This window comes from Gopherus evgoodei, chromosome 10 (assembly GCF_007399415.2).
Source record: "Gopherus evgoodei ecotype Sinaloan lineage chromosome 10, rGopEvg1_v1.p, whole genome shotgun sequence".
NCBI classification, from domain to species: Eukaryota; Metazoa; Chordata; order Testudines; family Testudinidae; genus Gopherus; species Gopherus evgoodei.
Genome location: NC_044331.1, coordinates 56,258,307 through 56,402,485, shown reverse-complemented (window position 1 = coordinate 56,402,485; position 144,179 = coordinate 56,258,307). Strand labels below are relative to the sequence as shown.

The window sequence follows — 144,179 nt, the reverse complement described above, 5'->3', positions numbered from 1 at the left end:
CACTGAGTACAAGGACAGTTCTTGGGCACGGTTCCTGTGCTGGGGTGCAAAGGGAACTAGGTGGAAGGCTCCCCACAAACCACCTTGCAGCAGCTAGGCACAGCCTCACAGTATATAATGTCTGAAGAGATCATGAAAAATCCATTCACTCTAGAGAGTATCTCTGGCCTCAAAGCCAGCATCAGTTTCCTAATGCAAGAGGAAGAGGAGTTAAGAAGCGCCCTCAGGAAGTTGTACATCTTCCTGTAAATAGGCCAGCTTTGTTGCAGAATAGGACAGATGCATCTTGTACCATGAGATGTCTCACCTTGTTAGAACTATAAAACTAACTGCTCCTGTTCCATGGCTTCAACAGTTCAATCAATGGCACCCGCCTTCCACAGACAAGTCATGTCAGATTGGGCTGGTGTGTTATATAATGTGGCTAATGCAACCTGATTTGAACTGGACTTGTCAGCTGGGCAATGTAGGAAAGCTGGCTTATTCAAAGTATGATGCAGGGTTAAAGAAGAGGATTGACACAAAGCTTATTTTAAAAGCATCGGGCTTTCAAGTTGAAATGGGGCCTTGCAGATTTCTGTTTAAACCAAGCATTTTCCACATCCCCTTGGTGCGCTTGATGTGCTGTACACAACTCTTGGTGCCAGGGCCAGTCTAGTGCCGTGCTCCCAAAATGTCAAACTCTTTTCCATAATGTAGCAGAATCAGGTTATTCATAGACTTGGAACTGGAAGGCTGATTTGCTAACTGGTGTAATGCCTTGCACACCAGTCAAGTCACTCCTTATTTACCCCAGCGTATGAGCGAGAAGACTCAGACTCTATATGCTGGGGCTTTTTTGTAGAAGTATGTCATATGCACACACAAGGGACATTACATAATATATGCAGAGGATTAAGTCATAACTCCACTAGTGTCAATGGCAAAAATCCCATTGACTTTCAGTGGGGCCAGGATTACCCCTATTCCTCTGTACCCGGGTACCTGGACCAGGAGCAGTACTATAGTGGAAACATAATCTAGTCATTGCATCATTTGTGCAAAGTATTAAACAGTTAAAGTGAGATACTGAAAGGCACAGTTTGGTTAGGCCTCAACTCCTGTTGGCTTTCAATGGCATTTGAACACCCAAACAGCTACCCTTCAAAACTCTCCTCCCTAGGGGATGATCATTTTTAAAAGTCCGCAACAGTTTAGGGAAAGCAGTTTCTTGAGAATTTAGTTCCCATTAGCACTAGCTGCAGTCAGCTGGGGATGCTTCTGCTGCTGCTTCCTAGAACACAACTTTTTATGGATAGCAGCAAAATATTCTCTTAGGGTACAGCAACACCACATGCAGTGGTGTGACTGCAGCACATATATACTCAAGCCAGATAGAATAATAATACTAGCGAAGCTGCAATAACACAAGTCTGCCCAAGACCTTGGGCACGTACTCGAGTGGTTAGCCTGTGCTGTCACAGCTTCACTGATATTGTTATTTGAGCAGGCTAGATCAAAGCTAGCTCATTTAAGGTGGGACTGTCTCGAACTATGTGTTTGCAGCACAACAGCAGCCTTCTCTCATTTGCAGTCTCTAGCTACTCCTACTAAATAAAAAAACCCAGCAGCAATAGTAATGACCAATTTGCAAGGAAGGCATTTGAGGGGGAGAAAGGCAGAGAAGGAAACCTTTCCATGGGATTCTGTAGCATCCCAGCATGGGAGAAGGTTGAAGAGACATGCCATTTTGTACAAGCCAATGCATTGTAAAGGCAAAGCCATTCAAATTATCTTTTGGAGCAAGAGTTAAAGCCACCTTTAGTAGGGATAGCGTAGCAGTATCCAGAAAGAGGTCTGAACTCTGCCAGGGCAGTTAATCCTATCCCATCTCCTTTTCAGTTCAAATACTGGGTAGTCAGTCAGATCCTTGAGTTGGCAACTATGATGAAGGAGACAAGAATTTTGGCTTCACTGTGCTAGAAGCTCCTGCTCAGTAACTGCAGAGCACACTGCTTTGCTGTATGTTTTAAGTTAAATTAGTTCCATTTAGTTTTGCTGTCGTGATGTGGCCTTCGGCCACAGGTGTTCCTAAATCAATGAGTCCATGACAATTATAAATTGCTTTTCATAAGCAGTAAACAAACAGAATCAGGGTAAAGGCTCACAAAAATTGTTTCAGTGAAGCGGTACCTTGCTTCTCCAGTGTTCTGCTGCACCAGCTCTTTCTAAAAGTGCTTACTTTCTGACTTCAGCCAGCCTCTTGGTTTCCACTTTCGGCTTGCACATGTCTTGCAGATTCATAGATTGAGGAATGCAGTTTCCCCTCAGTGAGCTTCTCAAAAGCTAAATGTATCATGTTACAAACAGCATTTGCGTAACATTAAGGGTCTTACTTAAAGGGAGCAAAAAATCATCCATTCCCACCCCCACGCACTGTACCTTGCTTGGTTAGCGGATGCTGTCATCATGGAGTGACTTACCATTATTTTTGCAATAAGACCCATGCCCATCAGGCCAAATTCTAACCTGGTGTAAGGAGATACCCCAATGGAGTTATTTTTATTTTACCCCTATGCTGAGTTTGGTCCAATGACTCAAGGACAGAATGAGCATCTTCACCATGACTTTTCTTGCTTTACTGCAACTTCCTCACATCATTAGACAGTAGGAGTCTAATTTCCAGCTAGGCTTCCGCTAATCATCTGTGTTTTAAGGGGCACATCTTTGTGCTTGCGACTAATGGTAATGTACATTTTTGCATTTGTAATTAATTATGGGCACATACATTAGTAGATACTTACCAGATGGTTAGACCTCTTACAGCTAGAGTGTACTGCATATTCAAAACTCTTGGCAAGTTACTTATGGTCACAAAATTGTATTTGCAAAAACAAAATCCATGTCCAAAAAATACCAAACAAGCAAAAAGACAGGAAGCCAGACCCCTAATAGTTCCTAGGAACATTTTACTACTAGATATATTATCCTATAGATGCCCTAGATATTAGGATATGTCCAAGAAGAGTCATGGTATGCAATAAAGGTATGCATGCAATCTTCCTAATTTGATGGATGTAAACTTGATTTATTGTACGTGGCTGTTTCTGAAATGCCAAACTCCTTTGTATCAATGGGCATTTGTATACTGAATAACTTCACTCTAGCTCCACATATCATGAGCAGCAGCAGTGCAAGCTAATTTATTTAATAAAAATACTTCACCTTGACAAGATCTGATTTTAAAAATCCAATTGCACATTTATTTTAACTTTGTTTTATGGATCAGCAGCTTATGCAATTTCCTCTTAAATAAAAGCTACTTTGTTCTGTAGAAACTGAAAAAAAAAAGCCAATTTTTCTATAAGTGGCCTCCACTTTGGAGGATGCAAGTTGCTAATATAAGTAATTCCTATTACAAGATTTCAAGTGAGCGCCATCATATGGATGATGGGCATAATGAGGTACACACATATTCAAGGTCATTTTATTTGTACCCCAACTACCCCAAGGAGCAGTTTTGCAGCCAGTTATTCCTGCCCTCAAAAATTTGGCCGAAAGCTTTCAAATCCACAGAACTTAAGATGTTTAAATTATCTTTTACCTTCATTTTTGCTATTTGCGTGTTGTAGGGAACAAAATCCAAATATAGTAGAGAAAAATTTGAACTGCTGCAATGGAACTTTACAAGTGAATCTCACAACTGTGTTCGTGTTTGCTGGCCAGCCCCTAAAACTGAGCTTTATCACAGAAATTCTGGGAGACTCACTGGAGCTAGATCATAGCGCAGGCCACAGAGCCACATACAGAAGTACATAAAAGAGCAACCACAAGATTAACAATTGGTAAGAAACTCTCAGACAAACACCTGGATTTACTGACAATTGTAACAGAGCAGTAGACTTATCTCCACAGAGTTGCAAGAAGATAGCTTTCCCTGTCCTACTTCAAACACAGTCGACACAAGTTGAAATGGCTCAAATCTTAATCACCCTCATAGGGTTTGGTTCTATTCACTACCACTGGAAAGGATATTCAAAATCCCACCCAATCGTTTTCCCCAGGCTTGACTGCTCCTAGCATTGCTCAGCTCCTAACCTAAGTCCTGGTTCTTACAGATAATCACTCCTCCCTTAAATGCAGTGGGGTAATGAAACAGTTAATACTTCCCAGAAGGGTCATCACCTAACAACAAGGCAGAATTTTGGGGCACATGCAGGCAGCCTATTTTATGCACTGAAGCAGCAGGGTGCCAAGCCCCAGAATGCCATACAAGATCCTTTGCATTAATATTAAGGCAAGGTTTTCTACTAGAGCAACTCTGAGTTTTCTTCTACCTTCCAAGCTCCTGTAGCACAGTGGCACATATTGTCTAAGGAGGGCTAACTGAGGTCCTATCTGGTATTGATCAAGGTCACTCAGAGAGGGGCTGTGTTAAGACAGACTTTAGAAGCACCCACAACTTGGGATAGAAGGATTGTTCCAATTCTGCTCTTAATGAAAGACTTCATATTGTGTCTGTCCTCTATTCATGAAATCAGATTTAATCTCAGCTTTTTGATTGCAGCTTCCAGGGGCTATAACAACAATGGGTGTCATAAAATCGTGTAAATGATTTATTTCAGGGATCTCTGAGCCAGGGAAATGCTGCATATTTGCTTACGCTGACTTTAGTGATTTGCAGCCATTAGTGAGGTTGTTTGTTTGTTTGTTGTTTTATTCTTAGTGATTTTGTTTTGTTTTAACATATTGAAAGTTTCCTTGTCCTGAGGATTTATGGGAGTACCCTTTGCAGTCTGGGATTGTGAGTGCACTCTCAATAACAGAAGCACCAGAAATATTTTACACAACTGTCCACAGTAATCTTGTATACACGGAGAATATGGACAAAAGAAGAGAGCAGGAGTGGTAGTTATAGCACAGGGCTAAGAGTTATGACTGCTGCTTTCCACTCCCTCTTCTGCCAGCTGACCTTGGGCAACTCACTTAACCCCTGCCTTAGCTTACCCCGCTATGAATAGAAGCATGTCTACACATGCAGTCAGAGGTGTGAATTGCAGCATGTGTAGACATATCTGAGCTAGCTACAGCAAATAGTATTAGTACCGAAGCTGTGGCAGCTCAGGCTAGTCACTTGAATGCACACCCAGAGTCCTGGGAATAGCATCACTTATATTGTTATTTGAACTAGCATGATCAAAGCTACCTGCTGGGTATCTACATATTCTGCCATCTCGCTTCTGATTGCATTGCAGGCAATGATTAAGAGTGGGATTTTTCCAGATCATTTAGTATTGGCCCAACACTGTTTTCACTAAAAGTCAGGGGGAGTTTTACCATTAACCTCAATGGGAGAAGAGAACAATCACAGCTGAATGGTTTGGAAAATTCCATCCAAAATTATAGTTGTAATGAACTAAGTGAAATCTCATTACTAGTTAAAACCTCATGGAGATCCATGGGTGTGTTAACATAACTGTGGACAAATTAATCAGAATCCCTGCCAAAGACAAATTTGGTATGTGAACCAACCTAGTTGTTTTGCGTAAGGGAAGGCAAAACACAGAATCAGAGACAGATTTCAGAAATCCAAGAAGCAGCCTGTAAGCACAGTATAACCCTGAGGGAAACACTGAGAGGCTCTTGGCGAGGTGTGCTGGCTGAAAGAAGCTTGGATCTATACGTAAGCTAAGAAACTACTCCTTCGGTCTTCAGTTGCTCCTGTTTTCAGAGAAGCAGGACTTTGTACATTCCTTGTAAATAAACAACATTGCATCAAATACTAAACTTCGTAGTCAATTTCTAATCCCATCTGGAACATCCTCAGTGCCCCATGCTTTGATTACCTGCTCAGGTCAAAAAAGGGGTAACAGTATTAATTAGCATCATTATAACAGGGCCAAGAGGCCCAATCTGAGTTAGAGCCCCATTGTACTGAATACAGTACAAACAGACCAGATTAGAAGCACCTTACATATTCTGTTAGCTATATTCAACTCCTAAAAAATATTTCATAAATAAAGGGTTATCGCTATGAAATATACTGAGAGTTTCAGAACCACCTAAGTGATTTGGAAGCCTGGCATCAAAGTCACTTAGTGGACTTTGAAAGTCTCTGCCTATATGCCTGAACTTCTCAACTTATCACACGAATCTAGTAAAGAAGATAGTTTGGGTTAGGAAGATCTTATTTCATCTCCTTCCAGGACAGGAGGACTGATTTTGTTATTCCTAAACCACCGCAAACTAAGTGGCCAGTCTAGTCTTGTATAGCATCAGTTCTACCAATCTACAGCCCAATGAAGACAATCTGGGTGTTTTGCTGATAGAAACCTTCCCTTTTTTCCTGGAAAAAGCAAGATATGGAGGAAAACACATTGCAATTACTGGTTTACAGCAATATGAACCCATGCTAAAAATTATTGTGCCAGTAAGTGGCAGACAAGTATCTACTGATGCACATTCAAAGGTAAGCACGCAGTCCTACAGTGGTATCCATGTTCCAGTGCTCAAGAGTAAGTGTTTTGGAAACAGCTGTGCAGTTTACAACATGGTTAATTATTTATACATCTCAGATGACCTGAAACTACAAAAGTGTCTCCTTCCCTCCCTCCTCAGATCAAATGAATAGTTTCAGTATCATGCCGCGGCCATTATATTTTGAGTCTGGAGTGCGAACCTCAATATATTTGTCTGAAAATAAATTAGAGCTAATCAAAAAGTTTCCATTGAAAGAGTGTTTTTCAATGAAAATGAAATTTGTTTTGGTCCACCTTTTTCAGATTCTGTCCAAAGTGAGGAAATCAAGAACTTAAGTAACATTTTTGGTTTTCCATTAAAAAAAAAAAACACTTCAATTTTTCATCTTATTTTTCTAAGATTTAATTAAAATCTTCTTCTAAAAACCATTTTAGTGGGTTTTTTAAAAGACTTTTCAGTTTTTCCATTGTGTGTTTTCAAACAATTGCAGGAATTTAAAAAAAAATAAACCAATAGCTAAAATTCTTTTTATTTCCCTACAGAAAAAATATTGGCATTTTTGAACCACTTCTACAAATTAAATCTTATAATGCCATTCTACTGGGAATTTAATGTCTAGATACTGAGGGTTTCAGTGTACACTCTGATGTTTTGATTTGTTCTGTCATGAGAACAGAACTGAAGGAAAAGTATATGCAAGTTCAGTTCCTGGTAACATTTTGTAGTGCAAGGTTGTTTGGCCATCCCGAAATGGACTGCACCTTGTTCCCATTGACGTAATGCCTTTGGCAGCAATGGGAGGAGGATCTGGCCACAAAAGCCATTCAACTAATAGCATCTTCACAATACCATGTGACCAGGAGTAGTCCTGCATTTCACGGGTGACTGTAAAAATCTGTCATCAAAACCTGAACTATCAAGTCAACCACATGCTTTTCATGTCACATCTGAAGGACAAAATGAATACATTTTCATCATAAACTGTTGTGGTCTATTTCAATCTAGATAAATGCACACCACCCATGTGTTTAGAAGCTGTCCCTTTTTTTTAGTAACCAACCACCATAGTTTAAACAGCTGTACCTTTATGATGCAAACCACACAGAAAAGTCATTAAATGTCATAAAAAACACCCTCAGTTTGAAGCTGCAGGGAGACATTTAATAGAAGCTGGCTTCTCTAAAAAGAGGCTGAGATAGCATGTGTCTAGCATAACGATTTTGTGATTGATCATTCTCTGAACAGCTAGGTAACCCACCAGGCTTACATAGGAAGTTCTGAGGTGAGTGCCCCTTGTTTAGGGTGACCAGATGTCCCGATTTTATAGGGACAGTCCCGCTTTTTGGGTCTTTTTCTTATATAGGCTCCTATTACCCCCCACCCCGTCCTGATTTTTCACATTTGCTGTCTGATCAACCTACCCTTGCTTGCAAAGAACATAGGAACGAGCACTTAAAACAACATTTTGTAGCTTTGGGTTATAACAAACCAGGACAATGTTTTCTATGCAAACATATAAAGACACAATGGAGCAACACTGATTCCACTACGTTTACTCATGGAGAGGAGTGCTTCATTATACATGCAGTCCCACTGAAATCCATGGGACATGTCCTCAGAGACTGACTTCAGTGGAACTACACAGATTTACACCCTTTAAGGATCTGGTCCATTGTGATAAGAAATGGCAGCAAGCAGCAGGACCTTAACTTTTGATTGTAGAGTGCAGTCTCGTGTAAATGTTCTCTCAGAGGAAAGCGAAGTAATACTAGAATCCGTTCCTCCAGACCTAGTTTTTCCGTGCATATCTTCTAGTACGTTGTGAGCTTTTTCTGTGTCTCCAGCCCCAAGTTTTTTGTATATCTTTCTAATGCACAACCGTTTCATGTAATATACAGCATCTCATCCATAGATCTCAAATGTGCTTTATGAGTTAGGCATCATTATTCTCATTTTATAGATAGGGACACAGGCACAGAAGGGTGACTTGAGGCCAGTAGCATAGCCAAGAACTGAACCCAGTTCTCCAGGCACCCAGTTTAGTGTTCTATCGACTACACCACGTTGCCTCCCTAAAGCAGGTCAATCTAGATACTGACCAACATTAATATCTTTTCTGGGTAACTGTAGCTAGCATTCCCCATACTGAAGAACTTTAACAGCCACCAGATGAGTTAAGCAGGAGTTAAGAAATGTTCTTAATTAAGACATGAGTGATGGCCATTGAAAGTAATTAATGATAAGAGTTTTGCATGTATTATGCAGTTCAGTTGATATTGGAATTTTCCCTCGTCTGATCGTCAGAACTTCTAATAGAGACAGTCTTCTGCAGCCCAAAGTTATTAAATGTTAGGAGTGGATTTTCCCATTTTTGTTGTCACTTCCTCCTTATCCACCCCCATGCACAGAGCAGGCTAAAGGATCTGGGAAAGGAATCGAAATGATTTGGGATACACCCTACGTTAAGAAAATCACTGTACATAAAATGTATGCTTGCACGAGTGATCTATAGATCCTGTTTCTCCCTACCAGCTTTCCCCAGAACTGGAACCCAGCTGCTTGTTCCTGTCAATCCTACCAATAGCTATCTAGAAATGTACATGTATTTTACATATTCAAGGCCGTCACTGCAAGGGGAAAAAAAGACTATGTTAAATAAAAGCCAAGATCCTTCATTTCTAATGCCCCCACAGCCAGGAGGTCCACAGCTGCAGGCTTTGCAAAGGCAAGCTCTGGAAATATTACTTTGTATTGTTGGATTTCATTACACCATGTAGTGTTGGCTGTGGCAGTTGATTACCATGCCACAATTGCAACCATCATATTATTGTTCTTCTCAGCAAGCTATCAATTCATTCAAGGGGCATGGGGTGGGGGAAGAACCTGAGCTCTGGGATTTGTAAATTCTGTTCTTTCAAGGTTAGCTATTTAAGTGATTATTGCTTGACAAGAAACAAGATGTAAAAAGGGTTTCTGGCTTGTTTGGAAAAAAAACATCTCTCTCTGATCGCTGTTCTATTTGATCTGGAAAGCCTAATTCAGAGCCTGAACTAAAGCAGAAATATCTTATTTGACAAATTTATCCTTTTAATGTGGCAATAAGTACTCCAGTGTAGAACAATTTTCGTTAATGTTGATATTTTAGTTAATATATTGAAGCAACATAGAACAATTTTAAGAATTGAAATTAATAATTCTGCTTTAAACATTCTTCCCTCCCCCAGGTCATTAGTATCCACTTTCTACAATACTTGTTCAATGCATGTGTAGTTTTCTTGGCCATGTAACTAGTCTGGGTTCATCCTCTGGCCACGGGACTGTTACATAATGGGGCAGCTTCCTGGCCACATACTCCCAATTCCCACAGTGGCAAATAATGGAATAACTCCATTAACTTTAGGGAAAGGTTGCTCCTGAACCGTGCGGCACCAAGCAAGATGAGCAGACGGTCCTTATATCAGAGAGGTTCTCATGTTCCAACAAAAATTTCCCATGAATTTGGTGAGCTGGCTCCTGGAGGCATGGTATATGCATTCATAACAAAACGGACTCTTACGCATTGCACATATTTTAGCATGCTACCTTGTCCCAAACAGACTTTGCAGAATTGTAGCAATATCCCTTTGCATAGATTAGAAGCATGATTCAGCAGCAACCTGCCTGTTTATTTTGCTCTCTCCAGCCAAATTAGCTAGAACAGTATTTCCCAAACTCAGGACACCGCTTGTGTAGGCAAGCCCCTGGCAGACCGAGCCGGTTTGTTTACCTGCTGTGTCTGCAGGTCCAGCTGATCGCGGCTCCCACTGGCTGCGGTTCATTGCTCCAGGTCAATGGGAGCTGCTGGAAGCAGCAGCCAATACATCCCTCAGCCCATGCTGCTTCCAGCAGCTCCCATTGGCCTTCAGCAGCAAACCGCGGCCAGTGGGAGCCGCGATCAGCTTGATCTGCAAACGGGGCAGGTAAACAAACCGGCCGGCCCACCAGGGGTTTTCCCTACACAAGCAGCATCCCAAGTTTGGGAAACACTGAGCTAGAAGATATTGTAATGGCCTGTGTTTTAAAGGTACCAAATACCCTCAGATGCCATTAATTTCAAGTTCCTGCCCAATGCTATAGGCAAAGTCAGTGCTATTAAGAGGACTGGAACTCCAAATCAAATGCATTCTACCAAATGGCAAAGTCGTTATTCCTTCCAATCATTGGTCTAGGAATTTGTAAACTGGGATAAGAAAATTTGGAGAGAGCTAGGTTATCCTTTGAGGGGAATCAGAGTGTGGCTTAATTTGGCAGTTTAGTTTTGGGGGTCTGGGGAATAAGACTGACAAGTTCTATAGTGGGATATTCACTTTCAAAGGATTGTGTCCCTGTAGCAGAGGACCGTGGCTGGTGGACAAGCATCTGCTGAAATGCCGTCAAGAAGCGGCAATGTCAAAAGGCATCTCCGCCAAAACGCCACCAAAAATCAGCGGCGTTTCGGTGGAGACGCCTCTTGATGATGATGCTTTTCGGCTGCGACTCCTCTTGACATTGCCGCTTTTCGGTGGCATTTTGGTGGATGCTTGTCTGCCGGCCAGTACGCGGGCACAGATAGATGCTCCAACAGGTGCCACGGTGCCTATGGGCACTGCATTGGGGACCACTGTGTTAGGGCCTAGCAGGGAAAAGGCTATCAACACTTAAATTGGGCTCCTCTTATGCAGGAAAAGCCTGATCCCTCTTAGGTGGTTCCATTCTGTAATCAGAACTGGCTTAGCCCCAGTTTCTCCAGCCCACAGGACAAGTCACCCTCTCACATAGCTCTATTTTCTCCAGGCCTAGCAATGTTATTGCTTTAATTCTTTGTAAAGGGTGATTCTGAATTTAGCATTAATGGGTGAGATTTTCGAGAGCCTATTTTCAGGTGCCCAAATCCAATTGACTGGAAGTACTGCACTGGGCCACTAGCTTCCAAATGATTGTGTTCCTCTAGCACAAACCTAGGAGACTTTCTCCTTTGCAAGAGCCATTGTCAAATTGTAAAACTTTGCTCCTGATCCTGCAGGGACTTATTTAGGTGTCAGCTCCTTTAGTAATCCTAGCCAGTACAGCATGGTTACATAACACACAACACCTCACCTCACCTGGAAAGTATTTAAAGGAAAGAAAGCTTAACATGAACAAGGGCATCTTGGTGGCTAACATGTTCTGAGATTTTTGCACTTCTTTATGAATGACTAATTACGAAGAAGTTAGTAAACATTTATCTAGTCAATCACTACAAACCTATTAGCCAAGACATTCAAAAAGTGGTTAGTGGTTTTGGATGCCTCGTTTTTTGAATACCCAACTTGAAGCACCTAATCGAGGTCAAATTTTCATAGCGCAAGTACTCAGCTCCATCTTAATCAGAAAAGGGTCTCAGGTTGGGCTTGTAAAAACTGATGCATCCAAAAAAAAAACACTAGTCACTTTTCAAAAAAATCAGCCATTTGCTTTAGAATGAGGACTGCCCATTTCATAAAGAATGACTAAAGGAGCATACATTATGCAAGTAATTTATAATGAAACTAAATAGAGTGCATTTGGAGCATTTGGTAATTAAGGGATAATGTTCCTGGTTCTTAAAGTAGCAATAAACAGCTTTTGCAGTTGGTGAAATGCCAAAGAAGGCTGCAGCATAAATAATACTAATTCCTACCTTTTAAAAATTCTGACTAGTCCTTTGAGATGGGGTAGGACACAAAAGAATCAAGTCCTGATAAACAACTGACATATTTGACTGCAGATATGAACACTGTAAAATCTTTTCTCTTCCTTCCAAATTGATCTCCCTTCCCTCCCCTACCCCCCATCTGCTTCTGTCTTCCAGATCACTAACTTCCTAACCATCAATGGGAATTTTGAAAACTGTAGTCACGGTGCTGGACCAGAAGAAAATAAATTGGAGAGGTGGGGGTGGACAATGGTGCACTATGACTCAGTCATATGAAAAGGATCAAGCAGTATTTTGTGCGTTGACCCTTTATTTTTTAATTTATTCCCCTCATATTAAACAGTCCTGTATTGAGATCCAAACCAGGGAGCCATTACTTATGCAAATGAATTATCCATCAAAGTCTGTAGCACACTGGACTTGTATGCAGAAGAAGAGAGTGCTGACAGCAAGGATAGAAGACCTATCCCCTCAGCCAATGGAGGAGGTCTCCTTCACCACATGTTATTAATGCTTTGGTTTTGGCATTGAAGGGCAGTCATTCTTGTCTCGGCTCTCTATAAGTTACTGACTTTGCAGACATGGGTTTATTGCAAATTAACACTGTAAAACAGAGTTTCAAAGAAGCTTCCCACTCACGTTTGAAGGGTTCTGTACTTCCTTCAAAAGTAGATGTTAGCTGAAGCCTACAATTGGGAATAAAAATCTTTAATGGAATCTGTATCCTTATGAGAACAAGTCATGTTAATGCACATCCATGGTAATGCTCACGCAATCTGTTTTAAAATTAAATCCTCTTTTTGACACAAAAGAAACCTTTTAATAAACAAGACTCCTATATTCTGGAGTTGAGGTGTAGTTTGAATTCCTAGCTCCAGGGACATATTGATTGCTCCTAGCAGGAAATTCCATTTCTAATCTATGGATACACTGCCTCAGATTTATATACCTCAAATTTCAACAAGCCCTGTAAAGTTATCTATTATTGTCACACCCGATTAACCTCAGTATACCAACCCTCCAAATCAATAGTTAATTAAAAAAGTGGCAACTTCTATGAAGTACAGTTCACTCATCCCAAGGAAACAAAATCCCAGGTTCAGATTTTTGTATAATGGAAGCGAGGAACCCAGGTTCATTGGAAGTACTGTGTAAAGGCAGATGCTTACAATATGTTAGGTACTGTTTTGTATTAGAAACTGTAAACAAAGAGAAGTGTGCAATTGCTGCATAACAAACCAATGTACTGTATATCAGGGCTAATCAGAAGATTGATATATTTGGCATAGCAGCCACAAAGCAGCTTTAAGCCCCTTTTCCTCCTCTAGCGTATACTCATAGCTAGCTCTACACAACTCCAACCCCCGCACAGGTAACCCCTGTGCAGGACATATACTGAAATGAGGGGGTTAGAGGACACTCATGAACCATTGCTGTCCGCCTCAGCTGCTAGGATAGTCATAGGGGTTGTTGCAGCCAAGACACAACTTAGGGCTTGCTCCCTCTGCCTGGGTGAGGGCTGAAGTTGGAAGGAATTCCACACCCTCTTCAGGCATTTTGCAAATTACGTCTAAATGTTGCAAAAAACCAAGAGTTAACTGAGCCAATGCTCAGTCTCCCCATTAGCACAGTCCTGCAGGCACACTTGTAACAAATCCCTGTTCCTCCCATCTCCCTTTTATACCCTTTTTCCCTCCTCAGTAAAACCAACTGGTGGAACCTTCTCTTGCTTCCATGCATGAGGTGATAAAGAAGTGCTTTCCAGCAGTCGTTCAATAACAAAATGTCTAAGAGTTAACTGCCCAAGGAGTAAAATACCTTTTGCAGGTATGAGCAATGTTCTGCTCACAGTTTTATTCACAGAAGTCTATCCAGGCTTCTGAAGGCAGCAAAGTCACTCACTAGTCTCTATTTCACCAGCAAGTCAATTTTATGGTTGCCCCACTGCACTCTGAATTTCTTTCACATGGGGCGCATCACACAATTAAAGAGCTGTAAACTGAACTTGCTACATGCCCTTTAGAACAGGTAATTTTAAAGCTCCTCCATTTTCCACCATCTACTGCCCTCCTCTCCCCCTGGATGACATGCATCAGCACAGACAGTGCCTTGAAAGAAGATCAACTATTGCCTACTCAAGCACACCACTTAGCAAGTTCTCCACCAGCAGGGTCCCCATGTCAAGAGACTTCTGTACAAATGGATGGATGGATTTAAAAAAAAAAAAAAAGATGAGGCGGGGGGGGTAACAAAAAACATTCCCTATACTGTGAGTCCCCCATTTGGAATGGCTAGCTGTGAGTGACACCTTGGCATGCCACCTACGTGGAGGCAGGGGTCTGCCATTATTGGTTTTAATGCCACTCAGGATCAGGGGCATCATTTTACACTCACCCCTGAACTGACAGGTTTTGGGGCAGGGACTGTCCATTAGTCATGTGTTTGTGCAGCCCCTAATACAATCGGGCATAGGGGCTCCATTGCGTTGCAGCAGCCCCTAGCAGCACCAAATAATAATGGCCTCTGCCCCTGAGAGCAAACAGTTTAATTTAAGGAAGGACAAAATCAGTATGAGGAACAAAAGGGGGTGGGGAATGGGCCAGGAGGACAATGTAGCGACTGGGTGGAGCTAATTAAAGAATTCCCCTACCAGAACAGTTTTCCATCTGAAAATTCTGCTTCAACAGAATTGAAACATTCCCCAGGAGCTTGTCAGAGGTGTCCAGCTCCACACAGCAGGCTGCTGGGCTGCCCAGCATCCAGGAGTCACCTGCAGCCTTCCTGGCAGGTTTCCCAGCTGAGTGGTTTGCTGCCTGGCACACTCACATTGTGAAATTGAAAGGAATCTTAAATAGTTAACAACTCTGAATTTCCTGGATTTGGAATGATAGAAATTTATCCATCTATGGTGCCCATGTCAGGTTTTTTAGTAAATCTCAATTAATCGTGCAATTAATCACTGGGTTAAAAAAATAGAATACCATTTATTTAAATATTTTTGGAGGTTTTGTACATTTTCAAATATATTGATTTCAATTAAAACATATAATACAAAGTGTATAGTGCACACTTTATATTTTTGATTACATATATTTTCACTGTAAAAAACAAAAGAAATAGTACTTTTCAATTCACCTAATACAAGTACTGCAGTTCAATCTCTTTATCATGAAAGTTGAACATATCAACAAATGTGAAAAGAGAGAAATTAGAGTCTCCCCCATTTCCTTTTGAGTTGACCCCCACCAGCTATAAGATAAGGAGAAAATGGATGAATTAGTTGTCTACCAGAATGAGTTAACAGTTTCTGCCAATTTGCTTGGATGTGAGAGACAGTTTTTCCTGAACATACTTCTCAAAAGGTACTCTCTGCACTAAAAACAACAGGCAAAAATAGTCCTATCTTTCAATTAATCGGGGGATATTTAACAATGCTCAGAGGTAATGTAGTTCAGGTAGTTAGCTCTTGGAGAATGAGATATAGGTACTACAGAATAGAGGACAAGAAAGAAAACCAACAGCTATTACAATGCGTGACATGTTTAAACCACTATATTCTTTTCACATCTTGCTTAACTGGCATGAAAATATAATACTAAAAAACAAACCTTCCAATAGTTATTTTTCAGTTTTTATTCTTACCACAGGAGGATGACATTAAATTTACTGTGAATAAAATTCAGAGGAAAAAAAATGTGAAAATCATTCATACCTGATAGTTTTTCCAATAGCCTCAAACTATGCCTTTGGAGACAGACATTCTGTTTTGTTACCCCAATCAAAGAATGCTGGCTGTATTTAGTTAGTGGGAAGCCAGATCCAAGACTCACTGTTGAACAAGGATAATTTTGGTTTGAGGAGGTAAAAGTAAAGACAGTATAGTCAACACCAAGCATTCAAGAACAAGGAGTAAAAAAAATATTTGTTTTTAAAATCATTAATTTTAATCAGCCTTCTGATTTCTGAGCCCTTAAGAGCCACAAAGGCTATAAACATCTCGATTTTCATTTTTTAAAAAGATATTCTCCCCTCCCCCAAGAAAGGCATTCAACTGCTCTTTAAGAAAAGTCTTCATTATCACAAGACTTTGTATTGTAAAAAAAATCTCTTTGATTTATTTAAGTTACTTATTCAATTTACTAAAAACTCAGCATGATTTTTCCCAGATTATGTTATTTTACAACATCAGTAATAAAGGCTTTATATTCAAAGTTTAGAGGACAATATTGTCAGAACTTGCATATGACAGACTAGCTCCAGCCAGTTTTTTCATAGTATATTGGCTCTGTACTATTAGCCAGCAAAGACTTGTTTTTTTCAAATCAGTGAAGTTTAGCAGGTAACATTTATTGTGCCCAAATCACACTGTAAGGTGGCATTTTTATATGGTCACTTTTCAGGCGATGATGGCACATCAAGTATTTGAAGACCCTTTCTAATATGAAAATGGATTTTTTTAATGTAGAAAACCTTATCTAGGCTGAGACAAAGAGGAATGACTTCAGGTGGTACAGTGCGGGTAATCTGCAATGCTTCACAGACTCCTAATACCAATAGATTTCACTGGAAACCTTCAACTAGTCTCCGTGGAATCCCCAAGTATCAGGACACTCGTTGGTCACTTGAGCTGTCCAGAAAACATGAATTCCATTTTGTGAAAAGTTAAGATTTTTACCATTGGTTTCCATTCTGAAGCAAAATGAAGCAAGACCTTTTGAAGTGTATTTTGGGGAGGGGAGAGAGAGAGAGAGACAGGACAGACATCAGAATAGCCAATAGTCTGGCAGTTAGGGTACTTACCTGAGATGTGGGAAACCCATGGTTAAGTCCCTGCTTGGCCTCATTTGGACCAGAAACTACCTGAGTATCCCAGATCCCAAGTGTCCTAACCACTGAGCTATTAGTTATTCTGGGGTTGAGGTCTTTCACCCTCATTTTCAATTAATCAGCATTTTCCAATAAAAAACATTTCAATGAAAAAATTCCCAACCAGTAATAGTGCTCAGTTCCAAAAACTAAACTGTCCACTAGAACAGCCAGCAATCAGCAGAACATTTTATACTCCAATTTATACTAGGGATACCTAGTTGTGAAAAAAGGCATCATCATAGAACCATGAAACAGACAGCTTCATGGTCATTTAGGGCTTTCCTTCTCCCTTACAGTAGCATCATGTATTGCCCTTATTTAAATATACTCCCTTTTCTTGTGTGTGAAAGTTGGGTTATAAAAAAGAAAATTGCCAGAAACACTAGATTTTGTTTGCACTGCAAGGTTTGCAAAGCATGCAAATGGAGCTACAATCAAAGGAAGTTAGGTAGAAAGCAGTAACCAGTGGCACATTTTTTGTAGATAAGTGTATGACCTCTGATTGGGAGAGAGGAAAAAAAAAACAGTCAAATCCAAAATATAAAAAGCAAGTATCAAGTTTTCTTAAACACATAGTATGTCTCTAGATAAAACCACACACCACATTACATTGTATCCAGTTTAGCACCACTCATTCATTGATACAATTCAGTGCAAGGGATCCTTTAGCTTCAGTAAATAGATTATTTTGTATCTAACACAGGTTTCTTCCCTACCATTTCTACTCTATCAATGATTCTGGGAGAAGAGACTCATATAAATTAAGTCCCAATTATTAAAACAAACTCAATTATCCAGAGTAGTAAAAGCTCACTTCAGTGGGTGTTTCCAAAACAGCGCTCCCATCTCCTGACCGAGCTTCAAATTAATATCTGCATTAGGAAATTCCTGTGATATGCTTAGATTGTCATTCCCATTTTACACACCCACTTAATATAAATGGTCTCTCTCTGCTCACAAGATGCATAAGTTGTGCAATTCCCTGTTTAGCTCCAACTGCAAACTTGCATCTCCTACAGATAAGATTCAGGACAGAAAGAGAAACCACTGCCACTTACACGGAACAAGAAAGAATCCGAATCTACACAAAGATAAGTTATTTCTCCCTTCTCCTAGCTTTTCTGTCCCATTAATTTTTTTTCTAACAATCACCATTTCCTAATGTGCCTGGCACTTGGTATAACCATTAACCCCTAACTCACCACAGATGCTGAACTCTGAATAATGTTATGCCTTGGCAAATCCACTGATTAGGTTTAATCTGTAGCACCTGCTTCCAAGACTGCATCCATCCTGCTGAAAAAGGGAACTCTAAATATTTTGCTTCCCTGTCAAAAACAAAAAAACCCACCACCACAGCCCTCTAACATCCTCCCCAGTATGCCATGCCTGCAGGTCACTTTGGGAATATGTTCCTTCTGCTTATAAACTCATCATGGTCCAGGCATTTGGCAAGGAACATGTATATGAAAGAACTCAAGTGTCAGAAATAAATAGGCCATAAAGCTGATATCTGTGAAGGTATATTCTGGGCTCATATGGGCAATTCAGTATTTTCAGAGAGTTAAAATGCCAAAGATAAAATGTTAGCCGATACCTCTCTCTTCTCGCTAAAGCAAACTCAAATCACCTATAAATATCTGATGTTATGCTTTTTGTAGTGTTGTAGCCATGCTGGTTCCTAAGATATGAGACACACAAAGTGGATGTGGTAATATACCTTTTATTGGATCAAACCTCTTTTCATTGAGGGGACAAGCTTTTGAGTTTCACAGAGCTCTTCCTCAGGTCTGAAGAAGGTAACCAGAGTGTCAGTGTGTGAAGGATATTCACAAAAGTAGAATCATCCTAAAATGTTTTACACTCAGATAGTCCACTGATCCTGAAAGCTGCTCCATGCAAATAGACTTCTAGGCTACTGCAGAATCATCCTAAAGCCAACAGGGCCTTGCAAGAGCAGAGATGTCCTCCAGAATTGATCAGTTTGTACAATCAGGGGCCACAGTCCCCAAGAGTTTCATAGGGGTTCCCCATGGGCAGGTGTTTGACCCATTCTGCTTGTGGATAAACTGAGGTGGGGGATTAGGGGTCAGATCAGCCCATACATGGGAATATTTATCCAAAGTCTCCCCACTCAGAGTTTCTTCTGTATCTTTTCCAGCATGGGGCCAGGTTTTACCTCTCCATGGAATGTGCAGGGGATTAGTCTCCAAAACTTGTGGATCTCAAAGAAGATCAGCCACAAGCCAGAGTTGCTGACTAAGAGACCTGCGGCCAGATTTTTTGAGGTATTTAGGTTCCAGGAGATACAATAGGATTTTCAGTAGCACCTAATTCCCATTGAAATCAATAGAAGTTAAGCACCTAACCTGCTTCAGCATATTTGAAAATCCCATATGTCCTTATCTGCACTTTGGTACCTGAATGTCTTTAGAAATATGGTGCCAAGACTGCAGAGATCTGCCTGCACAGAGCATATTGGCAAACTGGGGCTTTTGTTATTCCTAATAGATTTTAACTTAAAATCAAATTGAAAACAGATTTAACTAGTTAAATATCAAATCTGAAAAGGAATTTGGAGCAAGAGCTACTAGGCAGATTAAATGGGATAACATTTCAATTACAGAACATGGATGGTATTTGCCTCTTTACAAAATTTAATAGAGCAAAAAGTTTATTCTAGAAACCTTAAATATTTTTAAAAGCCTGTCTGTACAAGGGTTTGATTTTGTCTCTAACATGTAAAAATAAAAGGGACTGCCAGCTAGAGTGGTTTCAGAAGTATCAGGATGTTTTTTTAAGCTGCCATACCAAGCTGTTTCTCTGTCTCAAACCACAACAGGAGCCGGCTTTGACCGCTCCTTCCCATCTTCTGATATACTTGCTGAGACCCAAATATTGCATGAAATGTGCAGGTGAACCCCCAAAATGAAGGGCACAAAGTTATTTCATGCAGGAAACTTCTTTTAGTGCAAATTCAGTTGTGATCCTTTATTGCTGATGTAAATGATTTTCTATAGTAAAAACCAGACACACCGCTTTGCTATGGAATGTGGTAAACTCTGGGACTAAACTAAATGAGAGACATACAAGAAGTTTTGAAGTGGGAGATGTGCCTATAATTACATTCCACCTCTGAGATTACTTTTCTGCAGGGGCAAGGTGCAGACTTATTGTGCAAGATCCTCTTTGGAGTCTCCCCCTTACCAAGTATATCAACTTCAATACCAAACAACAACCTAGATTAGATCCACATACCATAGGATCAGTAGCACAGACATCTCACTGTGTTACTCCATAATGACACCAAGGTTTTACTATCCTTATACACCCATCCCACAGATCAAGGAGATTATATATTTCTTTTGCACATACACAAATCTACATTCAAAGAAAATTAAAGCAGCAAAGTCAAGTACTCAGTTTAGGAAAAGCCAGAACTCAGTTTGCCTGTGTAAACTTAATTTGGCCCCTTATGCATGTGCATTGTGAGAGTCTTGAATTATGTGATCACATACTGCTTCATTCAGCACCCAGAATAGATTGTGCTCACTGAATGAGTGGGTATTTAATATTTCCTTTTATCCTCATTGTTCAGTCTGGCCCCAGGCCTTATGTATTGCACAAAATGCTCTCCTCTGAAGACAGAATTATTGATTTCCTTATTGGTTTTCCCATGGTGCTCATCATTGCATCACCAGCATGCTTCACAACAGCCCTGTGAGGTGAGCTAGTATTATCCCTATTTTACAGATGGCAAATGGAGGCACAAACACATTGAATGTCAAAAGTATCCACCAGTTTTAGTGTCCAATTTGAGATGCCTATGAGCTGAAATTCAGAAAAAACATAACACTATATTTGTTCAGAGAACACCTCTCATAGACTATAGTCGCTGCTCTCAGTGCTCAGTACTTCTGCAGATCAGGTCTAGGGCAGGGCAAGTACATTTTTTTTTTTGTTCACAATTTTGAAAAGTCATTAAAAAGGTGAGAATCAGACAATGTTTCATTTTGGTGACTGAGCATTTTAAATATTTTTGAATTTGAAAATGTTAAAGGAAATTTAGAAAGAAGTCACGTCAAGCTGGAAAAAAATAACCAGAACATTTTAATTTGGAATTTTAAACAAACACACAAACCAATTCAGAGAAACTGTGGAGAAAGTAGATAAGGAAAAGTATTTACTTATTCCCATAATACAAGAACTAGTGGTCGCCAAATGAAATTAATGGGCAGCAGGTTTAAAACAAATACAAGGAAGTTCTTCACACAGCGCACAGTCAACTTGTGGAACTCCTTGCCTAAGGAGGTCGTGAAGGCTATGACTATAACAGGGTTTAAAAGAAAACTGGATAAATTCGTGGAGGTTAAGTCCATTAATGGCTATTAGCCAGGATGGGGTAAGGAATGGTGTCCCTAGACTCTATTTGTCAGAGGGTGGAGATGGTTGGCAGGAGAGAGATCACTTAATCATTACCTGGTAGGTTCACTCCCACTGGGGCACCTGGCGTTGGCCACTGTCGGCCAACAGGCTCCTGGGCTGGATGGACCTTTGGTCTGACCCAGTACGGCCATTCTTATGTTCTAAACTGACATAAGTTCACAGGAAGTTTCAGGGTCACTGAACCTTCTTTTTTGCCAAAAGTTTTTGGTAGAAAATTTTGCCCAGCTCTATCCAGGCATCTCAAGTTGGATGGGCACCCAGAAAATGAGAAACAGTTTGTGGCCTTTTATGAAAGTTTATGTTTAAGACACTTGCCCAGTAACACAAAGGAACTGTATGGCAGAGGTACAGATGGAATCCAGTTCACTAGAACAGCATTTGACTACCTTAGCCACTAAACTATTTTCTCTATTTCTGCAATCCCCGCCCCCAGCCTCATTCTCTTGCTACCAACTTCTGCAGCCAATAAAGGCAGGGCCTACTGAAAACAGCACCTTTCACTGCGCGACCCTTATTTCATCCCCAGAGTAGCGCCACCTTGTGCGCTGAATGAGACAGTGTCCTGTTGAAAAAAGAGCATAGGATTATGCAGTTAAACACTGTATCATAATACATACACACAAGGGGCCACAATTAAGGATGCAGGGTACATGCTAACATTTGAGTGTGTAATTTTGCGATCTGAACATTGTTTCCAAAAACCTGAAAAAATTCAGAGTAAACAAGAATGTAATTTTCTTTTTAAAAATGTCTTGGTTGAGTTGGGTGTGGGGGAGAGGAGAAATTTATCAACTATTTCTAGTTATGGACCATGGATTCTCTAGACAGAAATTCAGGCAGGCTGGAAGCAGTGCCTAAGCTCCTTTTAGTCTGATTTAAGGTTACAGTCACAACTTTTGCTTGTTTACAGCTTCGTTGCCTTTTTACTTCATGATTTTCTGAATAGCTTGTTGAGATCTGTTGATTCTATGCGGCACTGTGGCTTGGCAAAGCTCATTTTTTCATTCACTTTTAAAAGTAGACTTTTACCTGGGAAATACTGAGCCATTTGACAAGATTTTTAAAAAACATCACCTATCTATATGGTCACCAAAGGGAGCCTTAGTGGTCTGACAGAGAAACAAACACTAATAAAATAGATAAGAGGCTTTGTTTCAAACTATCCAAGTATGGAAACTTGAGGGCAGTCATTGCAGCCCATCTATGCTAGGATAGAGTCCCCAGAGGGCAAGGTATTTAGGTAGGGGAGGGGGTGTCAAACAGCTCTCTGGGGAATGAATTATTGAAATCAGTTACACCTGTTGTATGCTTCTTGTAGCTTTGATGCTGATATTGACAGTTATTTACTAAGCTTCTGCATAACCGACTCAACACCACTGTGTTTTTGTTTAGTGTTTGGAATTCAGTTTCTGACTGTTCATATGACAAGGATCTCATAGGCCATAGTAACTAACTATGAAGGAACCTAGGGCTTACCTCCACCACCTTACTCATGTTAAAACTACAGATTGCCTTATCTTCACTAGGATTTTATCTCATTAGTTACCCAATGAAATTCATAGGTAGCAGATTTAAAACAAACCTAAGGAAGTACTTTTTCACAACACCCACAGTCAACCTGTGGAACTCATTGCCAGGGGATGCTGTGAAGGCCAAAAGTAAAACTGGCCATGGCCGCACAACCAGGACCAGAAGGACTTTCCAGTTTATTTGTATTCTTGGATAGATAGTGAGCAATGAGTGACTGGTTATCGCTAATGTCACCACGGTACTGCTCAGGAAACAGCTGGGGGCAGCAAATTATACTGGAGGGGACAGGCTTTTCCAATGTTCTGCTTTTCCCAAATTTCCTTTAAAAAAAACCCACACACCTGCACAAAATACACATTGGGAATCGTTCCATGCACACACTAATTAGTGGCTAAAACTGGTGCCATGGATTTTCTAGATAGAAATGTAGGCCCTGCTGTTGGTTGGCCATTAGCTTTTTAATCACTGCATCAGCTGCTCCAATAATTGGTTAAAATGCTCTGCTACTGCTGCAATGGTGGTAGCAACAGTGAGAAATATTAAGAAGTCATGTAGAGTAGAGACAGCCATAGCAAAGCAGAGTTTCAGTTCTGGAGTGTACTTAATTGTTGTCACCTCCCTATCCTCTTCTGCATATTTATTGGAGCATTGAGCCTGATTATTATTGTCAATTTCCATTCCCCCCCCCCTTGAAATCAACTAAAATTCAGATAATGCAAATTTAGTGCAATTTTCAGATGAGTACATTTCTGCTCAGTTATGTACAGCAAATACTATCAAGTAACCACACCTTGCAATGGCAGGATCAGGGTGCAGTCACTAGGCAGAAACTCAGCAGGAGTCCCAAGTTAAGCGGGGGTGGGAGATAACACCTCTCAAAGTCAGGTGTTTTTTCTGATGCAACCAAAATAGAATAAAGCATCAGGTCCTCTTCTTTGTGTACAGGCTAACACTCCTTGAACTTCAACACCCACCATTCAACCAGGGCAACTTTCATACCTCACTGAAGTTAAATCCCTCTGTTCTCAGAAACATTGCTGTGAGCCAAGCCCCTTTTAACTAGTTCAGCTGCATCGAATCATCTCAGACATCCTCATGCTCCCTTCACCCAGAGCTCAGGTCAGCAAGGGGATTCTTAAAGGGATAAGTGCAATTGTCCTCTGCTACGCCAGTGTAAAGCCGGATACACCATCTCTAAAGTCAGTGTTATTCACATTTCAGTCAGTGACACGGTTTGTCCTGGGGAAGGCCCCTGCAGTGCTCAATTCTATAGCCCCAACCCCTAACCTTGCACACAAGGTCACTCTGTGCAGAGGATGCCATTTTGAGACCCCAGGCAGCACAGAGCAAAATGGAGCAGCTAACTCTCAGCAGGGGATCTGGCTTTCAGGGGGCCCCTCGCTGCCTCAGAGACCCTTGCGACTGTATGGGTTGCAAGTGCCTAATGCCATTATTGGTTCCATTAGCTCTCTGAGGTCCGTTGTGCATAATCACTATACAAACACCTAGCATTTTATTTAGATTTGTACAAAATGTATGAAGAGCGCCCATCCAATGCTCTGAGCACCACTGACCATTTTTTAAAATGACACTTAAATAGAAAGAGTCACTGCCCTGATGAGCTTCAATTCTAAAACAGGTCAGACAGGCAAAGGCTGGGAGGGAAGACAAGCACAGGTAGGTCACAGTGAGTCACCAGGGATAGAACCCTTGTTTCCGAGTCACGGGGCAATGTCCTAGTCACTAGATGGCACTGCCTCTCAGTACAGGTAGACTGGGATAAAACATGTAAATAACAGCATAATTGGGTCCAGCAACTGGAAGTCCTGCGATTTAACCCCTAGATCCCCAGTGTCAGTCCTGATTAGCCAGGCCTCCCTTTTGGGACACCAATGGGTTGTAAGGGACCATCATGGCTGTTAGGTCCCCTCTAGGGGGTATATACCCCCTGTCCCAACTATATGGCATCCCAAGGATTCCCAAAGCACTTTAAATCACCTCACCAGCCACTGAAATGCACTGTCTCTGGGGAGGAACAAAGCAGCTATTCATCAGTACGCAACAGCACCATCTACATAGCGGTTTGGAGCGCTTAGGGTATGTCTACACGGCAATAAAAAACCCTCAGCAGTGAGTCTCGGAGCCTGGGTCACTTGATGTGGGTTCACAGAGCTCAGGCTGTGGAGCTAAAAATATCAATGTAGACATTTGGGCTTGAACTTCAGCCCAGGCTCTGAAACCCACTCCCTTTGCAGGATCTCAGAGCCCTGGCTGCAGTAAGAGACTGAACATCTACACTTCAGTTTTATAGCCCTGCAGCCTGAGCTCTGAGCAGGGCAGTGAGTTATATGGGCCCATGGTGCCTGTGCTCCAGGAATATTCAGGGCCCGGGGGCCTAGCTCCACCAAAGTTCAGGGCCAGGTCTCTCCTCCAGGCCCGCCTGCTGCCCCTGCGCACCTCGCCATAGCATTTCCTGGCCCTGCCTGCCACCCCTGGGCAATTTAAAAGGGCCCGTGGCCCCCAGCCATTGCCACTACCACAGCAGTGTAGCAGGACTAAGGCGTCTTCCAGTCCGCCGTCGCTCTGCGCTGCTGAAAGCCCTGAATCTCCTCCCACACTAATGTAACTCCAGTCAGGAGTTATTCCTGATTTAACCTGGAGTAATGGAATAGTGTTCTAGTCTACTATCAGCCAGGGCAATGGTTGCCAAGATCCCATGGACTCTTCCAAAGAGTGATCCTGAGTCTCCTTTACCATGCACCGCTGCAGTCATTTACACCAATGCAAAGTGGGTGCAAAAGGCTTCCATAGACTGGCAGTAGTTTACACCTACACTGCCCCAGCATAAATGACTAGACAAGAGTTGGGACAATAGAGCCTGTGGGCCAGATCCTCAGCTTCAGTTAAACAGTGTAACTCCATGAAAATCAACAGCGTTGCAGTGATTTACACTAGCTGAGGTCAGCCCCAGCATGTCCCTATAACACGGGAATCTGATGTGATGCTGGGTGGATTGTTATCAGGGGAGGGAGAGAATCTTAGGCCTTGTCTACACTGCACAGTAAAACAGCTTTCTGCATTATAACTCCTGAGGTATACACACTACCAAGCCACTTAATGCACAGAAACTGCGCAGTTGCAGGGCTGAAAAAAAAAACACCCCGACAAGAGGCATATAGCTTTCTGCACTGGGGCTACAGCACCGCAGTGCCAGTGCAGACACCCTAGCTGATTACAGCGCTGCGACTGGCCTCTCGGAGGTGTCCCACAATGCCTGTTCTTGCCTCTCTGGTCATCAGTTTGATCTCACTGCCCTGCCCTCAGGTAACACCATGCTCCACACACCAGATGATTGCCTGCTTGGAGCAATGCTGAGCTGCTGAACTCCTCAGCATTTGGGGCAAGGAGGCTGTCCAGTCCCAGCTGTGCTTCAGCTGTAGGACAGATTTCATAATGCATGACAGAAAGGGTCCATGACTGAGACACACTGCAGTGCAGGGTCAAAGTGAAGGAGCTGCAGAACACCTGCCACAAGGCACGGGAGGCAAACCTCTGTGCCCACAAGCTGCCAGTTCTACAAAGAGCTGAATGCGATACTCAGAGGTGACCCCAACTCCACTGAGAAGGCCACTGTGGATACTTCAGTGGCTTGCGTGTCAGTCGAGAGTGGACCAAGCCAGGAGGAGGAAATCTTGGACTAGGATGTGGAGGGGGACCAGAGGCAGAGGATGAGTCGGAGGCCAGAGATGCATGCAGTCAGGAGCTCTTTTCTACCCTGGAGCTAGTGACAGCTGTCAGAGCTTGGCAAAGTGCAAACAGGAGAGGAGGCCCCTGGTAAGTGGCTTTGACTTTGGGAATCCTTGAAGTGAGTTGAGGGCAGGAGTGTTGCAGAACACAGGCTTGTGTATGTATGATGCGCATACCACTGCCTGCCTAGTCTGAGCAGTGAAACAGGGTGTTGATTGACTACCTCGCTTCATGGGAATCTGCCTCAGAGATCTCCACAAATCTCTCATGGAGATACTGAGCAATCTGCTTCTGCAGGTTTTTGGGTAGAGCTGCTTTGTTTCTTGTCCCATTAAGGGTAACTTTCCCGCACCACTTTGCAGTCACTGCGGGGGGCGGGGAGGGGACCATTGCTGCAGACAGGCGAGCTGTATAAGGGCCAGGGCAGAAGCTGCAGGCTTGGAGAAGACCCTCCCTTGATTCCCTGCTCACTCTCAGCAGTGAGATATCTTCTATAATGAACACAGCCTGCAGAAAATGCGGGGACAGGAATAATTATAAGCTTCCCCCCCGGCCCAGTGCTGGCTCTCCCAAGAGCCCCATGCCCACAGTACGGTCCTGGAACACTGATTTCCCCTGCTCCTGTGGCTACTTACCATTTTGGGAGTCCTGTGGCTCATGTGTGCTTGCCTGGGGTCAGCCAGTTAGTGACAGGTGTGTGAGTACTGGCTGTGTTTAAAAGCACTGATTTAGTGGTCTGTGTGTTGCAAACAATACAGCTTCTGTAAAATGTTGCATTTTGGCTTCACAGATATGACCTTGGGAGCCCAGCCTCCCTCTTTGTTATTGCCAGCTGAATGGCTGCGCAGAATTAGAAAGCAGCTACAAAGAACTAAAGATGACTTTCTGCATGATGTCATGATGCAGTCCGTAGCCAAAAAACAAGCATTGAAGGAATGGCAGGAGAGTGAGGAAAGAGACCAAAGGGAGAACGCGTTGCGCCAGAACAAAGCCACAGAGCAGCTCTTAAACATTATGGAACGCCAAGCGGACACACTCCAGGCGCTACTTGCGCTGCAAACAGAGCAGCTCCGCACCTGCCCTCCCCTGCAGCCACTGTCACAAAACTCTTTCCCACACACCCTCACCCCCTTATCCCCCAGACACTGCCAACACACTCTTATCAACCTCCTGGCTCAAGTCCGTACCTGCTGCATCCCACTCCTGCCCCGTCACAGTCTAGCCCTGCGGACTCCCACTACCCACTGCACTCGACACCCGTTCCTCTGCAGTCTAGCCCTGCTGAAGTACAGTACCCGCTGCATTGTACTCCAAAGGACAAAGTTGCATATGATACCTGGACAAAAGCACACACAACAGTCATTCAGCACTTGCTCAGCCTGTTGTTGAACTGCTCCTTGCTGCTATCAAGGTTTCCTGTGTATGGCTTCATAAGCCACAGCGGGGTCTCCAAGGATCACAATGGACATTTCAACTTCCCCTACAGTGATCTTCTGGCCCAGGAAGAAAGTCCCTGCTTGCAGCTTCCTAAACAGACCAGTATTCCAAAAGATGCATGCATCATGCACCTTTACAGACCAACCTGCGTTAATATCAGTGAAACTCCCATGGTGATCCACAAGCTCTGGAGAACCACACAGAAATATCTCTTTTGATTAATGTACTCAGTGGCTAAGTGTTCTGGTTCCAGAATTGGAATGTGCATGCCATCTATCGCCCTTCCGCAGTTAGGGAAGCCCATTTGTGCAAAGCCATCCACAACATCACGCACGTTGCTCAGGGTCATGGTCTTTGGAGCAGGATGTGATTAATGGCCCTGCACACTTGCGTCAACAAATGTCCAACAGTTAACTTTCCCACTCTGAACTGGTTAGCGACCGATTGGTAGCAGTCTGGAGTAGCCAGCTTCCACAGTGTAGTCGCCACACGCTTCTCCAAGAACAGGGCAGCTCTCATTCTCATGTCCTTGCGCCGCAGGGCTGGGGCGAGCTCATCACACTGTCCCATGAATGTGGCTTTCCTCATCCAAAAGTTCTGCAGCCACTGCTTGTCATTCCAGACGTGCATCATGATGTGATCCCACCACTCAGTGCTTGTTTCCCAAGCCCAAAAGCAGCATTCTACTGCAGTCAGCACCTCCATGAATGCCACAAGCAATCTTGTGTCGTAGCAAGTACACGTGGTGAGATCAACGTCGCACTCCTCTTGCCTTTGTAGTTTAAGGAATAACTCCACTGCCACTCATAACATGTTAGTGAAAGCGAGCAGCATATTGGTCAACTGTGCAGGATGATTCCTGCAGACTGAGAGGCAGAAAACACAGTACACAAACCATTGAAAGATGGCGCCAAATGCAGATGGAAACACAGGGATTGCTGGGATGCGAAGCAATGCACCATGGGGCATTGGGACAGGACTCAGGATGCCCCGCCACACGCTCCACCTTCCCACAACTCTTAGTGACAGAGGAGGAAGAGAAGTTCTGTGGGATAGCTACCCAGTGTGCACCACTCCAAATACCACTGCAAGTGCCAGAAGTGTGAACACACAAAAGAGATTTCTGTTCAGCGCTCGCTGAGCGGCGCTGTAACTGCCGGCGATTTAACTCTGCCAGTGTAGATATACCCTTACTGTCAGATCCCAGATCTCAATGTGATACTTTACAGTGATTTTACTACAAATTACAGCAGTTTTGTCCAGACTATCACTATCCAATTTGGGTGTGCCTTTCCTCTCTTGCAGAAGATCTTATTTAATAGATAAACTGAGCTGTGTCCCACTGGACAAAAAGAAGTTACATTCCACACTACATCAGGAGGAAGCAGGTTTGTTTAATCACCTTGATTTTTAAACTTGTGCAATTTTTTTGTTTTTGCTACCCTGTAAGCAAATCTGTTTGCATAACCTGATTTCAAATGCAACTCGGATCAAGATTTTTAATAAGTGGATGATTTGTACAACGAGAGCCCCGCAGTCTCTGACAGAATCGCTTTGATGAGGGGATGTTTCTTTAATTATGCTAAAGGCCGATTACCCCATTACTGCTGCATTGTTTTGCAGATTGTATATAATTTTGCTCTTTCCAGAGCTTTGTTGCTATAACTCTGAGGAAAATGCAAATGCCAAGGAGATATTTGAGACACATTAAGCAAGAGATGAGGATGTCTTAGCGAATTCAATTTAAGCTACAACATTAAAGTTATTTTGTTGAATAAAACATAATGTAATAATGAGCCTGCATATGTCAACTCTGAGGAGAAAGTAATAATCGTTGGATAGCTAGCTTTCCCTTCTACTTTCATACCCCCCCTCCTTTCTTACCTTCATTGGAGTTAGAGAGGGTGCTGCAGAGGGAATCTTTCTCTAATACATGCTTCTTTTGGGGTTAAGTATATTTCCTGTGGTTGTACTTCAGAGCAGAATAATGTGTTCAATTCACAAGCACTTCACAATAGCACTAATGAGACATCACAGATTGCATGTTTCTTACCTCTTTATCATCCAGGAGGAGTAAATTGCCTTTTTTGAAGAACTTGTAATTAACTGAAATGTTTTGTGGCCTGTTTTTGTAGAGCACAGTGCACAGAGGTGGAGAATCGCTAAGGGTTAATTTGTGTTGACCATGAGGGAGTGATGAAGAAATGTTATGGCTGGGATGCAGGTAATATTGGTCTATCATATGAAAGCACCATTTGAGATAAGAGGCCTGATTCTCCAATCTGCCTTGCCCCTGGCATAGTCAATTACACTTTTGCAAAGTGAGCGGAAAACGCAATCAAATCTGAACTGTAGCACTTTACAGCCACCATGTTTTAGCTCTGGTAGATATCTACAGCTGGTCACAGCTGATTCTATGGGCTTGTCTACATCACAAAGTTGCAGCGCTGGTGAGGGGGTTACAGCGCTGCAACTTAGGAGGTGTATACATCTGCAGGGCATCACCAGCGCTGCAACTCCCTGTTTGCAGCGCTGGCCGTACTCCCATTTTGTCTCGGGTGTAGAGGATCCAGCGCTGGTGATCCAGCGCTGGTAATCAAGTGCAGACACTTACCAGCGCTTTTCTTGACCTCCGTGGAATAAGCAGGTATCCCAGCATACCTGAGGAAGCCTCTGGTAATCAAGCAGGTCTCCTTCCCCGGTTTGCTCTCGCATTCCCCGAACCCCCGAGCAAGCAGGTCTCCTTCCCTGCGGTTTGCAGGGGGGTTCGGGGAACGTGAGAGCAAACCGCGGCGAAGCTGGTCTCCTTCCCCGGTTTGCTCTCATGTTCCCCGAACCCCCCTTGAAGCCGCCCAACAGCGCTGCAGTGTGGCCACATCTAACACCACTTGCAGCGCTGGTTGCTGTAAGTGTGGCCACTCTGCAGCGCTTGCCCTATACAGCTGTACTAATACAGCTGTAACAACCAGCGCTGCAAAACTGTAGATGTAGACATACCCTATATGACATAGTTACATCCACAGTTAGCCTCAACATGGGTGCAGGGGTTCAGCTTTCAGCAATGCTTTACAGCCTCAGGGCTTTAACGTGTGAGTGATGTTGCCCTTTAAGTATGGAAAAGACAAAGGACTTTTCATGACCACCAGCTAAAGGAGTCGTTTAGCTCAAGTGGCTGAGGCCTGGGTTTTTGGAGCTGGACATAAAGGCTTCTGGTGCTGGCTTCCTAGTTGACCAATACCTGTGTCTGCTGCTGTGGATTTCTGTTACACTAGCCCAGTGCTCTGGTGAGTGATGATAATGAAATAACTACAGGTATTTTTATATGCATCAGGAAACTGAGTGAGCAGAATTTATCAGTGCTTCCTTAAACACAGAACTTTGTGGTTCCCTTAAAGCCACAGGGCACTTTTTGGCAATAATTCACTGTGCAACATCTGTTATCAACAGGGGTACAGTCAAAGGAACCAAAATTCCTGAGGTTACCCCCTATACATAGCTTCTCTCAATCTACTCCTCTACCCTTCAGGTACCTTGGATACTCTATCATCATCATCAAGGAGCATCCAAGATAAGAATCTGACATGATGCTAACAGACACTGAGTTCTGAAATCTCATAATTTCTACTCTAGTCTTGAAACTGCTTGGACCTGAATTATATCTAAGGACTTTTTTGCCCTGACAGGAAAATGCATCCTTAAGAAGAGAGGTCAATAGGTCAGGTAATATATAAAAACTACCAAGGCTGTTGATTGTTGCAGATTCCACCAGAGGTGCTGTGTGTTCCATATAGAGTTAACCTACCCTTCAGCGGAATGTAGCATGGGGAGCAGAAACTCATTTTCAGACCTTTCAGAACATCTACAATCCTATACTAAAGCAATTGGAGTTTTGTAGGTTGTGGGATGACTTGAACCATTCAAAAACAATGATACAGGTATCGCTCTTCAATTATTTCTGTCCTGTTCTTTCCTAATTTATACTGGTCTAGGAAGACCAATTGTCTGCCCCATTGAGAGAAGTTGCCCAGTACTCCCTAGATTATACTACTGCAGTAGGCTAGAACTATTTTAGCTTTAAGGAAAATATTTTTACACAGTCATGGAGTCAGTTTCTAGGGACAGAAAGGGTAATTAATCAAGACCACCACCATTAATCATGCTGGGGTGTGACAGCTTGCAAAATTGAGTCAAGTTTTAATGCACTGGCCTCATTTTATTTAGTCATCATCCAATGAAGAATAGCTAAGCTAAACAGCCAAGCTTACGCAGCCCACTGGTGAATGTGTGCTACAACTTGAGCTAAAAAGCCACGGCTCTGCAGATTGGGGGTGTATCAACTCACACTCCATGGGATGTATGAAGCTAACGGGGAAATGGAAGAGAAATGAGAGAATAAATACAGGGCAGGAGCAGGAGCTAAAAACAAGCATCCTGAGCTTAGACAGGAATTACTCTCCTATGGGAGGACAGCAAAGGCTCCTAAAGCAGTAGGACAGCAGCAGTTTGGACTCGGGGATGGTGAGCTCCCATCAGGTTTTGGTCCATTGTGAAGTTGAGTGCCCTGTATAAGGGGGTGATAATGTGTATGTCTGCAGACATGGCCACTGGCTTTGTGATTACTCCAGTGCAGCGTCCACAACACATACACACCCACCCCATGTGAGGGTTACATGGAGGATTCAGTCCCTGTGACATTGCACTCCACATGTTTATGGAAATATGCTTATGAGTGTGAATATAATGTAATTGGAATATGCTTTATGCAAAAGGTATCTTGTAAAGTATCATTACAAAGCTTATAATCTACTGAGTGTGTTCATCCTATGTATATGTATGTATCATTCTTGTATCTGAAACTAGAAATATGAAGTATTATTCTGAGGTACTACTGTAATTATGCAAAGTGTGGGCCATTAATGGTGACTTAGAATCTTGATGGCTCCCATTGACTGGGACAATTAGTTGTAAATGATTTCTTTACCTGCAAGCCTTCTTGTGGACATGGGGCCAGCCTGTGGGTAACGAAGAATGAGGTCTTACAGTGACATGTGACCATGTCACCTGATACTGAAATCCGTCTTAAACCTGGTGCTTTTCCATTTAGAAGGAGAGGTGGGAACCCACAGAGACAAAGGATTCCTGCCTTGGGACAAAGCTATAAAAGGGGGTGGAGCAGAATAAGGAAGGCAGCAGTCATAAGAAATCCCCTAATTACCACCTGAGCTGGAACTAACAAGGACTGTACCAGGGGAAAGGATTGGGCCCAGAATAAGAAGGAGTCTAGTCTGTGAAAGAAGCTTATTGGAACATCTTTGAGAGTAAGATTTACCTATACTCAGTTTCTTAATACATTAGGCTTAGACTTGCGTGTTTTTGCTTCATTTTACTTGGTGACTTACTTTGTTCTGCCTGTTATTACTTGAAACCACTTAATCATACTTTTTATTCTTAATAAAATCACATTTGTTTATTATTAAACCCAGAGCAATTGAATAATACCTGGGGGAGCAAACAGCTGTGCATGTCTCTCTATCAATGTTACAGAGGGTGGACAATTCATGAGTTTACCCTGTATAAGCTTTATACAGAGTAAAATGGATTTATTTGTGGTTTGGAGCCCATTGGGAGCTGGGTGTCTGGGTGCTGGAGTCAGGTAACCTGCAGAGCTGTTTTCACTTAAAGCCTGCAGCTTTGGGGGCGTGGACCAGACCTGGGTCTGTGTTGCAGCAGACTAGCGTGTCCAGCTCAACAAGGCAGGGTTCTGGAGTCCCAAGCTGGCAGGGAAAATGGTCTCAGAGGTGACTCCAGCACATCAGGTGACAGTCCCAAAGGGGTCTCTGTGACCAAACCCGTCACAGTCCCAATGACTGGGTCAGAGCAGCAGTTATGGAACTGCCCCAGTTCCTGCTCCCACCCAGGTGTGGTTCCCATCCTCCTCAGCCCTTGGTAGTTCCCTTCACAAACACAGTTGACTTTGTCAATGTGCAGGGCTCATTTGAAAAATGTTGGAATCGTTTAAATCATGGGTAACTCTGAAAGCCTTACAACTGACACGCAAGAGCAGAGACAGTCTGATTAATTGCAAGGGCATTTTCTGATTGGTTTAATTAAAAGAATGAGATAACCCAGAGGAAGAGTTACATTATTAGCACTAGAAAACTGAGGCAAGGAGACTACAGTAAGCAGCACCACATCTTCCTTTGGAAAAGAAAGAAACCAGTGAGTCCAGTTCCAGAGGTTTTCATCCTTTACTCCAGTTCCTCTGTGAAAACAGAGCTCTACAGAGGGAGGGATACCAGAAGTTCTCACCATCATAACAATATATTTGTACAACTTAGCCACTATATTACAAGCCAAAAAATGAGTAGCCACAGGGGCTACACTTTCAAAGGGAGAAATGCTTAGTTTTAAATTAGATACCTACAGTTTCAGACCCTTCTATGATGAGGATAGCCATTCTCCTACATTTACCATAACCTAACATGGGAACAGAATGGGCCTGGCTACAGAACACCAACTCCACATCCGCAATCACCACATCGGGGGCAAATAGCATCTTTGCATGAGCAGATGGCCAGCTAGATATGTGGCTGGCATTTGTGTGTGCCTAGAGCTCCATGTGGCTCAACAGCTTTATTCTCTCACCAACAGAAGTTGGTCCAATAAAAGATGTTACCTCACCCGCCTTGTCTCTCTAATATCCTGGGACCAACACAGCAGCAACTACACTGCATACAAGCCCTTATTGTCTATCTATGACCCTCACTTGTCATGTCACACTTGAATTCATAGAATCATAGAACCACAGGATTAGAAGGGACCGCAAGGGACATCTAGTCTACCCCCCTGCCAAGCTACAGGGTATGTTGTGTCTAAGCCATCCAAGAGAGATGGCTATCCAGCCTCCTTTTGAAAACCTCCAGTGAAGGAGCTTCCACTACATCCCTAGGGAGTCTGCTCCACTGTCCTACTGTTCTTACAGTTAGGAAGTGTTTCCTGAGATTTAATTTAAATCTGCTATGCTGTAGTTTGAACCCATTGCCTCTTGTCCTGCCCTCTGTGGCAAGAAAGAACAACTTTTCTCCATCTTTTTATGGCAGCCTTTCAAGTATTTGAAGACTGCTATCATGTCCCCCCTTAATTTCCTCTTTTCCAAACTAAACATACCCAGTTCCTTCAGCCTTTGCTCATATGGCTGGCATTCCATCCCTTTGATCATCTTTGTCACTCACCTCTGGATCCCTTCCAGTTTCTATACATCCTTTCTATACATTGGTGACCAAAACTTTTTATACATTGGCGGCTTGCATGCTGTGCCTCTGATAATGAAATCTACATTTGCATTTGCTTTTGCTTTTTTTGCAACATCACCACATTGCTGATTCATGTTGAAGTTGAGATCCACTACAACTCCCAGATGCTTCTCAGCAGTGCTGCTGCCAAGCCAGTTATCCCCCATTCAGTATTTGTGCATTTGGTTTTTCTTCCCTAAGTGTAGCACCTTACACTTGTCTTAGCTGAGTTTCATTTTGCTTTCTATAGCCCAGTTCTTCAGCTTATCGAGATTTCTTTGAATTTTAGCTCTTTCCTCCAAAGTGTTTGCAAATTCCCACTCCGCTTTCTGTCATCTGCAAATTTGATCAGTGTACTCTCTATTCCTACATCCAGGTCATTAATAAATATTAACACCAGACCTAGCACAGATCTCTGTGGACCCCCACTTGAGATTTCCTTCCACTCTGATATCATTTCATTAATAGTTACTCATTGTTTGTGTTTGTTTAACCATTTATGTATTCACGTAATGGTAGTTCCACTGTGCCTGCATTTCTCTAGCTTACTTATCAGAATGTCATGTGGAACTGTGTCAAAAGTCTTGTTAAAGTCTAAGTATATTATGTCCTCCTCCTTCCCGGCAAACCAGTTACCGTCAAAGAAGGAAATCAAGCTGGCTTGGTGTGATTTCTTAGTAAATCCATGCTGGCTGCTAGTGATCACCCCTAGCAATTGATTATGACAACTGCAGCAGCATCTAGGGACACCCAGCCAGGCAACAAGGATCCATGGTGCTAGGTGTTGTATACACAATAATAGGCACGGATTTGGTTTTTGCTTGTTTCTTAAATTACCTAACATAAGTTTGGGGCACTCCTAACGAAATGGCAGAGAAGACCCAATTGATTGCTGAAATGGGTTTTATTTTAAGATATTTGTTCTACTTCCCTACCCCCAGTAATGCCATGTGTCTCCATCCCACACTCTACACCATCCATGCATCTCCATCCAGCACTTCTCATCATCTATGCATCTCCATCCAGCACTCTCCTAGGATAGTGTTCCCTAGGGACAGCGCTATGAGAGATGATCAAGTCACATACCATATGCATAACCTTGATGTGGAAAGAGCCCTGCCCATCTGCCTGCATTTAACAAACTGTGATTTAAGCGCAGTATTTATCATTAAGTTCAACTAAAATCTCTGAAGACATGATTTATTAAACATTAGTGCTAGCTCTAATTCCATACATTTCAATTTTACATCATTAACTTTACAGAAAAAAACCATTTGTACAACTTAGTCAGAAGTCTAACTGATGAGGGACTGTAGCGTCTAAAATCTGCTAAAGTGTATTTAGAATTACATTATTTGCATCTAAATGATTAAAAGTTTCATTCTTGAGCTACATTTATGATGCCATTGGCACTAGTTACATGGAAGTGAAAACTAAGGACAAAATATATTAGAGATTGTGCTGAACTGGGTGCTGGTGAGAGGACTACCATGACCATTTACTGATGAGAGATAGAGAGGTCCAAATGGTTGTCATTAAAGACTTGCCCACTTCTCCTGCTTTGAGCTAGCTAGCATTACTGTCGTACCCCTGACGCTGTAACTTACCTACGTTTACTAGGAGGAATATTAACAATGCTACATTGTAGTCACTTTGTTATCAAAGGCCAATGAAAAAAAGGTTAGTGTGATCTCATTACCTGCTTCAGTTAAACACACTGGGCCTGATTGTCTGCTCTGGCCAAGCCATCCTTGGTGAAGGACCAGAGTGAGACAGACAACAAGGGTGATTTTAAATCACCTTTACATTCTTTCAGTCCTGGGGCAGTCCAGGGCTGGCTCAACCTCAAGTGTAATTTAGAGCAGCCTGCAGGTCTCAAGGGGGCATTCTGGCAGCTGGGATATGGCCATGTCTCCAATGCTCTAAGAGTGTGTCCTGTACTAAGGTGGACTGGAAGGGATGTAGAGCCACTTCAGCATCTCCACACATCTTGGGGTCCCCTAAAAGAAGGTGAATGGTCAAGGGAACACTTCTCGGCTGATCATGCCACTGAAGAAGTGCAAATCAGCCCAAGCAGGACCAAGAGTGTGGCCCTTTTCTGGTACACTCAGGGCCCCCTATACTACACACACAGTCATATCAGGAAACCTTCAACATATTATGTACACATATGCAATTTGCAGTGGAGACTGGGCCAAAATGTGATATATGGCAAGAGCTTCTTGCAAGACAAGTTTAGCACAGTACATATTGGCCCAGTTAGAGTTAAGCTCATAATTTGTTGCCTACTGGCCACAAGGGGCCCAGCTGGACTCCTATCTGAGGCAATCTGTGAGATATACGCCAAATATAGGGTATAAACTGGAATCCTCTATTAATAAGTCTGCTCCATTCTCTGGCCAGTATTGAGAGACACAACCAGTCTAAATTGGAAAAATAGAACCGTATGGGCTAACCCAGTGTCCTGGGGATTGCGCCATTTCAGATTATCTGAGTTTGTCCAACAGGTTGTGAATATCCAGCTGCAGAGGCAGCATCCTCAGCTCCTGTAAAGTGGGAAGAATGATGATTAAGGAGCAACCCTTCTAGCATTCCAGAAGGAGTCAAGTCTTTCTGAGCCAGAAAAATGCACTGGGATGCTAGAGCCTAAAGGGTCAGCATATACAAAAAGGAATAGCAGCTGGGGAGAGGGAGGGAACGTCTATGTTTCTCTATGAAAGATGGAAAGGCAGCAGTTCTCATTATTTTATAGATTTTCTTCTGCTTGGAAAACCATGTTCCAGAACAGATCCTATGCTTCAGGGAGCTCAGGGACAGCAGATGTGTCCCCATGCTGCCTGGGGATGCTTCTCTCCTTGGTAGAGCAGCAGGGCAAAATCTGGCCCTTAATGAGAACAGAGGAAGGTGATTGACATCAAGTCCAAGTTTGTTACCAATAACAAGGCTATGCATGTAATCCTACCTCCACCCACTAACTAGAAACCAACACAGAGCAAAGGAACGCCAGAGGAGGAAAGAGCAATGGGCTATACCATTAGTAACGAGATAATCCAAATTGCACATGATAGAATGGCTTTAAAATATTCAAGATTTCAAAAACAATTTCCTTTTTGACTTGATGGGCCTCTGATATATTATATTTAAAAATAAAATCCCTGTTCTAAAGCATTAGGTATGTTTCAGGGGGAAGAAGGAATGAGGGTGTTAACCAGTCATGCAGAATTCCTTGAATTTTAAATATTTAGAGCAAATCCATTTATATTTCCTTTCTAAAATGCCAGAGTGAGATTAAACTGGGATCATTCATGGTTTTAACGTAGGATTCAGGACATCAATCTGAAAGGAATGGGATGATGCCTGTGGTGTTCCTTCGAATCAGATTTGAAACAGAAAAACTCTCATGCACTTGCTGTAGCATTTAAGAGATGCAGCTGCTTCCTGGAAAACATCAAGAAACATTCTGTGTAAAAGCAATTCTGCGTATCACTCAGTTTGTTCCAATTTCTCTTCTCCATTTTTTTTAATTACAGCATGAAAAGAGTAACATGAGGGTAGGTGATTTACAGTTCACTGATTCTTGCTGTTTATTCCCCAGTGGAAATCATAATCAAAATCATAAATCCATATGATGCCATTCATTTACACTAGTGCAACAGTCACTAATTTCCACGACTCAGGTCAAATTCTGCTCTCCTTCCCAAGATAAATTGTTATGGTGTCATCATCCTAATGACCCACACTGAGTATTCAATTGATCTACATCCCACGTCTGAAGAGCTGATTTAAACCTTCAAGGATTTAAACCTGTGCTGGGATCCTGCACTTAGGTAAAACTCCAAAGGGAGGTTTATGTGCTATTTTTGTTTGATGATACAGCTGCCTTAACTGTTACATTATATTACAACTACATTACATTACATTACAAATCCACCTCCACACACATACACTTTTAGACACAGAATCTGGATTGTTTTTGAATGGATTAAGTATTCTTTAGTGTTTGCCTAGCAGTCTGGATTATTCATTTTCCAAGACTACACAGGGTTCATTTAAACTGTTCGTGATTCATTGTTTGTGGGGAGTGGACACCTGAATCACACCCCATTGTTTCTGCTCCTTGACTGGTCAAGTGAGACATTTTAAACAGGAGCATAGCAGATAGCAAACTGCAAACAGCACACATCTGATAAATTTCTTCTCATGTGAAAAAATGTTCATGCCTCTAAAAATATGCATTGCACTATCCTGTCACTTTTCCAGCTCTGCTAGATCTATTCAGAGATTGGATGATCAGAAACTATTGCAGTATTCATTATGGTGAGGGCCCTACCAAAATCACGGTCCATTTTGTTAATTTCACGGTCATAGGATTTTTAAAATCATAGTTTTCATGATTTCGGCTATTTAAATCTGAAATGTCATGAGTTTGTAATTGTAGGCATTCTGACCCAAAAAGGAGTTATGGGGTGGTTGCAAGGTTATTGTAGGAGGGGGTTGCGGTACTGCTATCCTTCCTTCTGCGCTGCTGCTGGCAGCAGCACTGCCTTCAGAGCTGGGCAGTTGGAGAGCAGTGGCTGCTGGCTGGAAGCCAGTCAGTGCTGGGAAAAGAGTTACAGAAGCAGCCCACAGAACAGACCTGTCCTGGGAGCAGAGCTGCAGCAACCAGAGCTAGTGGGGCCAGAGAAGCAGCCCAGGGAGCTGGAGGCAGAACAGCAGCAGCAGCCGTGTTGTGGCAGAGTGCTGGAGCTGAGGCAGAGTCGTGGAGCTGGAGCTGGGACTGGAGCAGTCAGGAACCAGGTGTGGTGGTGGGCAGCTGGGGAGAGTGAGGGGGACCCTGAGCAGCAGACCCAGCGCAGGGAGACATCCCCAGCCAAGAGGCCCTGCAGGCCAAACTTGGAGGGGGATCATAACCCCAACGGGGAGGGGGTGATGCTGGGAAGAAGGGTCCTGCCACCTAGAGCCTGAAAGCATGTGGCCACCGCCAGAGCAAGTATCTGACCCACAGCGTCCCTGCAGCACAGCCAGAGCCTGAGAAGGAGGCCTGGGCCTTGTGAGGAACAGACTGAACTTCCCTTGCATCCCAGAGATGCTAGCTGTGATGTCCCCGTGCCTCAGAGTGGGGTGACACGTTTTGCTTTAACCTTTCCCATTTTTTCCTTATTTTTTTAAATTGATCGCTGTTTAATAAATTGTATTTGCTTTGAATTGTATGTAATGATCAGTGTGGGTCAGGGAAGCATCCAGTGCAGACAGAGAACCCCAGAGTGGGGACATCCTAGCCCTTGCCCTCAGTTACCACAACAAGGTTGGGGATCAAGCCCCCCATGAATCCTGGGCCCAGCCTTGTTGGGGTTACAAGGACTCTGACACAGTAGACTGGAAGGGGAGCCCTCGAGCTCAGGCAGGCCTCTGGGTAAGGGAAGTGGGAGCGAGGACTCAGATCCTTTCTCTAGTCCACTTCACCAGGGTAGTGTATAAGCCAGGAAAGTTCCCCACAATAGCGGGAACATTCCCCCGCTTACATAAAGGCAGAGCCACCTCCAGCAGCAGTGCAGAAGTAAGGATGGCCTGGTATGGTATTGCCACCTGCAGAGCGGAGCCCTCAGTCAGCAGCTGCCACTTTCCGGCTGCCCAGCTCTGAAGGCAGCAGCACAGAAGTAAGGGTGGCATGCTATGGTATTCCCCCTATACTTCTGTGCTGCTGCTGGCAGAATGCTGCCTTCAGAGTTGGGCGCCTGGTCAACAGCTAGCGCTCTCTGGCCACCCAGCTCTGAAGACAGTGCAGAAGTAAGGGTAGCAATATCGCAACCCTCCTAAAATAACCTTGTGACCCCCTGCAACTCCCTTTTGCATCACAACCCCCAATCTGAGAAACCCTGATCTCCCCCATGAAATCTGTAAAGTATAGGGTAAAAACACAAAAGACCAGTTTTCACAGGGGAAGAACAGATTTCAGAGTCCGTGACATGTTTTTCATGGCTTTGAATTTGGTAGAGCCCTAATTATGGCTCTCTTTCAGGGAAGCATTTACATAGGTACTTAAGTCCATACCTAGTCAGCATAGCACCTGAAAACACGTTGAACTTAAATCCCATTAAAGTCAGTCAGACTGACTGTAAGTGCTGCCTTGAATAAGGATTTTTGTCCTGAATATGGCCCCATATTTCCAAGATAATTCTCTACCCAATTCTTAATGCAATATTTGCCTTTTTTTGACAACAGCTGTACACTCTCTAGATGTCCACACTGATCTGTTGCCAGGGATATCTGCAGTCCTATTGGCTTTAATTAAAATGATGAGCGCTCTATGCTTCTGAAAACCAGACTCAGGCTTGGTCATTTGAAACAAATTCTCCTTTTAATACATGTGCTGGTTCTGTATAAATTCAACCAGGACAGGATTTTCTGAGGTCAAGTTTACATTTATTTACATCAGTACTTTTAACTTAACATCAGCCATATTCCATGTATTACAACTGGGTGGGTACTAATAAAATATTTTCATGTATGCACAGTTCAATTCTGAAATGAATTTGCTATGCCCTCCCTACACCCCATTGTATTCCCATTCTGTGCAGCTGAGTTTTCACAGATAGCAAACTTAAAAGTGCCATGTGATTACCCATGGAAGCTGAATTTAAATTTGCCTGGGCAAATATTTGTTCCAGAATCACTTGTATAATCCAATCAGGGAATAGAGACACTACCACAATGACATATTTAACCACTCACAACTAATCCAAACAGCTCAGATAAAGAAAACACACACAGAACTGCTGCTGATCAATCCAGAGTTCAACAAAACCACAAACAAACAAACAAAAATATCAAATGCTTTTTATAATTATGAAGACATTTAGGAAAATCACCATCTGTGCATGGATGATCCATGAGAAGAAGAGGCCTATTTAGAAAAATTGTTCATCTGGAATTTTTTAATATATACAGGTAGTTCTACTTTTGTTACAAAGATCACATAGCTAATCAAATACATATTGCATACCATTTTAAATAAACCAGATGCCTGAAATGAGTAGGTTAGCTCTAGGCATTAGCTGTTGTGAGTGCCTTGTTTGCTTGAAAATTGTTTCCTACCAGAAATTCCAGGGAACATGTAAAAATGTGGTTAAAAAGAAGAAATGAATCAACAAAAATACCACTTAAGAAAACAATCTTCATTTTAAATTATTTCAGACTAATCAAAGTTGACTAATTGGGAATATGGTCTAGGCAGTATTTGGTCCTGCCATGAGGGCAGGGGACTGGACTCGATGACCTCTCGAGGTCCCTTCCAGTCCTAGAGTCTATGAATCTATGAATCTATGGTGTAAATCCAGAAAAGTCCTATTTGTGACTTTACCAAAGCACTAAAGGAGTGCAGATCTGTACCTCCAGGGCTTTGATGTAGCATGGGTCAATTAAACCACCCTAACAGTGAGAGGGAAACTGAGACATCAAAAAATAAGCTTCTCCCACCTAGTATTGAAAGGAACAGTATGCAACTTCTGACAGAGGCTAGTGAACACACAAGGGTTTGGGGATGCAGACACATCGCATTGCATGTCGAAAAGACTACTACTGCAGGAAGCATTCAGTCTGGATGGTGTCTGGCTTCTGCAGAATGCACAGGGAGGCCAAGAGAAAAAGTTCCTCATATCCTTCCTCTTCCTTTGCAGCATGAAATGGTTATTATGATTATTTACTATTTGTTACCATATCTCCTAGGGAGCCGGGACCTTAGTTATAGACCAAGACCATTGTGCTAGGCATTGTACAATTGCAGCCAGCATTTTGTCTGTCATATGTGCTAATGATATGCACATCTAAAATTCTACTAAGGTCGCATATTAAAGCCAAAAGACTTATTTTAAAATAACACGTGTCACATTTATTCCCTGTATATTATAGGACTAAATGATCCAGAAAATGTAGAAAACTAGCATTGTGGAGGAATGCAGCTAGAAAAAAAAATTCACAAGATCTGGCCTTGATCTTTATTAAAATAAGAACTATACTAATAGTTCTGATATAGCTGACTATAAATACACTGGAGCTACTTAACTGGGAATCAAGTATCAGAGGGTAGCCGTGTTAGTCTGGATCTGTAAAAGCAGCAAAGAATCCTGTGGCACCTTATAGACTAACAGACGTTTTGGAGCATGAGCTTTCGTGGGTGAATACCCACTTCCTCAGATGCATGTAATGGAAATATCCAGGGGCAGGTATATATATGTGTGCTAGCAACCAAGCTAGAGATAACGAGGTCAGTTCAATCAGGGAGGATGAGGCCCTGTTCTAGCAGTTGAGGTGTGAAAACCAAGAGAGGAGAAACTGGTTCTGTAATTGGCAAGCCATTCACAGTCTTTGTTCAATCCTGAGCTGATGGTGTCAAATTTGCAGATGAACTGAAGCTCAGCAGTTTCTCTTTGAAGTCTGGTCCTGAAGTTTTTTTGCTGCAGGATGGCCACCTTAAGGTCTGCTATAGTGTGGCCAGGGAGGTTGAAGTGCTCTCCTACAGGTTTTTGTATATTGCCATTCCTAATGTCTGATTTGTGTCCATTGATCCTTTTCCGTAGAGACTGTCCAGTTTGGCCGATGTACATAGCAGAGGGGCATTGCTGGCATATGATGGCGTATATTACATTGGTGGATGTGCAGGTGAATGAACCAGTGATGGTGTGGCTGATCTGGTTAGGTCCTGTGATGGTGTCGCTGGTGTAGATATGTGGGCAGAGTTGGCATCGAGGTTTGTTGCATGGATTGGTTCCTGAGCTAGAGTTATTATGGTATAGTGTGCAGTTACTGGTGAGAATATGTTTCAGGTTGGCAGGTTGTCTGTGGGCAAGGATTGGCCTGCCACCCAAGGCCTGCGAAAGTGTGGGATCATTGTCCAGGATGGGTTGTAGATCCTTGATGATGCGTTGGAGGGGTTTTAGCTGGGGGCTGTATGTGATGGCCAGTGGAGTCCTGTTGGCTTCTCTCTTGGGTTTGTCTTGCAGTAGGAGGCTTCTGGGTACACGTCTGGCTCTGTTGATCTGTTTCCTTATTTCCTCATGCGGGTATTGTAGTTTTGAGAATGCTTGGTGGAGATTTTGTAGGTGTTGGTCTCTGTCTGAGGGGTTAGAGCAGATGCGGTTGTACCTCAGTGCTTGGCTGTAGACAATGGATCGTGTGATGTGCCCGGGATGGAAGCTGGAGGCATGAAGGTAGGCATAGCGGTCGGTGGGTTTTCGATATAAAGTGGTGTTAATGTGACCATCACTTATTTGCACCGTGGTGTCAAGAAAGTGGACCTCCCGTGTAGATTGGTCCAGGCTGAGGTTGATGGTGGGGTGGAAGCTGTTGAAATCATGGTGGAATTTTTCCAGAGTCTCCTTCCCATGGGTCCAGATGATGAAGATGTCATCAATGTAGCGTAGATAGAGAAGACAAAAACCTGTAGGAGAGCACTTCAACCTCCCTGGCCACACTATAGCAGACCTTAAGGTGGCCATCCTGCAGCAAAAAAACTTCAGGACCAGACTTCAAAGAGAAACTGCTGAGCTCCAGTTCATCTGCAAATTTGACACCATCAGCTCAGGATTGAACAAAGACTGTGAATGGCTTGCCAATTACAGAACCAGTTTCTCCTCTCTTGGTTTTCACACCTCAACTGCTAGAACAGGGCCTCATCCTCCCTGATTGAACTGACCTCGTTATCTCTAGCTTGGTTGCTAGCACACATATATATACCTGCCCCTGGATATTTCCATTACATGCATCTGAGGAAGTGGGTATTCACCCACGAAAGCTCATGCTCCAAAACGTCTGTTAGTCTATAAGGTGCCACAGGATTCTTTGCTGCTTTAACTGGGAATAGCCACAGAAAATGACATCTTATATATTAACTGTGAAATATATTAACTGTGTGAGTTATCTAATATTTTAGTAATAATTACATTATTGTTTTTACTGATCTAAACAGGCCTATGTTAAATACAGTAACAAATAATCTTAAAAATCAAAAGTGTGAAGTTTGATCAGAAAGATGGGAATTTCTGGCTTTTTTAAAAAAGGTTATGGAATTGTGTGTACCTTGTTTATATAATTAAGGAGATAGAAGGGCTCAAGGTTTGCTTATTTATTGCTTTAAGAGGTCTAGTTCAATGCCATAATTTCAAAATAGACTGGCTGAGTCAGCGCCCCATCTCTGGGTGTGTCCACACTGCAATCAGAGGTATGGTTGCAGGTCAGGTAGTCATACCTGTGTAGCTTTAATCTAGATTAGTATAGCTCAAAATAGCAGTGACGACACAGTGGCACAGGCTTTACAAGCCCACCCAGAACCCTGCGTATATTCTCACGTTGCCAGTCCATGCTGCGTTCAATGCCACTGTGCTTTCACCGATACTTTTAGCCATGCTATCTAGATTTAAGCTGGCAGGGTATGATAACCCGTGCTGCAATCACACCTCTGACTGCAGTGCAGACACATTAAACTTTATAATCTTTTTAAGATTAAATGTATCCAGTATTCGAGCTGGACGAAGAGCCATTTTTCCCCCTACACAAAACTTCAAATGAAAAATTTTTGTTCAACTTTTTTTTCCAAGATGTTTTGATATTATAGGAAATTTTGGAATTAAAATGCTTGCTTAATTTTCATTTGAATCAAAAAATTCCAGACTTTTAGTTATATTTCAGTTTTTGAAACCTGAAACAAAACCAAAAAGGCAATTGGAAACACAACAAAATGAAAATTACCTGCCACATATTTAGCTGAACACTCCTCTTAGCCAGACCCCCCAATCAGATGCCTAGTCTTAATAACCCCCAACAGACAATACATCAGGGGTCGGCAACCTTTCAGAAGTGGTGTCCCCATGCCTCAGAGCCCTGAGCCCCCTAATCCCCTTGCCCTGAGCCCCTTCCCGCACACTGCACCCCCTCCCACACCCCACACTCCCTCCCGCACCCCAACCCCCTGCCTCAGGCCTACATTCATGGCCCTGCATGCAATTTCCCCACCCAGATGGGGCCCTCAGGCAAAAAAGTTTGCCCACCACGATATACACCTTAAAACACTTACAACCTTCAAACAAGTACAGTCCACCAGAGAAGATCACATCATGGAATGGGGCATCCAAAAACCACAAGAGAACCTGCTTCAAGACAGAAATAAACCCCCCGCTGATCCCTAGTTGTCACCTACCATTCCACAATTGAACCCATATGGAGTATCATTAAACAATTACAACCCATCCTTGATGGGAACCCCATCTTGAAAGAAATCTTTCCTGAACCCCCCTCTTCTGGCCTTCAAGCAACCCCCCAGCCTCTCCAAGCTCATCATCAGAAGCAAGCTCCCCCAGACCAGGACACACCAACTCAAAATGGCAACAGACCCTGCCAGAACAACAGATGCAAAATCTGTAGACATATTTCCACTGCTATCATGAGCAGCACTCCCAAACACACCCTTCAAGATACATGAGTTCTACACGTTTGTCACGACGTGGTGTACCTCATCCAGTGCACTAAATGCCCCAATAACAACTATGTGGGTGAAACTAGGTAATTGCTATGTTTGCAAACGAACTCCCACAAAAAATGATAAAAGACAAAAACACTATATCACCTGTGGGAGAACACTTTTTGCAAAATGATCACTTTTTATCTGACCTCTCAGTCCTCATTCTCAAAGAAAACTTTCAAAAGATGAGCCTCAGAATTTAAATTCACAATCATGCTAGACACTAAAAATCGTAGACTGAATAGACGCACTGAATTTATGGCTTATTACAACAATCTACAACCCACTAACAACCCCCCCCATCCCAAGTTGTCTTTTTTTTTCCCCTGCTTTCCTCTGCCCCCCACCCCCATGACCAGAGGTGTGTAAACAGGCCACTTCACATTGAATGGGCCCTTGAAATATGGGTTAACTATTTATGCTAAACAATCTGTTCCACCTTATAGTTAGCGGTGACACTTGAGTACATTTCACAGACCTGAAGAAGACCTCTGTGTATGCTGGAAAGCTTCTCTCTCTCTCTCCCACCAACAGAAGTTGGTCCAATAAAAGATATTACCTCACTCACCTTGTCTCTCTAATAACGTACCCACATCTGTCAGCACAACAACAAAGGTATATCTTTACCTTCACAGAGAGCCTAACATTGCAATCAGCCTTGAAAACGTCCATCTTGTTCCTTCTTTTTACCAACTGAACAACAAGTTAAAATGCCTCTCCCTTCCTTTCTTGCCTTTAGCAGCAAAAAGGTAATATCTATTGTCGACTAGCATGTGCTCACCCATATATTATCCGTACAGTTGCTTACTATAAAATATCCCAGGAATATTTGAAATACACCTGTATTTGACAGGGAGAGGCATTTCAAGTCATGAGTTTCCAGGCTCCAAGGAATATTAGAACTGAATGATCTACAACAATATGATGCTTTGTGTGATAATACAAATATTGTAAATATATATATACTGAGTGTAAAGTCTTAGCCTTTTAGAGTTAAATTGTGTATCACACTATATTAACAGCCCAAAGTCTTCAAAATATTGTGGAATAGAAAGTAGAAGAAAAAACTGCTATTTATAGCCACTGTGTGTATTTACTATTAATAAATGTTAATAGGACTCGATGTGGTTTGAAGTTTGTTTGAAATTGTCTAGGTCAGGGGTCGGCAACCTTTCAGAAGTGGTGTGCCGAGTCTTCATTTATTCACTCTAATTTAAGGTTTCACATGCGGTAATACATTTTAACGTTTTTAGAAGGTCTCTTTCTATGTCTATAATATATAACTAAACTATTATTGTATGTAAAATAAAGAAGGTTTTAAAATGTTTAAGAAGCTTCATTTAAAATTAAATTAAAATGCAGAGCCCCCCGGACCGGTAGCCAGGACCCAGGCAGTGTGAGTGCCACTGAAAATCAGCTCATGTGCTGCCTTTGGCACACGTGCCATAGGTTGCCTACCCCTGGTCCAGGTCATGCACTCCCTTAAGGGTTAAAGGAATTCTGAAGGGAAGTTTAAAAAAAATAACCCAACAACTACTGAAGTTAATGGGTGCCTTTGGAAGTGGATTGGACCTTAAACGTGGAGTTGCCACATCAGAATTGCCTTCAGGGGTAGAATTGGATCCAAGAAAAGGGCATAAATAATTATAAGCATGGAATTGCTACAAATCTTGTGGCATTCAGTAGTACAGTGAATAAATAATTCACTCTGAATAAATTTAATCAGTGAATTTTGCCCTTTAAAAAAAATTCCATTTGGAAGTTATCCACAAGCTGATTGCAAAAGTTCTCAAATTAAAATTATTTGTGAATTTCTTCATTGGATGATTCTTAGTCTGCAGCTCCTTGAAACTGCTAAGATTACAATTAATTGCATCGTTTGCAATTCCCCCTCTAGCCATATGCAAATGGCCTATGTAACTTATCAATTAGCATGTATAACTTACTCAATAAAGCAACCCAGCATGAATTCTGAATTGTATACTCAGCTGTAACATCCACACTTTGCCCTGTGGCCAATAGTTACACAAAACATCCTATCAGGGAACAGAAAAAAAAATCATATTATCTTTTCAACTAATCTGTACAGTGCAAACTGTGACTGCTACAATCAAACATACATGTCACAGAGCGCTGATAGGGGAGCAGCAGGGCTGCAGTACCAGGGTCCCCTGGTTTCCTTGGCTGCTTCTGAAAATCTCAGCCTTCAAGTACAAACTAAAAGTGAAGAGCTGGCAGGACGGTGGAATTTATGTGGTCATTTATGAATGGCACTTAAACATACTGCACCAGGATTCTCAGCCTAGGGAAGTCAACAACTTAAATAGAGCTACATCAGTTTACTGGCTGTGAACATGTGTTCATTGCTACCTAATGAATCAAGCACTGTACACAGGACAATACTTGTGCTGCTGCTGGATGTACCTGTATGTCATCCTGCAAATTTAGAACACATCAGCGGCCTAAGGTAAGATGAAACAGGTTGGATGCTATGGGATTTTTAACATGCTCCAAATTTTGTGACTGTGCCATCACCCCAGCAATCCACATGCAGACTTGAGGCCCCATATATCTCGTGGATGCAGGTAACCATAATCTGTTCTTGCTGAAACATCAGCAGAACAAAGCAGCACAGATACTGCAGGGAAGTGGTTCCCTTTCCTAAAAGAATTTACAATCTAGAGCTGGAATGTGGATTGGACCCATTTCACTTCCCCAAAAAATGTTATGGAGCCTATATTGAAACTCTCTGGAATACTGTTCTCATGCCCCTACTTCACGGAGAAATCCACTACCTACAGTATCCTTCTCCTAAATGAATTCATCTACCACAAGTGGAAATACAGCCCCCACAGGCAGTAACACCAGTGTGAGTGTCTGCCTTGAATTCAAGCTAGTAGCACCATGAAACCATGTGTTCTTTCAGAAGTTTCCCACCTGTATTTCAAACATTCTTTATTTTTAATCTGTAACAAATAAAAGCGTTAAGCCTGTTATTTACAAGTCTGATGTTTGAATTTAAAAAAAAAAATCTGACTGTATTCAAAGAAGTCCATCACATTTATGAAAGCTGAAAATGGGCTGCAATTTAGAAAATAGTATTAAAACAACAGCATTTGTAGTCAGGAATGCTTCGAACTGGAGGGCTCTGGTGGTTGTTAACATTCTACTGTGATGTGCGAGCCTTGGCAAAATATAAAGAATTTTTAAAGACTGATTATACATTCTTTTTTATTGGTGCCATGTTTGCAATATTTGTTTGTCCCCAGCTGGTGCCACAGTCGTTGATATAAAAAGATGTATGAATAATTTATACAAGTAGTCAAAGAACATTGCTCTGATGATGTAGTATCCAAGAAGGCCTTGGATAATGGATTACAGTCAGAGATATTAAAGGGAAGCATTTTGGTTTGTGTTTTTATCATTTCTTTTTTAAGTCTGGGCACTTCCGTAGGCTTAAAATGTGAAGAGAAAATTTTCTCTCTCCTATTCAGTTGGGAAGCATCCTTAAAAGTCTTCAAATTGTCTGGGACCCCATAGAACAATGGGCTTTCTGATAGAGAAAGATCAGTGATTTGTATGTAAGTCAGTATCATCTGTGGTTTAGCAATGATAATTTATAGTGGAGCAGATTGGAGCTGGTTCTTTTTTCATCTACCTTACCAGTTTAATTTTAAAAGGGAGATTCAAACAAAGTATCATGATGGGCTCAGTTCTGCATCCTGATGCTAGTAATTCCATTGAACCAAATTCTGATCTCTCTCATTCAAACCGGCGACCATGAGAACTGTAAAAGCATCAGAGAGTCCTGTGGCACCTTATAGACTAACAGATGTATTGGAGCACAAGCTTTCGTGGGTGAATACCCACTTCGTCGGATGCATGAGAACTGTGTTTGGCTTTTGGCTCACTGACAGTAATGGAAATGCTGCTCAACATAAGGGCTGCAGAATCTGACTGTATCTAAGTCTACCCTATGCTGTGGTAAAGAGGGTCATAAGTTCTATAGCACTGCAGACTTGCTTCCATGTCACACAATCAAGTGCCCACAAGAATGAAATACAGCCACATGCCCACATGTGCAAATACAGGTACAGCCTACTAGTATATTCACCACTTCATAATCTAGAGTACCAGAAAGGTAGTCCTAGTAATATGATTTATCAACAGGAACTGCATTTTAAGAACCTATCATTCAGCTCAGACACATCTGGAAGATGCATTTTAAAAAATACCTAATATATAGCAGCATGACAGCTTTGGTTACACAGTCATTTTAAGTAGGTGGCACTCATGAATCACTAATATTGCCCAGAGATGCTACCTGCATACCATTCCCCAAATGCATTCCTGCAGCACATATACCTGAGGCTATGATATTCCTCTATCAGAACATACTGTTGGCCTGATTTGAAAAGCAAGTGAGTGTGTCCAAGCCCTGAATTCAAGAGGAGCTGTGAGCCCTCATTACTTCTGTAATCTGGCCCATGTGGGTCTGTTACACTCTGAAGTAGAAGCTATAGGTTGCTGCAGGAAGCACATTGCAATATGTAGGTAGGGCCTTCTTCTCCCTCTGCTACTTCAGTTTTACATTAGTATAACACCACTAAAATCAGTAGAAATCAATGAATGAAAGCAATGGTGTTTCACCACTGTGGTGTATCAAACCTATAGTGTTTTGGCCATTAATTTACAATTATTCCATTTCATGCAAGAATAATGGATATGTGTTCATGCAATTCAGTCTTCCAAACACTACAGTTGTCTGCTTTAAATACATTATCTTGAGATACAGTGCAAAATATTAAAAAACAAAGCATTCCTCCCATACACACACTTCATTGTTTGTTTTAAGATTTATTATGAGTTTCTGATTTGAATGTAGTTTTCAAAATAGTAAGTGTTATTTCTTCCTAGAGCTGTAAGTCTAAGACCAGAACCTCAAATGGTGGAAGCTGGCATAGCTCCACTGACTACTTCTAATATTTCCCACCCAAAAAGGCAGTATCTCACATCGAGAGAGCATCCTCATTGCCATATTTGACATATATTTTTTCTGTCATGGGCCAAAGAGCTGGCTGGGACTGGGAAAATAGCTGATCTGCTTCAACATCTCCTGATGAAGAAAGAGCTGACCACAAATGGGCATGGAAGAGGTCTGAAGGCAAGGGGAACCTTAGCAGCCAGCCAGCTGTGAAGGTGATCTCAGAAAAGACCTCACTCCTTGTGGTATATTGTGATTGAAGGATGTGCGTAAATCAGTAGTAGAGATGGCCCTAAAAAACACCTTTTATTTATTTTTACTTTTTAAAATGTATTTAAACAAAAACAGCTTTTTCAACTAAAATACACATTTTCACTTTGGCCAAAATACCAAATACCTAATCATTTTTGGTACAATCTTTGGTTTTCAGTAAGAATTTTCATTTTCATTTTACCAAAATGCATTTTCAAAAATTTGATTTAAAAAAAAAAGTTCATGAAAATTTTCTAAAAACCCAAAGTTGTTTAGAAAGGTTCCTCCCTTCCTCCCCCTTCCCCCACAAAAACATACCATTTTCCAACCAGTCCTAGTGTCTTTATTTACAGAGTGGTTCTTCTCTGAAAATCACTAAGGTATCTGGTCATTTATGTCAATGGACCTATGGCAATTTACACCAGCTGAGCAGTTTCTAAATGTTTCCTCATGTTTCTAGATATTTTCCTTGCTTTTTGGTTCCTTACTTGAGTCAGTTGTTGCAGCTTCTCTCCCACTAATACTGACTGCTGGGGTAGTTACATTTGTCCTTCTACTATGCAGCAAATCACTCACCTAGTTGTTTCAGTGAGATTATTGTTTCTAAAGTGCTGGGCTTCCCAGATTGGATGTCACAACACAGATCCAAAGGGAACTACAAGGGGGTTCCACAGTGGAGGATTAACAAATTTGGCACCCCTAGGCCCTCAAAAAATTGCCCCTCCGCCCCCAGCTCACCTCTGCTCCCCCACGGTAAGCCTGGGAGGGAGGGGGGGAGAAGGGGAGTTGTGGCCTGCTCGAGGGATGGCAGCGGTGGAGTGGAAGTGAGTTGGGGCAGGAAGCAGTTCCCTGACCCCCCCGCCCAAGTCACTCTCTGTGCCTGTCAGCCCCAGCTCACCTTTGCTCTGCCTCCTCCAATCACGCTACTACTCGCTTCTCTCTCCCTCGCAGTGCTTTCATAGACTCATAGACTCATAGGTCAAAAGGGACCAATCTGATCATCTAGTCTGACCTCCTGCACAAGGCAGGCCACAGAACCCCACCCATCCAATTTTATAACAACCCCTAACCCAGGACAGAGTTATTGAAATCCTCAAAATTGGTTTGAAGACCTCAAGCTGCAGAGAAACCACCAGCAAGCGACCCATGCCCCACGCTGCAGGGGAAGGCGAAAAACCTCCAGGGCCCCTGCCAATCCGCCCTGGAGGAAAATTCCTTCCCGACCCCAAATATGGCGATCAGCTAAACCCTGAGCATGTGGGCAAGAGTCACCAGCCAGCACCCAAGAAGGAATTCTCTGCAGTAACTCAGTTCCCATTCCATCCAACATCTCCCCGCAGACCATTGAGCAGACCTATCTGGTGGTAATCAAAGATCAATTGCCCAAATTAACAATCCTATCATAATATCCCCTCCATATACTTATCAAGCTTTGTCTTAAAGCCAGGAAAGTCTTTTGCCCCCACTACTTCCCTCGGAAGGCTGTTCCAGAACTTCACTCCCTTAATGGTTAGAAACCTTCGTCTAATTTCAAGTCTAAACTTCCTAATATCCAGTTTATACCCATTCGTCCTCGTGCCCACATTAGTACTAAACTTAAATAATTCCTCTCCCTCCCTAACGTTAACCCCCCTGATATATTTATATAGAGCAAGCATATCCCCCCGCAGCCTTCTTTTGGCCAGGCTAAACAAGCCAAGCTCTTTGAGTCTCCTTTCATAAGGCAGTTTTTCCATTCCTCGGATCATCCTTGTAGCCCGTCTCTGAACCTGTTCCAGTTTGAATTCATCCTTCTTGAACATGGGACACCAGAACTGCACACAGTATTCCAGATGGGGTCTCACCAACGCCTTGTATAACGGTACTAACACTTCCTTATCCTTGCAGGAAATACCCCGCCTTATGCATCCCAAAATCGCATTTGCTTTTTTAACAGCCGTATCACATTGGCGACTCATAGTCATCCTGCTATCAACCAGTACCCCAAGGTCCTTCTCCTCCTCCGTCGCTTCCAACTGATGCGCCCCCAACATATATCCAAAATTTTTATTATTAATTCCTAAATGCATAACCTTGCACTTTTCACTATTGTATTTCATCCTATTTCTATTACTCCAGTTTACAAGGTGGTTCAGATCTTCCTGAATAGTATCCCTGTCCTTCTCCGTGTTAGCAATACCCCCCAGCTTCGTGTCATCCGCAAACTTTATTAGCAAGCCTGGGAGGGAGGGGGGAGAAGGGGAGTTGTGGCATGCTCGGGGGATGGCAGCAGTGGAGCAGAGGTGAGCTGAGGCAGGGAGCGGTTCCCGGACCCCCGGGTTACTCCCTGAGCCCGCGGACCCCAGATCACCTTTGCTCTGCCTCCTCCAAGCGTGCTGCTACTCGCTTCCCCCTCCCTCCCAGCATCTTTGTGCAGCAAGCCTGGGAGGGAGGTGGAAGGAGGGAAGTACTGCGCGCCTGGGGGAGGAGGCAGGCTGGGGATTTGGGGAATGGGTGGAGTTGGGGAGGGGTCACAAGCAAATTTGCTGCCGTAGGCCTATGCCTTGTTGGCCTAGGCAATAATATGCCACTGAGGTTCCATTAGTCCTGTATAACTTGTCCCAAAATGATTTAAGAAAACATGGTCTAAGTCCTCTATTTCCTCACAAGCCTGAAAGCACTCATTTCTGCCAGCATAGAGATTTGTTTTTGTCTGACCCTTGGTACATCATTTTATAGCAAGTTTCCTTTGAGTCTCACTGAATTGAAGCTATCAGCCCATTTCCAGAGAGCTGGCCATTGCTCTCCAGAGAGTTCTTTACCACCAGTTTCCTTGAATAATCATATTTCTGCCCCTCATATCCCATGGTTAACACAGTAAGTTACAAAGCTGAGAAGTCAACCTCTTAAACCAGCTTTGCTTTGTCTGAAGATTTTCAAGTTTTGTGATGTCCCTCTCAAGCATTTCGGTATGTTCCCTTCTCCCTGAAGTAAAATATTTGGTTGGAAGATAGCAGATCATTTCACAGGAACTTTCCACAGTTCATCTGAAGGAAGCACCACAACTGGACTCAACTGGGGCCCAATCCTGCAAGGTGTCATGTACCCTCATTTTTTCTTGCAGCACAACAAATAAGGGTTTTGAGAGCAATGAAAAAGGTTGCATTTCTAATCACTAGTGCTAAATGGGTGAGAAAAATAAAGCATGTTTCCAATACACTGAAGAAATTGTTTAACAATTATTCATTCATTCCAAAATATAACTCTTGTAACATTGCCAAGGATAACGGTACCTAAAGCGATCTGCTGGATAAATGCTGAGTCAAAGCTGCCCAGAGGCAAATTTAATTTCTGCATACATCAAGATTTCAAACACATTTTGCAGACACAATACCTGTGGCTTGCTTGGATAGTTCACATCTCATCTTCTATTGCAATTTGAATATGTGCTTAAAGTTATGCACATGCTTAAGTACCTTGCCTGCATGTTCAGTCTTTGCTCTCAGCTAGGCAATTCTTCTCAGACTGAACTCCCATTGCTGCTCTAAATTCAGCTGATATTTAAAGAAGCCCCTTATGCTGCCCTTTCCATTTCAGACCACAAGGAGTAGCTCAGTTATGCAAGCCCAAGATGACAGGCCAATTCCATTCTTTAGAGTCTGTTCAAATTTGTTGTTGTGGATGGTGAGGCTGTGCGGAGATATCTTTCCACCAGCTATATCTCTGTGTCTTCAGAGGAAAAATACAATCTCTTCGTTAATGATTTAATGTGGCTACAGATATTTTGAAATAAATCAGTGATCTGTGAAAAGTGACATTTGGGCCCTTAAATCCAGGCAGTGCTCAAAGTTAAGTTAAGGTTGTCTTACTGCTTTCATTCAGCAAATATTAAGGAAATTAGCAGACTCCTTGAATGGAAGCAGGATACAGAACTATATTTTAAAAACTTTATAAGGTTAGTCCTACTAACTTGGGGGGGGAGGGATAGTTCAGTGATTTGAGCATTGGCCTGCTAAATCTAGGGTTGAGAGCTCAATCCTTGAGGGGGCCACTTAGGGATCTGGGGCAAAAATTGGTCCTGCTAGTGAAGGCAGGGGACTGGACTCAATGACATTTCAAGGTCCCTTCCAGTTCTAGGAGATAGGTATATCTCCAATTATTATTATTTTAACCTGAGAACAGGAACGAAGCATATTGCCCACACACTCTCTCTTTCTCATGCACAAATATAAAAGAACAAATTATGGATTCTTGTGAACCTGCTGCTAAATGTTTATTTTTATCAGCATTTTTCTAAGGCATCTACTTGAAGCATAGTGATCTCCATCTAACTGGGGCGAGCTATATTATATACATGGCTAGCTGACACCAAAACAGCTTGCAGCCATTACTGTCACCTTGTCCTCCTCCCACATCCTCACCCATTTATTTCACCCATCTCTTGTGTCTTATTAACTAACATTATACGTTCTTTGGAGCAGGTAGTTGCCTGATGGTGGAGAGCCACCGTAACTGGCTCATAAACCTGTGTAGGGGGATATGGTGGGCAGAGAGGAGTGAATGCTGATGAAATGTACTGCACTTCGGCTGCCCCCAGGTAGCTCTGGGGGAGCCATTAACAGCTGGTGGAGCTCAGCGCAGCCTTCGGCTGCTCTAAACTTTGCTAAGGCCTCCAAAAAGCCAACCTAAGTATCAAGGGGCTGTAACCAAATCCAGGACATCCACTCCCCTCCTCACAGCACCCACTTGTGATGAGTTGCATCAGAAAACCTTGGCCAACATTTTTTAATCAACTAGAGACAAGGAGCTGGGGATCCATCTTAGCAGCAGGGCTCTGGCCTGATCCCCAGCAGCACTGGCGGCAGCCCCATGTTCAGGAAAAGAAACCCAATTTAAGGGACTGGTGGTGGTGGTACTATAATGATGAGCACAGTACAAGAACCTACATAACATAGAATAGTTACTGTATTGAGCTGATCTGGACGAACAGGGGTGCTGGAACAATTTGTATAGTGGGGGTGCTGTGAGCCTTTGAACCAAACTGTAAATTCTGTATATAATGGAACCACATCAAGTCAGGGGGTGCTGCAGCAACCCCTGCACCCCTAGTCCAGCACCTATGGATGGGTCCAGGTATTTTAGTATATTTTTAAAAAGTTGTCAAGGGCACCCAGAGACCTAGTTGGGCTGTTCTTGTTTCACTTTCATAAATCTAAATAAGTAACTATCCCTTCTTTATCTATAGCCATATTATTTATATTTGCATATCAATATTTTAATTAATAGGTTGTAAATAGACACTGGACTGTCAAGGAAAATAATTCTGATTTTTACTGCATTTTCAGACTCAGCACTTCCTTAACACTTGAGATATAATTACATGGGTTTTGTTTGCAGAAGCTCAAGACAACTTCTCAAGATAAACAGAAATGATTCCCTTTACCTTGTTATTAATGTTTAGCACTCTTATTAGAAACACTACAGCATTCTATAGTAATCATCCCAAACTTACAATAGTATTGCTGTCATATTGGTGAAAATTGCCAGAAAAAAATTCCACTGGATTTTTAAACAAAAGGTTACTGAGATATATAATATCTGTTCTCAGTGTTTTGACATGGTAATGCTAACTTAAAAGATGATTCCATCTTCCATGCAAACTATAAGCAACCCTGAAGAGATGGAGATCTATCAAAGGAAATTACAGAGAACCACAAAATAATGCTGGTGCAAAACTCTTAATGTTGCATTGCCATGTTTGAATGGTGATGTTACATCAACATCTTCCTATTGTGATGCAGCACCCACGACAAAAATGATAATGCAATATTTGCATTTAAGGCTTGCTTCAAAGCCCACTGAAGTCAATGGACTTCAATAGGCTTTGGGCCAGGTTTTTGTTTTAGGATTATCTGTTACCCCATTTGATACTCTCCTTTCCCTCTCCCTTTACCCTTCCTCCGCTTCTTTCCCCTATGCACCCCAACTACCTGGCTGCTTGGAAAGATGGGACATGAATGTGGATCACATTCATCCACTGACTCATCATTTAGATATGTCTACACTGGCGCTGGAAGTGTCATTTTCAGTTCAAGAAGACAAACCCACACTAGCTCTGATGGAGCTAGTGCACTAAAAATAATAGTGTAACTGTGGCAGCAGCATAAGTGGCAGGACAGGCTAGACACCCTGAGGACAATCCCGTCTGAAAATCTAGGCCCGTTCTCAGGTGGCTAGTGCCTCCTGCTGCTCACACTGTCATGGCTACCCTTCTGTTTTTAGTGCACTAGCTTGATACAGAGCTGGCATAAACATGTCTCCCTGAGTTGGAAGTTACACTTCCAGCTCCAAGGTGGACATAACCCTTAGTCCCTCCCCACCTCTGGAAGCTTTGATCAGCACTTCCTCTGGGTCCTGGGGTAAAATCCTCACCTCTGCTCTGTCCCCGCTACACTGGATAAGGTGGCCAGAGCAGTGTAAAGGAGTCCTAAATTCTCTCAGTGCAGGCACTGTGGAAAACAGCCATAAGGCTGCCCCCCAAAGGACCTCCTCAAAAGCTGTGGTGTAGAGGGCATGTCAGGGGCAGGACTGAGGCCAGGAGGAGCATGTTGAGCACAGGGCTGCAGCACAAATACTGCAAAAGATTTCAGGAATGCTGCAGCCCAGACTTTTAGCCCAAGTTTTCCCTTTCTCCTTTCCTAACCCCTTGAACTGTCTGCTCATTAACATAGGCATCTTCACTGTCTCTACAGGAACAAAGAGTGAAACCCAATGGTTTGGTCCTCAGCTTCAAATCTCTCCATGGGATTGGCCTAAATTAAACTGCCTCTGCAAGACCATGACCTCCTTCGATTGCTACGTTCCACTCAAACAATAGAATGGTCAAACATCAAGAACAAGGCTTGTGCATGGAAGAAAGAGCTTTCACAGGAATTGGCCTCTGAATCTGAAGTTTTCTGGATAGATCATGACTACCACAAAACTCAGCACTTTCAGAATAAAATGCAAACCCTACTTCTCCAACTCAAATTAAACCAAGTCCACCAAGTTCTTGCAGCCTGGAGAGATAAAAAAATAAATCTTTATTTATGTGCACACTTCATAATTTGGAGAAGTGCTCAGGTACCATAATGATGGATACAATAAGACCTTAGATAGATAGAATCTTGCATTTGTATTAGAATCATTTCCTCCTCCACTGACCATCCTGTTACAAAAAGAAGATAACAGGTCAAATTCTCCCTTGTCTGACCTCACTGCAGTTCCAACAGTATAAATGGAAGGATGATGTGGAATCACGGGTTTTGGGTGGTAGCAGTAGTACAAATAGATGAACTTTTGAAAAACAAACATTCTGTTTCCATGCCAATGTCCTGAGAAATTATTTGTTTTAACTGAGAGACAAAGGAGAAAAGGGAACATCATTTATAAGAATTGTCCTTTAGCTGAATGTTTATCTAAGTTTTCAACATCAGAAGGTTTTTACTGCTGCAGTTTGGCTGCTGCACCTGCATTAAATATTCCAAAGCATGCTTACTTCTTGTCTGCTAGTCTTATTTTCCTTACAAAGTCTTCTGGATTCCCCTTCTCCTACCATACAGACACTTCTCCTACCCCTCTCCCTACCTGTGCAAAATCTACACAGGTGAATTTATTAAAGGGAGCTGGTAAACATGGTCTCCCAAATTTTATATTTTTTCAAATACATTTCTCTTCTCCACCTCGGGATCCTTTTTAAAATAAGAACACAGGCTCATTAGCTGTCCAAGAGAACATATAGGTAAATAGCAATGATAAAATAGTCTCATTGCCACACTGACTATCTAGATATCCTGTTGGTAAGAAGGGTCTTGTAGATAATGGGGCAGCATGGGTATAATTTGTCCATATATCCAGAAAGCGCTGATCTGTTCATTTGCTTTATCTTTATTGTCATGTCTGAAGTCCTTTAATTCACTCATTCTCGGATTAACCAGATTCTTGTGACTAGTTCTGTGAGGCTTAGATTCTCAACACACTTGCTCCTCACCAACTTATTCTCAGTTAAAACTTTAGACTCTGGAGGAAAGATGGAAGTACTAAGTATCTGTTCTGCATCACTAATTTCATCAAAGATTTCTCATTATTCATCGCTGGCAGTTTAATTTTTTTCTCTTTCCTTTCCTAGAACAGCCACAGCTTTAATTATTGACCTTCTGATCTTCTGAGAACTATGGTTTTCCTCCCTAGCTGGGCTCTCCAGAAGACTTACTCGACATATTACTGTGACTAGTCAGCTGTTGGAAGGTAAAGTTAATCTGAGAATCCAAATCTAATGGCAAAAACAAGGGATCAAATTCTCAAAGGGCTTGTAAAAACATGCCTGTGCTGTTTGTGAGTGTATTCCTTTGGGGAAGCAAAAGCCAAGAGGAATCTTATGTTTGGGAACTTCTGTTGCAGAGTGCTCACACTATGTTTTGTAATAAACTGGCCTCAGTAAGAGAACCTGGCTGGCATAGATACCTTGGGTTCCCACAGAGGGGAAATTGACACAGGACACCACAGAGCCACCTCAGGCCCTCAAGGGGTGCTTAGGAGGTGGTCAACCCTGCTATAGGGCCTGGTTTTCAGGAAGTGCTGAATACACATCCTATGAAAATCTGTCCCCTTTTTAAGAAACTTAGTCAGCTACCCAGTAAACTGAGGCACTCCAGAGTCACTACTCACTTCAGAAAACCATTGCCCAGATGGTTTTACTTTAATAAATCCATAGGCTATCAAGGATACAGTTTTGAGCAGGTGTATCAGGCTTGAACTTTGCTCTTAACCACTGATAAGAAAGGAAGAAAAGCAGGAGCAAAAAACTGGACATGTGATTTCTGGGCTGTGAGCTATCTCAGCATGAAGAGACTTAGTTCTCTTTTGCTTTTGCTCGTCCTCCTGAAGCCTTTCACCTGCCATCCAGCTGGCAGGAATGAGAAGGAAATAGGATCTAACAAACTCCTTCTGGTTTCTTTTGATGGATTCCGTTGGAATTATGACCAGGATGTTGACACCTCAAACATGGATCTCCTGGTGAAGCACTGAGTGAAGGCCAAGTACATCACCCCTCCTTCCGTGACCATGACTTCCCCATCGCATTTCACAACTATCACTGGTAAGTCCTGTTCTGCTGTGCAATCTGTGTTCTCTTCTCTGCTGTTATGCATAGCAGTGAAAAGATCAGATATAAACAGCATGAAGGCATTGTAAGGTTTCATTACAAAAATTGAACAAGACTTTAATCATATGTTTAATGTTTAATTGTGTTAGAAAAATGCACCTCTCAGTACCACCACAGCCTGTTAGAGAAGGCATTCCTACAGAATCTAAGGAATTTTCACTTATTTTTCACTGTGTAGGAATTGCATTTACTTCTAGAGTAAGCTACAGCTAAATTTAGTAACATCTATCAGCTGATTTTCTTATTTTAATTTTATTTTTGGAGCATTCTTTAGCACAAGCTAAACATCATTTTAATTATGTGTTCATTTCACTTGCACTCCTAAGGTTTAAAGACTTGGCAGCTGAGGGAAGTAGGACTTTTATCTCTATGTAAGAACAAAACCATCCCCCTCATTTTCATTCTCTCTCTCTAATTCAGTCCCTGGGACACAAATCTTTTCTGACCGAGGATGACCACAGTAAGCCAAATGCTGCAGTTCTCGTAAACAAGGCCCCACTGTTCCACCAACATCCAAGTGCATTCATGTACTGTTGAGGTAGAAAAGAGACCATGCATTATCCTGACTGATCAAGATAATTTTGAGTGGCATAATATCACCACAAGAAAGATCAAAACATCTAGCCCAACTGTGATTTTTATTAGCTCTATTTTAGTTGCACCTGCAGGCTGGATTTAAGCATAGCTGCATTGTTCATACACACAGTAAGAGCAGTCTCTGACCCAAAACTGATTAAAATCTAAATTCTGCCCTCATTAATACAGCCACGTAGCCCTCATTAAACTCAGCCACCACTGGATGGGCTCAAAGGAGGACAGAATTGTACCTTTTTTAAATTAACAAGCACCAAGAAATAGAAGAAAAGACTGAGAACTGAAGGTTCTAGAAAGCAATGTAAATCACAGGCTGAAGTTTTCTAATCAGTTTAGAGGATTTAGACATACCCTCCATTACTGTTATTTATAATAATCTTCATTCACTGCGGCTACAGATTTGCATAGCAGCCTAGGGTTGTAAACGGCTAACTGCCCTGAAATTTAACAGAAAAGACTTCACCCAAAACCTCAAATACTTAGCCTGGTGCTCCTGTTGATCTACATTTCCTTTTTATTATAGTACAGTTTCTGAAGCCTTGGAGTTTTGCCCAGCTACCAGTTTTTTTAAAATGAATAAGTTACTTTTATTTCTGCAATAAGATAATGATGATGGAAAGCTTATCAGAATTCACTGCTATGTATGTTACGAACAGACAGTAACATGACCCGGCTGACCCTAATGTGATAAAGAATATCTGTGACTGGGAAATAATAAAATAAAATTATTGACTGTGCCCTTACTCAGAGGATACTCCTGATGTAAACCACCATAAAATTCACTCTGTGGGGTCAATTACTAATTAACGGATTTGCTTACAGTGAACCTTCAGACTCATAAAAAGAGGGGACAAATATGGGATTGAAGGGAGATTATATTTTGGCACCAATCCTACACCAGGTTCTGCTAGTGCTGACCCTTGTGCATTGACCTTAGCTGGGATCTGCCTTGGTGCAGAGAGATGCTAGTGAAGGATTGCGTTTTTTTTATTTTTATTAATGACCAATAGTTCTCACTGATGAGTTAGATAATAAAGAGAGATATTGCAAATCCACAGTGATTCCTTTGTGGATAAGGCTCATAATAATGTCATTATTTTCTACTACAAAAGGCAAAATTAGCCTGCTCCTGAGAGACAAATAATCACAACTAACATGTCTCACTTTCAAAGCCCTAAGTCCTCTGCATGCTGATATACTAGTTACCTGCAGAGACCTCTTCACCCACCACTGAACTGTTGTCACCTCTGCAGTGAAATGGAGGGAACTGTGGGCTCCATGTTGTCAAGGCCTCAGTGGGAGGAATTTTGCAGCACTGAGCACATCACTGAAGTTAAACAATATATAATAAAACTGTTAACAGGCACAACTCATAGGACAGGGAATGAAGAATATGATACGAGATGCAACTAAACTGCCAGGGCAGTTTTATGACACCAGAATAGAATTAACCCATGTTGGAATTTGGCCAAGACATCAGAGTTCCTACTCTTAACTCTTGCAAAAGTGACATGGGAAAATTAGTGACCACAAGAGGTTAGGTCTCCAGCTCAACACCTCCTCAGAAACTTGGCCGCTACAGGAGCCATAGCACCCACTAGCATCACCCTGGGGCATTGGTTTGGTATCAGTTCTGAGGGAAAAGTGTCACCTACTGTAGGAAGCCACCATGGCTGTTTCCTGCTGCACTTGTTCTCTGTATTCCCTGAAGAATATAATGTTCCAAAAGGTTTTAAGACAGTCAGGGGTAGCAACAATTATTCCTTTGCAAACAGGAGTTAAGCTGCCTGACTAATAGCAGTGGGTGTAATGAAGATGGCTCAGGGAAGCGTTAGCTGTCTGCACCAAACTGGCTCCCTGCTCCTCAGGGGGGTGATTTTACACAGAAATGGCAACACTGCCACACAAAGAGGAGCAGATATAGTTCACGGGGGTGTGGGGCGGAAACCCAGCTCTATCAATATATGCTGCAAGGAGATGCACTAAGTAAAGGCAGCCTTGGCCACCATGGCTTTGTCCCCTTCGCATCCTATGTCACCTGCAGGGGAGGTGAGATTATGGTTGCTTTGTAGTACCACAGCCTCTCCATGCTGGGGTTTACATTGCCAGCAGCTGTCATACAAACATGCTGATTCTGCCCCTTATATTCAGGCATGCAAACGTCCAACTAGAAGCCAACTTCAGTTGGACTAAATTTGGGACTTTCTGTATAGACTGCGGATTGTGAAAGTGATGTAAGAGTTTCACAGGTCTAGGGCTCAGATTATCAGTTACCTCACCCCAAGGAAGCATCAGTTACTGTGATGAATAATGCTGTTGGTTACATTTTCATTGGGGTGTAAGGCTCAGAAAGGCTCAAACAGAAAAAAAACTAAGTAGTTTTAATTGCAGCCTTGAAGTTCAGTAACAAATTACATGCGGTTTATTTGTGTTCATTATTTACTGAGCATTATTTAAAATGAATAGATATGCTTGGAAACCTCCTAGTAGATTTTAATTACTTTACACAAGTCTAGAAATATATTTATTAAAGAGAGCATCCTCAAAGTGAACACATCACCCAGGAATGAATTTAATTAGTATTATTTTGTGATTAATTAATTATATTTAATACAAATTATTTTCATCCTGTGGCAAAGTGCAATCTATTGGTCAGAAGAGATTTAGGCTTCCTGGCTCCTATTCCCTGCTCTGCCATTGATCCGCTCTGTACCCAACACCGAAATCCTCATCCAAGCAAAAACTCTTATTGGCTTGTGGCAAGTGACTTGATGTATGCAATGTTTGTGCAGTGCTTCAAAATCTTTGCTATATGAGTGCAATCCTCTTATTCTAGAATGGAGAAAATAGTAACTTCAATTTCTAATTTTCTGTAATAAGTGTGATGCTCTACACTACTGGGGATCTTCTTTAACTAAGAAACTGATATTCAGTACTGGGTATGACAGCTGGGTTTCCTGGGTCACATCTGATCCACGCAGAACTGACTAAATTTCCAAAGTCCTTTTCCAGCCAACACTAGCCTGAATGTAAAATCTGGGATGGATTCACTGGGGACAGTCATTGGAATATAGAAATTATCACTGCAATGGTGTATCTATAAAGTCTGCTCGGACCTAATTTTAAAACCCGACCTGAATCAACTAGACCACAGCCAATCCAAGCCTGATCCAAGACCCAGTATTGCACAGTTTTCATCCCCCAACCAACCTGACACTTGCTGAGTGTTAGTTTTGCTTGGGAAGCTATAGGTAGACACACGGAGGTCACTGGCTGCAAGCTCAGGTGGGGGCATCCGTGCCCAGAGAACTAATTTTTTATGTCCACATGGAAGCTCAGGACCCACAGGGGCTGATGAGCTGGGTCCCACTCACTGGGGAAGCCAACCCTTTCTCAGGGACCAGGGGCCCGGCAGTGGTTCACTCAGACACCCCTTCTTTGGGAAAAGGCCAAGCAGCTTCTCCATCTCTCCCAGAGCATCTGGTACCCAGTCATCAAAGCCCAAGGATCAGAACAGTGTGGGCCAGCCTGGGGGGCTATCACTGCCATCCCATGCAGAGGCACAAAAGGGAGATGGGATACTCACACCAGCCCAGCCCCGGAGCTGGCTTAACCTGCCACCAGCTCCAGGGTGCTCCCACCTCCCTGGGCAGTGGCAGAACCACTACAGCTACCACTCCCCTTCAAATCAACCCCAGTCCCACTGCTGAGAGTTTGAATCCTACAGTCCACCAAAGTCATTCCTGCTCAGGGTACCTCACTACCAGAGGCCATACTCTCCAGTCCCAAAGGAGTCAGATGGGCTAGGGAGCCAGGATGGTGCTGATGAGAGGAGAAAGGGTATGTGGAGGGAATGGAGGACTGTGGGGCAAGGAGGAGCAGTGACGGGAGCAGTGTTGGAGACACTTGTAGCCAAGTCCCATCAGATTCAAGTAGAGCTGGACCAACTGCTTAAGAGGAAGGTGAAAGAAACCCTGACAACTACATTTATGGGATAACCTATCCCTAAGGAAATTTTTCCTCACTGAACCCCATCCATTAGAGGTTGGCTTCTGCCCTGAAGAAGGGAGTCTCTTCTTCAGTTGTTCCAAAGACCCCGTCAGGAATCTGGAGGGATATTCCCTAGGACATTATTACGGTAAGTATATGAAGGGGAATCCAATTCAAAGGAACAGATTACAGATCCAAGACCACTGTATTATCTGACACTCTCCTCTACTATATGAATTCCACTCAGACTTCTCCTGACTGCAAAACAATTATCTGCAGGTCAGCCTTATTTTAAGTATAATATATCCTTGATTTTCTCCCCATCGCCACCCCATGGAGAAGTAGTTACTGGTCCATCACCAGTAATGACAATGAACATATTTTGCAATCTCAGTTTTTATTACAAAATGATTGAATAGCAGTAAGGATAAATTATGCTGTGATGCTAAGAAAATCCTGTCAAGTAAATGGTGTGTGAATGGAAAGTTCTAATGGAGTAGCATACATTTTCTCCCTCAATGAATCAACTGGAAATAAGAAGCTATTGCAGCAGACTTTTGGACAAAAGCTATCAAAAGTATCATGCCTGATATTACAATTTTGTCAATTACATCTTTTAAGATGGAGCTGAATAGACAAGAAAGTAGACAGGTGAAGAGGAGAACGTTTTTATATATAAGGCAGACTACAGCAAAAAATAAGTGTGAAGGGATTTTGTTCCCTCTAAGATACACTTCCCCCACCCCCGCCTCTCAATTTCAGATTTTCTGTTTCCACAGAATGCACACACTGGGTGGTGTAGGCAGAACAAGTGCTGCATCTAGTGGCTGATTAGCAAGCCATCCTAGGCAGGATCCACAGCTGCTTGCAAGACTCCCTTCAGAGTCTCATTGTAGGATTATTTCTATCTTGTAGGCCTTTGCACAGTAAGTAAGGCTGTTGACCCCAAGTGCTTGTGGGGGGTGGAAAGAAAGAGGGTTCAAAGCTAAGCATGACTTTCCCCACTGTGCAATATGTTTCATGCTCCCTCCCCTATTCTCAAGGGCACAAGTATAAAATGGCAGAGTGGTAGGAGAATGTACATATCTGAGGCAGACATATGGGTTTCTGTGTCATCCCATTGTGTTAACAAGACACTCATCTCTTCCTCTCTTCAGTAATCCTCTCCTGCTTCAAGGCAGGAATAGTGAGGTAGCATCACTCTTATTATTACAGGATTAGGTTCTCTTGCTCTCCCTTTTCTGCTCATCCCTTTTTTACATCCAAGGCAGGCTCCAGCATTTTTGCCGCCCCAAGTGGTGACGGGGGGAAAAAAAAGAAAAGAAAAGCTGCGACCGGCTTTTTAGTCTTTGGCGGCAATTCGATGGAAGGTCCTTCCCTCTGAGAGGGAGTGAGGGACACCACCACCAAATTGCCACCAAAAAGTTGGACCGGCCGCCCCTTTCCATTGGCCACCTCAAGCACCTGCTTGCTGGGCTGGTGCCTGAGCTGGCCCTGTTGACATGAAGCCCTTCATCTCTGCAGCACAAGATTAAATTCTTGAAGCTTTCAGATACCCATGTGTCTCCATAAATTATGCATGGATCTCCAGGTAGGAGCTTGTTTGTCTGATAAGTAGACAGGTGCAAAATGCCCACTTCCTGCCTTTGCCTGCTCTCCCTGCGGCTTCACCTGCTAGGTTCAGGTGTCATTCCCAGTAGCTCTGCTACTGTGGCAATGAGTGTCTGAAAATTGTAATCTAGAAGGGAAGGTGTGTGGCAGGCAGGGTAATAGCCAAAGACTGCTACTGAAAGGCAGGTATCTTTTTCTTGTTCCATGTTACAGCCAACTGACTGGATCTGCTCACCCGTTTCTAGATGCCAAGTGCAGAGAAAAGTCTCATAATCTGACTTCAGTAGACAAACTCAGACTCCTCCTGTCACCTAAATTACAGCCTTTCACACCCAGCCTTCCATGCTGTCCCCATGTATCACAGGAATGGAAGGGACCTTGAGAGGTCATCTAGTCCAGTCCCCTGCACTCATGACAGGACTAAGTATTATCTAAACCATTCCTGACTGGTGTTTGTCTAACCTGCTCTTAAAAATCTCCAATGATGGAGATTCCACAGCCTCCCTAGGCAATTTATTCCAGTGCTTAACCACTCTGACAGTTATGAAGTTTTTCCTAATGTCCAACTTACACTGCCCTTGCTGCAATTTAAGCCCATTGCTTCTTGTCCTATCCTCAGAATTTAAGAACAATTTTTCTCCCTCCTCCTTGTAACAACCATTTATGTACATGAAAACTGTTATGTCCCCTCTCAGTTTTCTCTTCTCCAGACTAAACAAACCCAACTTTTTCAATCTTCCCTCATAGGTCATGTTTTCCAGACTTTTAATCACTTTTGTTGCTCTTCTCTAGACTTTCTCCAATTTGTCCACATCTTTCCTGAAATGTGGTGCCATGAACTGGACACAATACTCCAGCTGAGGCCTAATCAGCACAGAGTACAACAGAAGAATTACTTCTTGTGTCTTGCTTTCAACACTCTTGCTAATACATCTGTAGTGGTGCCGACTCACTGCCGTGGTGCCTCCTGCTGGTCGTGCTAGGAATTAGCTCTCTTGGCCCACCAGGATGCCTTTTACTAGCAGTGTCTCACTCGCCGTTACTTCCACTTCCTCCACCATCTGTACCTGCATCACTCCTGGACCATGGCGTCCTCTTTGGGACATTGCCCTCTGGCTGTGCCTCAGCCCACTGTCTCCCCACTTTGGGGGACAGGTGGTCCTCAGTCCTTGCACTTGCCTCAGAGGCCAACTGCAGTCTCTAGTCTACTAAAGTCTGGATTTAGGCCACTTTCTTCATTCGCAAGTAGGGGTGAGTGGGGACAACCCAGGCCTGCCCACTACTCTGGGTTCCAGCCCAGGGACCCTATAGCTGGCAGCCACTTGCTGCTCCTCCTCCTATTCCTGCTGCCTACTTTCCCTTGGCTACTTCCCCCATAGTCCTAGCACCTTCCCTGCCCCTGCTTCAGGGCCTCAGTCTGGCCATGGTCAGCCAAGAGTTCCCCTATTTGTCCACTACCCTGGCCCAGCACTGCAGTATAGGGGCTTTATATAGGGGCTGCTCAAGCAAGCCTTCCCTTGATTGGTTCTCCCAATGAGCCCTTTCCTGACTGGCAGGGTTCTGTGCAGCCTCTCCAGAAGAAGGGTTAAAGCTGCTTTAACCCTTCTTCTGCTGGCAGCCACCCCATCACAACATCCCAGAATGATGATTGCTTTTTTTGCAACAGTGTTACACCGTTGACTCATATTTAGCTTGTGATCCACTATGACCCCCAGCTCCCTTCCTGCAGTACTCCTTAGGTAATCATTTCCCATTTTGTGTATGTGCCACTGATTGTTCCTTCCTAAGTGGAATACTTTGCATTTGTCCTTGTTGAATTTTATCCTATTTACTTCAGACCATTTCTCAAGTTTGTCCAGATCATTTTGAATTATAATCCTATCCTCCAAAGCACTTGCAACCCTCCCAGCTTGGTATCATCTGCAAACAAAATGTACTCTCTATGCCATTATCTACATCACTGATGAAGATATTGAACAGACCCAGACCCAGACCCGAACCCTGCAGAACCCCACTCGTTATGCCCGTCCAACTGCACTGTGAACCACTGATAACTACTCTCTGGGAAGAGTTTTCCAAACAGTTACGCACCCATCTTATAGTACCTCCATCTAGGTTTTACTTCCATAGTTTGTTTATGAGAAGGTCATGCGAGACAGTACCATAAGCCTTACTAAAGTCAGGATACACCATATTTACTGCAAACCTTTGCACCATAGCATCCCCATGGCTGTACCATGACCGGACAGTCCAGTGCAAACTACAATGTTCTCTGAATTTCTCAGCCCTGCACTGACTGGTGGTTTGGTCCCCCTTCATTTCTCTCCCAGTCTTCACCTCAATTTCACTCCTCCCATCATCTGCCTTCCCTTCTCCTTTAGCTGATCTCCTCCTAAGTAAACCATCTGCACAAAACAGCCCATGTAACTCATATGACATTTGCCACCATCACACTGTTCACTCTGCTTGTGTTCTAGCCTTTTCCCCCAACCCTGGTGTCTGTGCTGTGTATTTAAACAATATTGTCTCAGTGGTTTCTTTCACTCCCCCATCTGTCTGTATCCATCTGTTGTGTCTTTTCTTAAACTTAGCTTGTAAGCTCATTTGGGACTGGGCTGTGTTTTTCCTATGTTTGTAGAATGCCTAGTTCAATGGGGTTCTGTTGGAGTCCTAGGGCTCCTAGATTCTATGATCGTACAGATTATTAATAGTAATAACAGTCGTGAATTGCACGATAGTTGGGTGAAAGGTACATTAACATTAAATAGCTTTGTACTGTAGAGAGCTAGCCACTGCAAACAGCATAACGCCATCTAACAGACCTGAACATTTCCATACAGTTCTTTTCAAGAAAAGGTTTAGAAATAAGAACAATTAATAGAGTTGGTGCTGGAAAAATGCTTTCTATTGTTGTACCAAGGTGGAAGAACTTTTTCCTTGAGTGAGTTAGTTCGAATGTTCAAAGAGAGACTTTTAAATCCCACAAAACTGAGGATAAAAGAATAAAGGAATCAAGCATAATTACACCAGAAAAGATTTGGGCCCATTTAGTTCCCATTACATCATGAGAAACTTGGGAACAGAGGCATTGACAGTCAGCCTCACACCGATGGCCCACCTAGTTCAGTATCCTCACTCAGACTGTGGGCAGCACCAGGTACCTCAAAGAAAGGTGCAGGAACCTTGCAGGAGGCAACTGTAGGGTCATCAGCCCCCTGCTAAGGAATCATCCTTGGAAATTTGCACCGTTACCTCCATCCTTTTTTTTGTTGTTGTTCCAGTGTGGTTTATGGGCATCCACATCTCCCACTGAAGTTAATCAGAAATTTGGGTCCATGAAGACTGCATGGCTGCGCCCGTAATTGGGCACAAACCATAAACCCAAATTTGAAAACTCCCAGGCTTTCCAAAAACTTTGATCTACACCTTAATCCAATTGTGGCAACTGTGGCCCATTTCTGCTTGGCTGACAGATTCTTCTTGCTAACCTTAGATTAGAAGACAGATAGATAAACTACAAAGCGCCTGTCACTTTTGCTATCTAAAGGCCTGATCTAAAGTCCCTGGAAATTAATTGCAAGACTCACCCTGACTGCAGTGGACTTTGGATTGGGTCCTAAGTGCTTTAAATGTGGTCATGAATTTAACTGATAGTCTCCAGTTCCCGTTTCACCTGTGTTCCCTCACTAAGTTTGGTCAATTTAACCACAGCTCACACCTTTAAGTTCCGCTTCCTGGCCAATTTTTGAACCCACTGTGTTTAAATGGGTTGGAAGTTTTCCAAAATGACTTCTTCCAACATGGAGCAAATATCAGCTAGCAGACAACTAGCTCTGAGCTCAGCCAGTGTAGATCAGCAGGGAGGCTAGCACAGAGGAGAAGACAATGCTTCCTCGTACCTGAATGACCAACTGATAGCACACAAACATTCTATAGGGCAGAGGGGCCTCAAATAAAAAAAAAATCAAAGTGAAGACAAAAAACTCAAGTAGCTGCAGCAGACACCACCACCAAGGGAACTTTACGCTACTGCTGGCAAATCCAATTAAAGCCACAGCAGATGGCTTTTAGAATCTCAGTTAGGCAGGGCTGTAAAAACCACTCAAATAGCACACTCCTGCAGGAGCAGCTCATTGCAACTGAAAAATCCCTGAAATTAAATGAAGATCAAAAAAATGCCAAGTGAAGACTGTAATGAAAAATGTGCTATCACTGACACAAGGAAGAACAAAGGAATACTGGTCATTCCCTCTCCATAATATATCCCGTATTCAAGTGGAACTAGTAGTGAAGCAATAAAGTCCTAGAGCAATAACTGATTAAAAAATAATAATAATCTTTATTCTGAAGAGAGAAGGGATCCATAGAGCCTAGTCTGAAAATCTAAAAACCACATGAGCAATTAATGCACGCATGGGTCCCTGAAAACATCCTTAGGCAAAACAAGTTAAGCTCTGTAGAGCAGGACAGGCCAAGTAGCAGCATTTATATCAGGGCACACACACAGTCACTGCTGGCTATTCAATTGGCAAAATAGCTGAAATTCTAGAGTGTGCCCAGCCAGAGAATGAGATTTGGAAAGAGCAGGGTTGTAAGTAGAAAGAGGTGGCTTATTAAGTGCATATCTAAACAGATTCATCGTCTAGCACCAGTGATAGTAACTAGCAGGCTAAGTACTACCAACACCACCATCATAGCTGTGTGCAAAACAAAACAGAAGTGTGCAGGATTTGGCAATGGGTTTGAAAGGAGCCTATGTGCAGAAATGCTGCTCTCTGAGTGAAGGTCTGTATCAGGTTCAACCCTGAAAATAATGCATTGCTCCCTTCTTTAGAAACTTAGAAATGTGTGATTCAAGCCACCAAAAAGCAGGCAAGCAGGGCAGCCTTTATACTTTTTACAGTAGGAGAGCACAAACCAAGAGGAAGCAAATGGCCAATGACAAGCAATCAGTCACCAAATCCCAACACCGGGACATTTTCAAGGAACCACTCAACTAGATATGCATCTCCTCAAGCTGCTGGTGATCCATCATCACTATGCTACAGCTCAATTCACTAAGGAGGAACAAAGGCATGCCAGTGCTCTTTTAGAACATGCAAAAGCTGTTCAGGATTCACACAAGTTCCCAGAACTAAAATGAGGAGCTTTATGCTTCTTTTAGCATCTAGAAACTGCTGAGACCTGGGTGGTTCCACCAGAAAAGATCTACCTTTGCCATGGATTAGTGTACTCCCTCATATCATCTTGCTCCTTACCCCAACACAACCGCCACCATCTCTTTTCATGACTGTTTTCTCTCATCTCTCCTTTTCTGACTCGTTCTTTCACCACCTTCTCAGCTTTTTCTCCTCTCCCTTCTTCCTTTATTTGACTCTTTTTTTTTGCCATCTTGCTTTGTGACTGCCTGGTCCTTACTTCCCTTGCTTTGGATGGGGCTTTTCACTGGTGGTTGCATGAGACTGGTTGCCTGTGGTCCTGCAGCTTAGCACAGTTCAATGAGTTTGGCTTATGGGCTCCTCCCTGACCCTTCAGCCCTGCAGTGGCTGGCTGCATACCAGGGGCACTGTGGGAGCAAGGAGAGAAGGGGAGCAAACTTATGGAGCCATCCACTGCATTTTCCATAGCCACAGGCACACACATGCCTTGGGGACAGTCCAGAGCCATGTAACTTTCTCCCCCATCTTCCCCATTGTTTGTCTCTGACCTGCATCTTTCCTGCACTAGTCTGAGGCTTCCCCACCCAGAGTCAGGCTGATAAATGCTGCATTTAGCTCTCCATTGTCCTGCACCTTGGGCAGTCATTCACACCAGTTTGACTCTAGCTCTATTTGGCTCTAAAGGCAGGATTCTTCCCCCACATGAAGGATACAAATATTTTGAAGCAGTCATTATTTGAAGGGGAGGAGGGGCCCAAGAGGAGGCAGGGTCAGCTAGTGGTCAGAACAGAGGCCTCGGAGCCAGGAGAACTAAGTTCCATTCCCAACTCTGTCCTTGAGCTGACAATGTAACCTTGTGCAGGTCACTGATCTCTGTTGCAGCTTCTTGGTTCTGCTCTCCCACAGCATTAAATGGGGCTGCATTTCCCTGCATTGCACCGTAGTCAACAATGAACTAAAGCCTTTCAGCACAAATGCTGTTTTCCACTAACGGCACCCCAAGCACAACTGACTGTGGCTGATCAGCACAACCCCACCACCACCACCCAAACTGAAGAAAGGAGAATGGACAGTATTAGTGATAGGAACCAGAAACCAAAGTGACTCAATCTTTACAGCAGGCTATGCAAAAGGACTGTCAAATGTCCATATAAACAGCATACCCAATGGCCAGATGGAATTCAGTTTTGGCGGTCTATTCCCATCTACTTGAAAGGATAACTCTTCCAAGTCATCTAGTAGATGGATGGATGGATGAGTGGGCAGAGAGAAACATGCTTCTTTGTCTGCGAATCAGTCATCCTTAGCAAATGTTACAAGAGGCCTCCTTAGGGGTGGATGATCAGGATAGCCACCCTGAGCACCAACACCTCATTGTGTTCGGGAACACCAAGTTCCCATTTTGGAAGGGAGAGGGGTTGTTTTGTTGTTTATGACTTTTGGGTTAGGGGGCTGAAAATGTTTTCCACCCTGGGCAACATGACACCTAGGGCTGGCCCTGGTTACTTTTTTCGAGGACATTTGATACCTATCAGCTGTTAAGATAACAGAGCATCTTTACATTTCTCCAACTCTGGATTAACTATGGGCAGGAGACATTTTGACACTTGGCTATTTTAGAAATTGATTCTCTGCTTCCTTTAGAAGAGGGCTGCTCTTATGGGATAGTCATGTCCTTCTAGGACAGTACTTGAGGTGGGAGCCCAGAAGGCTTCAGCTAGTATATTGTTCCCTTGCTCTTTATCTAGATGTACATTTTCATTCTCATCTGTTTGGGCTCCTAGCTGAGGGCTTCATTCTGTGCATCCTCACACTAGCACATGTCAGCCTCTATGCCTGTGCAGAGCCCCACTGAAGGCAGCTTGCAGAACTCAGACCTTAGTGCCTGCTTTCAGAATTGATGCAGCTGCACTGGGACCAGCAACAATGCCAGCACAAGTGCAGATCAGACACAGGTGTTTCTACTGTCCTGTTACATAGTCCTGCCAGGACACAATGCTGTAAATGCCTGAGCTCTGTCTAGTCTTACATCGGTACTGAAGAGCAGACAGTACATTTGCTGGTGTGGACACAGCCTCTAACAAGATACCCAGTGAGAGCTACATCTTGTGAGGTTCAGAATGCCCTGAACTCTCATTATCTTCCCTGGGATTAGAGAGCGCTCAGCACCTTGCAGGAGCCACTCAGCAGCTCATAGGATCAGGCTCTAAGGTGATTGGCAGCTTGGCCTAATCACATTGCAAACTCATACATAGTCTTCTGTCTATCTGCTTTAGCATTACTGACCTGCATGTTTCCTCCTCCCACTGAACTCTTTGTTTTGGAGTATTTTTCTACAGCTGCATTAGGCTGTATTTTTCCCAAACCGAATGTCCTTTGATTCTTTCCTGCTCACATTTCTAAGGCCATTGTGTATCATTATACTACTCCTCCATTCTCATTGCTGTTCATGATGCCTCTCAGTTTAATATAGACTGAGAATTTCGCTGATGTGCTATTGACTTATTCCAAGTAGCTGCATCACAGTAAGGCCTGGTTTACACTAGGACTTTACTTACATCAGTATAGCTACAACTCTCCAGGGTGTAAAGAATCCTCACCCCGAAGGATGTAGCTATATGGACCTAGCCTAGATCTATGGAAGAATGCTTCTGTCAACCAAGCTACCGCCTCTTAGGGAGGTGGATTCAATATGCCAATCAACATAGGTAGTGTCTATATTAAACACTGCAGCTGCACCGCTATAGTGTTTGAAATGTAGATGTACCCTAAAGAAGTGCTAAAGTAACTTCTTGACATCTACCTTGTCCATTAACCCACTAGACCACAGGGATACAATGTTGTCCTTTGGGAGGCATGAGCTGATAGACAGTTCCCCAGTCACTCTGGGCCCAATAAAAGGAAAAGCAACAGAGATGGAACAGCAGCTCAGACTTGAGTTTGATGTACCATAGCCTGCAAGCCCCTGGATCCACAGCAGTAGCTGTGACTAGCTTTTCCTTTTGTGCTTTCCCCATTTCATTTGGATTGAGTCTGGAGTCAGAGATTTTGGGCCCAGGTATATAGATTTTGTACGGAACATTATTTGTTTGGGAGGCAATTGTGCTCTTTTATCTTGAGCTGTTAATATTTTATGATTCGTCTGCACTTTCAGTGATTGGATTCTCAAGTACATGTTTACAGTACTTCGATGTGAGATCCTTTTGCCATGCCACTTGGACTGCACTCCCTCCAAAGAATTAGCCTATCATCTGTATATTTTGAGCCTTCTACTTCGTTGCATTGCTGGAAGCTGAAAGGATGAAGGAAACAGATGCTTGAAAGAAGATATAAAACTGTTTCTTTGTCACTGAATGGATGTTGGGAATTGAATGGTGGCTCAGATGTTCGGAATATCCTCATTTATCACAGATTTAGGGTTTAGTGGGTTCTACTGGTCTGACTTGCATCTCTTGATGTCTCACTGCAACACAACAGTATCAGTTTAATGGTAGAGGGACTAATTCTCATTTACACTATGTCCTCTTTACATTGCCACAATAAGAACCACATTCTACCACCCTTACTCACACTGAGTAATCCCTTAATCCAGGAATAGTCCAGCTGAATCTGGCCCTAAATAAATCCATCATCCGAGTTAATTGCTGCACAGAGCACTGCCTATTGTCCTTTTAATAGGACTGTCTTCTAAATAAGACAGTGTCAATAGAAGCCTTGGAGGGGGGAAGAAGAGTTTTCTCCTGTCTTTCATCTCTTACTCTTTTTTGGAAAGTCTAGGTCAGATCTTCACCTTGTAATGAGTATTTCAGAAACTCAGAGCCCCATCCTGCAAGCTGCTGAGTGCATCCTGTAAGGTGGCACTGAGATCTATGGGAATGGAGCACTCCCAGCAACACATAGGAGGTCCTCAACACCTCACATGATCAGGCCCTCCGTCCAAAGTGGCCTATCTCTAGGATGACAAATTTCCACATACAAGATGGAAAATTAGAGCATTTTTTAACTCTTACCAGAATAGCTAGGCAGGAACAGACCTATCTCCTGATCTCTGTTGAAGTGCAGCATTACATAAGCAAATACGATTTGGCAGGTGTCTGATATAATTAACCACAGATATAGATACCCACCATATATTTTCAAGACAACAAACAAATCTATTAAAAAAACTCTCAAAAAATATTACAGCCTGACAGTTCTGAGACAGTGAAACAGCAAACTTCCTGTTACCTAAACTCAGGATACTCAGATGAAATTGGAAGAGTTAAATGGCTTGTCACTGATTTCTAGTTCACCAAGCTTGTTCCTTGAGCCACCTTTCCCATTAAGTGCTGCAACTTATGCTTTGCCCTATTTTCTCTTATCCCAATATCTACACCCAGTCAGTCAGGATGGGATGCAAGTGCTCCACAGTTCTGTTGACAGATCTTGTTTATGCAAGAATAAAAGCAATTTAGGCTTATTGTATATACATGTAAGGTCATTGTTAACACAACCCCTTGCAAACCAAAGAGCTTTTATGAATTTAACTGATCATGTGAGAGCAATACGTAGGGGGCATAGGAACCACTTTGCCCCTCACTGAAATATGCAACTCTTGGGGTGAAGCACAGCAACTGTTTATCTGCACTCAGCAACACTACAAAACAGGTTAGAATAAGGAATGAAGAAAAACACCATTGTCACAGTTCACAGAACTGCACCTGTATTTACCCCTAGTGGTCCAGCAATGGCACCCACTGTCAGGTTTCTGGCTCCCCAGCAGTCACCTCTCTTGGGCAGAGACATGCATCTCTCTCCCCACTGACCAAGGTATTTTCAGGCTGTACAGTTCCCTGGCTCTACTGTGAATTCACCAGCAAGTCAGACTGCCTCAGCAGACCTGCTCTGTGCTCTCCTTGGAGGCTACATCAACATAACTGCCAGCTGTTAGGAATTACCACACAGCTCTAACCAAGCACACTTATTCTTAAAGTGAAAGCATTACAGACAAACATAAAAAACAATAAGAGTGCCTATATGCAAGCTAAAATCTCAGCAGAGGTCACCCATTAGTCTTATGGGGCCCCAGTAGGTCAAGTCCTTCCAACTTCTCCACAGGTATTGGGCTACCGTGGGAGAGAAGGTCCTGTCTATTTGGTGGATCAGAAGAAAGTTTAAACTGATTCAGGGCCTGTTTATCCAAAAGTCCTTTCTCTGTTGTTCTCTGAAGAATGCAGTTGGAACCAGTATATGCAGGTCTCCCTGGGGTGGAGAGGGGGATCTCTCTGGAGAGTTACAATCTGAGTAAATTAGCCTAGTCACCCCCTCACTGTTCTTAGTTCCTGGAGGGCTGTGGTCACCCCTCCCCCATGGAAATACATTTATACTCTGGCAGACAGTAATACATAAACTTCATACAGAAAACTGCCATAGCAGTCACAACCATATCCCACTGACACTCCATTGGGGACTCAGATAGAATAAATGCAAGACAAAAAGAAAAAACATAATAAGTAAAAAAAATCCTGCAGTGTGAATGATAAATGCTCACTTTTACTCCTGTAACACACTGCCCAATTATGTCTGTTTCTCACTGTGGCTGACCCACAGAGGCCAGGTCCCAGTCCTTGCTTCCAGCTAATGAATTCAAGCCCTTTTGCTTAGAGGGTGAAGATCTATGCTAGAGGTTCCAACTTCAATCCTTGCCAACAATCCAACCAAGGGTCACTACGCTATTCATTCACACTGCATTTTCACTGCCTCTTCTTTGTTCCTTTCTTCCTGTTTAGACCATAAGCTCCTCAACTTCAGACTTCATCAAAGAGCAGCTAACTCCAGGCTGGAGCTGCACAACTGATACAGTTATAGTCATACAGAATCCAGTCTCCCAAGTTGGAATTTGGCAAGAGTAATGCAGCTTCTCCTATGTAAGCTCTCACCTCCCTCACCTGCCACTGCAGGAGCCTTCCAAACAACTCCAGGGAGTCTCAACAGGTTCTAGGTAAACAAAGTGGAATAAAGGCTTCAGGCTTAGTTCTCCATTGCCATGGGCCTCACTAATACAGAATGGGCACTGTGAGAGGCAGTAGCAACTCCCTTCTCAAAATTTCTTAGAATGTTAACACCAGGCTAGCCTGGAAGAGCTGGGGCCTCATTTCAAAGCATCCAGTAGGGGAGAGTTGTGCTGGCTCAGCTGCCAGATTACAATGCAGATAACTGTTTCATAACCTCAACTGTGTGACTTGTAGCCTCAAAAGCAATGTTGTGTCTTCTTCTAAAATACGTGATCTAGCACAGCTAGAAATTATGAGCTAAAGGCAAGAATTCATAGATTAAATTCTCTGCCCTGTGTTATGCAGAAGGTCAGACTAGATCAGCAATTCTCAGACTAGGTCAGGACCCCAAAGTGGGTTGCAACCTTTTTTTAATGGGATCACCAGGGCTGGCATTTGACTTGCTCAGGTCCAGGGCTGAAGCCAAAGCCTGAGCCCCACCACCCAGGACTGAAGCTGAAGCTAGAGCCGCACTGTCTGGGACTGAAGCTGAAGCCCGAAGGCTTCGGGCCTAGGCAGTGAGGCTGAGGTTACAGCCCTCCCTCCCACCCCCCGCCCTTCTAGCATGCAAGTCCTCAGGCTTTAGCTTCTCCCCCACCCCCCTGCCCTCCTCAGGCTCAGGTTTCAGTCCTCCTCCTTGGGGTCATGTAGTAATCTTTGTTGTCTGAATGGGGGTCTCAGTGCAACGAAGTTTGAGAACTGCTGGACAAGATGATCTGAATGGGCATCGCTGGCCATAGAATCTCTGAATCTTTTGCAAAGGCCTCACATTTTCTCAAAATCCCCAAGAAAAGAGACCTTAGCAACTGTGCCAATTATAGAGGAATCACACTCCTGTCGGTGCCAGGGAAGGTCTTCAACCGAGTCCTCTTAGAGAGAATGAAGGATGCCGTCGCTGGCCATAGAATCTCTGAATCTTTTGCAAAGGCCTCACATTTTTTTAAGGGGCTGGAATACATTTAATTTGGAAACATGAATATTTATCTAAATATGTTTAGAGCAAACAGCTAGTCACAACTTACCTCACTGTAAATACTCATTAGCATTTACCGTTAACATTTCTGTTTGACAGGCAATTAGGGTGACAGCGAAACTTGGGCACCTGAGCTTGCGAATCACCTTGATGCTTTATAAATACTCCACAGCATGACAGAGAGGCCACCTTCACCAATCTGCTTTACTTGCCACATCAAGAAAGGATCAGAGGGGTAGCCGTGTTAGTCTGGATCTGTAAAAAGCAGCATGCGTCTGACGAAGTGGGTATTCATCCACGAAAACTTATGCTCCAATACATCAGTTAGTATATAAGGTGCCACAGGACTCTTTGTTGCTTTTTATCATTAAAAGAGCATTCAAAGAACTGGGCATTAATGAAAGGTTATGAGCCAAATTCTGCCCTGATTTGCAGCCACTGAAGTTAAGTGGTGTGATTTAGGGCAGAATGTATCAGAAGTTTGGACACAAATCTATCTCTGAATGTACGAGCCCTTATTCACTGAGAAAGTATTAACTTTTGTTGCAACAATAAGTTGAAAGGAATAAAATGTGCATCCTCCATAACATCTCCCACCATTAAAGGCATCTGCTCTCCAGTTTAACATTGATCCACAGCCATGGGGTCCTTTGGAACTCCTCAGTGCTGGTGGATGTCCTCTTCCATCTACGAAGAGTCCAAAGGTTCTGCTGCATCTTCTCAGGCATAGACCTGGCCACAGTGATTCATCCTCCTCCAGGCTTGCATTTTATTACCCATAGGAATGAAAACAAGCCTCTGAGAAAAGTTCTAATTAGCAGAAAACACAGCAGCCCATCTGGTTTGCTACAATGGTCTCCACAGGTTGATGGTGCGTTGCTCTCTGCACTCGCTCCCCATGGAATACAGAGTCCAATTCCAGTCTTTGTCCTGATAGTCAAAGCCATCCATGAGACTGGCCCTAGTAAACTAGAAAATCTCCTGTCAGTCCACAACCATGACCTCCCACAACAGCTACATTACATTGGAACTGTGAAACTACTGACTGAAAGGGGACTGCAGGGTTTGGGACTTTCACAGGAGCTGGCCTAGACAGTGGAACTCCTTGACATTAGGGATAAGAATTGGTCACAGGCATATAACCACTTCCAGAAACAGGAGCCTTTGCCAGCAGAGCACTGAAACATGTGTACAGAGCTGGTCAAAAAATGATCATTTTTTTATAAGAAATTTCCAAAAATAATTTGTCTTTTTATTAAAAATATTCCATTTTCTGAAACTATTTTTGATAAACTATCAGTTTTCTGTAAAAAAATGGTTTAAATTTTTTGTTTTTTACTGAAGACTGAATAACTTTTGTTTATTGCAATATGTTTGTTTTGTGCAGTTTGTTTAGTCAAGAAACCAGAAAAGTTTGGCCAAAATGGACATTTTCTATGAATGGAATTCAATGTCAAAGTGACCCAAACCAAAATATTTTGCCGACAAAACTTTTACATTGGAAGATGTCAGTTCACTGCAGCTTTTCAAAAGGAAGCCAGATTTGATCAATATTCCTGTTCAAAACTTTTTTGAATAAAATTTCAAAACTGTCAAAAACATTCCATTCTGACTTCTTTTAGAAGTTTCATTTTTCAATTCAGAATGACTTTTCTAAGCTTGTTAATTTATACTAAAAAGAAAGATTTAAAATTATCAAAATCAAAAATCAAATATTATTGAAACATTTTTTCAATTGACTTGACCTGAAGGGAAAAACAGATCCTCAGTTAACAAAAATTTTCAAGATTGACATTTTATCCCATTTTGGGATGGGAAAATTTTCAAATCTTAAAAACCTCACAGGCCGGGAAAACGGTTTCACTCCTACTTTAATAATATGTAACCAGCAATCCTGGTGAATTACATAAAATCATCTAGTCCTGTGCAATGCCAGGCTAACTGCACTTCTCCATACACTCAGAGTGGCAAGGCGAAGCATGAAGAGTGGCTGTTTGGAACCGAGTGAATTATGCACTTGCTTGTGTTTTCCTCACAGTCCGTGTTGCCAGCAGAGCTTGTCACATGAAACAGGCTCATGAATCTAGCCACTGATGTTCATTCATCTGTATCCAGGTTTAAATGGAAGTCATATGGTGATCAGCTCTCTTATTCTGTTTATAAACATGATAAATCCTAAAAAATGTATTGAAGGCTAGAGTTTGTCACAACCACATAGCTCACAGTAAAGGGAGCCATATAGCTGCATCAGCCCAGGAGCATACCAGTGATTTGGGGCTCAGGGCGCTACAGGTCTCTCTTGCTCTTCAGAGAGGGGAGGCGGGGAGGTGTGTAGCAAGGTACTGCTGTCCTGTACCAGCGGTGAATTACTCACACTCCCCATCCACCCCCTACCACACTGACTCAGCAATGCTGCCCAGCAAGCAAGGGATGGATCCAAGATTACACCCATTCCTCGACCCACCCGCCTGTTCCACAAAGGGAGTAAGTGACCTGTAAGCCCTCCCACCCTGCCCATCCCCTCACACCTATCCATCTGGACTCAGTGTCTGGGCAGTCCCTGAAAAGTGTAACTGAGGGGTTCACTTCTTACTCCCCTGTGTGGATGTATAGTCCAAATCACACTCTCTCCGCAAGAAACCAAGAGTGCTCTCCAGGCCCAAAGCACATATTCAGAAAGCTCAGCACTTCCTCTGATCCAGCACAATTCAAACCCCAAGGAAAAGGGATTTGTATCCCAATGGGAGTTTATAAAAGGAAGAAAACAATTCAATCTGGACTGTCACCAAAGGTTTGATTTCTAACATTCCCATCAGAATCTGTGATGATGATTTGTTTGTTAATATGCATCATTATTATTTCTTGAGGACGCATGGAGCTTCTTAGTAGGGTCGGCAAAATACACCTCTACCTTGATATAACGCTGTCCTTGGGAGCCAAAAAAATCTTACCGCGTTATAGGTGAAACCGTGTTATATTGAACTTGCTTTGATCCACCGGAGTGTACAGCCCCGCCCCTCCAGAGCACTGCTTTACCGCTTTATATCGAGTGGCGTTATATTGAGATAGTGGTGTAATGAAAAAGCATGATGAATCCAGCACTATTACTTGAGGAACAGAATTTTGCTAGCTACTGAGCTGATCAAATAATGTAAAACAGTTTTTCATGAAATGGTTTATTTGATGAAGAATTAATATGTGAAAAAAGGACCAGATATTACTCACTTTCTTCCTTATCCAGCCCGTCAGATCTAGGCAGGATAACACAGTTACACCAAACATCCAGATCCCCTTCTGACTTCCCATTCACCAACCCCTTCAGTGAGAATGAAAAGGGCTGCTGATGGGCTTTTAACAGAAAACAAAACTGTGGTAAAAATGAAATTAGTAAAACAATAGAATTATTAAAATACAGTGTGACAGTCTTGCCTTAACTAACTATAACTCTTTAGGCCACATCCTGTTTTATTTGCATCAAAGGGGAGTTCTTCCATGAAATTCAATATGATCAAGATTTGACCCTTTGGAAATTCAAGTCATTCATTGCTTGCTTCATCTTTAGTGATTTTTGTGAAAGCAATAGTGGTAAGCCAGCCTGTTCCAGGAAGGGCTACCCGTGCCCTATCTTTTCCTTATACTTCTTCTCAGCTAGCTGGAACAGTTGAATCCATTGATCTGGAAAGAGCTTGTTCAGTGACTGCATTGTGTTTCCAGGATCTGCCGCACCACACCTATGTGACATCCTTATTTATTTCCTTTCAGAGACGTTCCCCATGTTTATCTCGTCTCATCCTCTTTTGCATTCCAGGTCACTGGATTGAAGATCATGGAGTGATTCACAATCTGATATTTAACCCAGAGACCCTGAGGAAGTTTTCTCATAAGGCAACCCAAAACAAGACAGAGTAGTGGGACAATGGGGTATTGCCATTATGGATCACCGCTCAGAACCAGGTACCATAAAAAGTCTTGACACTATATTATGATACCTGCACTTTGGTTTTCATTCTAGTAACTTAACCCCTTTGCTTGAATGGAACATGTACAGTACTACATCAAGCAACACTGAAGCTAAGCAGCGGTTATATCAGTGACTTATTTCACACATCACAGCTAAGTGCTGATGGCACAGCCAAAGAAATCTATAAGACCTCTAAAGTCACTGGGAGTTCTTCCATTCACTTCCTTGGGGTTTGAATCAGGCTCAATATCCTCATAGGATACAAAACCAAAAGGACAAAGGAACATGACAATGTGCATGTAGCCTTTGCCCTTGCAGAAAGCCATATTTGCATATGCAAACAGGATAACTGCCTGCTTATCTATTGGTGTATGTAATTACCAGCTAATAGGTACTTGTGTTTGCAACAGTGGGTTTGTACAGCATAGTGCTTCACATGCATTTTGACAGGCACTTGTTTTGTGCTAGGCTTTAATAATATGGCCCTAAAGATCTTTAGCTTACACTGGGGTTGCATTTTATAGGATTTTGTGCTGTATTTCCTCTGGTGTTTGCAATTTGTGTTTGATTCCTTGCATTTGTCTGATTGCCAGTTACAGTTGCATATTTGTTCCGCTTCAACCCCATCACTCATCATCTGAGCTTTTTTTGTCCCCTCCCTTTCCTCTGAGTTTGTAAGTGATTGTTCAGCAAGCGCTTTTAGTGAAGGACAAGCCAGACATCTGAATTGGTGACTCATCACTCATCTGGCAGGTAAACTTTAAATTGCTGCATCCAGTTCTTAGTAACTCCACAGTTACCCTCTAGCAGATTGCAAGCATTCTTCCACAAACCAAAGAACTCTTGTTTACAGTTACAACAACCTGATTGCTGCAGGCCAACTAACTCAGCATGAGAACTCTATTCATCAAAATTTTACTTGCATGGGCTGCCTGGGACATGGTCTTGGACAGAATTCACCATAAAAAAAAATCCATTGCACTCCTTGGTCCATTATGGCAAGTTTGTGGAGATTGATGAATTAACCTTTAGTAAAGAGAAAATGTTTTCTTCCTATTAAATGATGTTGCCAACATTCTATCACAAGGCAGGATAATTGGTATGCTTTCGGTGGAGGATATCAGAGCAATGGTTGAATCTCCCAACCACCTTTTGTGAAAGAGTCCCATTATTAAGTGCACCTACACTGGGCACCAATTCACAAATGCCACAAGATCCTTCAGCATAGCCTAGCCAAAAACTAGAGGTTTGATTGAACCAAGAAATTTATTCAGAAAAAGGATTCATCTTTTCAATAAATATACCAGCATTTAATGTGGCTGAACAGATTTCTGTTAAGTTCAGGGTTGTTCATTCAAGTCCAAGCTTCTTGTCCTCGCCTTCAAGGTCCTTTTCTACTCTACCACTGATCACCCTTCTCTCTCCTCATTGCAGAGAGACTATGTGAGTGCTTACAGTTAAGCACATGCTTAAGTGCTTTGGTGAATCAAAGCCTAAGAAGGATTTTTGATAGAAATGGTTAAGAATTAAGGTGAGTAGATTGTATTGATGTTCAGTATGAGAGATCAGCAGGAATGCCACTGACCGAGCATCCATTGAGCCAAGAGATTGCCTCTCTCCACATCCATTCATGAAGTAAGAATCACACTGGGTCATTCGGTCAGTCACAGAACTGAAACTTTCCATGACCAGCAGTTAGATGTTGTCACTGTAGGATCTTCACTTTGGAGCTTGCTTCTTCCAGCTTTCCTAGTGAGTTTCAATACACAGTGCATTGATTTGGCTGCTCTTTGTAAACTGTTCTTATTGGTGTCAGGTTCAGTGTGTACCTTGGGAAAGGGGGACCCAGTAAAACTTTCTTAACAAATTAATGTCAAGCTTTGTTCTTCCACTCCTTGTGAATAGTGCTGGGTTGAAACCAAGAGAGAATGAAATGGCTTAGAACCTTCCTTATTGAGAGAACGCCTGTCAACCTCCCTGTCAGAGAACCTGGCTGCCCTGTACCACCCACTTCAGCCCATGTGTGGCATGGTCAGCGATCTCTGCCTCAGTTCCCCCCTCCCCCCAAGGTGTGTCTCCTCAGCTCTCTACATGTGCTGGAGATTTGGCTTAGCCCTCCAGTCAAGTCACAAACAAAACGTAATCCCTTCCAGAAAGAGTCCAGCTAAGAAGTCCCAACAAGCAAAAAGTTCTTCTGCCCTTCGGGAGCTACTCTTGGCCCTGTTCCTAGCCACTTTCGAGAGTCTTTTTGGCTTTAGGATAGAGCGCCGAGCACCCAAGCTCATTTCCCTGGAGTTCTGCCCTCAACCACTTTGGGCTAGGAAGCAGCTAATTGATTATGGCACAGATGTGGCTCCCCCTCTGCCCACCCTCCAAAGAGACCAGTCACCCTGTGACACTCTCTCATACCATACTGTTTAGCTTGAAGATTTACCTGGAGCCCTATTGGTCCTCTGTGGAGGCCACACAGCTTTGGAATTCACTCTTCCTGCCTGGGGCTGAAATAGCCTGGATTGGATGGTTTTAAGATTTAAGATGAACTCCGTCCATTTTCCCCCAAGAATTTGAGAAGTGGGGAGAATTGCAAGGGTGATTAACTGTTAGAAGAAGAAGATGGTTTAAGTTTCAATTTGCCTGACTTGGTGGCTGGGGTTTACAGAGAAGAGGCTGGCTGAGGTATAGAGACAGTGGAGTTTTGATATTAGTAGTTTAAAGTTTCATAGAGTTTAAGGGCCAAAAGAGACCATCAGATCATCTAGTCGGGTCTCCTGTATGTCACAGGTCATTAAATTTCACCCATATGACCCTACAGGAAGACTTGAGTTAGACCAAAGCATTTCAGAACTAAGGAGACTAATCAGGGACGCAAAAAGTAAGACCAAGGGGCCACCAGAGCTCCAGGCTCCTCCAATGGCAGGGAATGATCAAGAGTAGCTAGAATGTGTGGACCACAGTTCTCAGTGTGTGTAAATATAAATAAATACAAGACTACAGCATACATGTAAGTTTGTTCTTCCAAGGTAACAGAGCCCTCGCCCTTCAACCCAATCTGGTGGGATCCCCGTTGGAGGTGGGAGGATGCAAAAGCAGAGGTGAAGCACAAACAACTTTTGGCCACTACCAGTCTTGGCTGACTTTAGGCTTTTAACCTTGAGGCAAAAGATTTAATATGCCATTACTGATCCCCTGAGTCACCTAGCTCCCTGCTGAAGTCTGCTCTAATCAATGTCAGCAATGAACAAAATTTCGTAGCGATTAGAATCAGGGATTGGCAGTCAGTATTTCTGTGCTGCATTCTCTCCTCTCCACTGACACACTGGCTGACCTTGGGCAAATTTTTAAATCGGGAGGAATGGGGGTGGGCAAGGAGGGTTTGAGCATCCAATAAGGTGCTAGGTGGTATATAATAGCATGACAAGAGATGGTTCCTGCCCAGAGACTGTACACAAGCTGAATGCAATAAGGCACAAGAGAGCAACAAACACACAGGGAGGTCATTTACACATCCTGTGCCTCAGTTTCCCAATTTGTAAATTGCATATGGTTAAGACTCATCTGTTCACAGGGATCTTTGGAATCGTATTTCATTAGTGTCCACAGAACAATTTGAGGTTCCCAGATCAAAGTCCCTCATCCCTATTTCAGCCTAACTCAGTGCCTAGATGAATACAAAGAACTATTACGGGCCACTGACGTTTTAAAATATTAAACCATCTGTGCATGTCTGGACTGTTAGTAATTAAATTAAATGTTGACAAATGTCAACTCATCAATATTAGGTTTTAGAGTAATAAACAAGATTTAAAAAATTAATAAAATCGATCCACTGTTAAACGACCTTGAAGGGAAATTTGAGGAAAGATTTATTTCACTGGAAGTAAGTTGAAAAGGCTGGAATAAAAAAAAAGTCAATAGAATGGTAGAATGAGGAACTAGATCATTAAACCATAATACTGAAGGAGGATGACACTCTAGAATACCCTTATATGGCCTTGCTTGGATTACATTACCTCAGATATGTCTGTTCTGGTAATTCTGTTTCCCATGGGAAATGTAGCTTTTTTTTTTTTTTGAACAAAGAAATTCACCCTTACACGGCAAGAGAGCTGATATTAATTTGACTCTAATGTGGAACAGTAATAAAGCCCTAACTGATGCTCTAGGTTCAATTCAATGGGTTTTGTACGGAAAGCAGACTGCAAAGGAAAGTGCAAAAGTAGCGCAGAGTCCCAAACTCCTTATCCTGGGGAAACAGACTACAAAAAGTCATCATGCTGTACGCACAAGCATTTTCAAGAATAATAAGCATAATCGTAATAGCTGTGATCATTGTAATAAAGGATTGCAGCAGTAACAGAAAATAATGGTCCCAATAAAACCAACAATATTGTAAATTGATTGCTGCTAATAAAGTTGATTATGTTAATAAAATGGGGGGAAAGAACAGTAAATACCACTTGTTTGGGCATGATATTTTCATAGTGTTTTATTAAACTCTTTGTTGGAATTAGGGATGTGAGGAATTCCCCTAAAAGGATTTGACCACAGCATGATTTTAGCCTCTTAGGCTGCAGAGAATTCATGCATTCAAAACGTTCACAAAAAAGTATATGAAGCCAGTTAGTCACATGATTATCGCCCACTCTAAGGCAAGTTGGGAGACACTGAGGTCTAGGGCAGTGGTTCAAGACCCCCACAGGTACTGCAAAAAGCAACGAGGTGGGTCATGAGGCATTGAAATTGTATTACCATAAAAAGCAAAGAAAATCTCACTCCTCCAATCCTTGCATCCTTCTACCCTTCAGAGTCAACTATTCTAGGTCAACTTCTACACACAAAACATACACAAGAAAGAGCACTGCAGCATTTTTCACTCATACTTGTATAGTAAATGTGAAGGGGGGGGAAGATTGTGAAAAATCTTTTGATTTTGAATAAAAGGATGGACAAGCTGAAAAAGTTGAGAAACACTGATACGGGCAGGGCAGTGAACTGGGAGTCAGGTCAGCTGGGTTCTATCCCCATCTCTGCTGTGACCTGGGGCAAGTTACTTCTGCTCTCTGTGCTTCTGTTTTCCCTCCCACCCTTTTCTCCTGTCATATCTGTTTAGACTGCAAGCTCTTTGGGCAGAGACTGTCTCTTGCTGCATGTGTACAGTGTCCAACACAGTGGGGGCACCCATCTCAGGGCCTTTAAACATGATCATAGTACAACAACTTCCAAATTCTTGAAGCCAGTATAAGCCCCCTGAAGTAGAGCTGTGTGCATGACTGATTTTTTTTTATTCCTGACTGAGCTGAAAAGAAAAATGATTGGGGTGGGGTGGGGGCGGATTGTTTTGGGCTGACCTAAAAAAAGGATTTTTTCAAAATTTGGGGCAAATGAAGAAGTGTGGTGGGGGAGGGGGAATTTAAGGTCAAGTGAAATGTTTTGTTTCATTTTTGTTTTCTTTTTTTAATAAAATTTAAGTAAGTTTTGAAACAAATGTCATTTTGTATTGAAAAAAAAATTTCATTCTGTCTGTGTCAAACAAAACATTTTGATTGGTTTAGAATTTGGGTGGGAAGGAGAGTAAACAAAATTAACTGAATTTGATACAAAATTCGCAAAACATCTGCATTTTTCAGTGAAAAAGAGTTTTAGCTATTGCTTCCTCAATTGATTTTTCAGTCCTAAGCAGTACATACAGCTTCCTGGAATTTGGCTCTGGAGCTGGTACTGTATTGATCATATTTTCTTCTATTATTTCAGTAATATTCTTTCATTAATGATATTACTAACTAGGATATGTCTTCTGGCTTCTGTGGTGTTTCTCTTTGTAGAATTAACTTTGAAATTATTTTTGACCTTTCGATAATCCTAAATGATGTAAAAAAGAATGTCACCAGAAACTTTTTTTTCAGATTTATGAGCCTCAGGCTAATAATCTATAATTAAAGTCAATGGAGAAAAAAAATTAAGTGCTAGTTTGAAAGTCATTTAATTAAATCAAAATACTATAAATTATTTATGGGGGTAGGTTTTCCCCCCTAACTTCTGTGTAGGAGAAGGAAAGAGAATCTACAACAGCCCTGAGAGATAACTGACTCCTCACTGCAGCCTCTTTCATACCACTTACCCTCAAAATCTCAATGTTTCAACCACAGAAAACTCATTCAGTGGGCATGTTCAAAGTCACAGTGACAGAGCCCCAGAGTCCTGATTGCCAGCTCCTGCTCTAATTGCTGTGGCAAGGCACCTTCTCTGTCTCACCAGCCTCAGCTGGTTTTAGCTTTGGTGAGATGGGCTTGGGTAAAACAGTTCCTCTTGACTGCACAGGGGCAGTCTGTCTGTCCCTTCTCTCAGCCAGTCTTTTGAGCTTGTTTGTCTCTCTTATGGGAGGGAATGCAGCCTCCCCTCCTGGTGAGGCTCACTGCTCTTAGCCTGCTGGCAGCTTGATTCTTATTCTTACTCTTCCCCCCCCCCCCTCAACACACACTCTTCCCAACAGGGGAGGGGTTAAAAATGTCTCAGGCAGCCCTTAGTTGAAATCAGCTGTTCCTAATTGACCTCAGGTAACCTCCTCTCAGCTGATCCTAATTGATCTCTGGTAACCCCTTCTCAGATGAACCTGATTGACCTGTAATCACTGTCCTCAGTTGATAGGGAGGAAGGCCTTTTAATCTTCTGGGACTGTTTTCTACACCCCCTTGCAGCCATCTGTCCTGAGTTTATCACACTGCTAAACAGTGTTCTATGCCTGGGAACAGTAACTAAACCTGGATCTCCATCCTCATAGTGGAGAATCCCAGGTGGCTCCTTTTTATTAACATTTTATTCCTCAGTCCATACTCCCTCGGTCTTAGATGTGGTTCAATAAAACTGCTGTCAAGGAAGCTGGTTTTGGAGGCTAGCTAAGCTAGTTTGGTGGGAGCTTAGTGTTAGTTCTGTGTACTGTCAGATACTGCCACACAGGCACAGATTCAGTTCTCAAAGCCTGTGACTAACCAGGAAAGTGTCTGTATGTTTTCAGGAATATTGGGTTTGACTTTGTTTTTCCCCTATTCAAATTTGTATTGCTGCCTGACCAAATGCATGGAATTCAATCAAAAGAAGCTCAGGTACCTGCTTCAAAAGAGTTTTAAAATGGCTGGGCCATCAATTAGGGGAAGAGCCATCCAAAATAGGAGGTTTTTCCTCTTCTCAGCCTCAGGCTGAGATCAAAAGAAACAGAGGTTAAAAGAGTTTCCTTGGCAGAAGTGGAAGGGGAAGGTGGTCTTCTTAGCTGGAAGCTGACAAGGACACAGAGTCAGCATGCAAGAGAGGCTAACTTGAGAGTCAGGCTCTGCAGCAAGCAAGTTGTGACTCAGTACCCAGAGAGAACAGGGGACACCCAGACTAAGTCATGCCTATCTAGGGGAATGCAAAGCATAGATAAGACAATATGCTGCTAGGTCTTTGTTAGCCTTAAATCTACTTCACCAAGCTCTTTTATGTTCAGGCCCAACAGGCAGCCAGGAGCTCTTCTTCACTGCCCTGGTCCCTGCTGGCAGTGAGCTGTCCATGGTGCTGCAGTTCCTTTTGACCAGCCAGGAGCACCATATGCACTCCTCTGGCTCCAGCAAGGAATTGCCTGTCTCTAGCACTACATCTCCTTTTTATATGGCCCTCCTAGGTCCTGATTGGCTGCTCCCTGTAGCCTCTCTGGTTGGCTAGCCCTTTGCAGCCTCTCTAGGCCACTTGGAGGACTTATCTCCACTGTTCCTTTCCTGGGATGGGTGTGGCAGGACCATGAGGCCTCCTGCAGGAGGTCTTTAGGCCTAGTCACAGGTCCAAACTCAGTTACATCCATAGAATTGGAGAAACTCCACAGAAGTGTAAATGAGAAAAAAATTGATCTGTGATCATTTTCTTTTAGTTGTTCCACCACCAGTCCTGTCTCCAGATTGCTATTAGCCCTCTGCCTTTCTCTCCACTGCTAAAAAGTCTAACTGTGGATAAGGTTATAAAGCAATGATCTCATAAAAAAACAATACCCTATTATAGCAGTTCTGTGAGGTTCCGTACATCATAAAATTTTACATTTCCTCATGGGCTTAAGAGGCAAATGGCAACACATAAGAGACATTTTCTAGTTTATACAGGTCTCTGATGTTAGAGGTCTCTTTAAAACAGCAGACAAGATCCAAAGGCTGCTAAGCTAAGGTCAGCACATTTCTAAATGAGACTAAAATGTACACTGTTCACAATGAAGGTAACTGGAGCAGTTTACCAAGGGATACATTGGATTCTCCGTCATCTGAAGTATTCCAGTATGATCTCTTTCTCAAAGATTTTCTCTAATTTAACCACAAATTGATGAACTCAGTTCAGGAATCATTGGGTGAAATTTTATTGCCTGCATAGGTGTGTCAGGGACTCTAACCCCGACGGCAAAGTTCGTTGTCTGACCGCAAGAGAGACAGGCAACACCAGCAAGGTCCGATCAAAAGCTCTTTATTGACAAGTGCACGCATCAATAGAGAGCAGCTCGTCTCCAGAGAGAACCAGCCCCCTCTTACATTTTAGTATAAGCCTATATAGACAGTTTCATTGCGTCATAAATTATTCACTGGAGCAACCCACCCCCTTCTTCTAACAACTAGAAACTAGACACCTTTAGTATACATGCATGCCTAAAGTTAGAAATGTAGGGGAGTTAAAAACAAACAAAGAACAAAACCAGGGAGTGAAAACAAGGAGGCTGGGAAACTAGGGCTCTTATCACTTCTTCGAAGGAGCTGCCCGAACACAGCACATCTGGTACTATGCCAGGAATGCAGCTTCTCTTTTATCTCACTTTTTCCCAGCGCTTGTGAGACATGCTGCTGCTTTTCAGTGTTTTCCACTCAGGGATTACCCACAAACCTCTGTTAGCCTGACTTTGATCAGGTTGGCATACCTGGTTTTGTCTGCTATATCTTTATTCAGGCCTAACAGGTGCAGGAGATCACACTAAATGATCAGGGTTTTTTGGCCATAAAATCTGTGATCTAAAGCTCACTGAAATAAGTGGGATCCTTTCCACTGACTTCAATGCACTTTGGATCAGGCCTTTAAAGATCAAACCTACTTACCAGATGAGTGGCAGGCCACTGGCAAACACTGAGGGAACTGTTCATCAGTTTCCAATAGCAGAAAGAATGCTCTGTCATAGCTCAACAATTTAGACATGCTGTTCCTCCTGCCCAGTGAGAATTAACTTCATAGGTGGCTTATGATGTGCTAGTCTAATCCGAAATAGCCTGTAAACCATGGTTATGGATTAAGGCAGTAATGCGAAGGCCTACATGTCTCAAGTTGTAAAGACAATAGCTTAGCCAAACCAAGCCTTGGTCTCCATGACAAACTTATGTTGCTATAGCTACACTGCTTATGGGTGTGAAAATCCACACACCCGAGCAACGCCGTTATACCAACCTAACTCCTGGTGTATACAATGCTATGTTAATGGGATGGCTTCTTCCGTCGACATAGTTGGAGCCCCTCAAGGAGCTAGAATACTTATGCCAATGGGAGAAGCACTCCCGTTGGCATAGGTAACATCTTCAGTGTGCACTACAGTGGCACGGTAAGTGTAGAAAAGCCCAAACTAAGGCATAAGACACCAAAAGCCATAGCATATGCAGCTAATCAAAGTAACCCTAGATCTTAAGGTATCACTGGTTAGCTGCTTATGCTAAGGCTTTTTGGGGATTATGCCTTAGTTAACTGGCTAAGCTATTGTCTTTACAGGCTCAATACATGTAAGCCTTTGCATTACTATCTTAATCCATACCTATGACCTATGTACCTATACTTATAGGCTACACCTCAAAAATAAGCTATTAACACTGCATTTAATAGAAAAATACTTTAAAATAGACATGTTTCTTTCTTTAAAAGAACCTTGATTTCAGCAGCTTTCCAGGACATGCATCATATCAGAATATTGCATTATGGACGTGCTCAGTGGAATAAGTACAGAGTCTTGTGTGACTTCTCTCCAGTATAATCTGAGAGTTTATACAAAACTGTGAGTCAGAGAGTGGCAGAAACAAAAGCCTATTTCACATTTTGGGTCAGTAGTTCTTTAAAATCAACTATAATATTACCATGCCAATGGTGACCTCCAAGCAAGAAGGAAAATCTGAAGCACAGTGAAATGTGTCAGATAAATTGCAGGGATCAAAAGGTCTTTAATTATATTACAGTGAAAATATACTTCATGTGCCGTGTGTGTATGTGTAAAAATGAAATCTGAGCCCTTTGGCAGTGCAATTGATAAAATTCTTACTTAATATGTGCCACTTGCTTTTTGTTCCTCCTTCAGTTGATATTTTCTGCATAATTAGAGCCATATTTTCTGCCTCTTCTCATCCCCTGATTTTTGGGACCTAGAAATATCATGGCTAATTTCAATTTTCATATCAAACCAGTGAGCCTGGTTTTCCGGTGTGTAGATCCGTTTTACTTCTCTATATCACTAGTGAATTCAAGAAGTTACACAGGTGACAACTGGAGTAACTAAATGGAGAATATGGGGGCAGTATGTTTCTGACCCTTTTGGTTACAAAAGAGAGAGTACCTTGGATGGTAAACTAATTACAAGGAATGCACATTTTTGACTATGACTTTTCCAGAAGCCATAGGATCCTCACAAACCTCTTCCCTAACACTGGTCTATGACTGACTTTTCGGTGTTCTGGGAGAGCCTAAAACCAATTCAGAAAAGAAGCCAGGTATGCTGTAAGCTTCCTCCAGCCAGTTGCCTGCAGCTGAGCAGGCTTCCCTGCTAAGCAGACATTGTGACCCCTGGCTATGTGGTAACCTGCATGGAACTGGAAGGAAGGAGCACAGATTGCAGAAGAAAAGAGTTTGGAAAAGGTACAAGGAAGTCAGTCTATGTGCACATGGCTAGAATGCTAGATACAGTTGCAGCAGCTCTTTAAACAGTTCTGTTAATAAAGAGCCAGTTTAGTTTTACAAACATAGAGTCCTTTCCTGTTATTATCCAGCATGCGGTACATGAAACAGGCTAAAAGGAGGAGTAGCTCACTAGCTTAAGAGGTCGCACGGGCGAGTGGACTTAGACTAATTGAAAGGCAAGAGACTCACTTTTATTTTAATCCTAGTTCTTGGTCATGATCTTGACATTTAACGTCTCTGCCTGGTGTGTAAATCTGAGATAATACTACGTATTGATCAGCTGCTCGTGTGATTAATTAGTTAAGCTCTGTAAAGCATTCTTAAAGTGCTGAAACTCACTATAATGCACACATCAGAGACTGAGACCCTAATAGCTCTGAGGCCTCAAGCTTATTTGGACAATAGCCCAATGGATAATAAATGAAATGCTGACAATGGGCTGATTCCAGCACAAGAGGTTGGCCCCCACTTCTCTTGCAGCAACAGGCAGGTGGTGACCTGAAGATTCCCCGCCCCCCATCCTGCCACTTCCCATGTGTCACGTGCCTGCCTCTCCACCATCCAATCCCTCCTTAACACCCACTTCTTTCACTTAGCCCTTCATTGCAGATCGCTGTTGACTCTGGTCCTGCTCTTACCTCATTGAAGTCAGTGGGACTCTTGCCACTAATTTCAGTGGGATGAGTGGGGGTTTAAAGTTGGGGAGCTTAAGAGCAGGGTTCACCCTTTACATGTGTATAATGCATCTGCTCAAATTAGATTGCATGCCTCACAGGTGAGGAGCCATGTTTATTGGAGATAAGTAAACGCTATTTACAGAAAGCACCTTCACCTCTCAGAATCCATCCCTGCTCACATGCTTCACCTTATCATCATTTAAATTTATCTCACACTATAATTTAAACATAAAAAGAAATCCAATGACCTTGAGCTAATCAGATTGTGGCCAAATATACCACACAATCCCTTTGCTTGTTTGTGCTTCCCTTCCTCCTTCCTTTGTCTGTATTCTGACCATCTATATTGAAAGCTCCTCAAGTGGGGGAAAACATGTTTTCTTAGATTCTGTAAAGCAGAATGCCCACCAACAGCATCAATATAAATTATTCATAGTGCCATTTAATAAACTTGAAAAGATTTGGAAAAACTGGCATTGTCATCAAAATTCAAATTTTTAGCACCGGCATCATCTCTGTCCTACTTTCTGGAGCAGAGTCATGGAAATGAACAATTGGAATGAATTGATCTGATCAATTTCTAAGTAAATGCCTGTGAAAGATGTTCAGAGTCCACTGGAAAGAGTTTCTTGCAACAACAGAAATTCTAAGTAGAACAAACCAATCTAAAGCATCAAATACGGTAAGATGATTACAGGGCCATATTTAAGACAAGCTTTAAGAATGCTACCAACATGACTTCCATGGCAAATGATAATACAGATACCACTTGGAAAGAGAAAAAGTACGTAACCTAGAGCAATATTATGGAAAATAGAGAGAGAAGCCAATCCATCAATGTGGCATTCAAACCTGAACAGACCAGCACAAGCCCAAAATAAGTGGGAGAAAACATGAACACTCTATGCCCTGAGGCTCTAGGAGGAAAAGGAAAGAATATATAATATGGTTGCAGACAGGCCACCAACCAATATTCATATTCACTGTGAATATGAACTTTGGTTGGTGACCTGTTGTGTCTTTCATGTTATCCTGTGCTTTTCTTAAAGCCCCAACTTCTGGTATGTTATTTCATGACAATCTCTGCTTTCATTAAAGATTCAATTTCTAGGCCTCAAGGTGGCAGAGGAAAGCTGGAAGACATGAACACCAATTGCTTCAGAACCACAAGACAAATGAAAAGAACACAACATTACTTATGATTTTTATTAGTCTCATGATTTTGGGAGGGCTGACTCATGAATGTTGAATATTTGGGGTTGACCTTCCTGGATCCAGTTGTGTGACGCAGGCTTATCACTATAAAAGGGCAAACAGGTAATCCTAGATGTAAATCTCTCTAAACATGGCATAAACTCCGAGATGGATCTGGATTCAGATCCAAAGTAATCAGTTTAGGCCTTTTCCTAATTATAATTCTCAACTCTCAATCTCGCTCTGCCTGTGTCAATGTTCCTGCACAACCCAATCCAAATTCTCACTCTCCCTTCTTGTTTTGTTCTTCAATATTTTTAGTTTCCTTGAATTGCGTACACTAATATTCTACCAGCCAGATGTTCACATAATTCACTAAAGATATATTTCATGCCATAACATTTTTCAGTCAATATGGCTCCAGGCATACAGCCTGAAATCTTCCTCATTGCAGCATGAGCTTCTTTCATAATGCACTGCCAACATGCTTCAATCCTTTTTTGGATTGGGTAACTCTGGATAGAGGGAGCGAGAGAGAAGATAGTTGGTTTTCCTGTAACTTTACCTTTCCATAGCAAGTCTACCACCAATGTTCCAATGGTATCTGTAGCAATGATATTTTGAGGGGATCTGGGGACAAGTAGAGAGGAAGTAGGGCTGAGAGTGGATAGATACATCCAGTCTACACATCATTCATCCCTTAAGAACTAAAATGAGACTGCAAGTTTATTTCACATATGCTATCAAATTATGTTAAATGTTATTTTTAAGATATATGCTTTGTATTTGTCCTAAGAACTATGTTTATCTGCATTTTCTTAAATTTTATAATTTTATATTTCATATACCACACATAGCTGTCATGTTTTGAAATCTGTTTAATATACAGGTATGGTACACAGCTGTCAGAAGTAACTGACGTTATAGATTTTTCCCTGTTATTAATAGTACAAATATCACCTTCCATCTATTCAATTTTTCAGGGAAAAAAAAACAGCCTCATTCCATTATCCTGGTGGTAGTGCCACTTACAAGGGACAGTCAGTCAACAGAACTCTAGTAGAGTCGTTTGATCATCCTGACAGCAATGAGACAGAGTGGAGAGAAAATATTGATACGGTTATGAGCTAGTTTACCAAAGAGAACTTTGATTTTGTCACACTTTACTATGGAGAACCTGATAAAGTGGGGCACAGAAAGGGCCCTGAAACAGAAGACAGGAAGATTATCATTCAACAGATTGATAGAACCATTGGCTACTTTGTAGAAGCTATTGAGAAACATAACCTGAAGAATGCGCTGAATGTCATCATTACATCTAATCATGGTATGACCACAGTAAAGAAGAAACCTGAAGTACAGGAGATCTTATTGTCCAATTACATCAAATTCATCAACTTGGTCAAGTTTGACATACTGGACTATGGTGGCTTTGGGATGATAACCCCCAAAGTAGGAAAAGAAGAGGAACTATATCAGGCACTGAAGAATGCTCATCCTCATCTAAAGATGTATAAAAAAAGAAGAGTTTCCTGCACACTTCCACTATGTGAAATATGAACGAGTTTTACCAATCCTTGTTTATGGTGACCCTGGCTATAATGTTAATGGGGTAAGTGCATTACTGAATCTAAAACCACAATCAGGTTTCTTGGCAGCCATAGAGTAACCTTTAGAAGATTCTACAGACAAGTCACTTTACAATATTGTTCACAAGTTGTAATTGGTGTTGGTTTTGCTCCATAATAAATTAAGCAATTTCCAGTGCTGGTAGATAAAACATGTATTTTTACCACATCCTGAATAAGGATGTATTAGCCTATGGTACTGATTGTAGCCTCTTGGGGTAGGGACTTCTTTTTTGTTAACATGGTGTTTACACAATGCTTAGCGCAATTGGGTGCTGGTCCACAACGGGGATCCTAACAGCAACTACTATGTAAACAAATATGTACATACTATTTTATCCTGTTAATTACAGGAAAACAACAATTACACCAACAGACCATTTTCATTGCTACTGAGGGATGAGATGGATTCTCTGTCTCTTGATGTCTTCCAATCAAGACTGGATGCCTTCAATTCATCCTTCCATCTTCATTTTAATAAGTTATGGCATCTGAATGCCATGTCTTCAATAGTACATTTAGAAGAGTTAAGAAAATTGAATCTCAAAATACAGTATAAGGATTCTGGAGAGACACTGTGTTCACCTATAAGTTTGCAAGTTTAAGAACATAAAGTGATTGATAGATTTTCACATCAATTTCATTTCCTATGAAAGTTTACACTATTAACTACACCGACACGATCCTTTACAAAACCCAAATCACACACATTCCCTAGCTTTTTGTGTTTTTTCTCTCATCCTACTACAGTACCATGCACTTTCAGGGAGCTTGTTTTTAAAACTATCATTCTTTTCTCTAAGAGAAACAATATCTTCATCCATGGACATCATATCTTCACTACTATACTTGTTATGAGCCAGAGACTTCCGTCCTCACTCAGAGGACTAGAATAGAACTCCCATTAACTAAAGTTCCAATTGCATAGCCATCTGGGTTCAGATGAATTGCTGGAGTTCTGCAACATGTTAGATGTTCCTATTTAAAAATATTCTTTATAAAAACGAGGGTTGGATGGTTTTTTGGTTTTGTTCATTTTGTTTTTTACTATTCTAGGTGGAATTCTAGAGGACTAATTTTGCATAAGCCCCAGATTGAGAGTACTATATGTGCAAATCACTTAATAAGATGAGACTTTCAACATGCATATCTCTCCTGATTATTATTTTCTTAAATAAATCTATTTTATGTAGAAATTTATCAGTGTTGGTCATAGTCCAAATTTGTATTTGTTGGAAAACTTTGAGTGGAACTGGATGAGCTCTAGTTGAGTTATGCACATATGAACAAGTCACAATTTTTCCACACATTCATATAAAATTTCTGTGAGCTTGCAACTCCAAAACAGTTGGACTTAGAAGCTGCATACTTGATCTCTTTGTAGTTCTCTCTGAGTCTTAAAAAGTATATCAGTTTTGAAGATCGGTTGAGTAGACTGAAAGTTATGATTTTTTTAATGTGCACGTGCACATGCACTAGGATCTCTATGACTTTTTAATGTATTTTAATTAGGCAGTTGTTAAGGAGGATCAGTTATAGATAGTTCAGTTCAAGACAGCTATGAATTTATTGTGAATATTCTTCAGAAGAGAAAATGCTACATATGCACAGTTTGGCTAAGACTCATCCATTTTCCAAGGCTGACAGCTAAGTTCCTGGGCTGAGTGGAGTGGGAGAATATGCCCATGAAGCTGAGCTTCCTGGGCCACAGCCTCTGTGATGCAAACTGAAAGAGCTTCACTGACCTGAGCAGACCTTGAATCAAACTTGGAATTTTAGACATTAATGAGAGAAAAGACCTATTAATCTAATCCAGATTGGTTTGAAATTGTCCAAGTGACAGGACTACTTCCCTTGGGACACTATTCCACAACCCAGCAGACCTCACTGTCCGGAAGTTCAATGGCAATTTTATCCCATTATTCCTAATGAGACTTATTTGGTCCATCCTATACAAATTCTCCTTCCTTGTATTGTCACGTGCCAAGTCTTTTTAGTCAACAATCCTAGCTGTCGCTTACCCAGCCTACTTTAGCCAACATTTAATTCTTTTATTCCTTTCACTGTGATCAATCCCTCCAGCACCATTCTCACTTTCAGAGCCCTTCCCTGAACTCCCCCTCCAACTTCTCAGCATCAGATCATAAGGTGCCCACAACCAAAAGTAGCATTTTAGATGTTGTTGTCCCAAGAACTGTACAGAAACTAGCCCCCCCCCCACCCCGCATGCCATATGGAGCCCATGAATGTGACAACCATGGCTGTATTTTACTGCCATATTATACAGCAAACTCTTCTCTCATCTACAGCCCACGATCATGCCAAGGGCTGTATTGCTTTCCAGGTTTCTCCTTCTCACGCAGCATGTGTGTTTGGGGTTATTTTCCCCTCAATGTATTTATTTGTGTTTTTCTAACTCGAATCTCACTGTTATTTACTCTGTCCACATCTGATCTATTCAGATCCCTTTTGCATTATTTGTCTCCTCTCACCATGCCTCCCCCCAGCTTTAGTACTATCTGAACATTTCAGTAATACTCTGCTCTTGTAGCTCTAAAGAGATTAAGTAGGAACACACCTGATTTCTTTATGCTCAGATGTCCCATGTAATCCCTAGACTGGTCCTTATCTCTTTTATAAACTATCCATCACCAGGTGACAGCTATCCAAACTTTGTCTTCATTGTTCTTGTGGCAGAAATTTTTAAAAGGAGTACAAACTATTTTAAACCACTGTTAATTTCATTCACGGCTTGCTTAGCAATGGACCTGAATGCTTGTGGAATGGGCCGTCTGTGCTAGCAGCAGCAATTTTTCTTCCCACCCACAAGGTTTCACTTTTGAGGTCTCAGAGGCATCAGTGTTGTACAGAAGAGGCTAAGCTCAAGCTACAACCCACTTATTTGTCAATTGGGCATAGAGCCCTGCCTCCTCAGAACCATTTCCATCTCTTATGGAGTAACTTCTACGGAGTTCCTAGTCACTCCTCTGAGTGCCTAACAGAGGCACAAATCTTTATTCCCTCTTGCTTACTTCCACTCATGGATGATGGCAGCAAGTGGTAACCTATCTGCCTGCTAGCACTGGGTCTCTGTACCTTAAGTGAGGCCATTTTCTTCCATGGACTTTTCCCCCTCGTGTATTTATTCTTCCTGCTGCTCCTTCCAACTATCTTCTGCTGTTTACTTATCCCTGCAAGCCTTACCGACTTGGTATCTTCTTGTGGGGTTGCCAGCCCACTTGTCCTTTTAAGCTCAGCCACTTCTTTTAAGCTTCAGCCCAGCAGTTGCTCTTTTCAGAGGCAGGGGACACTGTAGAACTTGAATGATGATGTGTTTAGGGATTCGCCCGCTCTCCTTTTCACTGCGGACACACATGGAAGCATGTTTGAGAAAGTTACAGGCAACTGAAAAGCAAATTAGAACTTAACTGCAATTACAGCAGACAAACCACTGCCTGTTCATTAATTAGTTTGGGGGGGAGCCAGTTTTTTATTTCGAAAACTAGATCAGTTTATACAGTAGGTGCGATGGGGCAGTCTAGTGAGGAGAGCAAAGGCAGTGGAAGTCAGGTAACTCACGTTCTATTCTCTTTTTTCCCCCACTGACTTGCTGTGTGAAAGACCTTGGGAGACCCGCTTAATGGCTCTGAGCCTCAGATTACCACTTTGCATAATTGTGAGTAATTTGTTTCCATTGGACTTTGAAAAATCATCCTCAGAATTCTAGAAAGTACTATCCCTTCCCTGACTCTAAAAAGACATACTAAGGGATCAGCTCTTCTCTGTTGCTAAAATAGAGATTCCTTCAGTCACTGTGCAAAAACACTATCATTCTCTTCCCCACGTGGATACCTCTATGCAATGAGTATCCATTTGCCCATATTGATATAACCAGTATTTTTTCCCTGCTGTTGGACTGATAGTTACATGACAGATTTGGGGGAGATAAAAAGCTATAGAGCTTGTCCTCTAAGTGGACAAACACTCAATAGTCTACACTATAACTTCCAATTTTGTCCTCAGAAGTTTTGGTCAGCTTAATCTGAGCCAAAATAATGAGCCTACAGCTACTTTATGGAGCAACAGGGATGTTCAGTGGCCAGTGAGGCAGTTTCTATGGTTTGCTGACTGCTCATGGTTAGAATTTAAATCAGACGGGAGATTTGGATTAGACTATTTAACATTTGTTGTTATCTTGGTGTATTATGGTTCTGGTAAATTGCACTATAACATTTTTGGAGCAATACCTATTTTCTACAATGGATCACTGCAAGTATTTTAAGAATGCAAACCAACTTTTCCTAAGATTTTTCTAGAAAGTCACCCTTTCTGCATATCAAGATAAACGGAATCAGGCTAAAGCCATAAACCCAGTAACAGAGTGAAAAGCTTTGGTGGAATGATACTCACACCACTGTTATTTTTGGCAATTACATGTCCTGCATTATCACAGTCCCCTAATATTAAAACAAGTTAGCTTGTCTGTGGCTTTACCATGAGCATCCAGCAGAAGGCAGAGCATTGTTGTGTTTCTCCAGGAGCAGATTGTGACTTTCAGAGTCACAATCTGCCTCCCAGTTCCCCAGCTGTGCAGATACTTCCCCTGGAGAAGGCCTATACCTGCTACAGCATATTTTCCCCCATTGTGTCAGCATAGCTATGCAAGCCAGTGCATTGTGGGAGCAGGAGCAAAGGCTCTTCCCACTCCCACAGCTGGGTGGAAGCCAACGTAGCAGCCCCATTGAAACAGCTGTCCTTCCCATGACCTGGATACCAGCGCAAGGAAGCATAAGGTGCTCCTTGCTTCCTTGCCCTGCTGCATAAATCAAGGCACGATCTGGCCTTAGCATCAGAGGGGAATCAGGTGTATTGACCATTGTCAGAGTTACAACAACATTTTGGCTCCATATTTTAATAAAACAAAGAAAGTGGATGTACTTTTGTGGTGTAATCTGGAAAATCTAAAGAGGCACACGAGCTGGAATTATCAAAGCTCAGTGTTACGCCAACCTATTGCATCAATTAGCAAACACAAAAGCACATTCTTGAACCTAATGCTTTTCTTCACACATTTCTTACCAAAATTGCCTTCTACCTCCCTCAATTCCCTTGCAGTTTCAGCTGGTTACTGTATTTTCCTTCACTGCCTCATGTAAGTTTGTTTGTATTGCTGCGTGCTATGATATAGCAGTTGGATTTCACCTCAGAAGCAGAAGCATCTTTAGATAGAACTAGTGACTAAATGACTGCTGTATGGAATGTTAAATTTGAGAGTGCCTTTGGGATGAAAGGGCTAGATAAAGCTAAAACTGATTGTTGGTTCTTTTTTCCCCAGAGGTTTATATTATACATTAACAAAGGAGATCATGGATTTGACAATGAGGATATGGACATGAAGACAATATTCAGAGCTTTTGATCCTGATTTCAAAGAGAATTACTTAGCTGAGCCCTTTGACAGTATCCACATTTATCCACTGATGTGTAAACTCCTGGGCATCAATCCACAGCCCAATAATGGATCTCTAGAATTTACACAGAAAATGCTCATTGATACTTCACAGCCAGAGCCAAACATCCTGCTTACTGCAATAATTTTAAGTACCATAGCAGCAGTGCTTGTGCTAATATTCATCTCATCAGTGACTTATACTGCCATCCAACAAAAGAAGGGGTAAGTAAAGTTTTCTTTGGGGCTTGGATAGTTACACCAGGGGAAAGCATTGAAAGAAGGGAGATGGGAATTAGGAGTCTTGAGCTCAGATATTACAATGCTTGGTACCATGTACATAGACAGACAAAAGGAGAAATAAATCTTGGGGCTGACACTGAGTCTGGGACCCTGAATAGACCATTTAACTTTTCACTCAGCATTCCCATCAGTAAAAATGGTTACCAATAGTTACCATACAAGGTACTCAGTATAGTAATGGGAATCATATATCTGAGCACCTTTAGACTCAAGTGCAGGGGTTCTCAAACTGTGGGTCACTCCCCATTTTAATGGGGTCACCAGGGCTGACAGACTTTCTGGGGCCCACGGCTGAAGCTGAAGCCTGAGCCCCACCGTCTGCGGATGAATCCAAAGCCTGAGGACTTTGGCCCTGGGTGGTGGTGCATTGACTTTGGCCCCCTCACCCAGGGTGGTGGGGCTTAGGTGGGCTCAAGCTTTGGTTCCTCCTTGTGGGGGTTGTGTAGTAATTTTTGTTGTCAAACAAGGGTAGGGGGAGGGTTGCAGTGCAATGATGTTTTAGAAACCCTGCTCTAGGGTATTCACCCCTGGAAGTTAGGAAAAAATTATCCTCATTTTGCAAATGGCAAACGAAGGCACAAAGCAACCAGGTGACTTGCCCAAGGTCACACAGGAAAGATGTGGTTGGTGAAGCAAAGAATTGAATCCAGGTCTCCAAGTCTTAGGTCAGCACCCTGACCACTGGGCAATCTTTTGTCCTCAAAAAATAGGGAAAGCCCTACAAGCCTACCCTGAGCTCTGAAAGTCCAGTCAGATTTCCCTGCCTTCTCCCCACATCAGCACCAGTAATAAAGAGGATGTCATGAACCTTTATTTATTAGGCCTCAATGACTCTTCAGATGCCTGTGTGAAAGGTGCTACATCAGGGCAGAGCAGCATTATCAACACCAGTGCTTCACACACCTAGAATTAGCCAGGTGCTCTTGTGCCTGATGCTCATGCCTTAACATTTAGCATTGAGTCTCAGAGCCAGGTGCCATGCAATAGACCTGACTCTCCGTGTCTTGCACCTTGTAGACTCATTTACACTTATGTGAAGCTGGAATGTAATGCTACTGTTCTGATTCGGTAGCATTTTATACCAACTTCACTCAGGTGCAATGACTACACAAGGTGCAAGACAGTCGAGAATCAGGGTCTACTGTCTTGGGGCTTGTCTGCACATTAGGGTAAGTCACCTCCCACCCTCAGGGTTCATAACTAAAGCACACTATTTTGTGCACTAATTCATCTGTGTAGACCCTGCTGGTGCTCTGTAATGCAGTGCTGTTTGAAACAGCACTTTGTTAAGGCACGCTAGGGAACCTTTAGTGTGTACCAGCGGGGTCTACAGGGACCAATTAACATGTAATAAGTTATAGAAATTACACCCTTGTAAAGCAGATTATATGACTGTGTAAACAAGCCCCTATTTGTCTCCCCATGAAACAAAGCAGTCTGCCCTCTTTGGGCCTGATTCTCTGCTCTCTCACTCCCGGCAATCAGGAGTAACTCCACTGAGGCCAGAGTTAGAGGTATAAGACCGGAACTTGACCCTTGACAGGTATGAGTTCTACAGCAGCAAATGCAACTGTAATTAAAGGCAACTTTCTAACTGGATATTCATCTTCTGTTTGGATGATTATTTTGCACATGTTCTGGAGGAGTGACCGCAAAATACATTGTCATAATGAGCTTTTCATAGAACATCGTCTGACACTGAGGCCCAGAAAAAAAAAATTCCTCCATTTAAAAGTTACCTAATGCAAAAAGGAAACTTCTATATCCTTTCCCTCTTAAGTTTCCATATTATAACCTTTTTCCTCAAAGCTACTTTATGACAGCAATAATAGTCTATCTTGTTCTAGTTTGATAAGAGAGACTATGCCATAAATCCCTAAGCTTTCATTACTGATTAATTAATATTTATCTGTGCTAAGGAATGGAATGCAATGTTGTTGCACTTGAAGAAAGAAAATCAGCCAATATGAGATTTATTTTAGGAGGCACCAAGTTGTTCATTGCAAATCATGTTTTATTCACGCCTTTAAAATATACAAGACACCAAAAATTGTATTTCCACTCTGAAATCTCAATAAAACATTGGTTCAATCATTTTCCAGTCATAATTTAGCCATATTTTACACTCACATTGATTATTCTGGATGAAATATATATGTGAGTATTATTACATTCAATGGAAACATTCTAGTAAACAGCATGCATCTATGGAACGCTTCATTATTTAGGATTCTTGCAGCCAGCAATTATGAGCACCATTTTTCTTGTGACAATATAGAAGATGTCAAGAAGTTTTAATTTTGTTTTATATTTCTTTAGTTATTTAAAAGGGGACTACAATAACATTAACTATAGTATGGAGGGGTCTGATTCAGGGCAAGTAAATAGCAAAAAGTACCTATTTAACTTTATTATGTTGGAGCCTGCTGGAAAGTCACAATACCTGGGTCCACTCAGGCCCTCCAAGGTAGAGTTGCCCACACTTCCAAATGGTGTAACCACCTCAAATTTCACAGGTGTTTTCCACATCCAGCTTTGGATTGCAAGACAATTCAGGCTGGATTTTCAGTGTGCTGAATTCTTACACCACCAATTAATTGAAGTCGGTGGGAAATGGAAGGGCTCATAACCTCTGGAAACCAGGCCCTTGAGGGTACGTCTACACTGCAAACAAAAATTCACAGCACTGAGTCTCAGAATTCAGGTCAACTGACTGGGGCTCATGGGGCTAAAAATAGCAGCAGAGATGGCTGGCCTCAGCTTGGGGCTCAGGTCCTGAAGCCCAACACAGAGGGGAGGGTCTCAGAGCCCAGGCTCAAGCCTGAGTGGGAACATCTACACTGTTATTTTTAGCCCTGCAGCCTGAGCCCTGTGAGCCCAAGTCAATGAAGCCAGGGTTTGAGACTTAATGCCATGAGTTTTTCTTTGCAATGTAGACATATCCGTAGGGTTTTAAATTTATTTCAGCCTCTGCATGGCAGCATTGTCATTGTGAGTCTGATCCATTGATGTCAGTGCATGTCTTCCCAGATCCTGTGTCTTCATACTGATGTTGGATCATACATAATACTGCATCACAAGGTGATGACACAACATCTTGATGGTAACATGCAATTGTCATACAACACTGTTCCATACATTCATAAGTGATCTGGAAAAAAGGGGTGAATGGGGAGCTGACCAAGTTCACAGTCCATACAAAGTTACTCAAGATAGTTAAATCCAAAGCAGACTGCAAAGAGTTACAAAGAGATCTCACAAAACTGCATGAGTGGGCAATAGAATACCAGATGGAATTCAGTGTTGATAAATGCAAAGTGATGCATATTGAAAACATAATCCCAACTATACACACAAAATGATGGGGTCTAAATTAGCTGTTACCACTCAAGAAAAAGATCTAGGAGTCATTGTAGATAGTTCTCTGAAAACATCTGCTCAGTGTGCAGCAGCAGTCAAAAAAGCTAACCAGAATGTTAGGAACCATTAGAAAAGGGATAGATAAGACAGAAAATATTATAATGCATTGTGCAAGTCCATGGTATGCCCACACCTTGAATACTGCGTGCCTTTCTGGTCACGCTATCTCAAAAGATATTAGAATTAGCAAACCTACAAAGAAGGGCAACAAAAGTGATTAGGGGTATGGAACAGATTTCACAGGAGAAGAAATTAAAAATACTGGGACTTTTCAGCTTGGAAAAGAGATGATTAAGGGGGGATATGATAAAGGTTTATAAGACCATGACAGGTGTAGAAAAAGTGAATAAGGAAGTGTTATTTACTCCTTCTCATAACACAAGAGCCACAAGTCACCCAATGAAATTAATAGGCAGCAGGTTTAAAGCAAAAGGAAGTACTTCTTCACACAATGCACAGCAACCTGTAGAACTTGTTGCCAGGGGATGTTGAGAAGCTCAAAACTATAAAGGGGTTTTAAATACATTCACAGAGGAAAGGTCCAACAATGGCTATTAGCCAAGGGATGCAACCCCATGCTCTGGGTGTCTCTAGCCCAGGGATCAGCAACCTTTCAGAAGTGGTGTGCTGAATCTTCATTTATTCACTCTAATTTAAGGTTTTGCGTGCCAGTAATACATTAACGTTTCTAGAAGGTCTCTTTCTAAAAGTCTATAATATATAACTAAACTATTGTTGTATGTAAAGTAAACAAGGTTTTTAAAATGTTTAAGCAGCTTCATTTAAAATTAAATTAAAATGCAGAGCCCCCCAGACCGGTGGTCAGGACCCGGGCAGTGTGAGTGCCATTGAAAAAATCAGCTTGCGTGTGTGCCATAGGTTGCCTACCCCTGCTCTAGCCTCTGTTTGCCAGAAGCCGGAAGTGGATGAAAGGGGATAGATCACTCAATGGATTGGTGCTGACCGCTGTGGGAATACAGGATGCTGGGCTAGATGGACCAGGTGGTCTGACCCAGTACAGCAGTTCCTATTGTCTTGGTTTTATAAGTATTATTCTTGTGCAGCAGCACAAATCCAAACCTACTGGAGTCAAAGATGGAAAGGCTAGGAGATGAAATCTGGACAAGTGTTTTTTCTGGACAGCACACTATCACCAGGAAGGCAGATTGTCAAAGCAAGCACCTCAGAGAGAGGAACCCATTCCAAAAGCCATGCTGATGGTGTTGTGGGTCAATTAGCTTAGCAGTTGTGGATCACACCCAACCCCTTCATCAGAATGAGATAGCACTTAGCACAATAACAATTTCATGGAAAAAATTGCAGGAAACACATATTAAATAGATTTAAACAGGAAAGAGAACGACGACGACTAGTTCCTTTCCAATGCTACCGGCAATCATTTCCCTCTCCACATTTCCAGCATCCTCTTCAACCATGTTAATTATTTCCAGTCATATGGAATGCTAAGCTAGACAGCACTACATGTCAGCATTATGTTCCTGATTCAGCACCTACTGAAGTCAACAGAAAGAGTCCCATTGCCTCCCAGGGGGCCATGTCCCTGCTCCTCACAGTCCAAACAAAAAAGGACCATGCCAAATATTTTGGCTACAAGGGCAACCTGTCTTATCTTTTACTCTTAAACAATCAGCAACAGCACCACAGTAGTACCATCGGTGTACCCATAAAGTTATGTGAAAAATTAGAGCTGGAAAGATGAAAATCCTCCTTCCCTCCCCCCTCCCCCCACCCCATGGGAGATGCAGGGGAGCATGGAAGGTTTAACATCTCCATTGTTTAGAAAGATCTCAGCTCAAGATAAAACCAAAAAAAGTGCTTGCAATATATGAGAATATAACTCGTAATATATACTCCTGTTAATGCACACATGCAGGAAGCACTGCTTCTGCTGCCTTCTGTCCTCTAAACACCCAGGTTTTTGTGAAATGTAAACTGCAGTTTACGCTTAACCAGTTCAGTGACATGCAGAATTTTTTTTTTTACATCAAGTTCAGGTAACAATTCACCTCAGAATAAGTCTGTTGTAACAGTTGAACCTGACATAGCAATGTGTATTGCAGTAACACTGATGTCTACAAAAAGTACCAAGATAGAGAAATCTTAAATAATGAGCAGTATAGAAAAAAAGAGATTGGGAGATCCTGTTGACCTTTTCCTATAATATTAGAACAAGGGAATGGCTTATGAAATTTAGAACAGCATCAGATTTAAAACAGATGAAAAGAAATACTATTTTTACCTATGCATAAAAAAACCTGTGGAACTCACTGCTGTGAGACACCATTAAAGTTACGTACTTTGCAGGATTCAAAAAGAATATTATTCACACAAATGTCTAATAAGACAGACATCTTCAGGGAATAACCACCTAGGGTTAGGGAGAAATTTCCCTATGGACAGGTTATTTCATACTTGTTCCTTATAGGGTGCCTTGCATCTTTCTCTGAAGCATCTTCTACTGGCCACTCTCAAAGAAAACCACTGAGCTAGACAGGGTGTCTGTTTGAGCCAATAGGCCTATTCCTACTTTCCTGCATTTGAAAGTTGGACTATGCACGAATAAGTGCTTAAAGTATTGAGCTCAAAACATCTGGATGAAGGAAATCCATTCTCAGTTACGCATAATGCAAGATATATATCTTTTGTATATATGTCATCTATAACTTGAAATAAATAGGTTCCCCCCCACACACACACAAAGCATTTTCAGTTTCTAATTAACAGTAACATACCAGATGTTTTGTTAGCTGTATCATCTGTTTCTGGGTACAAAACTCTAGAAATGGCTTGAGCAATCTATTATAAGCAGCAACGATCTGTAAGAACACTGATGAAATGCGCTCACTCAAAATGCAGTTGCCAAGGCTTCTTTTTTAGTCTGAGCATATGTTTTCCTCTGGTTTTGTCGAGTGTGAAATGTGAAACCACCAGACTCCTCAGAAACATTTTACCTACTGTGAGATTCTAAACTTCCAAGATGAGCATAATTTAGTCACCTGTGATAGCTGTAGTCATGGTGAGAGCAGTGCTTTAACTAGATTAGAAGTAAAGGGTAAGTTTTTGACATTCATGGAAGCTACCCAGGATGACAGAAAGAACAGCCACATAAGGTGGTTCTAGGTATTAGTAATAGTTGACATCACAACATCTGTTATTCATATTTGCTAAGAATAGGAAAGATACGACCCTTTTTTGGTGCAAGTGGAAAAGTGCCCAGATTAGTGAAGGGCCACTTATTGAGATTTGTTTGTATGATGTGTAATTATGCATCTCATTTTCTGCATGCCACACCTTTACTTTTCTAAGAACAATCCCTGTGTGGAGATTTCAGCTGACATATTGTCCTCAGAGTTGCTGCAGACTGTAATGGATGAGATGCACACACACACACAGGGCTCTCTTATGGAGACTTAGATTGAGGAGAGAACAGAAGTAAAAATAGGTCATTATAGACAGAGGCTGAGATGCGCAAAACCTAAATGGTTTCCACAGAAATTAATGGGAATTGTTGGGTGTCTAAATCTCCTTAGTTTGCTTTGAAAGTCTCAGTCTGGAGGTATGCATTTTATGGCCTATGAAAACTTAACACCACTGTGTATACCTCTATTACAGGGGTGGGCAAACTTTTTCACTTGAGGGCCACATTGGGGTTCCAAAACTGTATGGAGGGCCAGATAGGGAAGGCTGTGCCTCCCCAAACAGCATGGCCCCGCCCCCATCCACCTCCTCCCACTTCCCATCCCCTGACTGCCCCCCTCAGAACTCCTGATCCATCCAACCTCCCACACACACTCCTTGTCCCCTGACTGTCCCCTCTTGGGACCCCCTTCCCCTAACTGCCCCCCAGGACCTCCCCACCCCGATTCCCTGCCCCCCCCAACTTCCACCACATCCAACCAACCCCTGATCCCTGTCCCCTGACTGCCTCCCAGGATCTCCTGCCCCTTATCCAACCCCCCTACTCCCCTCCCACTTACCATGCCACTCAGAGCACCCAGACTGGCAGTAGTGCCACCTGGCCGGAGCCAGACATGCCACCGCACAGTCTAGAACGCTGGGGCAGGCCAGCAGCTCTCACGGCCACACTGCCCAAAAGGAGGTCACAGCCCTGCTGCCCAGAGCGCTGGCAGCATGGTGAGCAGAGGCTGCAGGGGAAGGGGGACAGCAGGAGAAGGGCCAGGGGCTAACCTCCCAAGCCGGGAGCTCAAGTGCCAGGCAGAACAGTCCCACAGGCCAGATGTGGCCCGCGGGCCACAGTTTGCCCACCTCTGCTCTATTACATGTTAGTTCCATGTGACAGCAGTGGGAGATCTGTAAGTAGGAGTATATCATATGCAATACAGACCCATGGTACAGCTTAGAGAGGAGAATTTTGCCCCAAATGTTTTTTGCAGTATTTATTGTAACAATGAAAAAAAGCTTCCAATCCATTTAACAAGTATTTTCTCACCCCACCTACAGGCTAAAGAAGGATTATTGCAAAACAATGAAGAACCCACCTTCATCATCAACAATGTTGTGAACCATTTTCATTTTGAGCGAAGACATATCGTATTTGAAAAACCAAGTCTGCATCTTGTTCTTTCTGGTTCTATTTGCTGCGTGTCTGCTACCAGAAACTGGTAGAAAGCTAGATTAAATGATCATTTTACATGTTTTGTTTTTTTAAAAACTTTTGGCTAGATACATTACAATACAGGTCCTAAAAAACACCATTGGTCTCAAAACAGTGAGGATAGTAACATGGTATCATTTCATAAACAAGAGAGCATCAGCATGTGCAACAAAAAGCTGTACAACAAAAGTGAGTGACTGTGTGTTGCCACTTCTGTTACAAGGCTTGTCCCCCATTCTGGACAGTCCACTGGGAGTGGCCCCAAATGCTGGATCCCATATGCTCCTAAGCCAACGGGTTCTGGGCAGACTCAGGTCACTGTTCCTAGCTCTGGGTTTCTAAGGCACACTCCAAGGTGCTGATCTCATGTCTGCCACCCTTCCTTAGGATGTGGGGCTCTGCAGACACCCTAAACTCCAGAATTAGTGCCTTAGCCCTCTCATGTCCCCTATTTGCTTATTTGTATTCCCTCAGTGCTTCACTGTGCTGTGGGAAATCTCAGCTACTGTCCTTTCATGGACAACATGGCATGCAAATAAAGAATGCAGGCTTAGCAAAGGAACTCCTTAACTAGTCACTTTTACTCTTAAAAGCACTAGAGAGTTACAAATCTTTGAAAAACAAAATCCTGAATACCTCCAGTTAGTATAATTTTCTTCCTCCTGTGAATCCTGTATTTGGTCTGCATCCTTAGACTACACAGCTCTTTTTGCCTTCTCTCTCCTTTTTCCTCCCAAAAGATATCTGCAAATTAAGCATGAACTAAAGCAACATAATGGCCACAATTTCAGGCCTTGGTTTAGCTGTTTTGGACAATGTTCAAACATTCCATGCACCAGTTTTACATTTGCCGTTGACACGCAGTATACTCTGTTGCAAGGTTACACTGGTCATTTTCACCTAGCAGCATTTTGACTGTTTCAATTCTAAGGACAACTGATGAGATGGTCAATTGACCACAAGTGTTTGGCTTCAGTATTAACACCCTCATAACATGAATGTATCAATTTCAGAAAGCCACTGGACCATTTATCCTCTCTCTCTCCTCCAAGTTTGCCAACAGGTTTATTAGAGTACCTAGATTCAATTGGGTGTTCTCTATTTATCTAAACATCACTGTTGAAGTATATATAGCTGTACAATATAAATTTGAACAAAAACATTCAACAGCCCTACAGTCATGCCTCCTTGGGCTACCATCCCACTACATGTCATAAAACAAGCAATGCCTCAGCCATATTACAGTCACTGTGTAGTAAGAGGTGCCATCTTTCAGTTTTGATGTCAACCCACTGATATCCCAGGGCATTTTTTAGCCATACCCAAAGGTAATATGCTGAACAAATTTCAACTGAGTTATTACATCTTGTCTACTAAAGTTCCCTCTGCAAATTTTCTTCTTCACTTCCTGTCCTACACTAGCATGCAGTGTTGCTGTCAGGGGTGGCTCCAGGCCCTAGCACGCCAAGCACGTGCTTGGGGCAGCATGCCGCAGGGGGCGCTCTGCCGGTCGCGCGGCAGGCAGGCAGCCTTCAGGAGGTCCACCAGAGCCGCGGGACCGGCGAAGCACCCCCCACGGCATGCTTGGGGTGGCGAAATGTCTAGAGCCACCCCTGGTTGCTGTGTATTATTTAAACAGTACTCATATTTTACCTCAGAAGTGGGTACATTTGAATCACTAATGAAGGGACTGGTTATCTATTAACAGTGCGACTCTTAGTACTAGCCACATGAAGGGTGCTAAAAACAGGGGCCTGTGAAAGTGCCTAGCATAAAGATCTGTTTCTCTGAAATAGATCTCAAATACTTCACTTGGAATCTTTTTTCTATGCATAAAGAATCTTTCATTGCCTGTGTGCTAAACAGGTCCTATGGCATTCAAGTAGGAGATTTCAGGTGCTACTTCTTGTTTTGTTTTGTTTTTTGAAAGAATGCCATTGTAACAGAATGTACCATTCACTCACTCAGATTCGCTACAAGTTCTTTCCTCAAGAAAGGAAACAAAGCTGACAAAAACCTGCTCCAAGAGAGCCAGGAAACTGCATTAGAATGATGGCAGGTATTCACAAGGCACAAGTAAGGGGTGTCCCAGTGTCTTTTGTGATGGAAGAAAAGAGGTGGTAAAGAACAGGACAATTTCCATCATCATTCAGAGTGCAAGGTATAGCGCTCAGGTGAGTTTTATATATGAAAAGTGACTTTAAACAGCAAGTGTAAGTGAATAATACAACTGATAGAACATTAAGGTAAACATAGATAGTATATGTGTAGATGGACGAAGACAAGTCTTTGACCAGCCTCATGCAAGTATTCTGGGTCTCTACAGCTGCTCCAGGACTAAACCAGACTGATAGCTCAATGAGCTGACATCTATAAACAGACCCAAATTTAAGTTTTTTGTCCTTTCCTTCAAGGCCCTTCAGAACTCTGTCCCTCCCTACTTATTTTATCCCTATGCACATCACCACTGCCCATTGCTGCTCTGCTTCACCAGCGATGCCCCTTTGAATGCTCATTTGTCTGCTTCTCCCACAATACTTCAGCACATTCGTTCATGCTGTCTCCTCTCTGAGGCAATCCCCATGGCCACTACCCCCTCCTCCTTTAAATCCCTTCTCAAGACCAACTTCTGCTGGGATGCTAACGAGAACTCAGCTAGCTGTGACATGGAGGTTGAGTAGCACAGCAGCAAACAGAATGCTGTTGTATAAGAAAACACCTATTGAATTGACCACACAATCAGGTTGCATGCTTTGGCTTTGTGCATACTATGAGTAGGACCCTACCAAATTCACAGCCATGAAAAACATGTCACGGACCACAAAATCTGATCTTTCCCTGTGAAATCTGGTCTTTTGTGTACTTTTACCCTATATTATACAGATTTCACTGGGGAGACCAGCGTTTTCCCAAACTGGGGGTTCTAACTCAAAAAGAGAAGGTGGAGGAGTCACAAGGTTATTGTAGGGGGGTCACAGTATTGCCACCCTTACTTCTGCATTGCCTTCAGAGCTGGGTGGTCAGAGAGTGGTGGCTGCTGGCCAGGTGCCCAGCTCTGAAGGGAGCACTGTTGCCAACAGTCATGCAGAACTAACAATGGCATGGTGTGGTATTGCAACCCTTACTTTTGTGCTGCTGCCTTCAGAGCTGGGTGCCAGGCCAGCAGCCACCACTCTCTGGCAGCAGGGTGCCCAGAAGATTCAGGGGGCCTGAGGCAAAGCAATTTCGGGGGCCTCTTCCATAAAAGAAAAGTTGCAATACTATATTTTTTACATTTCCAAATACATGATACTAACCAGTGAAACACATTCAAAAAATAATTTTTATTAATGTATTTCATGTATTTTCAAATTATTTAAAAACATTAAATGCTTTAATGATATGTGTACATTTGCAATTACATAATGGGCTGTCACTGATGATGGTTAGTGCCAATGGGTTGTCTCTGCCTGGGGGTGGTGCTGCTGTTGCCCAGAGCTGGGTGGGGAGCTGGGCTCTGGGTCGGGGGGTGCCTGGCTCAGAGGGGCTTGGCTTGGAGCTGGGAGTCAGGGCTGCAGGGGGGTGCCTGGCTCAGAGGGGCTTGGCTTGGAGCTGGGGGTCAGGGCTGCAGGGGGAGGGGTGGTGCCCAGCTCAGAGGGGCTGGGCTCAGAGCTGGAGAAGGGTGTCAGGGGGCTGTCTGGCTCAGAGGGCTGGGCTCAGAGCTAGGGGTCAGGGGACTGTCCGTCTCAGAGGGGCTTACTATGCTGCTTACTCCCACCTCTCCCGGAGCCTCAGTGCGTCGTGTCCAGCGGCCCTGGACAGAGCTAAAGCGGAGTGGCTCCATGGGCCTTGAGCTCCTGCCACTCAGCCACAGCTCACAGCCCCACCCCCTTACCACACAGCTCCAAGCGGAAGGAGCTCAGGCCCCAGCAGAGCCACACCGCTTTAGCTCTGTCCAGGGCCACTGCTGGACGTGGTGTGCTGAGGCGCCAGGGGATGGGGGGAAGGCGGAGGCGGGGGGGGGAGCCCTGTCTGGCAGCCCAGCTCTAAAGGCAGCGCTGCTGTCAGCAGCGGCACAGAAACAAGAGTGGCAATATTGCAACCCTCCTACAATAAACTTGCGACACCCTCACAATCCTCCTTAGGGTCAGGCCCCCTACAGTTACAACACTGTGAAATATCAAATTTAAATAGCTGAAATCATTACATTTACCATTTTTTAAATCCTATGACCATGAAATTGACCAAAGGGGACCATGAATTTGGTAGAGCCCTATGAGCATGGGATATGATTCCCAGCTTCTCTGGACTGCTTCCAACCCCTCTCTCTCTCTCTCTCTCTCTCTCCAGGCACCTTTCGCTGAACTCCATCCTCGAGTCTTCACTCAGTGGAAGTCTAATTCCTTACACAGCTTCTCCCCAGTCTGCTGCTGAGCAGCCTCCTCTTGGTAGCTCTCAATCTCTCTAACAACTTCTCAGTATGTCCTATTTGTAGCCTTCTTATCTCAGCAATTAGCAACAGCTGAGGAGGCAGCTAGCCTAGCTCTTAAACCTTTAGTGGCTTTGGTACACCTCATCACAGAAACCATATGATCTAATTTCTGTTACCCCCATCCTTCGTCTCCACCTTCACTCTATTGCTTGTTACACCTGCCTGTGTCCTGTTTCCAATTAGGTTGCAAGCTCTTTGGGGTATGGACTGTATCTTCCTATATATTTCTATATATAGAAAAGTTGGGGTTGGTCCTGCTTTGAGCAGGGGGTTGGACTAGATGACCTCCTGAGGTCCCTTCCAACCCTGATATTCTATGACCACTTAGTATCATGAGGCTATGTTCCTATCTTGGACCTTTGGGAGCTCTCACAATACTAAAATAAAATAAAATAAAATAAATAGGAAAACTAATTATAGTCCATGTAATTTATATAACCCTGCCTGAAGGAGAAGCCCTTTTCATAAATGACCAGTCCTCCATTTTGAGTCCTATCTAGAAAAAGACAGCTCTTGATGAAGACAGCAACAAAGAGCTGATATGTTTGTAAAAGGAAAGGAAATAAAAGGATGAACACAGAGAGGTGAAAGGAGATGTGTACCGTCTGTTTTGTCTCTGAATAACAGTGTTGCCAATTCCTGTCATTTTACGGTCTCCTGATTTTTTTAAAGCCCTAGCTTCTGAGGTCAAGTGATTATGTCAAAATCAGACCTTTCATTTTTAAAGAAGAGTAAGTTTTTTCATGGCTGCCGAGGAAAGTCTGAAAACTTGATCCAAACACAGCCAAAGGCTCAGAAAACAGAAAGCATATATAACTACCCTTCTCCCAAAAGTTTACTGTTAAAAAAAAAACTCCTGATTTTTGAGACCTGGCTTATGATTTTTGAGGCTTGGAGGTGGCAAAACTGATATTAAAAAGAAAGAGGCAGAAAGGGAAAAAATAAAACTTCCTGGATGTGCTCTGAAAGCTGAGGCTTTCCAGCCTCCCTCTCCCAGAGACCTTGCTTTTATTGTCTTCTAAACTTTAGTCCTCTCCACTGACTAGTCAAGAGCAAATTGATGATTACTTAAAAGACTCATTTGTTTGCATTAGAGGGACCCTGAGGTAAGCTTAGAACAGCTCAGTTCTGTAGAGGGAATTAAAAATGCTATGAAATAACAGAAAGCTAATAAAATGCCAGTCACCAATAGCTCCAGTCTAACAACATCTTTATAAACATAAAATAAAGAGGAAATATCTCTTTTTATTGCAAAGTTTGTAAATTCTGGGCCCCACTCCTAAAAATTACATTCGAGAGCAATATTACTTTTATACAGAGAAAAGAGAAACCTACAAAGACCCATCTTTCTACTGAATAATATTGTAAAGCTGAGAGACACATTTGGTACAATGTCAGAGTATAAAACAAATTACCAAAAAAATCTCAAGATCTTCAGAGCAGTACTTGACTATCAGATGATACCCTCTTTCCCCTTCATATGAAAAACTAAAACAAGCAAATTTTTGGTGGGAACATTCACCAAAGCCAATGGAGTTTTAAATATTAAGCTACTTTTTTTAAGCTGCAAATTGAGGGGTTTTAAAAATAAAAAAAAAGTAATGGCCAAAAGGGCCTGTGTTATAACCCTGGATAGGAGGAGGTTGTGTGTAAATGGAAATCACTTGGCTGTTAGGAATTTGTTCTCAACTTCTTATGCTCCTAGATGGATGCCCAAAAAAATTATTGGTGCTGCATGTGGAATAAAATTGCTGCTATCTTTCCATTGGGTAGAAAGAAAAAAATTACATTTCAGCTGTTTCAGAATAAGGAGAACAGATTCCCAGATTCTCATTGGTATTCTTTGGCTGCTTGCCTGAGACAGTTGTCAAACAAGCTGCCAGGGAATACCAGCGTAGTGTGCTATAGGACAGCAGTTCTTAACCAGGGGTCCAGGGCCCCCTGGGGGGCTGCGAGCAGGGCCATCATGACACTCGCTGTGGGCCAGGGCAGAAAGCTGAAGCCCCACCACATGGGGCTGAAGCCTGAGGCCTTGAGACCCACCATCCGGGGCTGAAGCCAAAGCCTGAGCAGTTTGGCTTCACAGGGGCCACTGTAGCATGGGGCCCCAGGCAACTGCCCTGCTTGCTACTCCCTAACGCAGGCCCTGGCTTTTATATGCAGAAAACCACTTGTTGTGCCACAGGTGGGCCGTAGAATTTTTATAGCATGTTGGGGGAGGGAGGGCTCAGAAAGAAAAAGATTGAGAACCCCTGCCGTAGGATACTGACTCTTGCCAATGGAAAGGAATGGAAGCCCTTGGACCAGGTCTTTCCCTTTTGCAGAATTTAGGACAAAACTCCCCCCTCAAATTTTCACTGGGACTAGTCACATGAATAAAGCTAGATACTTAAACTTGTTTAGGATGGACGGCCAAGCAGCTTGTATGTAGGGTTCATAGTATTATTTGCTCTGTGGTAGTGCCTAGCAGCTTGTCATATACTGGGGCTTGTTGTGCTAGGCGCTGTACAAATACAATAAAAAAGGATCCCTGCCCCCAGATAGCTTACAATCAAGTCAGAGAAGAGACAACTGGTGGAGACAGATGGGGGAGCACAAGTTAAAAATGAGACTGTTGGTCGACATGACAGGCAGCAGTTACAGCACACCAGCTGTCTGACCTTTGTGAAGTTTTTAACGAGGTATTTAAAAAATAAAAAACTAAAACACTAAACATTAATGAACTGAGCCTAACAGGCAAGTCAGGGGTGGGCAAACTATGGCCTGCGGGCCACATCCAACCCATCAGACCTTTTAATCTGGCTCTTGAGCTCCCACCGGGGAGCAGGGTTGGGAGCTTTCCCCGCTCTGGTCGGGGACTTGCCTTGTTCCACTCTGTGTGTGCTGCAGTTCCACATGGCTCCCGGAAGCAGGGGCAGCTAGGGGGTGCCGCATGCTGCCCCCACCCCAAGCACTGGCTCTGCAGCTCCCATTGTGCAGGAACCACAGCCAATGGGAGCTGCGGGGCCGGTGCCTGAGGACAGGGTAGCGCACATAGTGGCGTGGCCCCAGCTCTGTGTGGGAGCCAGAGGGAGGACGGGCTGCCGTTTCCACGAGTCACTTCAAGTTAGCACTGCCTGGATCTTGCACCCCTGAGCCTCCCCCACCCCCCAACACCCTTCCCCAGCCCTGATCACCCTCCAAACCATTTGATCCCAGCCCAGAGTACCCTCCTTCACCCCAAACCCCTCACCCCCAGCCCCACCCCAGAGTCTGCACCCCCAGCCAGAGCCTTATCCTCTCATGCACCCCAATTCCCTGCCCCAGCCAAGAGCCCCCTCCCACCCTCCAAACCCCTCCGTCCCAGCCCAGAGCACCCTCCTGCACCGCAGACCCTCATCCCCAGGCCCACCCCAGAATCTGCATCCCCAGCCGGAGCCCTCATCCCCCGTGTGCCCCAATCCCCTGCCCCAGCCAACCTTCCATACAATTTCCCTACTGAGATGTGGCCCTCCAGCCAAAAAGTTAGCCCACCTCTGTGTAGGTACTATTATCCAAACCTCATCCACCTTCCACTCTAAGTACAAGACATACTTTTTTGACCTTGCCTTTGCTAATAAAAACTATGAATGTGTAATTTATTTTCAAAAATCCACTAACTAAACATTACACTAAACACACTATTTCCCCCCTGGGAAGAAGGTGAGAGATAGAATGGTCCACACGTGAACAGATGTTAGTTATACTGCTTAATGTACTACTGGAAAACATTCAGACACTGCTGTGACCAGGGTGTTATAAGAATCTGAACAAAACAGAATCCTCATTTTGCAGCTGAGAAAACAGAGGCATGGAGTGATTATATGACTTGTGTGATGTCACATTGTAAGTCTCTGTCAGAGATAGGAAAGATAATCAGGGCACCTAACGCACAGTCTTGTTCTTTGGTCACAAGACCACCCTTTCCCTGCATGTCTGCTTGAAATAACTCATATGGAAAGGAAAACAAAAATGATGGGGAGGATTTATCAAAGATCAAACTGTGAGTGTATTCTTCTGTATCTCCTTTTGCCACATTAGCTTTCATTTATTAGCCCAATATTCTTTTTCCTATGGCTACAGATCCACACTTTTTAATATTATTAAGGATATGGAGAATATTATAATTATTTCAGAGAAATAGTAGCTTAGAATAAGCATGAAATGTACATATCTAGGATGATTAAAAGGGCATTAGACTGATTAAAGAACTCAGAAAGACAGTTTTTTGTTGATATGTATAAGAATGAAAAAAGGAAGGAAACAGGAATAGAACTATTCAGTACCACAAAACAGTTCCATTTTAGAAAATGTGAAAATGACTTAGGCTCTGATCCTGCAAACACTGAAGTACATACATAACTTTATGCATGGGAGTATTCCAATTGACTTCAACAAGACTATTCACATGAATAAATGTATGCACATGCTTAAGTGTTTGCAGGACTGGACTCTTATGACAAAATGCTGTCAATTACAGATTCTTTTACAGTAACTAAGATAAAAGTTGTAGTTTGAACAATACGGAGAGAAGCTAAGCATGGGATGTCATCTGTGAAAAATCCTGTTATCCTGAGGTCAATTCTACAGATGCAATTCTTTTTGGATCACTTGAAAATTTCCCCCCAAAGGATATGAGAAACTCCCAAAACTCCTGTCTCCTTTTATTTAAAAGCATGCTGAGGGTTGGAAATTCATCCCAACAAGCAATTCTGAGGTGAGACATGACACAGGGCAATGCCTTGGAGCATGTATATAACACAGATAGCAGTGCTCAGTATAAAAATACCATCCACCTTATTTGGGAACTGGCTATTGTATAGATGATCAGGGTTCAGCAAAGACCAAAGTGAAAAGACAGAACCAAGAAGAATGGAGCAAGCAAGCAAGAAAGAAAGAACATACTAATGGAGAGATGCTTCATCCTGTTTGTTTCAATGTAGACTCTTGCACCTATTGATGCAAGAGCCTTATCCTCTAGTCTCTTACCACCTAGAACAACTCTCTTTTTCTCTGTCTCACCAAATCCATCCTTTTTCAAATACCATCTTTTTCCACTTCTTTCTCCCTTTTGATTTCGTTCTCCTTCTGCTACTCTGAAGTTCTCTTATTGTATATAGCAACACGGAATTCTGTAAATATGTCATTTATATTACGGTTGAGCACTTATTTTTGCAAAACATATAAATAAATATTTCAGCCGTGGTTGAATTTCCAACAGGAACAATTTACATTTAGAGCAATAACATGTGTTTGCAACCCAGACACCACAGCATCCTACTAAGCATACAAAGACAAGAAAACAAAACTGATCAGAAATTGATGTCACGGAATTAAACTGATCAGCCTATTTTCATTGACTAAGCTGAATGTAGTAAAAAAAGAAAAAGAAAACATGAAAATTGAAAACTATGTTTTTAATTCTTTATTTAATCTATGTTCTTGTTTCAGTAATCCATGTTATTTTTAGTAACCCAGGGCGCTATTAATGATACTAATTGCTATATTAATTTTGTACCTGAGTGTCCCTTGGTTAAGGCCTTACCCTTAAAAGTGCTTCACATGGACTCTTCTTAGGAGCAAAGGTCCCTCATGCAGAGCTCCGTGCTAGATCTGGGCCTGAAGTTATAGGGGCAACCACTCAATGAATCGCAGCCATGATTTAACCCCCAGCAACCTTTTCATTATTTGATATGGAATATTACCATGGGGTACCATAATGGTTCATCCCCAAATTCATAGCAGAGCTCCTTTTTCTCAGATGCTTCTGCTGTGTTGCAGAATAATTAGACAGCCCTGAATTTAATATTCTCCAATTTTTCCATTAATTAATAAACCTCTCTCTCATTAACTTGAGTTAAGTGACAGGTTTGTCTCTCCTGCCTTCAGGACAGGGCACGTCTTCATCACCATTTGAAAAGCACTGGGTAAATACATGGTGCAATAGAAATGTTTAATAATAATAATTTGTTTGGGGAGTAACAAGGTAATGACTGTGCCACAATGAACAACTGAATCTTGAGATGATGTCATCTCATAACAGGCTGCTCAGTTGAGAGATGACAATGTAATGGGCAACATGAGGATATGGATACACATACTAGTTTATGACATAGACCCCACCACACAGGGAAGTAGATCGGACAATGGGGACACCATGATGTTGGGAGTCCCATACACTCAGCTGTGACAGATGCTGTTATGTGGAATCCAGATATCGCTCACTGTGTGGAGATATTATGATGTGGGGACACAAGCACTGGCCTGTGATGTAGATACCATGACATGAGATCCCAGAAACAGATAAAGTCATGCAGGAATGCAGGCAGCAGGCCATGATGTGTGACATGGGAACATGGGCGCTGTGCTACAAGGACACAGAGCCATGCAGGGATGCAGGTGCCAGACCATGGCCTGTGACATGGGAATACAGATGCTATGCCACAAGAAAACGGAGCCACGCAAGGATGCAGGCACCTGTCCGTGATGCATGACATGGGAGCATGAGGACACAGAGCCAAGTAGGGATGCAGGTGCATAGACGTCACGTGACATGCAAACACAAGGACATAGAGCCACGCAGGGATGCAGGCGCCAGGTGTCACACATGGGAACACGAGGACAGAGCCACACAGGGACGCAGACGCGAGGCATCATGCATGACATAGGAACACGAGGACAGAGCCACGCAGGGATGCAGATGCCAGGTATCATATGTGACATGGGAACATGAGAAAAGTCATGAAGGGATGTAGGCACCAGGCGTCATGCATGACACAGAAACACGAGGACAGAGCCACGCAGGGATGCAGATGCCAGGCATCACAGGTGACATGGGAACACGAGGACAGAGCCACGCAGGGATGCGGACGCCAGGCGTGACATGGGAACATGACGAAAGAGCCACGCAGGGATGCAGGCGTCACGCGTGGCATGGGAACACGAGGACACAGAGCCACGCAGGGATGCAGGTGTCACGCGTGACATGGGAACACGAGGACACAGAGCCACGCAGGGATGCAGGCGTCACGCGTGACATGGGAACACGAGGACACAGAGCCACGCAGGGATGCAGGCATCACGCGTGACATGGGAACACGAGGACACAGAGCCACGCAGGGATGCAGGCGTCACGCGTGCCATGGGAACACGAGGACACAGAGCCACGCAGGGATGCAGGCGTCACGCGTGACATGGGAACACGAGGACACAGAGCCACGCAGGGATGCAGGCGTCACGCGTGACATGGGAACATGAGGACACAGAGCCACGCAGGGATGCAGGCGTCACGCGTGACATGGGAATACCCGCACCCTGCAATGAGGACACAGAGCCACGCTCCGGCCCGGGCCTTGCGGACACACCCACGCCACAGGGATCTGTGACACCGGCCGCATCGTCCGCAACGCGGGGGGGAGGGAGGAGAAGAGGCGGGGCGGCGACTGGTGCCTTCCCCACCTGCTCCGAGGCTTAGGCCGCAGCGGAGCCCGAGTCGCTCCCCGCCCCCTCAGGACGGGAGCGGGGTGGGGGGTGTCTGCCCGGCAAGAGGCGATCACCCGAGGCCGCGGACGCGGCCTGCCTGAGGGGACCGTGGGCCCCTGCTGGGCCGGGCTCGGCTCGGGAGCGATGGATCCCGCGGCGGAGGAAGCCCGGCACCTGGGACTCCGCTTCCAGCGAGGCTTCCTGGCCGGCAGGCGGCTCCGCGCCTTCCCCTGGGCGGTGAGTAGGAGCCGGGAGTGGACGGGGGAGGCCGCTCGCCGCGGAGACGGGGCGGCAGGGGCCGCGGGGCGGGGCTGGCACCGAAAGGCTGCCTGGGGCCGGTCCACGGGAGGGGGCGGCAGCCAGGAGCCGCCGGGTGAGGCGGGGCCCATGGGTGCTGCTGCACCCCCTGGCTTGAAGTGGTGTCCCTCCCACACAGGGGTTAGGTGTTGGTTCAATAGCTCTCAGCGTCCCCCCCCCCCCCCCCGTTGTTCCAGCGCCCTGTCTGGGGCTGCCCAGTCCTGGCCCTGGTGCCCCCAGCAACAGCCTCTGACTCCGCTTACTGAGCTCGCAGGTGAAGACTGTAATGCTGCAGCGAACACGGATAGCCAGGGCCCTGCCTGCAGCCTGGGCAAACACCTTAGCTCCCAGCCCTACCAAGCCACCTCTGGCCTGGCCTGCCACTGGTCCCTGCCTGCCCGGGGCAGCTGAGCTAGAAATGGGCTGCCCCCGACTGACCTGCTGCTCCCACCTGGTTAGTTGCTGCTGTGGGGGAAAGAAAGTTAAGCCATATAAAAATTCTCATTTCAATCAGCAAAATACGCTACTTTCTCCTACTTCAGATGGAGCGGCTGGGCTGTGATTTTGAGACCTGTCATCTTTGAAAAGTGATCCTGCTTTCAAAATCAGAAACAGTTCTGTGAGCAGAGGCACTGAAATGGCTTTTATAATGGGGCTGCTGAAAACCATTGAACAAAAGCTCTGTAGATGCATTCAGTTGCTATTATTACTGCAAGTCACCGCTCCTAGTTCCTGTGCTCTGTGGGGATGTTTTTTAGAGTTGGGAAATAGTCAAACTTTTTTATTTTTTTCAAGGTGTGCTGGTGTCACTGGTCCCCGCTGTTGTCCTAGCAGAGAGGAGGGATGGTCCAGGGATTAGGACACTACTCAAGAATTTGGGAGACCTGGGTTCAATTTTCTACGCTGCCACAGACTGCGTGTGTGACCTTAGTCAAGTAATTGAGAGTCTCAGTGGTGATAGCACTGCCCTACCCCTTAGAGGTGTTATAAGCATAACTACATATTTTTCTAGTAATTTATTGTTCTGAATGAGTTGATTATGAGACACTGCACAACTGTCATCAACAGCTTTTCTCTTCGCTCCAAACACTGTTGATCACACTGAAAACTCATTTCATTGGACTGTTTGTACCGGGGAAAAGCAGACCAAATGCTGCTCGCTATAGAAGTATATCTTGAGCAAATGTTATATGGGTATTTAGAAAAAAAAAGACTGATTAAATGAAAAATGGAAGGAACCTGAAAGAAGTGCCTGGCACACCTGATTGTCATAGGAAAAACTAGAACTGTACCAGTGAAACCAGGATATATGGTCACTATGTTTTTGCAGCTTGCTTGGACGGTCTGCCTATTCTTCCTCTGTTCAGCTTTGCTTTCATAGCAGCTGAGGAATCTCTACCACAGGAAGGCCTGGGATTGTGGAATAGGATTCTTTTGTAGTTATAGTGAAGCAGCTCTGATTTCATTCCATAGAGGGCAGTAGTATGCACACGCTAGCCAACGCAATAGCCGCATTTTACTTTTTTAAACTTAGAGAGAGAAAGAGTGTCCCCTCTTTGATCCTGTGGAGTTCTCCATGGGCCTATAAACACTCAGATTTAAAATTTGTATTAAATTTAATGTTAAAAAATTATATAGTACACAGGTTAAGAAAAGAGTGTCTGTACATCTGGGTATAGTGCTTAGATTATCCACAAATACAAAGTTTGTTTTAAAAGTCATAAGATACATATAGTGCATAATCAGCAATAACCCAGATACAGATGAATAAATTTAACAATACAGTTTAGATATTAGCATCCAAGTATTTGGGTACATCCCTCATGAAAAGTTGTGCAGAGAGTTGATTGTGGAGAGCAAAATATATCAATGAGTGAAGACTGTCCCTCAGTAGTTGAGAATTTAGGGTAAGTTGTCCATTAGAAAATACAATCCATCAAGGAAGTATTTCAGTTATTTCCTGATTTCACTTCTCATTGGCACTCCAGCTCATCTCTCCTGGTATTGCCGATGTCCAGTGATGTGTTCTATATAGATGTCCCTTGATGGCATCCAACACCATAAGTTGCCGCATCAGCCGAGCATAGTGCTGACCAATTCTGCATTCTCTCAACGCTCACTTGTTACTGGGGTCCCATCTGCCATGGGCTCCGACGATCAGCCTGAATCTGGTAACCCTGAGCTCTCAAGGTTTTATTACTACTGTGATAAAGAACCATCTACACCAGAAGTACCTACTTAGACAGACAGCTACTAAATTGCGTTACACAACATTCTTCATTCTCTAAACTTCTTTTGTATATGAGAGAGTACTGGCAAAATAAACTTGTTTTTGATTGGCTCAGTTTTAATAAATCACTTAGGGTTACATGTTTAAACTTATGGCCTGAATGTTTGTGAATTTAGCCTAATTTCAATGGTTGGTCCTTTTAGTATAGCTATTTTGGAATTCTTCACATGTATATTTTCAACCTGTTTGAATGCTGACAGAAACATGTGCAAACTACTCCTTTTCAGCACTGATTGAGTCAATATTACAAACAACCAAATGTTTCCAACTTTAAGATGATTCAGTAATATTCAGAGACCCGTTATCAGGTGTCATTCATGGCTCACCCATTATAGTTTTCATGAAATCTAAGCCAAATTGTTGACCCTAGTTTTTTTCATTTAATAGTTCCCGATATCAGTGGCTAAAGCACAACAGCCAGATAGATTCAGAATAGTCATGTTTGTTGTAGGCACTAATACACTATTTTAGTGAACAATTTATTCATTTTCCATGATTATTCACCAGACCAACAAAATACTCAGAAAGTAAATAGTAGGCAATTTCTAGGGAAAATGATATATAAATGTAGCCTTCACCTTTGAATGGTGTGGACACAATTTGATCTGAAATATGCTGACAATTAACTTTGCAGAGTCACTTACTGGGAATAGTAATATTTCCAGATATCTGACAGTAAATATGCATCTGAAATTTGACTCAGGTCTCAACATTAACTATCAGGTACACAATCTAGAATATCCCCATATTTACAGTTATTTAAAGTTTCTCTAGTACACAATAGAATTCAGAAGATATGGGCCCCATCACCGTTGACTAGTCTGATCTGTCAGAAAGTATGCAAGAAATATTAAAACCAAAGATTGTTGGCTGCAGTGATTCTGCAACAAAATCCCTCAATTTACAAGCTAATTCCTTAGTACAGATAACGCTCATTTGGAGGATTTTTTTTCTTTCCTAAAATGGCTGTGCTTCATGGTCTAATTCATTTGGTTCATAGCATCTGGTATTAGAGCAAAGCTAATTTCAGAAAATCAGTTCACAATAGAATATTTGCAGTATGTTCAGAATCGTGCGTTGGCAGCTCCTGTTATGAGTTTATTAGTCTAGAATAAAGAATGCCTGAGTTTAGCAGACAGTGGGTGTCACTAATCATTCCTCTTGAAACCTCTGTGTTTCAATTGCAATGTGCTGTAGTATCACTTTTCAGACATCAGCCTCAATATACATTGACCCTTTTGCAATAACGTAAGGTTTTTTCTCAGAACACTTTCCCCGTAGGAGGATTTGCAGTTTACAGACAGCAGTGTTTTGAAACAATTCAGGACATCTGTTTACTTCACTATCTAGTGAGTTTTACTACTGTTGAATTCACCATGAATACGTTCCTCTGTGAACCATTTTCTCAGCATTTCAGCCACTAATGAAGGGCCAAATCCCCACTTGCCTTATTTACACAAGTAGTCCCATGGATGTCAGTGGAACTAGTCATCTGAGTAAGGTGAGCGGCTTTGGCTAGAAATGGATTAATGAAAAAAGGCTGAAGAAATATAACTGACCACTGAGGTTATATGGAAACAGCACTCTTGGTTACAAGATTTCTGTTCAAGACAATGAATGCACTAAATCTATGTGGGGGATTTAATGTCTAGCAACAGGCAGATTTTGTTCGTACTCTGATGCCAAGATTTCCAATGTCTGGGGAGATATTCAGCTCTCCTCTTGGAGAAGGGAAGATTTCGTATTTCTCACCTCATTGGGGTGGGGGCTTTGTACATTAGTGAGTGAGGGCTGACTGATTAGTCATTTGGTCTTCACCTTTGTCTTGTAGTACCTTCCTCATTCAATTAATAATAATAATTATGTATTTGTATTGCAGTAGCAGCTACATACATAATAGATTATGTTCATATTATGGTTTACAGAAGGCTCTGTACGTCTTTATTTCCTACCATTTGGGCGTGATTATTTTTTTTTTAATCACGAAGCATTTAATATACTCTGTTGAAGGAGTTTTCACCAGTTTGTGCTGTTCAAACGTGGTAATGGCATAGCATCCTGGAATATTTCTCAACATTTTTTCCCCTCCTTTTGTGTAGGAACTTGAAAAAAAATTAAAGAGTTCATCAGATGCCTTGCTACTGCTGGATATTTTACAGAAGGTAAAACATGTTATTTTAATATAATCAGATTTCAATACATATCACAGAGCAGACTAGAACTATTCTAAAGATATGATGCCACCTAGTGTAATGAAAACCATTGCATCGTTCTCTTTTAAACTCTATTTAAAAAACAGTTAAGGAAGTCAGATCTAATATTAATCTCCATGTATGCCCAATAGAATAGCAGGTTTCCTTTTATTCATGTTATGTAACTATCCTTCATAGGCAAGGGAACTGGAACACAAGAAAGGCATGTTTTTATTTACTTTAAAAGCAGCAAAGAATCCTGTGGCACCTTATAGACTAACAGACGTTTTGGAGCATGAGCTTTCGTGGGTGAATACCCACTTCCTCAGATGCATGTAGTGGAAATTTCCAGGGGCAGGTATATATATGCTAGCAAGCAAGCTAGAGATAACGAGGTCAGTTCAATCAGGGAGGATGAGGCTCTGTTCTAGCAGTTGAGATGTGAAAACCAAGAGAGGAGAAACTGGTTCTGTAGTTGGCAAGCCATTCACAGTCTTTGTTCAATCCTGAGCTGATGGTGTCAAATTTGCAGATGAACTGAAGCTCAGCAGTTTCTCTTTGAAGTCTGGTCCTGAAGTTTTTTTGCTGCAGGATGGCCACCTTAAGGTCTGCTATAGTGTGGCCAGGGAGGTTGAAGTGCTCTCCTACAGGTTTTTGTATATTGCCATTCCTAATGTCTGATTTGTGTCCATTGATCCTTTTCCGTAGAGACTGTCCAGTTTGGCCGATGTACATAGCAGAGGGGCATTGCTGGCATATGATGGCGTATATTACATTGGTGGATGTGCAGGTGAATGAGCCGGTGATGGTGTGGCTGATCTGGTTAGGTCCTGTGATGGTGTCGCTGGTGTAGATATGGGGGCAGAGTTGGCATCGAGGTTTGTTGCATGGATTGGTTCCTGAGCTAGAGTTATTATGGTGCGGTGTGTAGTTACTGGTGAGAATATGTTTCAGGTTGGCAGGTTGTCTGTGGGCAAGGACTGGCCTGCCACCCAAGGCCTGTGAAAGTGTGGGATCATTGTCCAGGATGGGTTGTAGATCCCTGATGATGCGTTGGAGGGGTTTTAGCTGGGGGCTGTATGTGATGGCCAGTGGAGTCCTGTTGGTTTCTTTCCTGGGTTTGTCTTGCAGTAGGAGGCTTCTGGGTACACGTCTGGCTCTGTTGATCTGTTTCCTTATTTCCTCGTGCGGGTATTGTAGTTTTGAGAATGCTTGGTGGAGATTTTGTAGGTGTTGGTCTCTGTCTGAGGGGTTAGAGCAGATGCGGTTGTATCTCAGTGCTTGGTTGTAGACAATGGATCGTGTGATGTGTCTGGGATGGAAGCTGGAGGCATGAAGGTAGGCATAGCGGTCGGTAGGTTTTCGATATAGGGTGGTGTTAATGTGACCATCACTTATTTGCACCGTGGTGTCTAGAATGTGGATCTCCTGTGTAGATTGGTGGGGTGGAAGCTGTTGAAATCGTGGTGGAATTTTTCCAGAGTCTCCTTCCCATGGGTCCAGATGATGAAGATGTCATCAATGTAGCGTAGGTAGAGAAGGGGCGTGAGTGGACGAGAGCTTAGGAAGCGTTGTTCCAGGTCAGCCATAAAGATATTGGCATATTGTGGGGCCATGCAGGTGCCCATAGCAGTGCCACTGATCTGGAGATATATATTGTCATCAAATTTGAAATAGTTGTGTGTAAGTATAAAGGCACAGAACTCAGCAGCCAGTTGTGCTGTGGCATCATCAGGGATAGTGTTCCTGACAGCTTGTATTCCATCTGTGTGTGGGATGTTTGTGTAGAGAGCCTCTACATCCATGGTGGCTAGGATGGTGTTTTCTGGGAGGTGACCAATGCATTGTAGTTTCCTCAGGAAATCAGTGGTGTCGCGGAGATAGCTGGGAGTGCTGGTGGCATAGGGTCTGAGTAGAGAGTCCATATATCCAGACAGTCCTTCAGTGAGAGTGCCAATGCCCGAGATGATGGGGCGTCCAGGATTTCCGGGTTTGTGGATCTTGGGTAGTAGATAGAATAACCCTGGTCGGGGCTCTAGGGGTATGTTGATTTCTTCTGGTGTTAGTGTAGGGAGTGTCCTGAGTAGATGCTGTAGTTTCTTAGTGTATTCCTCAGTGGGATCTGAGGGAAGTGGCCTGTAGAATTTGGTATTGGAGAGTTGTCTGGCGGCCTCCTTTTGGTAGTCAGACCTGTTCATGATGACAACGGCATTTACTTTGAAATTTTAGAAATTTTAGAAATGGTCAGACACTGTAATGTTCATGCAGAGTGTCAGGAACTGAGTTTCCTGATTAATTCATAGAGGCAATACAGTGAGGGGGGCAGCAGTATAAACAGTATAAACATCCCAGAATACTCCACCGCTGTGCTTTTATCTTGACATGCGGGGCCATCTCTAAGGGTGAGAACGTTAATTCACTCTCCATTCCCATTCAGTCCTTTGCTGCACCTGAGGCTACAATAAGAATGCCAGTTAGTACCAATTCAGGGGAGTAGGGTGGGTTGTGATATGAATTCTGTTCAGTAGGTCTTGGGCTGAGACCATTTTCTCCTTACCCATGAGTAAGGCCCTACTAAATTCTGGGTCCATTTTGGTCAATTTCACAATCATAGGATTTTAAAAATTGTAAATTTCATGATTTCAGCTACTTAAATCTGAAATTTCACGGTGTTGTAATTGTAGGGGTCTTGACCCAGAAAGGAGTTGTGGGTGGGTCGCAAGGTTATTGTGGGGGGATTGTGGTACTGCTACCGTTATTTCTGTGCTGCTGCTGGTGGTGGCACTGCCTGCAGAGCTGGGCAGCTGGAGAGTGGCGGCTGCTGGCTGGGAGGCAGGCTCTGAAGGCAGAGCCTCCACCAGCAGCAGCGCAGAAGAAAGGATTAGGGATGTAAATAGCATTTAAAAAAATAACCGTTTAAACTATTAAAATTGTATCAGCTAAACATTTAATCGTTAACAAGTTCACAACATAGGTGCAGGAACTAAGGGATGAGCGGCTGCTGCACTACCCCCACATTTTACCCAGGGTCCCAGCTGCTAGCCCTGCAGCCGCGAGTCAGCCTCCCTGGGGTCCCAGGGCTCCAGCCCCGCACTCGCCCCCAACTGTGGCCCCAGCCTCAACCCTCTTACTGTTTATTCAATACATTATTGGTAAGACTGATGCTTATCAGTTAATCGGGTAACATTTTACATCCCTAGTAAAGATGGCATGGTATGGTATTGGATCCTTACTTCTGCGCTGCTGCTGGCAGGGCACTGCCTTCAGAGCTGAGCACCTGGCCAACAGCCGCTGCTCTCTGGCCGCCATGCTCTGAAAGCATCACAGAAGTAAGGGTAGCAATACCACAACCCCCCTAAACTAACCTTGGGACCTCCTCCCCCTGCAATTCCCTTTTGGGTCAGGACCCCCAATTTGAGAAACACTGGTCTCCCCCATGAAATCTGTATCGTATAGGGTAAAAGCACACAAAAGACCAGATTTCACGGGGAGAGACCAGATTTCATGGTCCATGATGTGTTTTACATGGCTGTGAATTTGGTAGGGCCTTACCCATGAGTGATAAACACTTGTAATGTCTTCTAGCTCTGGCTGGTTCTGAACTGGCATCCTGGAAGTGAAAGGCTGGTCATCTTTCTCCCAAATCTGTGAGATTGCTAGTCTCCCACAGTCTCCTTGTAATTTAAGTTGGAATATACAAAAAGGCAGTAATTCCTTTCAGTGGCCTTGTGTCCTCTGATCAGTTGCATTAAAACATAGTTACAACTCTGTCTTATTTTTTTAAATATCAAGTATTGGGCTTTTAGAGCTGGTGGAAAGTTTTCAATACAAAAAACCATGAAAAAGCTCAAACTTCAATTTTTCTAACTGGTCTGTTTGTGACATATATTGCCTATTGACTGATAATGTGTCTTTGTGTGTATGGAAATAGGGCACTACACCCTCACATGAGGTACAAATACTGGGAAAACAAAGCTATTCCCATTTCCTGTCTATCACATGTGATTGCAGTTCATTCCCTACTTGCTTCATAAAGGATTGTAGAATATCAAGTACTTCTCCACAGTCTTTAATATCAAATTCTTGTCATATTGTCACAGTGAACACCTTCTTCTGTACAAAAGTGTGTTCCCAACTCTGGAGCACAATGGGCCTCAAGTCCCATGTATTGGTCACCTTCCACATGTGGAACCCCTGACTGAGATGCCCACATGTAGGGAGAGCATCACTTTGGAATCAGGGTCCATCACGCCTAGCCAAGTGCAGAATTCAGCCTTTTATATAAAGGGAACTGTAACTATTAAGAGTAAATTAAGGGACCTAATTCACCATAACATCGTTGTTGGGGCCAACTTTTCATTTGCTGGAGGACCAATGTGACTAACACTTTCTCAGTGAACATTGCCTTGATTCAAAGCAAAGGGTAGACATGTGTGGGGAGGGTCTCTTTTCTGAGTTCAGCATGGAGCTAGAGTGAATATGTGTACGCAAGCTGGGAATGGCTCCCAGCTCCAAGTGTGGATGGAACTGTCCTGTTTATTGACTATTTAGGGGGATGGGGCATGGAAGAAAAATGAGAGGAAAGAGCCACTCAGACTCATTTTCCTTTCAGCTTTACTGTTTATTTTTGAGGGGCAAAGTTGAGGATGTGTGACTTCCTCGCATCTGTGACCGGCCGGGGGTACCAGAATTCACTGCAGGAATGTACACAGAATTTGATTTTCCAGCTGAGTATCAAATAGCTTAGCTGCAAATTGAAATCACCCAGCATTCCCAAGGTACAAAATGAACCAAGCAAATTGGTAGCTATCTTTTCCTCCTCTGTTCCTTCAGTGCCTCTAATAAAATCCTCACCTGGTAGCTGGTTGGTCTGTTGGTGTTGTTTTATCATTTCAGACTATTCGTCACCCCTTATGCATGAAATATCCCCCTTCCGTGAAGTACAGAAGATGCTTCATATCTGAACTCATTAAAAAGGTAGTGCTGGGATTACATATTGCTTGGCGCTCTTTTTCCATTAGACCTATTATTAAAAGTAACTTGAAAATCTGTTTTTTGCAATATTGACCCAGGCTCGGCTGACCATGTATTGTAAAAAAAATTAGCATTAAAGTTGTGGTTAAAAAAGGAATAAATGATATTTTACTATATGTTTATTGCCTGTGTTCCGTTAATAATGTCTGGAGATCTGAAGTTCTTCACTGATCTCTCTTCTCTTTCCCACAGCATGAATCCATAGCAACTGAACCCCTGGATGAATTGTATGATGAACTAGCAGAGATTTTAAATAAAGAAGAATCTATCAACTGTTATAAAAGCTACTTACTGGTAAAAGCTAATATCATCTGCATTGTTATATGTCCATTTTTATCATTTAAACTGAGCCATAATTGGTTTAAAAATAAAACCCAGAAACCCCAAGTGTAAAATACTTCTTACCTTCTCCTAGATGCTAATGTTGATTTAAAATTATGAAATGTAGTGCCTGTGCTGATGCATCATTCTTTCCCTGTCTGTGTCTTCTAGCCCACAGGGGACTCCGTTACACTTTCTGAGACGGTGGCAATAATCTCACAGGGAACCACAGGACTGGTCACATGGGATGCTGCTCTTTATCTTGTTGAATGGGCAATAGAGAATTCTGCCATTTTCAGTAACAGGTAATGGAGCTCTAGTTACATGAAATCACAGCTAGAAAACTGGGGACCAGAGTTAACTTAAATGTTTTCATTCATATTATAAATGAGTTAACATGACTGTAGTTTGACATTATACTGTATATGCCCCTAATATAACTAAGAACTGTAACAATGCATATTTTTAAAATCTTAGACAAAAACTCCAACTAAGGTATCCATAACCCTCAAGGGAGAGGGAGGAGTATTAATTTATCTTGCCCAAAACACTTTTAAATCATCAAGTAAGAAGGAAATCATAAAATACTTCTGTCAACTCATCTGAGGATCTCAGAGCCCTTCACAGACAATGCGTTAAATCTCACATCACCCTTGGGAGGGGGTGAACACATATTTTCCCAGTTTTGCTGATTGTTAAGCTGAGGCACAAAGAGGTTAACTGACTTGTTCTTGGCAGTGCAGGGATAGAACCCAGGAGTCCTGGTTCAGTCACTAGATCACACTCATCTGTTGTTTTAGGAGTTCACCTCTGTTGTTGGAATGAACCATTGCCACATCAGAGTTGTGAAACTGTATGGAGGGCCGGATAGAGAAGGCTGTGCCTCCCCAAACAGCCTGGCCTTGGCCCCCTATCTGCCCCTGCCCACTTCTCGCCCCCTGACTGTCCCCCGCAGGACCTCCAACCTATCCAACCCCCCTGCTCCTTGTCCCCTAACTGCCCCCTCCCGGGACCCCACCCCCTATCCAACTCCTCCCCCCTGCTCCCTGACTGCCCTGACCCCATCCACAACCCCCCACAGAACTTCCTCCCCATCCAACTACCCCGTCCCCTGACTGCCCCCCAGGACCCTCTGCCCCTTATCCAACCCCCGTGCTCCCCATCCCCTTACCATGCTGCTCAGAGCGGCAGGACTACTTGCAGGCCAGTTTGCCCACCTCTGGGCTAACTGCTGCCCTTTCCGTCACTGCTCTGTCACAGTTAACTTTAATCTTAGGCCTGGTCTACACTGGGGGGGGATCGATCTAAGTTACGCAACTTCAGCTACCCGAACAACGTAGCTGAAGTCGACGTACTTAGATCTACTTACCACGGTGTCTTCACTGTGGTAAGTCGATGGCTGACGCTCCCCCGTCGACTCCGCCTGCGCCTCTTGCCTTGGGAGTCGATTTATCGCGTCTAGACTGGACGCGATAAATGGACCACAGCTGGATTGATCGCTGCCTGTCGATCCAACCAGTAATGTAGACAAACCCTAAGAAGATTTAGGGACTGTCTGATGGAAGAATTTTCTCTCTCTATTGGTAAGTGAAACAGGACCCAACACCCCACTGCCAAACATCAGATTATATTCAGCCTGTAGTATTACTAGGCTTCATCCTGACATTTCTTTATCCTTCAACCCCAAACTCTTTTTGTAAGGAAGACAACAGTTGTTTAGGGCAGTCGAAGGAGGTATAACTAGGAGGATAATATGTACATTTAAAAAAATAACATTTTAGTCTGGATTAGGGTGACCAGATGTCCCAATTTTATAGGGACAGTCCCGATTTGAGGGTATTTTTCGTATATAGGCTCCTATTACGCTCCACCTCCGTCCCGTTTTTCACATTTGCTGTCTGGTCACCCTCATCTGGATATATGCATAATATAGCACAGGGAACAGTCCTGTATTGGTCCCCAGGAGATGTTAATTTTATTCATATTTTCACTCTCTTATTGCTATTGTTATAATTGAATCCTAATTATTTTTCATTCCTGGTACTTATTTGAAGCAAAGACTGGAATTTGGATAGTTTATTCAAGAATCACTGAAATCATTTACAGCTAGATTTGCTCTTAGTTGCATACACTTCTATTGGTTTTGATTCCATAACTGAATCTTGTTTAGATCCATTGTGTACTTATTTTAATCCATTAACCTTCAGGACCATCTTGGAATTAGGAAGTGGGATTGGCCTCACAGGAATTGCAATCTGTAAAACCTGTAATCCCAAGGCATATGTATTTAGTGACTACCATCACTGTGTTCTTGAGCAACTGAGAGAAAATATCCACTTAAATGGCTTTGTTCTGGAGTCTGAAACTGGGAATCACACCAAAATGCAATCCCAAAACCAGAGGACAGAAGTGATGGATTTACAAGGACCAAAAATAACAGTTGCAGAACTTGATTGGGATTCTGTTACAAAGGAACAACTTTCAGAGCTTCAAGTTGATGTTGTCATTGCAGCAGGTACAGTACATTTCTGATCACATCTCTCTAAGTGATCTCCTAACACAAATGCTGAAATAATAATAGAAATGCAAACATAATAACTATTGAACTTTATTCAGTTAAGATAACTGGTCAGCCGACTACAAAGTCTGAAATGTGAGGAATGTAATTCTGCCTCATTTTACCATCCTGTCTTCATCTCAATATTCAACAGTTGTTTACTCATCCTTGAAAAGCAATTCATTTCTCTTTTGTCACTTCTTCCATTTTAAAATTGGAGGTAAAGTCCACATTTCCAGAGCACTGCTGCCTGGCATTCTCAGCTAGGATAGTGCATATTAAAGACATTTTACTTTTACAGCACTTGCTCATCTGATAATGTTAAGGAGTTTATTAGTAAATGTACTACTACATTTACTATTAGTAAATGTACTACTATTAGTAAATGTACTAGAGGCTTGTCTAGACCAAGTGTGTGGCAAGCGGGGGGTAAATTTACATTGTACACCTACTGTCTGTGTCCCTGCTACCACACACTAAAAGTTCCCAAGTGAGCTTTGATGTACCCCGGTTTCAAAGTCAAACAGAGTGAACTACATAACGTTTCGTGTGTGGTAGCAGAGTCCACATGGATAGAGGGCAGCACACTCTGTGCAATGTAGACTCACACCTCACCTTGCCACACACCAACTGTTCTTCCCGACAAGCTCCAGAACTGCACAGATGTAGGTGAAGGCAGAATTTTAGCCCATTTTTGGGAGTGTGAACTAATCACGCTGCTCAAGAGTTCAGGTGAGGTGCTCTGAGGTGTGTGAGGACAAATGCAATGTATCCCATGTAGACGATTAGTTATAAAAAGATGATTATTCCATAAAATGAATGATCATAGATATCTAATCCATTACACAGGGCTCTGAAAACAGCCTAACTTGAGCTCATAAAAACAAGGAAATTCAACGTTTAGCATAAAATGTTATCCCCAGTATTTCTAGATAGCACAGTTCATATTTTTATTAGGTTAAATCAAGAGTGACTGATCTGTTTGACCATTAGCCCATACATAGGTCTTGGCTTTTGTGTGCCTTAGTTGTACATCACAGGGATTACACTGAAATGACCAACTCTTGAACATCAGGGTTCACAGTGGAAAGCCCAAGAGAGAATTGCAGAATCAGAATGCTATTTTGTGACACTGACACTTGTGATACTTCAAGGGGCAGTTTTTACATTGTTTCATCAAGGTTTCCACCCTTGGAAATTATTCCAGGGTCAACCTACTGTAATTTAACTCTAGGCCTTTACAATGAGCTGTTGCAATGTGAGCTTCTTTCAATTCACTTGCAACCTGACAAGGCCAGATCTGTAAAGGAATCCACATGTGCAGACCTTTTTTCCACCTTCACCAGCACTCTGCATGGTAGTAAGGGTTATACATAAAGATCCGTTTGCAAGATCAGCACCTAATTTTCTTTTTACTTATTTGTGCACCAACTTCACTGAAGGACAATTCACTAAAGTGGAGAGGTCTGTTTAAAAAACACTTCTTAAAAATCCTTTGCTACTCTGAAACCTTTGATAGTTGGAATCTGGAGTGAACCTCTTCACCCACCAGCATTAAAGCAATCTTTAAAACAGGTTGTGACAGTCCATCCTTACCAGCACTCCCTCTTGCCTCAGGTACGCACCCTTGCAGGCCCCACCAGCCACTACATTAGCAGTTCTTTCAACCCAAATGCCATCCCAGTCAGGGCTCTTTTATCACTTCAGAGGGTTATCACCTCACCCCACCCATATGTCAACAAAAAGTCCATGAGGAATAACATGAAACAGCCTCATATGATTTTTTTTTCCACCCGTTTGTCTCAGCCTTTCTGCAGACTTGTACTCTTCTCCCTGAAGAGAGGACGCTAGTTCTTTGATAGGCCTAGGGCCTTTGCTTCCTGGCATCTTCTTATCAAAATAAACCTTTAATAGTCTTTGCCATCAAACATGAACTCCTAAAAGCTCAGCCTTGCCAGAACCCTTGCTCCAGGCAGGTCTATCTCTAGTGCCAAGGAGAACCCAGCCCAATCCTTCTTGTTTTATATTATCTTCTCAGGCCAGATCTACACTACAGTAGATCAGTATAACTGCGTCGCTCTAGGGTGTGAAAAATCCACATTCCTGAGCAATGTAGTTATACCAACCTACTCCCCCCCCGTAGACAACACTATGTCAACAGGAGAGCTTCTACCAGTAACATAGCTACTGCCTTCGGGAAGGTGGATTAACTACGCTGACCGGAGAAGTATAGTTAACATAGTTAATGGGAGAAGCTGAAGAGCTACAGCGGTGCAGCTGCACCAATTCAACGTTTTAAGTTTAGGCCTGCCCTCAGTCTCCAGCCCAGCTGGGTGTAATAAATCACTAATCAGTCACAGGTACATTCCCTCTGGTCTATGTGGGCTCCCCTGAGGAGCTGGTCCCTAGTCATAGGGGCTGGTCCTGGTTCCCTGTTTAAAGGGCCATGTTCCCATAACACAGGTCTAATTCTTATCTTAAATTACTCAACAGAGCCTCCATTTAATCCTTTTACTTTGTATTTTTAATCTGCTTTCTGTTTGTTTATAAATATGAAACCCTCTCCTTTTTATGTAGATGTGGTGTATGATCCCCAGATAACTTTATCCCTTATCGGTGTCCTGCAGCAACTTTCCACTTCCGAAACCATTGGAAACCCACCTGAGATCTACATTGCCTTCACGGTTCGTAATCCAGACACCTATCATCTCTTCCAAACTGAACTTGGTGAGAGTCGTGCTGAGTATATGCCATGATAGGTTTGGCCTTCTTCCCAGTTATTTAATCTTGTTACAGCACTGAAGACAGAAGTCTTTGATGGTGGGCATTGTTTGAAGTTAAGGTTCCAATACACCAGCTGAATCCTGTGGGGTCTGAATAGAAGCAACAGTCTGCCCCCATAGAGCTGATTCCAGGAATGGGGGCCTCTTTTTACTGTGTCCCAGTGAGACTAATATTTGCTACATTATCGCCTCAGAATGAATTGCAAGCTTGGTGACAGCTAGCCAAACAGATAATGAGGGTTAATAATAACAGTTAGTAATCATCTGTGCTCTAATGTTGGACAGGCAACATTCCAGCTGAAGCCAAAAACTGAGGCTTTGACCTCAGTAGTTATTTAAATATATACAGGGTCAGATACAATTAAATTGGGGGGAAGGGAGGTGTCAAAATCTAGACTTCTACAGAATACAAGCTGGACATCTGGTCCTTCAGAAGTGGGTAATTAATAAAATGATGCTGAATATACGGCACAAGTATATAATAGAAATCGCTTTAAAATACTTACCCTGAATATTTTGTCTCTTGCTTTCACAGCCTATTAGTGATCCATTATTACAAAATTTGGCACACTGTAGTGTGTATGTTTTGTATTTTACTGAGCAGAAGTGTGATTGTTTTTATTTCCGTTTCTATCTCCAGGTAAAGTTGGGATTGGCTGGCAGGTTGTTCCTACTCACACAAAGAACCTTTTCCTATATGACCTGCATTCAGACATAATTCTTCTAAAATTACTTGTGTAGACTTTGTAAATCCAATATTACTAATAGATCTTATGCTTAGTCTGTCAAAATGTCTATCATGATCGTGACAGTGACCTTGAATTCTGGACATGTACTTGAATGGCAGACTTAGAAAGCAAGTTTAAGCTCTGTACATTGTCAATGTATTTTAGGCCCCAATGCTGCAATTGATAGTAGGTGGGTGGACAGCCTCACCTGTGTGCTGCCCTTCTGCCTCCAGTGCAGTTCCTTTGGAGTCCATAGGTTGTCAGTTGCAGGATCAGGGCCCCATTCAGACTAAGATTTTATTCTTCCAGAGGGCACAAGGAAGAAAACTGTAGAGTTTCTATGGCATTGTGATATGCACACATTGGAAATAAGTTTTGTGAGACCAAAATAATGAATCTCTTCCCGGCATGGTGAAATAGAGCAATGAACAATTTCAGTTTTTATATTAAAGAATTATTTATATTTGCTGTTGTTTTTGAGCCATGATCTGTTCATTCCGACTCTCTGCAGTGCTTGTCGTCCTGTCACAACTTGAATAATAGAATAGCTACAATAAATGCATTGCTGTTTATACAGTGCCATAGGTTTGCCTGTGTTTGAAATGTAAGTCAGGGGTTCAGATTGTGATGGAAATCAGAACTACCTCCTATTTTATACTGGTGTACATGTGATCAGAATCTAGCCCTGGGGCTCAGTCCTGTGAGGCATGGTGTCCTCTTGGGAAACACTGAGCAGCATCAACTCTCACTGAAGTTGATGAGTTTTAGGCTGTTCCGCACCTTGGAGCTTCAAGCCTTATATTAGACATAACACACCCGAGGACGGGGGAAAGAGAAGGGCAGGGTTTGAACAGAGTCGGAGCCATTTGTTTTGTTGTAGGTGTGTCTTATTGGTTCCAGTTGGGAGTGGGAAGGAAGGTTAGAGCAGGGTGCGAATGGAGTGAGCCTTGGCTATAGAAGGACAACTGGAAGCAGGCGTTCTAAACAGAGGCTATTGCAGGAGAGTGAGGACATTCGGCCCATGTGAAGATGGAGGCTGTGCCAGACTTGGGAGGAGAGGGGGACAGGGGGCAGGTAGGCCTATCTTTGGAAGTATCTAATTTTAAAAATCTATGTTAGATACAGACAATAAGAAGATCCCATTTCCTTTGCACCATACCAGAAGATGGACAGATAGAGTACACAGTGAGCCCACTCCTGCTAATGGGAACTGGGTCAAAAGAATGTATTTTCAGCAGGAAACACTTAAACACCTACAAAATTTAAGTGCCAACAATATATTTCACTCCACTACCCAGCCTCCCAAGCCTGCTGCTCCTGGGGAGAAAAGACAGACCTTCAGTGTTCCCTAAAGATCACCAAACATGGGCTACATAGGACTCAGGGGAAGGAGCAAATTCCAAAAGCAACAGCCCCTCCTCGAGAATGCCCTCCAGCAGCATTTAGAGGGTCCATTCAGGATCAAGACCTCATTGTGTTAGGTGCTATACAAAATTTTATAGCAAAATATTTAACAATCGATTCAGCATTTGTATCCCTTCCTGGACCGGGGGGGGGGGGGGGGTTTCCAGCAATTCCTCTGCTATCACAAATGCCATCACAAATATGGGATAAAGAATGAAGCATCTTTCCCCAGCAACAGGTGTAAGATATGCCTACTCCCACTATCATGGAAACCAAAACCCTCGAGGGATTCAGCAGATAGCATTTCAGTTCCATTTTAAATATTTACTGTCCTGAGAAATGGTTACAGTGACTGCACTTCATGGAGTTCTCTTGTGATTTATTGTGATCCTTGATTGCTGGCAATGGCTTCAGCTCAGAAAGCTGTTTACACTCCTTGATCAAAACTTAAAATGATATGCACAGATGGAAAGTTGAATTCGGGAAGGACATAAAAGGGGATAAAACATATCACTGAGTGGGGAAGTAAACACTTATCTTCAAGCTCTCTCACTCCCAAATTTAAAATCAGCTTTGCTGTTGCCTGTCATTCTGGGATCTTCTATTGGAAATCCCCATCTGGAATCTTTCACCACTACATTCTCTCAAAAAGAAAACACTGAAAAAAGACATGAATGGTATGAAGGAACATTTAGCCCTCGATACTTTTTTCTTTTTAAAATAAAGTATTTTAAATGAACTCCACCCAGATTCTGTAATCTTCCACATTTCTTCAGGACACTGCCAGTATATGTAGCTAGCTAGCTAAACACACACACCACAACACCAACAGGAAGAGTGCCTGAGCCTGTTTGTGGGAAGATACTTTCCAAATCTGGAAGAGAAAACCATTTGGTGACTTGGCCAGAGGGCCAAGTCACGAAGAGGACACAAGTTCTGGGAGTGACAGAAGAGGGGCTGCAAAGCTGAGAGAGAGAGATGGAGTAACAGTGTGCAATTCTGGGAAGGGGCATTGACCTCATGAGCTAATCTCCAGAGTGGCCAGGAGCAGGCACCATCCCTGCACTGAGTGGACCACCCTATCACAGGGCTTAACCTATTTCATTTTTACATCAGAGAAAACAGGATATTCCAATCACTCTAGGCAAAATTTTGGTTTTAAGTTGCATATACTGGGTCTTCAGTGACACTTTCGCTTTATTGACTCAAATGCTCCATCCATTCACTGGAATCAGTTTTCGATGGGGACTGTCCTAGCTGCAGGGCTATTTCACTTACAGGAAGATGAAGACGGAGGTAAGTCATTTTTATCTTGTTCAATTCCATAAATACCATCTCTGACTTTTTCCTTCTTCCCCATCATCTACATCAATATTCATCTTCAGGAACCAGGCCAAAGACCACTGAAGTACAGTAGTTGAAAATTCATTCATAGATTTTTTAAGCCCCCGAGACCATTAGATCTAGGCTGGTGTATATAACACAAGCCATAGAACTGCACCCAGTCACCCCTGAACTGAGCCCGATAACTTGTGTCTGACTACAGTACATCTTCCAGAAAGGCACCCAATCTGATCTGAAGATAGCAAGAGATGGAAAATCCACCACTTTCTTGGGTACTTGGTTCCAATGGTTAATCATCCTCCTTGTTAAAAAATTGTGCTTTGTTTTTAACTAATGTGAATTTTTTTGGTTTCAGCTTCCATCCACTGGTTCTTGTTATGCTACTTGGTTCTTCTCCGCTAGACTACAAACTCCTTTAGTAACCCAATATTTTTGCCCCTGAAGGTACTTAAAAACTAATCAAGGGCATGTCTTCACCAGCAGCGCTTTAACGGGGCTGTGTAGTTGCGGCACCAGCCCTGGGAGAGAGCTCTCCCAGCACTACAAAATACCACCTCCACGAGGGGAATAGCTACCAGCACTTGGAGGCTGGCTACAAGCGCTGGTGCACTGTCTACACTGGCAGTTTACAGCACTGAAACTCAGGGTGTGTTTTTTCACACCCCTGAGCGAGAAAGTTGCAGCGCTGTAAAGTGACAATGTAGACAAGCCCCAAGTCATCTCTAGAAATGCCTCCCATTGACTTCACTGGGCATTGGATCAGGCCCTGAGGCTCAAAAGTTATATGCAGAGGAGGATCCACAGGACATGCTGGGTTGGTGCTGGGTGCTTTGCTTTGAGTCAGACACATCAAGATCTTTACTGGATGCTATGCATTTGTTTTGACTTATCCCTTAAAAGATCTAGTTTCTCCTTTCCTCCCTCACATCTCAGCAGTCACCACTGGGCACATGGTAAGGAATACAATATACTAGCCTTAGAATGCTATCTGCTTTCTAGGTGGTTGTATGCCATCTGGAGACTTGGGGCAAGGTGGGGGCACTTCTGGGGGGTGGAGGAGTATGGAAATGAGAGCAAAGCAAAAAGTGGAGGCAGAGCAGAGGTGTATGTACACAGATACACTGGTGATGGGGCATTATGGCACATAACTATTTAGTCCCTGTTTTTTAATAACAATAACATAATAAACAGCATGTGAACACCATGACCATGCATGAGTGATCATACCAACAATGAAGATATGTTGGAGAGTGAACATCCAGAAAGCTGGTCTGGCACTATGTACTCTACAAACAGCAAGATGGA

General features: G+C 42.9%; 1 protein-coding gene and 1 pseudogene across 6 annotated transcripts; both read left to right on the top strand.

Moving 5' to 3' along the window:
* Window positions 1-61,079: 61,079 nt before the first annotated feature.
* LOC115659146 lies at window positions 61,080-111,877 on the top strand (annotated as a pseudogene).
* Window positions 111,878-122,691: 10,814 nt separating this feature from the next.
* EEF2KMT (eukaryotic elongation factor 2 lysine methyltransferase) lies at window positions 122,692-140,589 on the top strand. 6 transcript variants are annotated; one of them, XM_030578250.1, is made up of 9 exons: window positions 124,077-124,161; window positions 124,764-124,840; window positions 128,611-128,673; window positions 133,600-133,680; window positions 133,930-134,031; window positions 134,230-134,363; window positions 136,266-136,573; window positions 139,193-139,342; window positions 140,039-140,589. In XM_030578250.1, the coding sequence occupies exons 4-9, from the start codon at window positions 133,621-133,623 to the stop codon at window positions 140,137-140,139; spliced, it is 855 nt and encodes a 284-aa protein (XP_030434110.1). In that variant the 5' UTR covers window positions 124,077-124,161; window positions 124,764-124,840; window positions 128,611-128,673; window positions 133,600-133,620; the 3' UTR covers window positions 140,140-140,589. The 6 variants fall into 6 exon arrangements, 5 of the variants coding, with proteins under 5 accessions (XP_030434109.1, XP_030434111.1, XP_030434107.1 ...); XM_030578249.1 differs by lacking the exon at window positions 124,764-124,840 and having other exon boundaries at window positions 122,692-124,161; window positions 139,193-139,299; XM_030578251.1 differs by lacking the exon at window positions 124,764-124,840 and having other exon boundaries at window positions 122,692-124,161; window positions 139,243-139,299; window positions 140,039-140,126.
* The last annotated feature ends 3,590 nt before the right edge of the window (window positions 140,590-144,179 follow it).

What these genes read in the sequence shown, in the direction of transcription:
- EEF2KMT (XM_030578247.1), top strand. Translation starts at nt 124,069, where the DNA reads ATGGATCCCGCGGCGGAGGAAGCCCGGCACCTGGGACTCCGCTTCCAG. An exon ending in TCCGCGCCTTCCCCTGGGCG is followed by an intron (nt 124,162 to 128,610) that starts GTGAGTAGGAGC and finishes CCTTTTGTGTAG; the next exon opens with GAACTTGAAAAAAAATTAAA. An exon ending in GTTATAAAAGCTACTTACTG is followed by an intron (nt 134,032 to 134,229) that starts GTAAAAGCTAAT and finishes TGTGTCTTCTAG; the next exon opens with CCCACAGGGGACTCCGTTAC.